Here is a 141900-nt window from a genome sequence, read left to right as displayed (position 1 = left end):
CAGTGATTGTGAATGAGATTCAATTTATCAGTCCCGGGTCAATAATCACACATGTCTATACATTAGGTAAAAATTCAGATTTTCACACCCAAATTTCCCATTTAATTTCTAGCCTCACCAAACATCAAATATCACCCAAATATCATGAAATATCATCAATTTCAGCCACAATATCCTCCCTAAAAAATTCAGCCAATAATGGTGATGGAGGAAAATGAATTTTTTTCTTATTGTTTTGTTTCTAAATATGCTAAACTAACTAAAAATACTAACATAACTAAAAATCAAATCAATCCAACATCTTTCTCTCTCCATACCCATTTTGACCAGCCATGAATTCATCATGAAAACATGAAATCTAACCATGAAAAATAAGGAGAAATGCTTAAGGAAAATAGATTTCAAGTTTAAATTGAAAAATCCTACCTTTTTTACTTGTTTTCCTTGATTTTTTCACACTTTTTCTCTTGAAATCCTCCACCTAGGATTTGTTTTTTGTTTTTCCTTTCTTTCCTTTTGCCTTGGCCAAATATGGAGAAGAAGAATGGGATAAACATGGGCTGATTTTAATGGAAAATAATAAAATATTATTGCTTGACACGTGGCATGTTTCCATTGGTCTATTTTTAAAACTTTAAAAATTTTAAACCTTTTATCTCCACCACATAATTAATCAAAGATCAAAATGAGGATAAGGGAAGACCATGTACTGGACAAGTGTCCTGGTGGTGGAAAATTACTGTTGTGCCCATGAGGTGGTAAAATTACTATTTTGCCCCTATACTCCAAAAATACCGAAATTATAACTTTTTCACTTATCAACCTCAAATTATACTCTAATGAGTCAAATGGGGTCAAAAATCTTTTCTAAAAATTCCCATTTTGTCCCCAAGTGGCAAATGACCATTTTGCCCATGGATAGTAAAAATTTCGCTTTGACTCCAAATTGATCCTCGAACTTCAAATCACCGTATTAAACCATTCAGGGACTTTAATATTCTTAATTGCATCTTAAATTCTCTATTTGATTTAGTTCGAGGCTTAAATCAACTTTGTTGTACCTCAGGTACAATACTGACTTTTGTAAATTTTTCGGGACTCTCCTAGCATGCAAACATGATATCCTTCACATGTATGTCGTGACAAGTATTTTATAGAGTCAGACTTGACATCTTCTCCCTTACTTGGGTCAACCATATGATCATTCTTCATGACTGATTTCGATATCCGACTAAGTATTAATATTTTAATATTATTTTATTAATAAAATATGTCTCTTTGGTTTCCAAAGTTCCTTATTATGCCTCAATTCGCATCTGACCAACTTTATTTATCACCATATCAAAGTATGGGGCATTTCAATCATTCTTATTGTTTCACAGACATAATTTTTTTCGATAGTTCTGTTGGCGACTTAACAACATCATCAACTAAATAATCCTTTGGCATTTTGGTCGATAAAATCCGTCGATAAACTTGGTGTCATTTTACAATATCGCACGTCGCTATATTATCGATGGAAACTATTCCATCGGGATTTTAATCTATTCTTATGTCAACTTTATTCTATCGGTAATCTGTCGTTAATTACCGACAAAATTTATTGACGGAATAAATTCTATCAATAATTGTTTATTTTCTTTGGATAATTATAATGCTTGAGATGGAAACATTCCTTCTTCCAAGAGTTTTTCCCATAAAGAGTCAACAAATTTTTATAAGTATAATATAAACAATCATGACATTGTTTGAAAATGATAACACTTTTCCCGATATAATCTCCTAGTCAACTCTACTCAATTATGGCTCTATACAAAAATTGGCTCATGACATTGATGCTTCGTGTATAAGGTATATTTTTTTGATACTGGATATAGAGTGAGACAGCAGAGCTATTTTGTTGATCCGAGTCATGCATCCGATGAGTTTTGCTTTGTTTCAGGGAGAATGCTTCCTATAAGGTGAAATTGTAATGGTATACCGTGATCCTGCGAGTATGAAGCCACAAATTCGCTTTCTTTTGTAAAGTTATGATGATAACCTTCTACCACCATATAAAATATAATTCCAATCTTTTCCCAAAAAAAAAAAAAAAACCTTGTTTGGAAATTGAATCGCTCAAAATCAAAATGCTTGCATGTAAATGTTCTTGCTTCATGTTTAAATTTGAATCGAAATCTATAAGTTGAAAGTTTTTGTTTTTCCTTTTCTAATGTGAATGGTAAGAATACTTCCTAATTGATTAACTTTGACAATATCCCGTAATTCCACTCGCAAGGTGATGAAGACCCATGAAATTCATTGATTTGAAAGTTTTTGAGGTTATTAGACAATGGACCTTGTTATTTAATTTCTTTGAGAAGTTTTTTCCAAACAAATGGTAAATTCATTAAAATATTGTACAAAAATCAAATTTACCGTTTTGATAGAATATAAAGATTAATTGCATATGACTTAAAAACATTACAATTATGAGTAAAAAAAAGATAGTTTTATATATGAGTATTTGGTTCATTGGTTTAAGCATAATTCTCTGTCTAAAAAGTCATGTTAAAATCCTCATTTTCCTAATTATAAAAAAAAACTAATTCTAAATCAAGATTTTGTTTTTTCCTCTTTTGTTCTTCAAAAGAGCTCGTTCTAAGCAAACAAAAAACAAAATAATCAGGTTTTTGGTTTTTGGACTAATATTGTTTTTTAAGAACATGTTGAAATTGTTTTATAATTGCTTTCAAATTTTAATGATGATTCCACGTTGAATCCCAAAATCGAAACACATGCATGAATGCTTGCGTCCTGCATTATTGTACATGCTGTTATAATAAAAATATTTAGAATATTACTACAAATATATCTAAACAAATGCTACTCGTACGAGTTTATCGAACCACAGGTTAACTTTGTGGCCCACAAAACTAATGGTAAATATGTCATATACTATTAGAAATATTGTTTTCTTCTTATTTTACAAACAAACCTCAAAAATTTTGAGTTGTCTCAATTTCATTCAAGTCCATCTCCTCTCAATCAAGTAATCGCCAAATCAATTGTGAGAGGCACTTTCCCTTTAAGTTGCTTCTTTGCTCGACGTCTCGCAGCTTCTTCTTTCTTAACTAATTTCCTTCTCCGAATCCATCTCTTGATTCCTTGGATTGATTATCATTTTCTTCAGTGCAACAGCATTTTGAATGAAGTATATAGCCAACTCAACATCAGTTGTACGACCATAGCAACCAGCTAATTCCACCACCTTAGGGTGTTGATGGGGACGTTCAACAGTCTCTACAACTTGTCTTCTCATTTTAGGTTTAACCCATGATAACTGGAACATGAAATGCAAATTACCAAGAATTAACAAGTTTGTATATGCTTGGTTCAAGACAATAAGCCAACTAGGAAAAATGGATCATCAATAAATAACCTAGTTCTTGTTCATACAGTAATTCAACCAAACTCACAGCAAATCAAAGCTACATATGGAAATATATAGATAAAGCACCAAATATAGAGCACAACCATGCCATGTTAATTAGTTGGCCAGCTATATATAAATAATAAACATAAGCAACGTAGACAAACCTCTTCCATACTTTGTGGACATTAGCATCGTCCCCTTACTTTGAAAAAAATATTTGTCCTTTATTCACCAGTCAAGTTTGATAATAATATGAGATAGTAAGCAGTAATAAATAAATAAAGTACTCAAAGCCAAGGCTTTCTTCTTTCAGGAAAACTCTTCAGACATGATCAATGCTCCAGCTCTTTCCCCTCTCTCTCAACAGACCTACATAGCTATGACCAACGTAAGAACCCGGAATTTCTACTGGGCCTTCTAACTTTAGCTCAAATCCAAGATAAAGAACCCTAAATCGAATATGAAACATATAAAATCCCAAGATATCTACTAATAATTATGATAAAGCTTCAAGAAACAGCTATAGTTGGTTTTCAATATGTTCATGTTTGATCGGATCTATATACCATTTAAAGGGGACAAAAAGGTGGTCGAGTGTTAAACGAATAAGACAAAAAAGAAGACAATTATTGAGATTACTTCATATCCTTGGTTTAAGTTAGAAACAAAAGATATCTTCTATTTCAGAAAAGTAGAATCAATGACAACCTCCAAAAGGTATGGAATATTTATGGCACTGCCATTGTCTAAAGGTCATAGAAGCTTCCAGTGAGGTAACTGTAAATTTTGTATCTTTTAGAACCCTATTACTAAATGACTGTATGCTAAAAGAATTGCAACATATAGAACTAGGTTTCTACTGCCAAAAGTAGGCCGCTTAAGTGATAGTATGAATGCATTTGGAAATAAGGGAAGTAAATTTGAGACTCCATAGAGATAAAGTAAACTTTATGACACTATGTACCATCACATATAGGTTGGAAGTATTTCATAATTTCTAAGAGCCATTTCTTTGCAAATACTGTTAAGTTCTACTCAGATTTTCCATTCACCACCAAATAAACATTAACCTCTCAACAAATAATTTCCTTGTGGGAGAAGAAGAAGCAATTCGATATTGTATGAGTTAAATAGGAAAATTACATTATGATACTATTGTAAACATTATTTGCAGTAAAAAAATTTGCACATTAATGCATCAAAACAACTAATAATATCAACAACATCCAACATTTCAAATCAGCTGCTTGACGTTTTCTCGAGACTTAATTATTCTATAGGAAGCTGGATGGAAGTATTAAAACTCATGAAGATTGATGATAAGTATTCTAGGCTATGGAGTACATCCTTGTCACCTTCAACTCCAACAGAACATTAACTTTGTGAGCAAAATTGAATTGTAGAAATGGGTGCAGAGATATGTGAAACATCCTAGAAGAATTTGTGCCAACAAATAAATTTATGCAATAAAAATGAGGTAATAATCTATGAAGAGCTTTCACCTGCAACCCGAATCTCTGCAAATAAGGACAGGCCTCTATCAATGGTACTAATTTGAGGAGACCAAAATCACCACTTAACTCCATCCATACTAATAAATGCCTAAGCTGAGTTAACTTAGGATAAGCAGCAATATCAAAATAATCCTCATCTTGAGGAAGAGTATTACACCACAATTAGAACAACAAACCTGCAAAGTAAATCAATTCGGCAGGATTTTATATAATATACTTACCTCCCTCGAAGATAAGTGAAATGTATGTGACTCTAGCTTACTAGCTGGGAGAAGATGCATGAAACCTGAGCAAATGCATAGCTTAAACGCCTACGATACCCTGGAGAAACATATAACTCAACAAGCCTAGGAAGATTCTTCAATTGCAAGATTAATTTTCTCCCAAAATATTTAAATGAAACAATATTGATGTTGCAGATCTCGATACATTTTAAACCAGCACATTCAGATATGCTTAAGTACTTCAACTTCAAAGATGGGCCAGAATATTTTAAGTTAACCAGATGTGGCGAGCCATGAACTGACAATTGTTCAAGAACTGGAAAATCAGACAAAATGTGCTCAAGAACGTCTTGATTAACATTAACAACTTTTAAGTGGAGAATTGTAAGTGAAGTTAAACCAACAAGTGAAGTACGTGACATGCTGCAAATAGGCATAGTTGAAAAGGAGTTTTTCTCAGAATTTGTTTGAGGTAAAAGCATATAGGGAAAGGCATAATTCTCTTCAGGTCCTCCACCAACACTAAGAATGATAACCGATAAATCCAAGACAAGTCATTGAACTCTCTTAGAAAGTGCAAATTTAATCCATGCATCAATAGCAGGACTAGAGTTTTTACGGAAGGGAAAGTCAATCCGAAATTCATCCAAAGTGAGGCCTTGGTGCATTTTGACAACAGAATTTACCCAATGAATGAACTTTTCCTCAGCCACATCACAAAACCTTAGGTGACTGATACAGTAGGTCTCGCAAACGATTAGTAAAACAAAATCCAGACGAGAAATATGTGCCCACAAGTACCTCCATCTCTTAGAAGGGAGACTAGTAGCAACTGCTTCCTTCACTGTGACCGAAGACAATATAAAAATAAAAATATCATTTGGTAACTGACTAATCCAATCTCCTGACTTAGTCTCTCTCCTCAAGGGACTAAAAAGAATAAAAAACTAGACAACATGCAATAACTTAATTAGTAGAATCATTAAAATCAGATAAGTAACAAGATATATAAACCACAAGAAATAATTATTAAAAAAGAACAAAGTTGGTGTATTGGTGAATTACTGTTAAGGTCCAATTAGTCTTGATGTGGATATGGCTAGATGCGAGTTGCAAACTTTAAAATAAGTTAGTCTAGTCTGCAACTTTGACTTGAATGTAGGCCTTAAATAGACCAACCTTTTTGGGCTTTCCTTTTACCTGTTTTAGTGGCTTGGGTTGCTTGATTGACTATTTGCTGGACTTGTTAGCTTTTAAGTAGAACTCTGCTTTGGGCAGGATGAGTACTTCAGCCTACCCAAATACCTAATCAACATATTCCAGCAATTTTAGACATAATATTAAAAACTTTTTAAATTATTTTAAAAAATTTAACTAAATTTTTATTTTTTATTATACTAAATTAAATTTTTATATTTTAATTTTAAATCAAATAAATACTTTTAACTAATAATTGACTAATTTTTATTAATTAAAATGTTTATTGACGTAACACTAATATGAAGAGAAAAAAATACAATGTAGTCATATTATCATATTACGTTATTATCAATTATGACATATTAAAATATTATGTTAATACCATGTATCTATCACGTGATATAAAAATGATTAATAATATTTTGACTAAATAAATTATTAATAATAAAGATTTATTTGACAAAAAATAAAAATATAAAAATTTATTTAACTAAAAATAAAAATGCTTAAACGTAATAAAAATATAAAAATTTATTTAAACTTTTTAAAATAATTTAAGAATCTTTTTAGATATTATGCCAAAATTTTGTTCTTGTTGTCATCCTACCCTTAGTCACTTTTACTTGTTTAAAGTTGAGGATTGGATAAACATTTAAAATTTAGGTTATTTTGTTGCTTTTTAAATATAATTTAGAAAAATGATTTGTTTTGGCTTTTCTGAATTCTGAAAACCTTCTTGTTTCACGTTTCTTATGTTCATTTTAAGTGAAAATCTATTAGATTTGAATTATACAATACAAAGTAACATATTAATTTGTTTTTCCTTTTTTATTTTTTGATATAAACAATTGGAGATTCCGTGTGTCAAAAGCTTCAGCTTCATGAATTACATGGACAAATCGAAGAGTGCCATGTTATAACTTGCAAACAATGAAAATTCAGAACCAGAGAAGTTTGCTTGGTTGCATTGCTTTGCTGGAATTGAGGTGTAGTTTGGATGAATATGGCAAAATAAAACTGGTACTGGCACTGGTAGTAATCATCAGAAGAATATTAATAAATATTGACAATATATTATGTTCTACCTGACAAAAAGAGGCAAAGCATTATTGCATTTGAAAACAATTAAGGCACGCCATCGACTGCCAACACTAACTAGAATAACAGCTTTTGGACTTACATGCTCTTCAGTCTTCACCCAGCAAATATGACGAAATGCACTACTTTTTCAGATTATTTATCAATTATCGTTTGAGTATGAGACTACCCTTCTTTGAAAATTTGTTGCAATTAGAGCTGCCAAAAACTATTCCAACTAAAAAAAATCTGTTTCATTCGGCAAAACCTGGACAAAACCCAGTTTTAGTCTTGAAATGATTCAAACTCCAATTTTAAAATGATTTGAATTTAAAACGATGAATACTTAAATTGATTAAAATTTATAATGAATTAAAATATTTTAAAATAATTTAAACTTAAATTAATTTATTTTAAAAAATAATTATTTAAATTTAAGATAAACTAAACTCGAAACAAATTCAATCCGAAACCATTTAATATAAAAATAATCTAAATTTCCTTGTATCCAAAATGCACCGACTCAAGCCTAATATGACCAGTCTAATTGCAGTGATCGCAATTCAGGCAGAGTTTCTCTGGCTTCATGTTGTAACGTAGAAGTGATGGGTACCTATTGCATCACGCTACTAGTCCTCCAAGCGATAACTTGACCACCAAGTCAAATAATTTGGAGCATAGGAGTTTGTGATTTGCTATGTTATTGTTATTATTATTATTATTATTATTTGTCTTTCACATTTTCCCTCAAATTTTCAAATGATAGTTTTATTAACCGCATGAGGAGATTGTACTGACACTCGGCCTTCATTGCATTCCACTATAGTTATTATGTCCATTAATACTCTGTTACTTGAGGATTTGAACCTTCTGAAAAGTGTAATCCACAGACAATGCAACAGTTAAGGTTACAATCAGGTTTTTAAGTTAGCTTTCTAGAAAGCGGTGATTGATGTATTTCTTCATCATCCCACAATCTGCTTAACACCGCCGTGGGGCCTGGACTGGAAATTGAATTGCTTGCACAATTCATCAAACTCCATTGATGTCAAAGGTCTAATTGATCATTTTTTCCTCTCAATCCAATTCCAAAGTAGTTCTTAGCTGAGGTTTCAGTTAAAGCCAAAGCAGTTACAAAAGGCTTTGTATTAGTTCCCACTTGCAAAAATATCGTGGCTCACATCCAGTATAAGACGTAACCATTCTCGTTACCCTCTTTTCCCCATCATTCTCTCTCGCGTTTATGGTAACGTGCTAACGTGTTTGGCATGTAAAGATCCTCCTCTTAAAAATCTTAATGCCCTCGAGTTTTCTATGTTTAACCCACCTAGCAGCTTAATCAGACGCCTCTTTTCCTTTGCTTTTGACTCATATAAGGACTTGCTTGTCCTGGTAAATCTGTTCAAATTTATCATTCTTGCTCTCCGTTATTCTCAAAACCTCATCCCTATTTCTTTCATCTTCCTCATTATCACGTATTGTTGATGCCCGTAAGGAACCTGTAACTTCTTCAGTTATTATCCTTTTGTTTTCTTCTGGTTTGATCTTTATCTTCTATTCAACATTTTACTTCCAATCCTCTATATAAAGCAACAGTGGAGGTCTCTGAATTCCCATAACTTGTTGGTGCTTGAATTCTAATATCAAGTGAAAATGAGGAGGATTGATATGGTTCTGGTTGTGCTCTCGCTGGCTCTGGTTCTCGGAATAGCAGAGAGTTTCGATTTCCATGAGACGGACTTGGCATCCGAGGAGAGCCTGTGGGATTTGTATGAGAGGTGGAGAAGCCATCACACGGTTTCTAGGAGTCTAGATGAGAAGCACAAGCGCTTCAATGTGTTCAAGCAAAATGTAATGCATGTGCACAACACTAACAACAAGGACAAACCTTACAAATTGAAACTGAACAAATTTGCAGACATGACTAATCACGAATTTAGGAATGCTTATGCTGGCTCAAAGATTAAGCATCATAGGATGTTCCAGGGGACACCTCGTGGGACTGGGAGCTTCATGTATGAGAATGTAGACCGTGTCCCACCCTCTGTTGATTGGAGGAAAAAGGGTGCCGTTACTGCCGTTAAGGACCAAGGCCAATGTGGTAAGGATACATTTTCTATTACTTTGCTCCATGGTTACTCTTGTTTCTTTTTTCCCTAAATTTTATTTTTCTTTTAATTGCTACCCATTCATGCTACATCAATCAAGGGGTATGATGTTAACCTCTGCTCTTATTGCCGGTCATAGGTTTCAATTGCGTGTGATCTAATTCCGAACTTTATTGATATTTAATTTAATAGGTAGCTGCTGGGCATTTTCAACTGTTGTAGCAGTTGAGGGTATTAATCAAATTAAGACGAATAAATTAGTATCTCTGTCTGAGCAAGAGCTGGTAGACTGTGACACTGAAGAAAATCAAGGATGCAATGGAGGGTTGATGGACATTGCATTTGATTTCATCCAGAAGAAAGGTGGCATCACTACAGAGACCAATTACCCTTACGAAGCTGAAGATGGAACTTGTGATGTTTCTAAGGTTCACAATATGATACAAACGCCTTTAAACTTTTTAATTTGATCTAGTTTACATTCAACAAAGCTTAACTTATTTGAATTCATGACAATCCATGGGGTGGGTTATGCAGGAGAATTCTCCAGCAGTGTCTATCGATGGGCACGAGAATGTGCCTGCTAACAATGAGGATGCTCTGCTTAAAGCAGTTGCACACCAGCCAGTATCAGTGGCCATTGACGCTGGAGGTATGGATTTCCAGTTCTACTCAGAGGTAATTTTTCAAACTGATCAGATGTGGAAACAATGAACTAAATTTTTCTACCTCCAATTTTAAATTGCCAATTTGATTAAAGCAGAAAGGCATAGAGTGCTGCAGAACCCTTTAAAGTTTCAAGCTACAGCTTGCTGCATCTACAAGACCCTATGGAACTGCAAGTTTCTATTTGATAAATGTCACTTTCTTTCCTCTCCTAGAAAATTATTATACCGCACAATGTCTGAGTTGGACATAACTCCACGTTTCCAATCATCGACATAACCATGGTAACAGTAAAGCTGACCCAGACAACTTAAAGCCCTAAACCTTTATTACAATTTATTCCACGGATCGGGATCGGACCAATTTATTGACATTATTTGGGTGGTTAAAAGATTTCTAAGCAAAACATAAATCAGAACACTTCTGTACCAAAAAAAAATAATCATCTCTCAATTTTGACTAACTTGGACTGCAGGGGGTATTTACTGGACAATGTGGCACTGAGCTGAACCATGGGGTTGCAGCTGTGGGCTATGGAACAACCCTTGATGGAACCAAGTACTGGATAGTGAAGAACTCCTGGGGACCTGAATGGGGAGAGAAAGGTTTCATAAGGATCGAACGTGGCATCAAAGATAAGAAGGGACTCTGTGGTATAGCAATGGAGTCTTCATATCCCATCAAGAACTCTTCCTCTAATCCTACAGAACCTCCATTCTATCCTAAGGATGAACTCTAAAACAATTTCTCGCCATTGATTCCAGCTCTGTTCTCAGTCTGAGCTGTTATTTCCCTCTGTTCAAAAGTTGCATGCAGCACAATCATGATTGAATAATATTTGTTTCAAATTTGGCGTCAATTTTATCTGTTACAATGACTTTCCTATCTGAGGTAGAAATAAACATTTCAGAAAGGTTTCAACTTTCAAACAAGAAACAGACTAAAGATACCAATAAATCCAGAATCCAGGGATATTTTAAGAACATAACAAAAGGCAGCATAATAGCTTGCCTATTAACGGACAAGAAGCTTAAGTGCTGTCCAGTTAAAGCTAAAAGATACTCAACCTTTGATCGTTCGTACATTTTCAACCATAGCATCTGATGGGGTCTGTGCAGCCTTTTTCAGCAGATTGTTTAGAGCCAGAACCTCCTCCTTTTTCCAAGTATTGCTGATGGTACTCCTCTGCCCTGTAAAATCTTTTTGCAGGAAGAATTTCTGTCACAATTTTCTTGTCCTTCAACTCTAATTGCTTAGCCTCCAGTGACTCCCTTGCAAGACGAGCCTGGTTCTCATTGTAGTAGTATATCCCCGATCTATATTGTGCTCCCACATCTTCACCCTGACAAAATGTATGGGTTCATTTAAATAAAAAGAAAGAAAGAGAGAAACTGGGAGCATTTTAAACAGATTTGTCACACCTGACGATTGAGAGTGGTTGGATCATGGCGACCCCAGAAAACAGAGAGAAGATCATTGTAGGGGCAGTCTTGAGGGTCGAACTGGATACGAACCACCTCGACGTGGTTGGTGGTACCGGTGCGTACAAGGTTGTAATTTGGATCAGGGACATGACCCTGAGAGTACCCAACCTCTGTCTTGACTACACCTTGTACTCGCTGATACGCCAGCTGTACTCCCCAGAAACACCCGGCTCCGAACTGGGCAAACTCGTGAGCCGGGTTATCCGGGCGGTCCAGATCAGGGTCCAAAGCAGGGTTGTTGTTGTTGCTGTCAGCGGCAGTGGCCATTCTTCAGTTCTCCGAGTTTTTTTTTTTGCCCTTTCTTCTGCTAGAAGAGCATCAACGAGGAACACAAAATCAAGTTATCCTAGTACTATTTTGAGGGGATTTTGTTTGACTTTAGAGAAATGAACCTACCCTTTTTTCCAGTCAAATTCAACGTTACTAACCGTGAAGGAAAAATAATTACTAGTAATACATAATGGCAATTTCCTTACGGAGAGGTGAGAGTTGGTTTTAGAAATACGTGAGAATCAATAAATGTTTTTTGACATAATGCTCAAATTAGTTTTTAAATTATTTTAAAAAAATTTAAATTTTTTTTATTTTTTTATTTTTATTTTATATCAAGTAAATTTTTATAATTAATGATTAATTAATTACCATAAATCAAAACATCATTTGTCATTTTATATTAATATGACATTGATGGTAAAAAATGTTACACGGTAATATTATCATGGTAAATTAACATGTAACGTTATAATCAATTATAATATATCAATATGTTACATTATTATAAATTATGATATATTAATATGAAACATCAACACAGCGTTGTAAAGAATAACAAATGACATTTTAACTAGTCAATAATTAGTTATAAGAGTTTATTTAATTCAAAATAAAAATATAAAGACTTATTTGGCTCAAAATAAAATTATAAGGACTTGATTGAATGTAATAAAAGTTTTAAAACTCATTTCAATTTTTCTAAATAATTTAGAAATTTTTAAAGACTCATTTAAATTTTTCTAAATAATTTAGGAATTTTTTTAAATATGATGTCAATATTTTTTTAATAAGAGTTTTATTCATAGATAAATATGATGAAAATTTTAAATTCATCTTTTATAATGAAGTTTCAACAAAAATTTTAGTGAGTAAATAAGAAACATGTAGATAGTAATTTTTTTGACATAATTTTTTAAAATGTGTTCAAATTATTTAAAAAAATTCAAATAAATTTTTATTCTTTTATTATATTCAATGGAGGCCTTATACTTTTTTTTTTAGATTTAGAAAAAAGGGGATTCGAACTTTGTTCATTAAGTAAAGGGATCATGCATCAACTAATGAGTCAAATGCTCTAATGTTTATATTTTATTTTGAGTCATATAAGTATTGATTAATTGTTATTAATCAAAACGTCACACTAACGTGAGATTAACGTAAATGATGAAATGTCATGTTACTATATCTTCATGTCACATAAATATGATATATTATCATCATTATGACTTGTCAACATGCTATGTCAACACCACATGGCGTAAAATAACTAATGACGATTTTACTAAAAATCAACAATTAGTCTTAAAAACTTATTTAGTCCAAAATAAAAATACAAACGTTTGATTAAACATAATAAAAAAAATTATTTCAATTTTTATAAATTTTTTTTTGAAAAGCATTTCAATTTTTATAAATAATTCATGAATTTTTTAAAAAGATTAATAAATAGTTTAACCATGGCAGTTACTAACTAAATTTTGGCATAGTCTTTTGACTATGGTTCACTTACATTTGGAAAAAAGTCATCATAAGTTTATTTAAGAAAGCATTTCCCTTTTAAGATTAATGAATGATTAGCAAAAACACATATAACAACTTTAAAATTATTAAATGTTTAGTTTCTTAACAAAAAACAATGATGAGAAACCGTGGATTGAGCAAAAACATTTTAATCTTTAGAAAAGTAATAAATAAAAGCTATTTTAATGTTGAATATAGTAACCATCATCATTGACATATGTACAAGTATGTGCAGAGGCTAATGGTTCATGTCCAGGTACACACGATCCCATTCTTATCAGCAGAGGCTAATGGTTTTCCAAGTCCACTCCATGTACAACACAAGACAGGAGCAGTGTGCTCCTTCAGAGTGCTTACTATGTCAGCTTTGGATATTGACCAAATGTAGATGGATCCATCAGCAGAGCCAGCAGCAATATGGTTGTCGTCTGGACTCATACAGGACCGACTCCAATTAGATGCCACCCTGTTTCCATTTGCTCTGAATGTACCACAAACTTCCAAAGATCGTATATCAAATAAATTGTGCAAATTATCTCTGCCGCTAGTCAATATTACATTTCCATTTCGGGATAGAGAAATAGATGTAATGGCGAGCGAATGTGCAGCGACTTCACTGAGCAACTTTCCTGTCTGAATATCCCACAAACGAAGATTCCCATCAACATGACCTGAGCATATGGTCTGTCCATCTGTGCTGAAGCAAAGTGCATTGCAGTTGCTGTGAAAAATTATTGTGGTCGTGCAATAACCTTTCTGCAAATCCCACACTTTTATAGTGCGATCATAAGCAGCACTCACGACATGACGACTTGAAACTTTGCTCACATCTACGGCACACACTTTATCCGTGTGACCAGTGAGGGTATGACGGACTCGTCCTGAGTTGACATCCCATACAAACAAGTTGTTTGAACTACTTGCTGCTATAATAAATCTATTGTCATGGGTGATTGCAAGATCAAGGACAGAACCAAGGCAACCAAAAAGACTATGACTTAATGATCCAGTGCTAGTATCCCACATTTTTATTGATCGATCCTGTCCTCCACTGATCAATTTGCCAGAATTGTACTCAAACATGATAGAAGCACAACCACCTTCATGTGCATTGATCCTGTGCTTGCAAACAGAGGCAATAGTTGATTCCGCAAAGAGCTCAGCACCTTCTTCACTTCTACGGACAATACCATCTACTTGCTCTCGGGCAAGTTTCTCTAAACCACTAGCCTTGAGCCGCTCAATCATATCTTCATAAAGTGCATTTGCCTAGATTAATTAATGGAAAACTAAAGTTAGCCACTAATATTTGAAATCTAAAACAGGCATACTGAAAAATAAACTAAAGACTCCTTCAAAAGTAAGCATAGATTTCAAACTCATTCCCACGTATATTTGGAATTTCAACTTCAAACTTGGATGGGAGTGTTATATCATTCTAAATGACACTGTTGCTCATTTGATCTTCTCTCAATTGTGACAAAGTTAAAGGAATATATATATAACTGAACCTAAAAGAACTGGGAAAAACAAACAGAACACTTAACAACCAAATTGTTCTAGCTACTCAAGAAGACACAACCATAAACCATGCTCCCTTCCCCCAAAACCAAAAATAGGACCATCTCCAATTATATTGCTGATGGGTCAGAACCACCAAAATTTATTTGTTTAAGCACCTGCTCAATATTAAATACAACCCTTCCAGCCCCAGAGACCCCTCTTTTTCATTTTTTATTTTTATTCTTCCCATCTACTTCTTGTTGTGCAGTGCAAGGGGCATGCAACTCTGGGTTGATGATTATCCTAAGATCCTTTGTTTCTCTCAAACTTTTAAATGAGAAAGTCTCAGAATGCCAAAAGAAACAGTTTTATAATGTTGTAAATTAGCTATCTTGCATGCATGAACACACTCTTAATGAATCACAAACCCAACACACTTTAATCCCCAAGCATCTATGGACCAAGCTATTCATCATTCCCAACAACACCTCATCAAAATAGACCTTGTTCTCTGTTTTCATGCAGCTGTAGCAACATTATAGCATACCTCATTAAGTCGCTCAGCATCCTGCATCTTTTGAAGCATCCAACGATCAACCAACATCTTATTTTCAGCCTCTGCATTTTTAGCTTTAATAGTCAGTTGTTCTAGTTGAGCTTTGAGTTCCTGGCGCTCGCTCATCACCAATTCCAGCGCTCTAATATTTTCTTCCAAATCTGTCTTCAATTGAGAGCATTCATCCCTGCCGCAATAAACAGTACATCAGTTATTCATTTCACAGCAATTTTTCAAATCGGAAAAACTATCTCCCTCGCTGGCCAAACCATAAAAGAACACTATCAGACCTTGTCTGAGTGAACTCATTCTCCAAGTCAGCAATTGTTGTTTCTTTCTCCTGTAGCGAAGCTTTTAAAGCTCTGGACTCGGCTACTTCCACCACTAGTTGCTCAGACAACCTTGATTGCGCTTTGTAACATTGCTGAAGTTCCAATTCCAAATTTTCCGCTTTCTCTTTCCATTCCGAGCCCTATAACAAAATTCACCAATTACCCAACAGTGCAATGTGGCTTTCTATTCCGATGGAAACCCAAAGATTAACCCAATCCCTTATTTCAAATCCACTTGTTCTTATAATGTTGCAACATAGTAAACTCCTCAATCAATATTGAAACTTTAAAATAAAATTAAAAGACAAAGCAATTTAATACATCGTCAACGATCAGAATAAACCAAAAAAAAAAAACCTGGGAGATGATTGGGCGGGAGAGCGCAATATAAGCGGGAGCATGAGCTCCTTCTTCGACTAAATGACGCTTTTTCAGCGCCTTTAATGCGTGCTTGATAGCTTCCCTGGCTACCTCCTCTTGCGACCTGAACCAATTGAGCATCATTTTATTTATTAAAATTATTATACGACCCAAATTTAATAAACTTTGAAAAGGAAAAAAAGAACCCAACAGAATTGAATCCAATTTGCTAAGAAAAAGAATAAGAAGGAGGAAGGGAGAGACTTGATTTTGACTTACATAATAATATTGGCTTGGATGGAGCTGAAATTTGTATGTTGGAATGGAAACAATGGAATCGGAATGGGTTGGGCAACAGATTGAGATAGGAAAGAAGGGATGAGAGAGAGAGTTCTTCAACGAGATTTTCAGTTGAGATTGCGAGATAGATATAAGGGTATTTCTGGAAGATGATACCTTTTTCCGGCAGGCCCGCTTCCAAAGTCCCTCACACTTCAACCATCTTTTAAACAAAACAAAACCAAACCAAAAAAAAAAAAAAAAAGAGAAAAGGCTTATCGGAATATTGCAACTTGTTCAAGTTTTGCTTTGCTACTTTCTCCCATTTAACATGCTAAATGTTAATAGCAAGCAATAAATGGGTACATAATGATTTAAATCCCAGCTTTTTTCTTGATAAATTAAAGAATTCAAAGAATGAAAATGAAACCCATATATTGTTACTATGAGTTTATTGTTTTTTTTTTGTCGGATAATTGATTTTTATTAGCCAAGAAAAACCGGTAAGAGAAAACCTATTGCAAAAAGTCAACAGCTACCTTGGTAGCTCAGGAGGAAAACAATAAGGTAAAGGGTAAAATATCACCATCTTTTAAGTTTTAATTAAAATTTTAAATAGATCTATTAATTCTTAAAATAAATATTTAATTTTTAAAAAATATCTTTTATTGAACACGTAAATTCAACTGTTAGTCAATCATTAATTTTCTGTTAGTTTGATAACGTGACAATATCGAAAGAATAATCTTATCTTTTATTAATTTTAAAAATTATTATTATATTTTTTTTATAAAAAAAAAAATCAAAAAAGCACCGACTAGATCTGGTGCTCCCCAATAAAGGAGAGTCACTTTTTTATATTAGTATTTAAATATTAATATATAAATTACTTTTTAAAAAATATATTTTGATTTGGGATTTTTGACCCCATTCCCTACAAAATTGAAAAAAAAAATACGTTCATTAATATTATTAACTACATAACCTAAGTAATATACCAAGTATAAATTTTTAACACTTCAACTAATGAGTGGTGTCATGTGACAACATTCCTCTTAATGTATGTCTACTTATGCTTAGGGGAATGTAGATCTTGCATTCCCCATAGGAGTAGCACCCCCCCTTGCGCTCCTTAAGGGAGTTGTGCCCCCACCCCGGCAGTCTTTTGGGAAATGTAGAAAGGGAACACGAAGAGTGGGGGAGGGAGATCCGATTCCCTGACCAGAGTCAGATTTGGTGCTCTGGTCGAAAGAAGAGGTGGGAAAGACTTTTTTTTAATAGAAAAAAATTAAAAATTAAAAATTATAGTTTATATAATGTGGTAATTTTTAAAATTATAGTTTATATAATGTTTTTTCAATATTGCCACATTATCAAACTAACGAAAATATTAAGGATAAAATACCCTGACTTCCCTAAATTTTGATCAAAATTATACGGAGGTCAATTAGTTTTCAAAATGCACATTTTGCCCCAAGACTACACAAACCATTAATAGAAATAATGAAGAGACTAAAATGCCCTTTCTTTTTTTATTAATTTAAAAAATTAGTATTATAGTTTTAAAAGAATAAAAAAATAGGGAGCCCCAATCGGGCTCCTCAAGGGAACTCTGATGTTCCCCAATAGGGAGCTTTTTTTAATTAATAAAAAAATAAAAAATTAGATAATTGTAATTATAAGAATTAATGAAGGGTAAAATTATTTTTCTACCCTTGCCACTTCAGTAAGTTGATGAAAATACTAACGGTTGACTAACGGCTTGACTTATATGTCCAGTGAAAAATGTTTTTTTGGAGTGAAGTGTCCATTTCGAAAACTAATAGACCTCCATGTGATTTCGATCAAAACTTAGGAGGGTTAGGGTATTTCACCCAAACATTAATGGTTGATTAACAATTGAACTTATGTGTTCAGTAGAAGTTATTCTTTTGGGGTAGACTATACATTTTGAAAACTAATGGACTCTCGTTAAATTATAGCTAAAAGTTAAGGGGTGAAAGTATTTTACCAAAACAATAACATTAACAAAGTAAATAATTACATAGTAAAATTTTCATAATTTAGTCCTTAAGTTATGCACATCAAGTGTCACATCTCATTTTTTGGAGGGATCATGACTGGCGTATGGACCTAGACGAGCATAATTCGTCAAGCTCACACAAGCGTTTTACCATAACATCATTAAACATTCATCATTACATGTGAAAGCGTCTTATAACATCCATTTATATAAAAAATCACCATGTATGCATTCATAATACTCATTATACAATTAAAGAACTTCATAACTTAATTGTATAAACTCAACCATTTGATATATATATATATTAACATGTGCCACTGTCACAGTGCACAATAACATAAACATTAAACATCATCAGCACCTTTGACTGTCTATATAGGCTCTAGAGCCATCATCGTAATCTCATACATAACATTATTCATGTAAAATGTCCAACATTGGCAATGTCAACATAAACATGTTCATAGTCTGTAAATATAAATATAAAGTGAAGACCGACTCGTTAGCGGAACGTGAACAACCCTTTAGGCATTAAATGGCTGCTTGACATTTACCAAAGAATGAAGACCGAACACCGATATCCACGACACTAGCTGCTATCAAAATGCTATCACTAATCTGCAACAAAATAAATGGAAAAAATAACGTGTGACTCACAAAGACTCCATGAATGGATACGGGAAGGGGACAAGCTAGGGAATAAAAGTATTTCGTAAACATGCACTTATAATCTCATGTCGATTATGATCAATTTAAACTTATCTTCGTAGGGTCCACGTTTATGCCTTTCCAATGAACCACAAAACCCAAAAACTTACTAGTTGTTACTCCAAAGGCACACTTTAAGGGATTCATGCGTAACTTATATTCTCGACATCGCTCGAACACCCTTCTCAAGTCTCCAAGAAGATCTAGAGCTTTCTTGGATTTTACCACAATGTCATCCGCGTAATCTTCCAAGCAATCATATATCATGTCATGAAAAATGGTTGTCATGACACGTTGAATGGCATAACTATATAATAAAAGTTACCAAACGAGGTCCTAAAAATGACTTTCTCTGTATCACCAGGTGTCATCCTTATCTGGTTATATCTGCTGAACCCATCCATGAATGAAAACATCTCATGACTAGCTGTAACATCTACAAAAGTATCAATGTTTAAAAGGGGAAACTCATTCCTGGGACAAGCTTTATTGAGATCTCTGAAGTCTAGACACATCCAGATTGCTCCATTCTTCTTTTTTATAGGAACCATATCAGCTAACCAAGTTGGATATTGTATTGACTTGATGAACCCAGCTTTAAAGAGTTTGTTAATTTCTTCATTTATCTAATTTTTTTTGTTTCATGGTGGAATACCCGTGCATGTTACTTCACTAACTTGGTTCCAAGAGAGATGTGCAACTCATGAGTGACAAGTTTCTCATTCAATCTAGGCATTTTCTTATATGTCCAAGCAAACACATCTTGGAATTCCTTTAGCAGCCGAGCCATTGCTATTTTTTGTTCTTTCGAAAGGCTCTTACTTATAAAAAGTGGTTTGGGAGTCTCTCCTTCTTCAGTTAAGTTGAGCTCTTCTAACTCGTTGCCTTATGGCTTTGGTTGTTCTTGAAGTTATTCCGCTACAAGTGATGTTTCATGTTCCTTTTCTACTTTTTCCACCTGAAGACAAAATAATGGTATATCAAATGGTTCATGTGATATAAGGTTAAGAGATAATAGTTCTCCAAACCCCGCACTCTATTATAAGTAGTAAACCATCTTCCGTTTTCACGGGTATAAGAGCTTATCCTAGTAAGGTTTTCCCTCTTTCTTTCAGAGCATATTCTTTTTCCTTATCGCTTCTTCTTTTTTGATATGATTCCTTCCTCTTATTGGGAGTATTCTTCCTATTGTGGAAGTGGAACACTTATGGGCCTAACTATGGCAGTTTCACCTTCCTCTGCTAATTATTCAAAGAAAGAAACTTCAGTGTAACTTACCTCATGGAGTTCAAATAGTGCATTTGTTACTGGAATGAAGATTTCCTTCCCTTTCCAATAGTCGTTGATGCATTGTTGGCATGAGGAAGGAATGATATTATGAGTGTGTAGGAACTTCCTTTGTATGAGGAAGTGATAGGCTACATTAGCTTCAGTAACATAGAACCAAGTTTAGTCTTGAATTATTCCCATCTTGAAACTCACGATGACTTGTCTAATAGTTTTAATTTCTTTGTTGTCGAAAGAAGTAATGGTCATAGGACAACGCAAACTCCTTAAGTCTATATTCATAACCTTCAGAGTAGACAATGACATGAGGTTTACCGAGTAACCATCATCAATGAATGTCCTTCGCACTAGGTATCCGTTGACATTGCTCTCCATGTAGAGTAGCTTGTTGTGATAGGGATGTAATGTGCACATGTCTGCTTTTATGAATACTATGGTGTTCTCATATCTACTTTTCATTTTCTTAATAACTTGTCCCACCAAGCTGCACTCTCCATGCAATAAATCAGTTATATGTACTAACATTCTAGCTGCTTTCATCCTCGATTCTTTTGAAAGGCCAAGTTAATTAAAGAAATGCCTGCAGCTAAGTGTCTTCATGAGTGAGGTGGCAATAAAAGAGGTAACCATAGCAACTGCACGTGTATCCTCTTCTTGATTGGAAGGAAGGGTAGGCTTTTCCTGAATACTGATAACGACACTTACATGTCCTCGAGTATTTGAATACACTAGGAGTGGATTATTTTAAATCTTGTTTTTGCCAATCAAGACTTCTCCTGCCTATGTCCTCTTGTGAAATATCTTATGCATGTTTTTGCATTCGACAAATGGATGACGCACCGTATGACGGTAATTGCAATAATACAACTTAGACTTCTTTTTTGCCATCGGTGGTCTTGATAAGGTAAATTTATTTGTCTGTCTTAAATCCATTCTTAAAAGATTACCCTTACTCAGTCAAGTGGAGTTGAGAATGGAAGAGCAATCTCTCCATCTTGTCTTCTATTAAAGTTGTTGTGTTTTAGTCTCAAGTTTTCTCGAGGTCCTCTTCTTTTCTTACTTTTTCCTTGGATTGCATTCACAATCGAAGTGTTCTTTCTGTTGAAATAATTAGTTCCCTTTTGCCTAAAAACCATATTATTGGTTCGTCGTGCAACTTTAACTAAAGTGGCAGAAGTAAAAAGAGGTAAGTTTTCTAAATGCACCCTATATTCATCGAACATACCTTGGATGCATACTTTGACTAACTCATTTTCATCATGTGAGTCTTATATATCCAGTAAGTATTCTTTGAACCATTGGAAGTACTCCATAAGATCCTTTCTTGCCTTATGATATTCTCTCCTCTAGTCAATAAGGATCACTTTCTCTTAAGTAAAAAAGAACTTTTCCCGAACATCCTACACATCTAGTTTCAAGAGTCAATTGAGTCGGAAATGAGATTATTGTAATAGATGTAGAGTTTCTCAGTGAGGGACTTAGAGAACTCCTTCAACTTTAAATTATCATCCAAGCCTATGACTGTCGAGGGTTTTACAAACTTCATGACATGTTCCCAAGCATCATCGATTTTGCCATTGAATTGTTTGAATTTTAGGCTGGTATAATTCTCGGGGTACGGCTTAGTGACTACCTTGGTAAGATAGGGTAATTTCAAGTCAAACTTTGAGAAGTTGAGACTCTTGTTTTTTTGATTGAGCATCTAACTCTTCCTTTATAACAAAACTCTGAGCGCTTATGAAAAGAGTTACTGTAACAGGATTGCTTACAATAGAGGGATTGGTGGTATTGAGGAGTGGGTCAGTCGTGCTCCCTCCATTTCCTCAATTTCCATTGTTGTTAACCACATTAGCAGCATATTCTATTAGCATAAATAGAGGTTGAGAGGTTGTGGTAGTTAAGGACGCAAGCTAGGTGATGGTCTCCATCATTTGCTTGTTGTTTTCCTTTAGCATTTGCATCTTTTCTTGAGAAGCTTAGAGCATTTTCATAAGCTCTTGAACATAGGTGGGAACAGTGGTTTCTTAGTTGACAAGAGAACTTTCCATATCTTTTGATAAAAAATTTTCTAGGAAAATTTTTTTTCCACTTACTGCAATCACTCCTCCTAATGGAGTCGCCAAGATGTAAAGGGTTCTTTGGGTAGGGAGAAAGGACGTGTTGCAATAAGTAAAGCAGAATGCACTAGAGGAGCAGAGAGGAAGACTAGAGGAAGACTAGAGTAATCCTTGAAGCATAAGTGCTTTGGTGGTAGGTGGTAAGGAATAAGAAAAGGTGGAGAAAAGCGACAGATTAGAGCGGATGGAAAAGGTTAAGTAGAATGAATATTTGGACAAGTATTGAGAGAGCTTTTAAGATAATCTTTGCTGGGTTTCTAATAATTTCTTATTGCCTCCCAACCTCCAAAGCTCTCATATTTATACTGAATAGGAGAACTTTCTTATGAGTAGTTGGAAGAACATGTTCAATCATGGGAGAACGTGTTTGTCATGGAAGAGCAGTTAAAAAACGACTTATGGGATATTAAGAGAATGACTTTGTGGTTCGGTAGTGAACGAAAGGTTTGGGTAATAAAGTAGTGACATTGATAGTGCATCACGTGATTCTTAAGGAAAAGAGAAGGAGAAAAAGGGCTAAAGCACATGTACTTCAAGGAAAAGTTAGGAGGAAGTCCTCTTAACTATCTTCATATCTAAACCACCAAGTCAAGCTCTCTAGAATATCTCAAATGTGAAGGTAACTCATGAACCTTGCCACTCGTTCTGAGTTACTTCCACTTTTCCGTATAAATAGTTATTCCATGCTTGTTCTTAGGTATTTCTACGTTTGGAATATCTTTGGGCGCTTCCGCACTTGGAACACCCTCAGGTACTTATGTGCTTGGAATGTCCTTAGGCGCTTCTGCATTTGAAACACCCTTAGGTGTCTTCGCATTCGGAACACCCCCAAGTGTTTCCGCCCTCGAAACACCCTTTATGTAGTTTTTTCTGTAACTCAAAACTTCAAAAATAATAGTTAGCCAAAATTGAACATCTACCATAAGCACTCCAAGAAAACCTTAAAATAACTTAAATGAGTGTGACTTCTCAACTTATAACGCTTCCACTAGCTCCAACTGCTACTAGTTGTACGAGAGATTTGCTACAAGTCTTTTCTCCCAAGTACATACTCCTGAAATCCAAGCAATCCAAAGAGAGCCAGATTGAGTCGAGAGAAACCATGTGTTTCTCAAGATACAAGCCTTATTCGGGTGGCATTGGCAATATTATTAATCCTTTGTCTACCCTCAACTTAAGATGACAAGTAGACTGTCGACTGATCCTAGCACCCTTGGCAAAACCTTCTTTGCCCTTCTAGATAAAACCTAAGCATAACTGACTGATCTTTTCGATTCTCCTTTGAGGGATGAGGAAATTCCTACATCAGAAACACCAAAACAAACTGAATAAATTGCAGCCTCCCAGTACAATAAAGATTTCTCACAACCCATACATTGTTTTTAGAAAAAAAAAAAAAAAAAAACTGAAAGATTCGAAATTCAACTCTTTAATTAGATATACATGTATTATTACCAGGTCAAATCATGTGCAAAATTGTTAATTTGTTAATGTTATGGTTATGGTTTCTTTTCATGGAACCCACTGTTACCCTTTCAAAATTAAGGTTTTGATAATTTCCTCTATTGGCCGAGAAAATAAAATCAAGTTCCTCTCTAAATTTAATTATGAAAGACATATTGACGGTTAAGTCATGGAGAGTTACTTCATCTTCATCTTTAATATTAATATACATGTCCACTACTATGTGATATGAAGTAAAAAAAGAAAAGAGTTTAGTCAGTTTAGTTGAATAGCATAAATACCACCATTTTACAACTAGCTTTCAACATGAACACATAAACATATAATTCAACATCAGTTGTTTCGAATCATGGCATGGGAGAGGATTTTTTATGATTTTGGTTTGCATTAGCAACGGAGCTTTCACATACTTGCAGTTCAGAGTATAATCACCCGCATCGCTATTTTGTACCATATCTTGACACTTATGGCATGTATTCTACTGGACAATGATTCCTGCAACTGAATTTATTTCTTAAAAAACCAGGTTATGAAGTGTTCCAATGAAAACTGAGAGAACCATCTGCCTTCTGTTTTGGCAATGCCTTGATCAAGGCAAGAACCAAATACATCCATATGTTTCCAACATGGTCTAGAATACAAAATCTGAAAATTAAAATGAAATCATTGTTAATTACAAGCTTTCACTTTTCCACAAGAAAACCGGCCGGTTAGATTCTTTCATTGAAAATCAAAGAAAACAAATCTCAAAAATATACCAAACCCTACAATCCATGACACTGCTTTCATGCAACTTTGAAGACAACTTTGAAGACCAACATACAAATTCTAAAACAATAAGTTATTAGTCCAAAACAATTCCTCCATTTTCCCCTGTTTCTTCTTTCTCTATCCCCTCCCACTTGAACAAACTCAGTGAACCAAATTTACAAAGTTCTAAACTGCTTGGATTCTATCTAACCAATCAACACTCTTCCTCGCTTTTTCTAGCTGGTGGTCAATGCTTCTCCTAGATTTATCATGATATTCCACACTTCTGCGCGACCTCTCCATCCTCTCCATTCTATCCATCTGGTCTAAGGATATTCTTAGCTTTTCTAGCTTGTGGATGTTATTAAATTTATTATACTCATGAACTTTCAGTTTTTCTGGCCTATCAGTGCTTTTCCTTGATTTGTCCCTGCTATCAGTGCTTTTCCTTGGCTTGTCCCTGCTATCAGTGCTTTTCCTTGGTTTTTCCCTGTGATCTATACTCCTTCTTGGAGCCTCAAAGTAGTCAGTACTATGCCTAGACTGGTCAATACCATCCGTACTTCTCCTAGAACCATTTCTTCGAGAAGGTGATTTCTCAACTGTTGATATAAATTTCTTTAGATGCCTAATATAATCCGGGTAGAGTTCCAAATCACAGTGGTTTCCTCCTTTGACCCATAATGGTTCATATTTTTCTTGGCAGAGTTCCCAAAGTTGCTTTCCATGAGAGCAGTCAACAACATCATCATTAGTTCCCTGAATTTCAACACCAGTACCAAATCACAGAAGTTAATACCCATTTCAGATATTCTTTGCAAGTTAAAGATGGAGATAAATATATTGAACCAATAGCGAGCTCCTCCCCCCAAAAAAAAAAAAACAACAGTTAAATACACACACACATATATATCTATTCACATTTTGAGTTGTTTTCCCTTGCTGAATCACATGTACTCTATTTAAAAAGACTCCAGTGTATATAGGGGTAAAAGATTGGCAATGTCATAGCTAGGTCATTAACATTTTAAGCAGTACAACTTGTTCTTTTCTATTTGTTGCATAAACACATAAAAACAAAATGATGACAGCTAGGACACTACAAAACTGACTGTATTTATACACGATTGATCATCACTGGTCAAACCCAAGAAAACCAATATGTCATAAAAAAGAACATGCCAAGTCTACATGAGAAAATTAAAAAAAAAAAGGTGGAAGTTTCTTGCTGTCTTAATCACTATATATGAAAAACTATGGCCAAGAATAAAGGGGAATGATATTTACACCCCTATCCCTCCTCTTTTCATCCAAAATCAAAATGCATTTTTTCCTTGAAAACAAATTCCCTTCATAAACTTTAGCGTTCACTTTGATGGAAAATGTGAGCAAAAGGTTTGCCATCCTTTTGTTCGTCTTTATGGAAATTTTCTGCTTGTTAGTATGTGTTGAACATTTAAAGAAGTGGGAGATATAGCTCTACTACAGCCATAAACCAGCTTTTGCATTAAAGCAGGAGATTTAGCTCTGCCTTAAAGAAGAATTGAGCAACAAACTTTTGCATTACTCATGTCCTGTCAGCAGCTTAATTCAGCACAAACATGATCCATTTGACATTTAGCTCTACTACAGCCATAAACCATATCAAATCATTCATCTTGGCCTCTTCCATTGCTTTAGTTTACAATTGTTACGAACTTCAATTGAGCTGATTTCAACACATCCTTAACTATATGCTTAAGCTCAGATAGACACCTTATCACACCATTTATTCCATCTAGGTCATGTTCAGATATATAAACTCAGAACAAGATTAAACACCTTCACCCAGTTCCTCTTCTGGTACTTTCTTCAACTTGTCAAATTTCATCAAAAATTATTCTTAAAACATATAAGACATAAAACTCAAACGTCTTTTCTGAAAAGTTACATCTTAACATCACTATACTAGTATCCTTTTCCTACAATTGCATATTTTTTGCACTAAAGTCTTTGCTGATAAAAAACCTTAAGCTAAGATAGCATGTCCAAATTAGAAATAAGTAACATTCGCATAATTGTTCATGCAATTAACAATGCAAAATATTGAATTTTGGCGACTTACATGAATGATCAGCACAGGACACTTTACCAGTGACATTTTGTCAATATTCTGCAAATCCACATTAATCATGTCAAGACACATGGTGAAAACAAACATACTCATACTTCAAAAATTAGATTTGATAGAACTGAATAAATGAGAGAGTGGAATGTCTAACCTTGTAGATGTCAAACCAATAAGTGCGCTTCACAGGATACATGACCCTTAACCCTGATAGTATAGGACTATGCAGAACAACAGCTCTTAGTCGAGGTAAACGAGCAGCAAGGTCCACAGTAGGACCACTTCCCACAGACTGACCGTAAAGGATGATATTTTCTTGCTTGGCACCATAGCTCTCTTCAAGACACTTGTATGCAGCTTCAATATCAGCATAAGTATTCTGCTCACTAGGCTGCAGAAAGGCATATATATGAACTTCAGAGAAAGCTGTCAGATGCAATTAATTCAGTCACATACTAAGAGTAGAGGATTCATGCTACAATTACCTTTCCTGATGATTGTCCATAGCCAGAGTAGTCATACCTGCAAAGATTTTACACATAATGTTCAAGAACTTGAGATGTCACATTAATGTGGAAAAAAAATACTGGTTTCACACATTAATCTTACAAAGTATGCATAGGCAATAAGATATTGACTACAATTACACATTTCATGGAGGTTCAAACACAACCACCTATTTAACACAAAATGTAAAGTTCCATATTCTTCTACCTTGCAAGTCAGTTATAGCTGTTTATATAACATTACCTAAGATTAGACAAGGGAATGCCTACTTTGAACTTTCAGAGAAAACATCTGCTCTCTCTCTCTTTCTCTCTCTCCCTCTGAAAACATTCGACATTTAAAATTACAACCACCAAATTCTCCACAACTGTTCATTAAAACCACCATTTCTAGATCCAAAACTGACGGTACCAACAACCATGAAAGGCTAAGAGATTTTGACCCTATATTACAGAATCATACTAAACAATTGCAATTTGCAGTTCAATGCCATTCTACCATCAGATTGATTGATAAAGCAACGTAGACACATAATGACAGAAATTCCTTAGATAACTCTATTCCGCACCACCATTTTGCAGTTTCCTCATTATAACAAGAATCACATACAATAACAGCATACCGTGAAGATACTTGAGAAAACAGATCTGTATTAAGAAACCAAACACCACAAGAATTCAAACCCTGAATTCAGTTGATCTATGTGAAACCTAAACTGGCATACGTCAAGCTCAATAGAAGAGTAATTACCGCACCAGTCAATGTCAATCAGAGCAGTAAAACAAAACAAAAAAAAAAAATTCAAAACTTTCACCAAATCCCCCAATAATCTCAACACCTTAGTCTCACAATATCCATTCCTTCCACATCAAGAAAGCCAAAATTCCCCCCGAAAAACTCCCTCTTAGTAAAACTCAATGAAATAAAAGAGAGCGAGAAAGCTCATTTGCACACCAAATTCGCAAACATAAAAATGAGAACGATTATCATCAACAAAATACAATATATATATATATATATATATATATAAATTTGGACAAAAGGGTACCTAAAAAAGCAAAAAAGAAAAAGAAAAAAATAAAGTAAATACCATAAAACATACCCCATGAGATTGACTCTTAAGTGGATGCTTAGTTCGATGAAAAGCTCATACATTTGGCCAACATCAGCCGCGTTCCCATGCGAATAGAGCAGAGTGGAGGTGGCCATGGGGTACCTCACGTACACAGCAACGATTTCGGTGCCACGGCGAGTAGGGAGACGCAAAACGTCGACGTTTTCACGGTGAGGAAAAGGGTCCAAAAGCAAAAGCCCAGTTGCTTTATCCTTAATCAGCTTGTATGAAGGTGGGTTGGGCGGAAAAAATGCAAACTTGGCAGCCATAGCTGATGTCACCCCACCCATCTTTTTCTCTTCAGTTTCTCCCTGTTCTTATTTCTCTGTAGATTCTGGGTTTTTAGATTAGAATTTAGAAGGAAAAGAAGAATAAGTAAAAAATGATGAACATTCCTTTTTTTTTTTTTTTTGTTCTTGTTCTTTCCTTTTCAGAGGATGTTTCTTCTGGCGTCTGCTTAGTGAAGACTAAAAAGAGAGAGAGAGAGAGAGCAGTGAGTCTTTTTTTTGGATTTATTATTGCCCATACATTTGTTTCTAGGGGGCACTGATAAAACCACCGGCTGTCACTTGTTACGTGCCCATACCATTGCCATCTCATCCAGCGTGTTTGAACTGTTGTCCTTAAATTTATATGGCGGGGGTTTTTTTATTCCTCCTTTTTCTCTTTTGGTTTTTTGTAATTGAGTCCTCGTCTTGCCTCGGAATCCTTCAATTAGGCCCTCATCGTACATTGGCTAAAACAAATTAGTATTTGGCTAGTTACTCTTTTATGATATATTCTAATAGAGATTTATTTTGGTTATAGGCCTTTCATTTAAGAACCACAAATCCACAATCCTAATACTATATGATGATAAGACACATTCCTTTTCTTTTAGCATAACAATAAGAAAATGAATATATTCATTATTTTGTTAAAAGAATTAAAAGTCACCCTACTATTACTAATTTGGTAAATTTGAAGGGTTCCTACGTGCAATAAAGAGAAAATGGAAGGACAGAAGGAGCAAAAGTACCCTTTTTTAAAAAATTGATTTCGCCGTTAAAGTCCAGGTTGTCCCATTTTATTACACGTGGCTCTATGATTTCCATTTGAAGCAATTCCGGGCAATGTTTGGGTTTTTTGGGGAGGGGACCAAATTTCTTAAAAGAGCAAAAAAAATAGAGCCAATAAACACAAAATATTAAAATATAATAAGTTACACGTGGACGGTCCGATTCTAAGATGGATATTAATCGCACGACAAATCAATAAGATGGATATTAATCACACAATAAATCAATCAACCAAATCTTGGTAAGAAGGATTATTGTGATTTGATCCAATCGGTGACCCTTTCAGCCTTCAAAATCAATCCAACCAACGGCTCTAATCTGTTTGCTTTTAAACATGATGGGACCATCGAAAACAAATCCTTTGATAGTTTCCTCGGACGAAATCTGAGTTTGACTACTCAATTTATATATGTTCCACTTTTTATTTATAATTGATGAAGGGTAGACCAGAAAGAGTTGGGGTAGAAGAAGGGAAACAGGGGACTAACATGGTAAAGGAGGAGAGAAGGGGGGGGGGGGGGGGGGGGGGAAGGAGAGAAGACAACTGGTTTTCTTGCATTAATTAAATGATAGGTTAGAAGAGTTGGCTCTTCTGGGAAGGTGTACGGTCGAATCCCGGAGGATGAAGATGAAAGACCAGCTATAAAAAAGACAAACACAAATCTCAAATATTCGAGATGTTGCTGGTCCTCGCTATTTTTGCAAACATCAAAGCATCACCGCCTATGATGGTGAGGAGCATGTTGCTGAAACTCGAGACATTTCCCTTGAAAATATATACTTCCCCACCCCACATTCTCTCATACGTACTATTAAGTTTTAACGCATGGAGGGGTTTACAAGCTACTTATGTATGACTTTGCTTAGTGCTTGTTATACAAATCTCTTATGCCCCGGCAAAGATGGAAGATATAAGCCAGAATAAATAATCTCTTAATACTATTTGTTTTTTCTATGTCCACTTTTCAATTTTGCTGAAAACCATACCAAGTATAGATATTATTTATACTTTTCTCTAACTTACATTTTCTTCTTTTATGTAATCACAAACGGAGTTAGTCAACTTTTGTTATAAAAGTCAAAGACAGAGAAATATAGGTTACAAATTTTAAAAATTAATATATTAAACTCAACTAATAATCAAAAAATTAATAATAAAAAAGTTTATATAAAATGTAAATCAAGAAAAGAAAGATTTAGAATAAATTTTTAAAAAAGTTATCCTTAACTATATTTTTTGAATTCAAATTCATCCATTAAAATTATGTATTCAAAATCATCAATCTTTTTACGATTGAGTGTTGAATATTTTGATTCACATTATTTTTGTTCATGAGTTGAAGTATTGAGTCTTGATTACTTAAGTGTAAGAAAATCATTTGATCGGTTTGCATATTTTCTTTTAAAAAAATTGTCAATTGTTTTCAATTTATTCATAGTTTAATCAAACTTGAAAAAAATATTTTTATTTTATTTCTATTTAAACTTATAATACTAAATATAAAACTATAATGCATAAAATATAAATAGCTAAATACTATATATAAGATTAAGAATTTTCTCTTATATAATTAGGATTGTTTAAAAATTATAAATTTAAGATAATTTCTTTTCAACTAAATATAAAACATAAAGCACATAAAAAAGATATACTCAAATAATTTCCACTTACATAATCATGATTAATTAAAAATGATACATTAATGAAATTTTAATCAATAGTGCAACACTACAACTAATATTTAAATTACATAATAATTTATTAATTTTTAAATATTAAAATTATGGAAAATAAAATTTATATAACAAAAAAAAATGAATATGACAAATAGAAAATAGAGCTCACATATGACATAATAAAAAATATATGGTTAATGGTTCGTAGAAATTTAAAAAAGTAAATCTATAGAAATTTAAAATATATGAATAAATAATATAAAAAATATAAATTTAAAAAAACTTTGAAATTGAGTGAGGCATGTGGGATATTTTTTGTTATTTTTTATTTATATTAATTATTAAATTAAAAAATTATTTTGAGAAAACTATTAAAAGAATATATTAAAAATTTTAAAAAATTTATATAATATAAAAAAGTTTTACAAATTTTGGGGCCTAAATGAGGCTCGCCCCTGTATGTAACAATCTTTTTCCTTGATCCAGCTGATATACTAAGGCCATTTCATATCACTGTTAAACTATGTTTTAATTTGTATGTATATATATATATAAATATATGTAATAGTAACAAGACTCATTAGTACAAAATATCTCATAATTAAACATACGACATTAATTTGCTTCAGACCTTTTATATCATAAATGTTGATAAATATTGATAGTACTTTTTTAACCTTTTTAGCAAGTTTGAATCCTTTCTGAGCTTGCAGTAGGTTGATGAGGTTGCCTTAATAGTTAGATAATGTTTGTTGATCTTATACTTTGTACCTAACATTTATGCTTCCTAATTGGTGGGTCAAATAGCATTACTCTCGGCAATTAAAGTACGTTGTTTTTTAAAGATTTCTTAACACAGCTGTCCAACTTGATGCTTCTCAGCGACCAGTGATACTGTTCCTTGCATTGCTTTCAATGCATACACGTTATTCGCTCCCATTACAACGCATGCCTTGAGCCAAGGCCATGAGGCAATTGGACCGATCAGCAGCTGCACCGGGCGGTCGCACGCGGACGATTTGATTTGTCATATTTAAAAGTTAAATAAATTAATTACTTTTAAAAACTTAACTAAACATACAAAAAATTAGATCAATTAAATATTAAATTAATTCGATCGGTTCGATTTTGAATTAAAAAATTAAAATTTTATATTTTTTCCAAATTATAATATTCAAATTTATAAATTTTAACTATAGTTATAAAATGTGACATGAAAATTAATATTAAAAATACATATTTGATATATATTTAAAAATAATATATATAGTATTATTATATTATTAATATATAAATAAAACATTAATTTAATCTTTTGATCAATTCATCTAAAAATTTCAAAATAAAAAACCAATCAAATAAACCAATTGAATTAAATTTTTTAAACCAATTAACTTAATAAATCAATTAAAATTAAATCATTTTATTCAAATCGTATTCAGTTAGATCGAGTCATTAATCTAATCCAATTTTACGCAATCTTATTTCCGACGCATGATCAATCCTTGTAACTCTTCAAACGACAGAGGGATCGGACAGTCATCGAGGTTCTAACAGTGGCTGCTCGGTGCTCGGCTAATTGATTGATGTTAACGTACGGTATGTGTTGTAAAGGTGGCCATGGATAAGTACACGGATTTTTATTCAACGAAAGCTCTTAATTACCACAATCGTAGGCAAGTCAAAGTCAAAGTCAAAAACTACCATGTAATTATCTTATAGGACTTTAAACTAATAATTGTGGTAGATACTGTGTCAGCGGGCATTCCAATTTGACTCATCTGAAGCACAGGCTAGACTATTAATGTATACAGGCTAATGTATGCTTTCTTGCTATAGGCTTAAAAATTTGCATTTGTAGTTTTATTTATATACCAATGAACTGTCTAAAAATTAATCAGAAAAATCATTATAATTTTATCTTAACTGCATCAAAACTAATTCATCCTTCTAATTTATCTTTCGCAAGATGTGTCTTATTTAATATTTAAAAATTTCTTGTAAACATTTAAATCTTAAGACATATGAGGAAAAATAATTTTTATTTTTTGTTTAATTTATGCGTAAAGATCTTTTAAGTAATATGTACAACTTCTCCTTTGGCACTAATTTCTTGCATAAGGATTGGGGTGAACTTATATATACAATCATTTATTTGTTCTAATTTCGTAAAATCAAGAGGGGATTAATTGATAGAAATTTGACACTTTAATAGTTAGATGATCAAATTATCTATGAAGTTTTTTTTAGGCTCTAAAGGGGAAAAAAAAAACTTACAATATTCTTTGAAGGTTGAGTTTCTCGTTTGCATAGAAAATATTCAAAATATGAGTAAAAAACTAAATTGCTTGCTGATAGATAAAGAACTACATGGGATTGTTTATAGTAGCTAATTAAACTTTAAACATACTTGGTATACAAATAAAGTAATTATAATAGCCAACTAAACCTAAACCTATTTAATGTACAAGCAAAGTAAATAGTAAATAAGGACGCATTCTAACCTTAGACTTCTTTGGAGTACACGTAAAGTAAAAAAAAATAAAGAAATATTCTCCATGAGATATTCCTAGAATTAACAATTACAACTATGATACATCTTCTCAAGTTGGAGTACAGATATCAATCATGCCCAACTTGTCGATTATACCACGGAACACCTTCCCTAAAACTGCTTTCATAAGAATATCAACCAATTAACCTTTAGACTGGATAAATGAAAATTGTATAATTTTTTTGTCGAGGTTCTCCCTGATGAAATGTTGATCAACTTCAACATGATTGGTGGGATCATGTTGCACAAGATTTTGTGCAATTTTAGTAGTTGTTTTATTATCGTAATCAAGATTCATAGGTTTTGCATATTCAATTCCTAACTATTTGAAAACACTTCTAATCCATAATAATTCACATACACCATGAGCCATACCTCGAAATTCAGCTTCTACACTTGATCTTACCACAACTTTCTATTTTTTGCTTTTCCAAGTGACAAGATTACCTTCCACGAAAGTGAAATAACTAGATGTGGATCTTTTGGTTGTTTGATCACTCGCCCAGTCAGAATTCGAAAATCCTTCAATGTTAAAGATACCATTTTTTTAGAACAACAAACTTTTTCCCATAGCACTTTTCAAGTATCTTAAAATTCACTATATTGCATTCATATGTTCTTCACTTGGTGCATGCATAAATTGACTTAGAACACTTACAACATTAGCTATATCCAGTCTTGTGTGTGACAAATAAATTAATCTCCTAGCCAACTGTTGATAATGACCCTTGTTTTTTGGAAGTTGATCTGGAAAAATTTCAAGCTTAAGATTCATTTTTATAGGTGTGTTTGCTGGTTTGCAAGCAAGCATTTCAGTTTCAGTTAAGAGATTTAGCACATATTTCCATTGCGAAAGGAAAATCTCCTATTTCGATCTTGTAACCTCAATCCCTAAGAAATATTTAAGTATCCTTAGATCGTTCATTTCAAAATTAGCAACCAAATATTCTCGTAATGCTTTTATTTCGAGTGGGTTAGCTTCTATCAAAACCATATCATTGACATACATGATTAAAGTCGTTTCCTTCCTTTCTTTGTGTTTTATAAACAAAGTATGGTTTGAGTTACTTTGCTTATAACCAAATGCTTTCATTATAGAAGAAAACCTCCCAAACAAGCTCTAGGTGACTGTTTCAGCTCATATAATGACTTCTTTAATTTACAAGCTTTCCTTCTACATAAAGAATTGCGTTTAATTCCTAGTAGTAACTCCATGTAAATCTCTTCCTCTAAGTCTCCATTGAGAAAAGCATTTTTAATATCAAATTATTGTAGAGCCAATCCATATTTGCTGCTATAAATATGAGAATGCAAATTGTATTGATCTTAGTTACTAGTGCAAAAGTCTCTTGATAATTTACCCCATACCTCTTCGTATGCCTTTTTGTAACCAACCTTAATTTATATATGTCATAACCCGGAACCTCCCTCAGGCTCATGACAACCGTTGCAACGTCCCGATTGACACTTATTACCCGGAATGCCAATCAGAATTTCGCAAGGCTTACATATCAGTTTCTTGCTTTTCTTGTGAGCAATCATTTTTAAATATTCTGTTTTAAACAATTACCAGTCGTTTTTGGATCAAGTAAATCAAAAGACAAAAATATATCATTTTTCATATAAAACAATATGAAATAGAAACACGTGTAAATAATCTTTTGTAACGTGAAAGTAAAATAAATTTATACATACAAAAATTTACAAAGTTATAAAGTACAATAATAATTACAATGACAAGTGGCCCAAAATACACTTAGTGTTGGTGCTAGTAACCTACTGTCTATGAGATAGAGGGGTCAACTGGAATCCTCAACAAAATCGGGTATCTACAAGCTACCACAGGTCTGAAATATTTGGAAATGAGGTGGGTGAGATTTTTCAATCCCAATGAGTAAACAGACATTATCATAAATATCTAAAGGCGAGTAAAATGGAGGTAAGTTTAAACAACATATTACAAACCATTTCATAAGGTTTTCAATTTATTTCTCAAACTATAAAATATTTGTAATTTACTAAAACTGTTGTTAAGGCTTCTGACTTTTATTAAAAACAGGGCTCAAGCCAAAACTAATCCTCGGGGATACCTTGGCCGAGGCATCTAACCGAGTCCGCCAAGGTTATTAAGATATTTTTATGTGAAACATATTTTTATTTTTAAAACAAGCCGTTCCTTGGCGTTGGCCGAGTTACACATTCACGTGGGGGTTCGACGTGAAGTGAGCTCTAATACTACCTCGGAAGTTACCCTCATCGCCTCTACAAACGAAGTAATTATATAACCGGGTTTACCATGCCCCTCTAATAGGTAGTCCACGAAAACCCGTCACTGCAGTGACTAACCCATCAATTTTAATAAAATTTCGACAGTATAACGTGGCTTTTATTTATTTACCCAGCCTGCATAGTAAAAACAGCTTACAGTTATTCCCAATGCAATTATAAAATATAGCCACATATACTCATATATCATAAGCCATTCATAGTAAAATATATATTTCAAAATAATTGACAGCCTCCAATTACTCAATTTCATAATCAACACAATATATTTTTATTTGTCACATTTATTTCTAAAACATCAAAAATCCCGTTTTAATCTCATTTTCGTTTCATAAAATACATAAAGAGCATTTAAAAATAAAATCTAGATAATTTACAATAATAATAGGTTTACTCACCGTTTGTACAAACTAAATGCTTTCTAGGTGTCCCGATCACTGTTCTTCGGGTACGACTTCCTTGCTTTTACCGGAAGGCTCTCCTTCTAAACACATTGCAAAATTTACCCAATTCACCACATTGATGCTAAATCACTATATAATTGACTTAAATCCTATACTAATGCATGATATGAAATGCAATAGCCTAAAACGGCTTAAACGCGGTATTAACCTATTTTTGACACTTTACCTATTAAATTGCTAACGTGCTCCATTTTAGCTCTAAATTGTCCCATTTTCTCTTCAACATTTCTAACCATTAAATATCAGCCAATAACCCTCTAAAATCACCAAAATCAGCTCACTTTTCTCCTTGGAAAATTCGGCTAAAAATGGGACATTGACTAGGTAAATTTTTCACTTTGTTTTTCTATCACATTTAACAATTTTTCATCATTTTCTCTTCATTTCTCTTAGAATAAAAATCAATTCATCATCATTGTACATCATTGAAGATTCAGCCAAGGGTGGGTATTGTGAAAATTTCATGCTTTCTTATCCAATTTGATTTCTATACACATTTAACTAACTCAAACTATCAATTTAACTAAAAATCAAAATATAAAAATTTCAAATTCCTCCCCCTTGAATTTCGGCCAGCCCATGGTGTCACTTTTTGATCTCTCTCCGCAAGCATGCTAAATGGAAATAAAGGCATAGGAAAGGTAGAAATCAAGCTAAAGTCGAAAAATCTTACCATTAGACGCGTAAACAGACGAAAAATGCGATTTTCCCTTTGAATTTTCTAGTTTCCCTTTGGTTTTTCTCTTTTCTTCCTTTCCTCTCTATTTTCTTTCTTGTTCTCTCCTTATGGCCGGCCATCACTTAATATGGGTTTTAAATGGGCTGACTTTTCATTAAAATAATATTAAATCATTAAAAAAAATACCATGTGTCACTTTCCCGTTGGCCCGTTTTTAAAATTTCATCTTTTAAACTTCAATTTTTCACCACTTATAATACCATAGTTATTCATACCAAAAATAAATAAATCCTATGATTTTGACAAGTTTTGGGTGGTGAAAATTACGGTTTTTACCTCGAAACGATAAAATTATCGTTTTGCCTTTATGTTCCGAAAATTGCCGGAATTGAAATTTTTCACTTCCTATCATTAAATTATACGCCAAATAGTTAATCTTGGTCAAAAATTTCACTCCATGATCAAATTATTATCTTAGGTGACAAAATAACGATTTTACCCCTAAACATCAAAATTTTCAATTTTACCCCAAATGAACTCTCGAACTCCGAACAATCATTTTTAGTCATTCTTCGACTGTAAAATATTAAATTTCATCATACGATTCCTATTTAAACTAGTTCGAGGTTAAATCCACTCAAGTGTACTATTAGGTACAATATCGGGTTTCGTCTATTCTTAGAGACTTTTCTAGCGTAATATCATGCTACTCAGTGCATGTATGTCATGACATGTGTTTGTAGGGTCGGGTTTTACAATATCTGTCAATACTAATGTCGGCTTTGAGTTTCATTATAAATACCCATCTACATGCAATTGTCTTTTTCTTTTTTTGGGTAAGGGAACCAATTCCCAAGTGGCATTTTTTTTTTTTTGCAAAACCTCCATTTCTTTATTCATCACCTTGATCCATTTTAGATCTTTTAATGCATCTTGCAAACTACTAGGAATAGATACAATGGATAATTGATTAATAGTGAATGCATACAATTTAGACAATCTATGGGAAGACACATAGTTACTAATTAGGTATTTGACCTTGGCTTTAGGATCAGGTTCATATTGTTTCTTCGAGACTCCTTTATTTGATCTTTGTGGATATTTAAGAACTATCTTTTCTATAGGAGCATGTGTTTCATGAGACTCATCAGATATTGGATTTAAGATTTCATAAGATTCATCAGATATGAGATTCAAGATAACTTGAGGGAGAACATTCTAGGTTGATTCTTCAGTTAATGGTGTAAGCGTAGACATGGGCAATTCTAAGGACTCTATGACGAAAGCACCTGATTCACTTGTAAGAAGAACTAACTCACTCTCAATTTCAGGAATACTATCACAACATTGTTGAACACTTTTCCTAAAACGTCCATTCACTTCCACTAACTCTATAAACTCCTCTCTTCCACAACCTTATTGTAACACATTCTCTTCACTAGAGTTATCCCCTTGAAGAGAATGACTCCTCTTGAAAAATAAAGTTCTAATTCATAAAAAGAAACATCTAAGGTTATAGTTATTTTACGGGTTTGAGGATCATAACACCTATACCTTTTTGAAAATCAGTATAATCAACAAAGACACATCGTTTTGCACATGGATCAAGTTTATTTCACAATTTTTTGGGAATGTGAGAATATACAGTGTAATTAAAAACTCGTGGTTCAAGATTAGGGAGATGAGGAACTAAAAGTAAAAATCACTTTTTTTGTTAGGAGGTTTGAAAATTTATTACTCAAGAAGGTATTCGATTAACAAAATAAGTAGCAGATTTTACAACTTCTCCTTAATAAAATCAAGGCATGTTCATGCTAAAGAGAAAGGCACAGACTGTTTTCAATATTTGTCTATTTTTCCTCTCTGCCAATCCATTTTGCTGTAGATTATAGGTACAAAAAGCATGATGACGAATTCCATGATGGCTCAAAAATTCATCAAGGGATCCATCATATTCAGTTTCATTGTCCGTTTATAGAGCACGAATTTGCTTTTGATACTAAGTGCCCACCATAGTATAAAATTTTTGAAATATTGTGCATACATCACTTTATTGTGAAGCCAAGATACCCAAGTCATTTTAGTGCATTTATTAATAAATGTAACAAATTAATGAGCTTTAGAAATAGAAGAATTTTGCAAGATCCTAAATATCAAAGTGAATGACCATAAAATGTTATGAACTTTTATTCAAATTTGGTGGATAAGAAATACGATGGCTCTTAGCAAGTTAGCAAATGTCATAATGAAAATCCAAATCATTCAAACATGAATATAAATGTGGTTGTAACTTCCTAAGATAATTGAAAGAAAGATATCCCAATCTTTGGTGCTATAACTATATAGTCGCTTGAGCCTTGTCTTTACTACTAGTTAGATTTACCTTGCTAAATTTCAATCTCCCATTTTCTATTAACTTCAAATAGTAGAGTTTGCCTCACTTAACACCATAACCAGGAATCTTCTGAGTCAGAATGTTTTAAAAAATGAAAAATGAGGCTAAAAAATTACAGTACAATCAAGAGTAGATGTAATTTGACTAACAAACAAAATATTACATTCAAGGGATGGAATAACAAGAACTGTATCTAATGTAAGAGTATTGGATAAAATGACAGATCCCTTTATGATAACAAGACACGTATTACATTTAGTTATGGAGATAACATATTGAGAAGAAGTGAGGATTGATTGTAACTGACTAAAGTCTTTAATTATATGGTCCGATGCACTTGTATCAAGAATCCAAATATTATCCTTAGAAGTTGCAGAGAACACAAATGCCTTACCACCTGTACATGAGTGGGCAATGTTTGTTGTAGGTTGCGATTTGTCCATAACATTTACCATAGGATTCAATTGGTTTTCTTCCGCGGATGTCACCATGGCTTTCCCTACAATCTTTTTTCTAGGTTTCTTTGTGAAGTCCCACAATTCAGGATAGCCAATGATTTCATAACATCGTTGTTTCAAATGACTTGTTTCACCATAATGAGTACATACCAGACTACCAGGTTTTCTAGTTGATCAATTGGTTGAACTCTTCAAAGAGTTAGACGATGGTCCTTGCCAAGTTTGGTTGGCTAGCATAGCCGTGCTTTTAAGATTCAGATGAAAGCCTTCCATTATCCGTCTTTGTTGATATTCTTTCCTGACATATACATATGTGCTTTCCAAATTAAGTTTTAGATCTTTTCGTAAGATTTCTCTGCAAACCTGATCAAATTTAAAATCAAGTCCACTTAGAAAATTATGGACTCGAAGCCTAGCCATCGCGAAATGCAATTACACTACACCTTCAACTGTTCTTTCCTATGAGCTTATCTTGTGATCAATTTCCTAAAAAATAACCACAAGTTCATTTTAGTATGTTGTTAATGGTCAACCATTTTGTTTGGTAGAGAAAGATCTCTGGTTCAATTCAAAAGTATAGGTTTTGTTTGATCCATCATAGAAGGTTTTCGATACAACTTCTCATATGTCTTTGGCAATGGGAAGACAAATAAATCGTTGCATCAGTGATAGACTCATTGAGTCAATAAGTCAGCTTTTCACTTTGTGATATTTAGTAGTCCATGTTCCAAGATTGGGATCTCTGAGTGTAGGTTTTTTTCTTCTCCAGTGGGATATCCAACTTTGTTGCAAGCACCAATATGCATCTCCATGAGTTAAGACCATAATGAGTAATTTCTCTCATCCAGTGTGATACTAGTAGGAAACACAAAATTGTCTTGAGATGGTTGGAACAATGGAATTGGTTTCTGCCATGTAATTTCATATGAATAAGAGAAAAAAAATATGATCATGATTTTTCGAGTACGAGCTTTAGAATACAAGATTCGTGTTGGAGAGTTCTTTTCAGATTAGAACTACTCTGATACTATGTAAAAAATATTTAAAATCTAAGCAAAGAACTATATAGCTTGATGATAAATAAAGAACTACATGAGGTTATTTATAATAGTCAACTAAACCTAAACTTACTTGGTGTGTAAGTAAAGTAATTATAATAATCAAACTGAACCTAAATCTATTTGATGTGCAAGTAAAGTAAATGACAAAATAAAGAAGTATTTTAACCCTAGACATTCTTGGAGTACAAGCAAAATAAAAAAAAATAGAGAAATATTCTTTTCGAGATATTCCTAAAATTAGTAATTATAACTCATGCTAACAATTTACAATAAGCATGATCAATTTATATATTTCCTTATTCATACGGAAAAATACAAATAACAATAAATAGACCAAATATAGAGATAAAAAGGAGATTTCGCTTTTTACAGAAAACAAAGAAAAAAATAGTTCTAATGTAATGTGACATTTCTGCCAAATATATTGTACAATAAGTAACAAAATGCAGTAATATTGGTAAACAGCAAGATTAAAGATATCCTAAGTAGGGATTGCTATTGTGTGCCACAATCTAAAGAAAACGTCGGGTTGGCCAACCACCGTCACCATTGGCTGGCTCTACAACAACTGGCTTCATCACGCAGTACCCTGCCCTTGAGCAGGAACCCACGCTCGCTCTCCTGAAATCATCATAATTGCTCATATCCATGGCAAGTCTTCTCTCCAATTCATGTCTTTCAGCTCTCCTCCTAAGATTTTGTCTCTTTATCAGAGAACTAAGTTGTTGTTTCCCATCCTTGCAGCTGCTGCTTCTGCCACTTATTGGCACTGGCATCGACTCTAATCCCATCAACTTGGCTACCACCCCTGGCTTGCACCAGATCACACTCTCCCCTCCCAAAGTCGATGGCAAACACAAATTTTTCTCTAACCTCGATTCAAACCCAATTTTGCAATACCTCTCTCTCAATCCATGATCACAGCAAACGGACTTCCTCCCACCGGTTCCAACGATTTCAGAGTTTCTAAACGACGATCGATACATGGCATCTTTTCCATCAAGAGAGAAGCGAGGGTACTGATTCAACGCATTCCTGGCAGATCGTAAGATATCAGAATTGTTAGCACAAGACATTCTGCCAGCTCGACTGTCGCTGTATTCATTGAGCTTTGCTTTTCTAGCAATCTCTTCTTCCAACTCTAACCGTAATATCATCTCCTCCAACGTTGTTGGAGGGCTTCGGGCCGTCGAGTTAGCATTGGAGGCAACAACGGATGGTGGGGTGACCAAGTCAGAGGAAGCAGTGGCAGAATGGTCAGTCTGGTGTTGGTTGAGAGTAGAGGTCGAGCCATCATCGTTGCAGAAATTTCTGATGCCTTTCTTCATCTTGGCTCCAACGGAGTTCTTCAAAAGAAACAAGGAGAGATCTTTCATGGGTTAGGTGAACCGTGCATGGAAGAAGAGAAAACAATGGAGCTTAATCTTTTTGGCTAGCATAAGAAAGAAACAAGTGGAATTGGTAGATGAAACGTGAGTGGAGTAAATATGGAGCGGTATAGGATTTAGTTGGAGAAAAGATAATAAATAGCGTTAAAAGTGTTCACATGACATATATGAGAAAACATTTCACAGGTTTCTTTCCAGCAAAGCTCTCTCCAGGAATCAATCAATGCAATGCCTTTCAGGCTTTGAATCATTTTCACTAGGATTGGGTGGGGGGGTTACAATGGAGATCATTGATCACTTTCCACGAATTACAACTTGTTAGAAATTAAAGCCTCTACACTTATACAGCTTAGCATCCACCATAACTTCGAAGGTATTGTACTGACACGTAAACAAACACACACGTCTACACTCAAGCTAGCTCCCGACGGAATTCATATCCATATCATCATAATATAAGGGAAATTCATACCCTACCAAAATTTAATGAAAATGTGGATCGATTCTACTTATTGCTATTTTCGTAATTTATTTCATATTATTAACATAGGTACGTAGGTTATATTATAAATGAAAAGCAAGAAAAGAATATAGTGCAGAATTTTTTTCCCAACTAATTACGAGACAAAATACACAATAAAATATTACAAATGTGTCTCATTTACTAAAAGCTACATTTTTTACCTTATTATTCAATTATATATAGGTATTATTTATGTACTTATTATCTATATCAAAAAATATTAATATTTTCCATATGTTTATATATAAATGTTGTTTCTAAACATTACATAGTTATTTTGCATATTATCTATATAAGAAATGAGAAACCGGAATGCGTAAAAGAAGAGAAAATGTGAAAATAAAAAATGGGAAAAAAGTTAAAGAACACTGTACGTGTTAAAAGAAGGTGTTCCATTGATTACAATTAATTTTTCATTCAATAGTTAATAATAGATGTATTCACAACATTAGAAAATAAACGTGTAATTCATCCATATTTAATAATAGATGTATTATTTGTACTTATTGTTTATATTCGTCAAAAGATATGAAAGGTCTTCTTAATCTTTTAAAAAATAAAAGATATAATATTCAAATAAACTCCCAAATTATACAAGAAAAGTCAATTAAGCTCTTCTACTTTTATTGTGTGCAATTAAATTTTTGTATTTTTATTTTAAATCAAATAAACTTTTTTTTACTAATTGTTGATTAATTTCTATTAATTAAAATAACAGTGATCAATTTAATACCATGTTATCTATAACGTGACATGTTGACGTATCATTTTTTAAAATACATTGTCACATGAAAGATGGTATGACAAAAATTAAAATAACCTAATTGCTGATGAATTTTTTAATTGCTGACTTGGTTTTTAATTTTTTTTTCAACCAATCATTGGATTTGCATTAAGATACCGAAAAGTTCAGTACAATGAATTTCAGCGTATTAGGTTTTTAAACTTGTTTACCCAATCAAATGTCTTAAAAATTTAATTTCAGGACAGTTTGTTTTGTGTATAGATTAATTTGAAATTTTATTAAATTAAAATTTTATCTACCACACATAAGAAAACGTGAAAGTAAAGATCTAAAAATCAATTTTGATGGAACGCAGGGAGCAAGTATTTTAAATTGAATGTACTGTCTCTCATGTTATGACATATTATGATTAGCTTGAATGGACCAACCCCAACTCTAGCTTGGGAATTAGGCCTTGAAGATGGGCCCTTGTACCTGGGTCAAAGAACTAAGGTCAGGGGTCCAAGCCCGACTGAATGATAGACATGCCAACCTGACCCACTATCAAACTTTACGTGTTGATGTTATTAGTTAGTTAGTTTAAGATAGGCCCTATTGCTGTTTCTTGTATTAGTTAGTTTGATTTCGAAACCTTGGACATGATATAAGTATATTGACTGTTATTGTCGACCAGTGTTACCATTCGTATGTATTTGGATTGGTTGCTCACATGTTTTATTTATTTGATTTAAGATCTTTTCAATATTTGTAAGTCATGTGCATGATTCATGAACATGTGCTCCTACAATGTACCGTAGACTAAAAAATGGCACACTTTTTAACGAACCCCACGCACCATTTTTATTTAACACACAGCTCGAACCACTGAGCAACACGTTTCCATTATAAAAAACATAGGCTTGTGCCTTAGCATTTGATTGCACAGACAACTTCAAAGGAACCCATTTGATTAAGGTGCTTTAATATTGTTTGGCCTTGTTAAACTCTTTTTTTAATGCTTAATGCATAGCAAAGAAGAGGAGCCCAATACTCCTTCATTGCGTGTACGCTGCAACAAACCCCTAACAATATAAGAATAAAAATAAAATAGTACTGATATATAGTTAGAGGTGACCTCTGTGGTCACCTACTTTGGGGACCCTTGAAGATTTGTAGACCATGTCAAATCAAGTATCCTTGGACCCACCATTTCCGACAGCGCATATCGAATCTCCAAATCAACATTCTCCACGTGTGCACTGATCCCACTCTCTCGCTTGCATATATACACCACTTCCGCACTCGGCTCCATCTTAAGTTGTTGACACTTCCTTTCACAAACTTCTTCATAGAAACATGTCTTCCCAGTTGCATGTTTTCCCTCTTCAGACTCTGAAACATCGTTGCCTCGCCGCACTCAAAACGCGGAGCCCCCATATCAGCTGCCTCGCAGTCCGGGATAACCTCCTCTACGCCGCCGCCATCAACGAAATCAACGTCTTCAATTTATCTAACCACTCCCCTGTCGATTCTTTTAACGACGATCCCACCTCCGGGTTCGTCAAGTCCATTGCATTCAACAAAACGAAAATCTTCACTGCTCATCAAGATGGCAAGATCAGAATCTGGGAAATCACCCTTTCCAAAAAACACCAACTTCTCACCACTCTCCCCACCGTTAAAGACCGCTTCCTTCATTTCATTTTGCCAAAGAACTACGTTAATGTTAGGCGTCATAAGAAGAGGCTTTGGATAGAACACTGGGATACAGTTTCGGGTTTGGTTATATTAAACCAGAAAGGGCTAATGTATTCGGTTTCATGGGACAAAAGTTTCAAGATATGGAACGTAAATAACCGACGTTGTTTAGAGTCTGTTAAAGCTCATGAAGATGCCGTAAACACTTTGGTTGTTTCAGACAATGGAACTGTATACACAGGCTCTGCAGATGGGTTGATTAGCGTTTGGGAGAGAGCTAATAAGGAGAGACGGCACAGCTTGGTGGCTACTCTAGACAAGCACAAATCTACGGTTAATGCGCTTGCTTTAAACGCTGATGGATCGGTGTTGTTTTCGGGAGGCTGTGATCGTTCCATCATGGTGTGGGAGAAGAAAGGAGAGAATAATGCCGAAAATGATCATGTGGGATTTGTAGAAGCATTGTGGGGTCATTCAGGGCCTATATTATGCTTAATCAACGTGGGGGATTTGTTTGTGAGTGGATCATCTGATCGGACGGTGAGGGTTTGGCAACGTGGGAAGGAGGGTGGGTTCCATTGTAGTATAGTGCTGGAGGGACATGAAAAACCTGTGAAGTCGTTGGTAGCAGTTGCCAGAGGCGTGTTCGAGGGTGTCTTTACATTCTGCAGTGGAAGTTTAGATAGGGAAATTAGGGTGTGGGAGATCTCAAGATGTTCAAACCTCAAGAACAAATCCCATGAGATTCGCATTTTATTGGATGGAGTTCCTAAAAGTTGCTAGCATTTGCTTTCTTCTGTTAGCATTTTGTTATTTATAATATATACACACACATACAAGGTGATATGATTAATTCAAATCTTGTGCTTTCTTGTATTTAAACTTCAAATTAGCCATGATTAAGTCAAGCTAACTAGCTAGAAGTCTTAATTGATGAGCTCTAATCATGTGATTAGGGTGCAACTTTTTCTTTTTTTTTCACGATTATTTTCAAAAGTTCTCCCAACACCTGCAATATGTTTATTGCAAATAATTTTTAATGGTGTTGAAATCATTATGTCCAGTTGTCCAAAAGTGAGCTGAGTTCATAACTTTTTTGTTATTGTGACTTAATTAACTATTAATGATTTACTAATGGAGCTAAAGTGTAGCTTGAAACCTCCAATAGCCAAACATTCTCCACTTTGGCAGGCATACATACGTACATATATATATATATATATATATATATATATATTTATAGTACTTATATATATATATGTATTGGTCATAGTGATATACTTGATTGCTTGCATGTTTTTGTTAAACCCACGACTGAGAAACTTCACGTGTAGGCTCTGATCAAGTTTTCTCAAGGTGACATGCATGTTTCTTTCAACAATGTTTAATTTGTCTCTCCAGTGCTTTTCTACCCGTCTTGGTACGTGGAAATCATGACATAAGTCACCTTAATATTCTTACAGTGAAAGCAATGCATAGAGGCTCTAGTCATGTCTATAATTGCCTCTAGCCTTCTACAAACCAGCAGGGCCATGGTTGAAGCTAAAAACCAAAAGATAGGAGCTTCAGATCTATCTCCAATACCTTGGATCAAGCACATGCGTTTTTGTGTAGAAATTCTGAACAAAAAAAGCTGACAAGTTAGCTTTCCGGCTGGCAGCTTTTCCAGAATTTGCATTCCAGATAAGTGGGAGCAATGCATGTGGCATACCATGAGGGAGAATTTAATTGACTCGCACATCTTAAACAGAGTTGAAAGAGATTTTGTCCCACTGAACACAGTTTTATGTCGACACGTTCCAGCTGCCAGAAGCCTTTTTCTTGCGTAAGTGATGACATATCTTAAACACTTGTTATTATTTGATGATACCCTGACCTGAGGCTGAGGAACAGTCAGAACTATGTGCATACATGATATATGCACATATGTAAAAGGATTTTTGACAGAAGTGCGACAGCCCTTAAACCTATGGAAAGACGTGTATGTTAATTTAATAATAAATTAATGCACATTATTATTTCAAGCGCTGCACTCAAACTGGGCAACCAACTTTCATGCTGTTGATGAAAACCGTGGAAAGTGCCCGTCTATTTCAAACTTACCCTCCCTTACACCGCAGAAAGTGGATGTCAATTTATGTCAAACGCCGAATTACCTTTATCATGTGCCGGTGTTTTTTTTTATTTAATGGAAGCAAAGCAAAAATTAGAATCTTACTCTTTAGATAAAAAATTAATGAATTAAATACTTGAATACTCATCATGTGTCCCGTATTGCTTATCAATTTTATCAAATAATTCATCAACCGTCACCTATATATAATATGATAAATTTGGATTTAAGATTGCAAACACCATGTGCCAATGTGACGCCAAAACCATGGGGTAACTTGGAGAACTAAAGCAACCAACAGCCAATCCCTGTTGTAATTCACAAGGTGCGCAAGTTGCATTGACACAGTTCTCAATGATGAATTAGTTAAATTAAAATTTTCATGTTTTGATCGGATATGTTACATTAAAATGTTGACCTTTGCATTCCTCCTAAATATTCCTCCTGGATTGACTAAAGATGCCGCAGGTGATTGATCATTATCGTAACCCTACTCACGACAACCTCTGTGACCCTACTAATTTAAACTTCTTTTCAGATCTTTATCCATTTCCTTGATGCAAAAACGACAATGCTAGACTGGTCGAAGGCAGTGCTCATGGAAAAAATAAATTGCTGTCATTTCTGCAGAGTTTTAAGGGCCTAAACCACCATTCCTTGACCCACCTCGGTTCCTCTTTCTAGGCCCAACTGCAAGGCTGCATCACCGATATCATGGGTCAATACTTTCTATTGCTCCAGGTAGAGGCTTGAGTGGAGTGAATATCCTTTCCTCTTTGCCAAAGCATCAACGACATCACATTGTTTAGGGGAATTTCAATAATTACCCCTCATTGAAAAAAACAAATTCCTCTCATCCGTAAGAGAATGCTTAAAGAAGCTCAAATAAAATCTAATTATTACAATAAACTGAAAATGAATGAAGAAATAAATATAACAAATTATATTAGCGGACAACATGTGGCTGGTAGCTGTAAATCTGTTTCCTAGACGTATTGCAACCAACTCAACAATGAGGAGCCCTGCTTAGATCCGCGAAAACAATTAGATTACCCTTATCTCAAATAATTGTGTGCATTAACTGATCATCTCATATGTCCGAAATCTAGATCAAGCTACATTTAGCTAATTCCATCAGAACCAGGCATTCACGGAAACAGATAATTAGGACCATGAAATATGGTTTAGATGTAACACTTTCCATATGTCCTGTTGACATTTTGATGGCAATGGACCTAATGAGACACACGTCAGCTCACAAATATTTTCCCCCTTGCAAACCACCCTGAACACATATATGAGATGAATACCCAGGTTAAGTGATCCTCCTTGAGACTCGAAAGTTATTTTCATAATTGTTAGTTTGTCATAACGACCTATGACTTGTACACCAGTGATAAGCCCAAAAATTACACAAGCCTGCTGCACTGCAAGTAAATTCTTTAACAGATAGCCAAATAGGAGACCAAAACAAACAAGTTACTGAGTTTTAGTGGGATTGTGCAAGTCTTACAATTCTCAACTTTTTCATAAAATATTAACTTCATTCATACCTGATTCCTGACACTTTAAAATCTGAAATTCAAATCCTTCTAATACTTGCTTATGTAGATTTCCAACTTCTTCCTCATTGTAGCCACCGCTGGTCTCATCATGTATAGTGTTCCATAAAAGTTAAACTTAAGGGGTTTTCTAGCAATTGGTTCTCAAAGCAGATTCTCATGGATTTCATGCATAAGAAAAGTTTGCTTTGATTCCGTAGTCTCAGCAACTAAATGGGCCTTTTTATCAATAAGTAATGACTCTAAACAAACTGACCTTAATTTGGTTACTAGAAATCATAAGACAAACCAAGATTCATAGCAAGGAATTCTTGGAAATCTTCCCATATCTTAAAGAGTATATCTGCAGCAATATCTCAGAAATATATATTGTTTCATAAGACATGCAGCAGAACTGAAATTTCTTTGAACAACTTAATTAAGCAGCAGACACTCCCAGAAATTGAGCCAATGCTCAAACTGGTAAACACATCCACACAGTTGTTCTAGCTTTCTTTTTTCAAGTTCCAACAAAACGACATAGAAAAGATTGGAGCAAATGATGACAGGAAAGGGTGAAAAAAAGAAAAGAAATGGGGAAGTTTTGGCATCATCATGAGATCATTGCTAAGCATCACCAAATTACATGTGTCCCAAGCTCAAATAATTCGTAGATACCTATGGACAAATATAGTATGCTCTGACGTAAACATAGATATACACACTCAAACCAGATCACCAACTAATCTGAAGCAAATGCTTCCCATAAATACTAAACAGGTTCAATCTTACTCTCTTAAATGTCCATGAGTAAATTAGACTTTTCTTAAAGCATGCATCAATGACACCTCCAAAAGCATAAACCACCGTTCATGAACTTTCATGTTGTCTTTGGTTTCATACTCAAAATAAGAGGCGAATATAAACAAGCTGTTATACAAGTTATAGATTACCAAGAACAAAACAAGCCTCCAAATTCCAAAATCCAATCTCAATCTGTTTTGGGAAAAACACCAATTTTCTGTGTTTGTACTCATAGACATTAGATAGCTTAGAGAGTCATATAATCATGAAGAAAACACCATATAGTTAAGTATAAAATTAACCTGGGCACAGAAGAAAAAAAAGACCTGATCTTTTTTAATCAGTTAAGGGGTCAAAAGCAATAATTTTGCAAAGGTGCTTCTATCTTAGTTAGCTTAGCCTCCATTGTGAAGACAACACATGAAACCTTCACGAGTAAAAAAGAAATAAGACTACATTAATCAACAAATTCAGTCAGCAAAACTTCAAGCATGCCATTTGTCCCTATTCAGGAACCAGCCATTCTAATGAATTATAGGCGAACTAATATTCTACATTACCTAAAACCACTACCTATGTTCTCTACCAATTTATTAACACATTCAACCAAAACCATCTTCATGATACTTACAGATTCAATAGGCATTGATCATTGTTGAACTGGAAAATGCAAACAAAATTTAATCAATTGATTTTGGTAGTAAGGCTATGCTCTTTCCCACTGAACCTCTAAAGATCCTTATCTTAGCAACACACATTTCACCAAAAGTAGTTTATTCAACAACAGAATATCACTCTCATAAAGAAAATATGCAAATCAAAATGGATGAGATCCATCTACTCAACATCATCATACTTGGAAAAATATCAGAAAACAACAAATATTTTGAGAATGATTTGCCTGATATACAAATCTTCATCTACATTCAACCCTATTCCTTAATAAATTTATGTAAATTGTTATTCTATGACATTTAGTATGTTAATACATAGTCAACTACGATAAGAACTTCCATAATAAGTGAGACAGGTTTCTTTCTTATTGGTAAGCAAATAAACAAATTTAGACAACTAAGCACATCCCTAAGAAGAAAATAAACAAGTTCTTGTTAATTTGTGAGTTAATCCATTTAAGCATAAAATATTAATCTTATTGTCAATAGATAAGAAAATTCTCAACATTCCATTCCAGTTCTGAAATCGGGCTTTGTCAACAATTAAAAAAATCCGAAATTTCAATCACATATGATCGAATTCCAAAATCTTTGCATATAAAAAACAGAGGAAATAAAACAACTCCCCATGAATGCTGGCCAAAGGAAAGTCTAAGTCTTTCTTCTAAGACGCTTCCTAAGCTTCTTGTACTTGTGCTTGTTCATCTTCTTCTTCCTCTTCTTCTTCACACTATCTGCCCAAACTTTTCCAGCATCATCATCCTCAGTCTCTGCTGCCCCCTCCTCAACATCGACTGCCTCCAATGGATCAAACCAAACTGAGTTAATGGGATTCAATATATACCCAAATGGGAAATTGGGGTAAAACTTCAAGGGTTCAGCAGATTTGCAATTTTCCGAGGATTTGGTATTGAGGAAAAGATTTGAGTAGTTTAAAAATTCTGGTTTGGTTAATGAATAATGATGGGTTTGTTCAGGAATAAGTGAAGGACTAAGTTTGGGGAGTTGTTGTTGTTGTGGGTTCTGGAGAGATACGACGATTCTTTGACTAGATTTGTTCTTTAAGAGTTTGTGCATTAGATTGGCCATTTTTTGGCATAGAAGAGTGGAAAAGGAACTAAAAGTGAACTCAAAAACTTACAGAAGTTGGGATTTTGACTCTAGTTTTTGATTTCTTGATGTCTGGTTGGAAGTACTCATCAAGGGTTTAAGGCTGAACTATGAAGGCGCTTGAGTTGAGGTTTCTAACTTCTGAGGTTTAACACCCGTGCAAGCAGACTAAACTGTTTTTAAAACAGTGTCGTTTTTTCTTTAACGAAGCAAAAGTGCAAAAAAGATGCCCCCACGCAGGATCGAACTACGGACCTTCAGTTTACAAGACTGACGCTCTACCACTGAGCTATAGGGGCCTCCAGTTTAAATTATTAATCCTTCATTGAAGCAATTTAAATACAGAGACGCGAGGAGGCAAATCAAAATCCTAATTACTTCTAGGAATGTCAACAGGTACCCTACCTGATTACACTAGGTTAGAGTTCTCCATAAAAGGGTTCGGGTAGTGATTTCACTACCCGAATTGGATTCGAGTAGGGTTCGGGTACCACCCATTGGGTACCCGTTATCCGAACCCGATTAATATTTATAAATATTTTATTATTATTTTAATAATTAAATTAAAATTTTACAATTTCTATCAACCTTACAAGCAATTTTTTTTTTGTTAAAAAGTAACAAATATATGAAAGTATGGTTACTCTAATTATTAATATGATGATATTAATATATTCAAATTAAAAAATTATTAGATTGTTAATTCTGTTTAAATAATTTGAATATTATATCATATTATAAAGGTATATAATTACTATTACATATGTACTTTTAATATACATATATTTACTTTTTATTTTGTGTTAACATTACAAAAATTATGACTTATAAAATTATTAATTATAATATATATACCATTATTTATATAATTTTATAATATATATACTTAAAGAAAGCTTTTGAGATTATAATAGTTTTAGAACTTAAATGTTTTTTTTTAATTTCATGAAATTAAGAACAAATCCTTATAATTAATTAAATTAATTCATGAAACTATTATTATTAATTACCTTGTAATGTCTTTTAATATATATAGTTTATATGTTGTGTTAATTTATAAGAAATATAATTACTATTTTATATATTAAATATTTTTTATGTATGTGTGTGTGTATATATATATGTACTTTAAATATAAATATATTTACTTTTTATTTTGTATTAACATTACAAAAATCATAACTCATAAAATTATTAATTATAGTATATATACCTTTGTTTATATAAACTTATAACATATAAATCTAAACAGAAGTTATGAGATTAGAAAAGTTAATTGGGTAATTGGGTACCCATGAAGAAGATTTTAATAATTTTTTTATTTAATCGGGTATTTAAACGGGTTAGGGTAATTATAGGGTAGTAGGAATGTATTAAGGTTAGGGTTAGGGTAGTAATTTTTAAATTATTCGGGTAGTTAATAGAGTTAGGGTAGTTAATTTTTAATAGGGTTAGGGTTCGGGTACCTCGAAATTATAGGGTACCCGACCCGTTGACATCTCTAATTACTTCCGCCATGGACGACAGCAACACTCCCACTTTCGATCCTGTAAGCCCCTTTTATGTATCTATTGCACAATATTTTTCATTTTCTTTCATTTGACTTTTGTTTTTCTATTTGAATCTATTTGTTTGACTTTTTTTTGAAGGATTTGATTGGTGCCATTTTCAAGCACATTTGGGTTAACAATTCCATCTCCCTCTTTTCCTTTCCCTTTGTTACTCTCACTTCAAAAATTTAGACTTTAGAGGTTTTTTCAGTATTTCCCTTCTAGAGCTTGAAAGGGATGGAATCCAAAATTCCAAAGCTCTTTTTTCTTTCACATTTCTCAAATTTTTGGCTCAAAATTTAAGTTTTTATTTATTTATTTATAAGTATAGGTTGGAACTGAACCATCCAAGAAGAATTGACCGACTTCAAGTAATTTCTCTTCCCATTTTTTTTTTGAATTTTATAAATTTTGCATTACTACTCTATTTGATTGCAGCTAATGCAGATGCTCTGAAAGTGAGTTGTGAACTTCTTTGAATTTTTTATTATAGACAAAATGTAATAAAATGCTCTATTTGAAAGATGGGCCAGAATATTTTAAGTTAACCAAATGCAGCGAGCCATGCACTCACAGTTGTTCAAGAGCTGGAAAATCAACAAAATGTGCTCAAGAACTCGTTTTTTAACATTAACATCTTTTAAGTGGAAAGTTGTGCGTGATGAAAAGAGAAAGATAGTGCAGGGAATATTGGGGAATAATTGATTCATCCGTTGCATCAGAATATTACAAAAGGCTTTTATATACAGAGTCTAGGAATGGGAAAAGACAAAATAGCCTAACTATCTGCAATAATTAGCCAACTAACTGCTATTTAAAACATGATTAATAGTAATCTTATATTTGCTCTAAAAGAGTGCCACTTTACTATTATTGAAACGGTGCACTTTGTGCATCTTCTTCTTTGCTTTCTATCTTGTATCGACATGGTGCGTTTTCAAGCTTTTTTTCCTTGTTATTCACAAGCAAATTTAGTCTTTGTATGCAGGGGACTTGCTTTACTTATTTTTCTATTATTTGAAGTTTTGTTCTTTATGATCTGAGATGTTCTTGATCAAAATTCCCCCTTAAGAGAAATTATGAACATTGTGAATGTTCATCTTGCTCAATAATCTCTAAAACTATCCAGGTTATAAAGCCTTTGTGAATGCGTCAACAATTTGTGAATCGTTGGTATGTAAACAGGCTCAACCATACCATTCAGAATTTTCTCTTAGGTGAAATGATAGTCGATCTCTATGTGCTTTGTTCGTTCATGGACAACTAGATTTTTGTTGAGGTAGATTGATGATTGATTATCGCAATGGAGCTTCACTACAGCTTTGTGTTCAATCCCAAAGTCAATCAACAAGCTTTTTATTTAGATAACTTCACAACATGTAGTTGGCATTAATCTGTACTCAGCTTTTGTTGACCTTCGTGCTACCACTTGTTGTTTCTTGGATTTCTAACTCATTAGTGACTATGTAATAAACATAAAATAACCAGTGATAGATTTTCTGATGTCAGGACAACCTTCCCAATCACTAACATAGTGTGCTGAAATTTTCAAATCAGATTCTGCTTTCATCAAAATTCCTTAACCAGCTGCTATCTTTAAGTATTTTAGGACTCTGTAAGCTGCTGTATAGTGTTCATGTGCTGCTTTATCTATGAATCGAGCTAGAGTTTGCACTACATAAGATATGTTAGGCCTTATAAAAGTCAAGTAAAGAAGTTTTCAAGTCAACTGTTTGTACTTTATGGGATCGACTAGTTCATTTTCTTTACTTGTTTTACTTAGCCTTACATTGTAATCAATAGATGTTGGGATGGCCTAGTTCCAAGTAAACCATGTTCTTCTAGTAAATCAAATGTATATTTTCTTTCACATATTGAAATACCTTGTGGTGATCTTGCTACTTCAAGCCCAAGAAATTATTTTATAGTACCTGGTTCCTTAAGCTTAAATTATGAACTTAAGTGATCCTTGATTGTAGATGCAACTTGACCAAATGTACTCTTAATCAAAATGTCATCCACATATGTCAACAAAGCTATGAATTCACCTTCAGTTATGTTCATAATGAATTGTGAATAGTCTGACAATGACTACTTGAATCAATAGTGAATAATATATTATGTTAGTTTAGCATTCTACTATCTTAAAGCTCATTTGAGCCCATATAGAGATTTATGGAGTTTACACGCCGACTTTGTGCCACTAAGATACTACCCCTTGATTGCATATCCCATCAGGCAATTCCATATAGACTTCTTCATGTAGATCCCCATGTAAAATTGCATTGTTTACATCTAGTTGAGATAGTGACTAGTTGTTTGTAATTGCAAGTGTAAAGAAAATATTGACTGTGGGTTGTTTAGCCACAAGGCTAAAAGTTTCTTGGTAGTCAAAACTAGCTACTTGGCTATATACTTTGGTCACCGGCCTTGCTTTGTATCTTTTTACATTTCCCCCTGCATTGAGTTTTGTCTTATAGACCCATTTGCAGCCAATAGTGCGATAATTAATAGGTAATAGTACTATGCTTTAAGTGTCATTTTCTTCCAAAGCCTTTAGTTTAGCTACCATTACATCCATTTAGTTTGAAGTCAATACTTGGTGATAAGATACAAGATCTTGTACATTTGACAATGATATGGTAAATGTTTTGTGTGATGGTGACAGATTATGCAGAGAAACAAATTTAGATATAGGATGTGAAGTGACAATACTTGTATGAGAAGGTAAGTCAATTTGATATGCTTCTAGGTATTTTGGTGTGCTTCTTCTTCTTGTACTTTTCCTAATTGGCTAAACTAAATTAGTGCTATTACCTGTTTGAGGTTGATTACTATTGTCACTTTTTGGTAATCAGCTACTAAAAAGTGAATTATGAAGAATCTTATCATTTCTTGATATGGAAGGGTGTTCTGTGACTAGTGAAGACTCATTAGGACATAATTCAATATGACTTTGGTCAAAGGAATGAGAATTTGCAGAATTTGAATCAAAAGTATCAAAGGGAACAATAAGCATAGCAAGTGTTCGATGAAATGCAAAATCCTGTCTGTCATGGTTTGAAGAGTGGAAAGGGAAAGTATCCTCATGAAAAATAACATCTTTGGATACTAGGACCTTTTGTGCCCTGAGATCATACACTTTATACCCTTTGACATGATTTGGATACCCTATAAAGATACATTTGTTGGCCCTACTATCAAACTTTTTCCTACGTTGGGTTTGTGTGGAAACAAAGCACAAACATCTGAATACTTTGAAGTGATCAAATGAAGGAGGTCTTTTAAAAAGTATTTCATATGGTGATTTGTTTTGTAAGATTTTAGTTGGTACTCTATTAATAATGTGTATTGCTGTTAAAACTGCATCCTCTAAAAATCTTAGTGGGATATTTGATTGATGTCTTAAAGTTCTTGCCACAACTAAAATGTGTTAGTGTTTTCTCTCTACAATACCATTCTGTTGTGGTGTACCAATGCAGAATAATTGGTGAACAATGCCATTCTCATTGTAAAAATCAGTGAGTTCAAATTCTTTTCCATTGTCTAATCATAAACATTTTTCAAAATTGTCAAACTATTTTTGAACAAGCTTAATGAAAATAGGCATAATTGATAAAACTTCTGATTTGGTTTTCATTAAATATATCCAAGTAAAATGTGAGAAATCATCAACAATGGTTAGAAAGTATCAATGACTATTTAAAGTAGGGACTTTATATGGCCCTTATATGTCCATATGGACTATATTAAAAGCTACTTTGGTGTTTTGAACATGTACTAGAAATGGCAATCTCTTTTGCTTTGCCATTGGGCAAATTTCACACAAAAATTTATTTAAACAATTGATTTTTGAAAAACTTTGATGCAATACATTACCCTAATCTAAAATACCAAAGGTCAAAATCTGTGTGTCTTGGCTTGGAGGAATTTAAAGAGAAAACAAAAGGATTCTTAACAAGGCTTTTAAAGTAGAAATAAGATAAATCTTGTTCAACTTAGCTGTCCTGCATCAGATAGAAGCTTGAAGACACCTTAGTAACCCTAATCACTTCTCATGATGGAAAGTCTTAAATAACACAATATGTGTCAATGAAAAAGAGGCATGAATTCTTTGATTTGGTCTATTCATTCACTGGTATAAGATTAAAGTTGAAACTTGGTACATATAAAGCATTTTTGAGTGTCAACAGGGGTGTTACTCTAACTATTCCTACATGAGTAATAGGGGCTCTACCATTATTTGACAAATGAACAAAGTGGTCATTGACTGGTTCAGCTAGAATAAATCTATCAAAAGAGTGACAAATATGATCTGAATGACCAAAGTCCATGATCCAACTATCTTGTTTAATCACTAAGTTACTAACATGTCTGAAACTATATGGTAGATTATTTGGTGTATTGAAGCATAGATGGTTAGAAACAATACTTGCAAAGGTAGAATTTATCAAGGATGGTTTGTTCTACTGATTCTGTGGTGAAGAAATTTTACCATCATTGCAAGTGATCCCATTCTCACTCATTACTTCCATAAGCTTACTGACTTGTTGTTTGATAGCTAAAAATTGAGACACATAACAATTACTAGCTGAGTTATCTTCCTATTTAAACTGTGCAGTTGGCAATTAACTATCATTCATGCTTGTAACATTGTTTTCCATAGCTTTCCCTTTTCTAAAATTTCCTTTAGTTTTAGTGAACTTAAAATTTTCAAGAAACCCAACCAACCTATAACATTTTTCTTTAATGTGGCTCTTCTTGCCATAATATGAACACAATAAGTCTTTCTAAAGTAGTTTTTGTCTGAAGCATCAAGGTTTTCTAAGTTTCCTCCCTTAAAATCATATTGTAAACCTTGTCTAAGCTTGGTATAAGGTCCATGAGAATGATTCGTGATCTCATGGCAAAAAATGAATCATTCAATCCATTTAAGAATCTGAAGACCATGTCTTTGTGGCATTGGTCAATATATTTTTTGAAACAATTCGCATTGCATTTTCCACATTCACAATGTGGTAGGGGTCTGAAACTTCTGAGCGCTTCCCAAACACCTTTGAGCTCTATAAAATAAACATCAACAGTCTTTGACCATTGTGTTATATTCCCTAATGTGTATGGCAAGTTACAAATTCTAATGTCATTTGGTTCGGCAAAATTTTACTTGAGAGTATTCCAAATCTCCTTTGTTGAATCCATATAAAATATTATCGATATTATAGGCTGTGTGAAGGATTCCAAAAGCCATCCCACCAACAGGTTGTTGCATCGAATCCAAAAAAGGTAAATGGGATCTATAATAGCAGGTTTTGGTATTGTACCATTGATGAACCCCATTTTGTTTCTAACTAATAATGCTAGTAAAAATGATCGACTCCAAGCCACATAATTGTTTATGGTTAGTTTGGGTGTGATCACATCTAATCTTGGATGATCAATGTGGTGTAGGTAATAAGGTGATTGTGGATCTACAATGAGAGATACTTGTGATCTCGATTAAGTGGGAGTTTGTGAGACCCGAGGTCTTGAGTCAGACGATTTTGACATGACTCACCAAAGAAGCCAAAAATTGAAATATAAAAGAAGGAATTAATTTCACTTACTGAAGAGTCGAAGAAGACTAAATGATGAAGGGTGTAGCAAAGTAAGCAGCTATTGTAAATTTTCCCAAATCAACCTTTACGGGAGCCATAATGGCTCTGATAGCATGATGAAAAGAGAAAGATAGTGCAGAGAATATTTAAGAATGATTGATTCATTCAGCATCAGAAGATTACAAAAAGTGGCTTTTATATACAAACTCTATACAAGAAATGGGAAAAAGACAACATAGCCTAACTAACTACAATAATTAGCCAACTAACTACAATTTAAAACATGATTAACAGTAACCTTGTATTTGATCTAAAATGGTGTCGCTTAAATATTATTGAAATGGTGGACCTTGTGCATCTTCTTTTTTGCCTTCTGTCTTGTATCGACACGGTGTATTTTTAGCCTTTATTTCCTTACTATGCATAAGCAAATTCAGTCTTTATATGCAGAGGACTTGTTACACTTATTCTTCTACTATTTGAAGTTTTATTCTTTATGATATGAGATGTTCTTAATCAATAGTAATTGAAGTTAAATCAACAAGTGAACCAAGTAACATGTTGCAAATAGCTGAAAAATAGTTTTTCTCGTAATTTGTTTGAGGTAAAAGCATATAGGGAAATACATAATTCTTTTCAGGTCCTGCACCAACATTAAGAGTGCTAATCGATAAATCCAAGACAAGTCGTTGAACTTTTTTAGACAGTGCAAACTTAATCCATTGATCAATAACATGTCTAGAGCTTTTACAGAGGGGAAAGTTAATTCGAAATTCATCCAAAGTGAGGCCTTGGTGCATTTTGACAATAGAATTTACCCAATGAATGAACCTTTCCTCCGCCACATCACAAAACCTCTAGTGATGATATAGTATGTCTCGTAAATGATTAGAAAAACAAAAATCGAGTCGAGAAATATATGCCCACAAGTACCTCTAGCTCTTAGAAAAGAGACTAGTAGCAATTGTTTCCTTCACTGTGATCAAAGATAATATAGAAATAAGAATATCATCTAGCAATTGACTAATCCAATCTCTCGACTTATAGTCTCTCTCATCAGGCGATTAAAAATAATAAAAAAATAAAAAACATGCAATAAGTTAACAAAATCATTAAAATCAAATAATTAGTAACAATACATATAAACCAAAAGAATAATTATTAAAAAAGAGCAAAGTCATTGTATTTGTGAATTATTGTTAAGGTTCAATTAACCTTGATGTGGATATGGCTAGAGGTAGGTTGCAACCTTTTAAATAAGTTGTGTCTAGTCTACAATACCTTTTTCTTCTTCCACCAAAAGGGACAAAGAAAGCTTTGCTTGCCTTAAGCATGTTTCATTGGATATTGGATGTTAACGGTAAGGCCCCTTCTAAGGAATTAGGGTGGCAAAAGCAAACACATTGAGACCAAATCCTAGAAAAGAAAAGAAAAAAACAAGACCTTCCTTGAAGATGAAACCTAGGAAAAACTATACGTAGAAGGTCAAAGTGTTTGAAAATTGATACTTTTATAGTGAGGAAGGGGAGGCCAACCAAAACTCTAAAAAACAGAGGAGAAATGTGTTTTAAATAAAACTAGCATGGTGCCCGTGTGCTGTGATTAGGAAAAACTAATTTTTTTTTAATTTAGTTTAGGATACTTTAAGAAACAAACATGTAATGCTAATTTTATCAACATATGAAAAAGTGTATCAACGTTTTATATATACAAAATATTTCTTACAAAAGATATAAGCAATGTATGTGTAGCCATCTTGGTGACATTGATGGTGCTGTTACCTTCATACAAAAAATGAGAAGGTTTCCTACTTTACAATTGCCAATAAGGGTTTTTTTTTTTTTTTTGTAGTTTGTTATGTACAAAAACTAGGTGAAAAACTTGCATTTAAGCAGTGGATATTTAATAGTATCTATGCAAGATTGTTGTCTTCATACAAAAAGGAGAAGGGCAATGATTATAACATAAGTAAATCGCCATCAATGACAAATATATTATATGTATTTATAAAAATATTATAAACGAAGGTAATGTCAATGAACAGAATATTTTATATGTTAATCGCAAACAGATAGTTATAGAGTCTTTTGACATGAATAATAAAAAGTTTTGTAACCATGTTTGGTAACACTAACTTGAAAGTTAATAATGTTTAACACGTAATCTTGCAATTTTAGAACAAACAAATCTATTCATAAGCATCACATCATGAGTCCACAAAAAAAAAATGCTAATATATGTTTTAAATCAGCAACAATAATAGGAAAAAAATCGTAAATAACATCTAATCTTTTTATAACATATTGCTAAACAAACACAAGAAATCAAAAACTACAAAACTTGATGGTATGTGGAGGAAAAACTTCCAAAGAAAAGCATGAATTGATGCATCATGAAAAAAAAGAAGTAAAGAAACAAAATTCCAACCTAATAAAGAATAGTTAAAACCAACTTCCAATCAAAAACTAGCAAAAGAAAAAAAAAAAGAAGGAAAAAACCAAATAATCTTATCATTATAATAAATAAATTTCTTTTATTTTAATCAAATAAAAAAGAAATAATGGTAGAAAAAGATTTTTTATAATCATAATTTTTTTAATAGGAAAAGCTTGCATTTAATGCAATTGTAGATGAATAAAGGTACAATAGATGAAAGTCAAATGTTATCCTTAATTAACTGAAGAATCATTCATAATGTTGGATGCTATCATTAGTTAGTAAAAAAAAAAAACAAAATAGAAAGAAAAGCTAAAGAAGTTAAAGAGCAATAGTTTTTTTTTTTTTTAGATGGGCAAAATACTTAATTTAAGAGAGTTGTTCATTGTCTTGAACGCTAGCCTAAAATTTGGGAAAACAAATACTTACTATGAACTTTGCTATTTGATTAATTCAACATCATAAGGTTGTTGTTGGCATATCTCTAACAAATCATTGCTGATTGTGTTATTTACTTGAGTTTGATTACTCTAATTATTTTCATCTTATCTTGTAATTACTTGGTGTTAAAGCTATTCAAAGAAATGGTAATGGGCTATGTATAGATATTTCTCAAAAGTAAAAACTATGAGGAAGGAAATCAAAGTTGTAACCTGCTCCTAATCTTTCTTGATGACTTAAAACCTATATAGTACTATAGTAAAGTAAAAGTATTACTAATTTATACGATCATCATATTGATAGCATTAGTTTCATCAGTGTAGCTCACATTTTGGATCAAACTGTAAAGAGATTTTGTGCTCTTGTTTCTCAACCCAATTCATGAAAGTTAAAACCCAATCAAAATTGTTTCGTGATGGAGACTGGGCTAGATTCAAAATCAAGAAAAGTGAAAAAATACCTTAAGGAAAGTCTTAAGGTATTTCGTAAGCCTTCAAGTGTGAAGGTTTACCTCCAAAATCAAAAAGTGATCAAACTCAATATATTTGATGGAATGAACTTCACTAGATGGAGGGATAAAATGGTATTCTTATTTAACCACATTGAATATTTATTATGTTCTTTAGACGGATCAACCGTCAATTCCAAAAGAGATCACATCAGTAAAAGGAACACAAATAACACCATTTGGAAGCATTATTGCATCCACAACTATCGCAGCAATGACTAATGTTAATGTGGAAAAATGGAAATAAGATGAGTTTATATGTCGTGGATACATTTTCAATTCTCTCACTGATCGATTGTATGATCTCTTTAGACATAAAACTTCAACAAAAGAAATATAAACTACACTTGAGGAAATGTACAAAAAAGAGAAAAAGGAAACAATTATTTGAATAGTTATAATATGAAAAGAAACAACTCTTTACATCGAAAGACGTATATGTTCATTTATTATTTAAACAACGTCATTATGCTACCATTTTCACTATTCTGATAAATGTGTTAAAGATTTTGTTGTATATTGGAGATTGAAAAAATGCATTAAGGAAAGCATTTTAGTCATGCCCTTAAAGTCATATTCTTCTTCTTTTAAAAAATTTCTAACAATCTTAAGGTATTTCTTAAACCTTTTCGAAATTGTTTCTTAATGGAGACTGGGCTAGATTCAAAATAAAAAAGAGTGAAAAAAATACCTTAAGGAAAGTCTTAAGGTATTTTTTAAATCTTCAAGTGTGAAAGTTCACTTCTAAAATCAAAAAGTGATCAAACTCGATAGATTTGACGAAATGAAGTTCACTAGATGGAGGGACAAAATGGTATTTCTATTAACCACATTGAAGATTTATTATGTTCATTAGACGAATCAACCATCAATTCCAAAAGAGATCACATCAGTAGAAAGAACACAAATAACACCATCTGGAAACATTGCTGCATCCACAACCGCTGCAACCACAACTGGTGTTAACATGGAAAAATGGAAACTAGACGAGTTTATATGCCGTTGATACATTCTCAATTCTTTCACTGATCGACTATATGATCTCTTTAGACATAAGACTTTAGCAAAAGAAATATAAACTACACTTGAGGAAACGTACAAAAAGGAGAAAAAAGGTATGAATAAATTTCTTCCATTGAGATACTTTGAGTTTACCATGACGGATACCAAACTAATTATGGATCAAGTACAAGAGTTACAAATTCTGGCCTCTAAATTAAATGAACTAAAAATCAAAATTCCTGACTCACTTCAATTGGGAGCAATTCTGTCCAACCTTCCACATTTTTCGAATGGATATAGCAAGAAAATATTGCATTCTCTAGAAAGTTTTACTATTGAAAAGTTTCAAACTCATTTGCATATTAAGGTAGAAAATAGTACTAAAGATGCACTCATTCTTAGATCAAATGTAAACTTTGTCACTGAAAAGGAAAAATGAAAAGAAACGGAGTTTAGAAAAATGATTTCAAGAAATCCAAGAAATTTAAAAGTGATAAAATGTATTATCATTGTGGAAAGAAAGGGCATTTCATTAAGGAGTGCAAGTTCAAAAATTTTGAAAATCTTGAAAACAAGATTGTTGTTTATGGTTCTAGAAGAAAGGTAAACCTTGTTGAACGTGATGTCAAATAACTTGTTGCGATTGTGATTGAAATGCATATTGGAATAGTTACTAAAGTACATATGGCTACTGTCATGACCCGGTACTCCCCTCGAACCCGTGACAATCGTCGCGGTGTCCCGATCGACACTCATTATCCGAAATGTCAACCGTAATCTCGCAAGGCTTTAATATCAGTTTCTCATTTTCTCTGTGAGTAACTGTTGCTAAATATCATGTTCTAAAAGATTTTAAGCTATTTCCAACTTAAATCAATAAAAAAATGATTTCTATCTCACAATGGCATTTTGATCATTTTTTTCTGAAAATTTTGAAACCAGTTAAAAATGTGGTATGCGAGTATAAAACAAATAATTCATAATCAAAAATAAGTTTAAATGTCTAAAACATTCATTTAAAATGAAATTATGACTATTTGAATATAATAAAAATATTCAATAAAATATTTTATTTTTTTATAAAACAATATTTATAGAGTTACTGGTAAATAATTTTTGTAGCGTAAAAGTTAAATAAATTCATACATATTGTAATACAGATAACCAAAGTATAAAATTTAATTTACAGTGACACGTGGGCCCACGAACGACCAACAGTATCAAAAGCGGTAAACCTATAATTTTGAGGATGTAAGTCCAACTGTAGCCCTCAACGAAATGAGTTATCTACCGACTATCTTGAGCCTGAAATTGGTGAAAAAGATGGTGGTGAGATTATATAATCCCAGTGAGTAAACAAATATCATCTAAAATATCTAAAACCGAGTAAATAGAGACAGATAAAAATATATTATCATATTATAATTCATCACTTTTCAACTCATTTCAACCAAATAAAATCAATTCATATAAATCAAGTAATCAACATGGCTTATGAATTTCTTAAAACTTTGGCTCGTGCTAAAATCATTCTCATACTTAGTTAACAGGGATACCTTGGCTGAGAGCTATCCCAACCGAGTCTGCCAAGGTTGTTAAAAAGTCATGTACGCATAAATCATGTTTTTATTTTGAAAATATAGTTGTTCCTTGGCGTTGGCTGAGTTCACCCTCACGTGGTGGTTTGGTGTGAAGTGAACTCTAAAGTGTTACCCTCATGAGTTATCCAACCGCGCCTCTCATACTGAGGTATGAATATAATAGGGTTACCGTGCCCCCTCTAATAGGCTGTTCTACTGAACCCGTCCACTGCAGCGACTAATCAATAACCCACAAATTCAATAAAGTTCAACAGCATGACATGGTAATTTTATCATTATTCAGCTTATCAAGGCAAACAACAGTTTATACATTTTCAACACAAATACCAATTCAGCCATTCATGCAAATATTCTCATAAGTCATTCTATTCAAACCATGAATTTTACAAAACATGAAAACAATCTCCAATTACTCTATTTTTAAACCATCATTCAATTTCAAGACAATGTTATAAAATCATTTCATTAAATCACATTTTAATTACAAAACACAAAGATTTACCATTTAACTCATTTTCCATAAAATCACAAAATCGGATAAAAACCACTTTAGATAATTAAGATGATAGTAAGGTTACTTATTATAATAGGAATCGAATTTCGAGCACTCCGATTCTTGATCTTCGGGTACTGTCTCTTTACTTTTACCAGAATGCTCACCATCTAGACATAATGCACAATAAACCATTTACTACATTTGTGCTAAATTGTTATAAAACCAATTCAGGCTCTATACTAATGCATGAAATGGGATGTGAATTGTTCAGATTATTGTCTAAACACGGTGTTCTACACAAAATTCAATTGTGTACCTAAATAAAATGGTATTGGCTTAATTCGATCTATTACTTGATTAATTGGCCAATATGTCCAATACAACTCCAAACAATTCCATTTTTCTTTCAATTCTCCAAACCATCAAACACAAGTCAAATAGCATAAAATTTAGTAAAATCATCTTCACATTTTCTCTTAGGAATTTCAACCATGGTGTGTGCATCAATACTATGATTTTTCAAGCTTGATTCTCACACCATAAATCACTAATTCCTAAATCACTTGAAATAAAATCAAAATCATCATCAATATTCTACATGGAGAATTTAGCCAATGATGGCTGATGGGAGGAAGTGAATTTTTCTTATTGGCTTTTCATACTACACATCACTAACTAACTAAAAACACTAAAATACCTTAAAATCTAACCAAAACAACCATCAAAATCTCTCTCTAAGTGTTTGGCCAGCAAGAGACCCATCATGAAATCATGTGATTCAATCATGGAAAAAAAGAAAAAAATGCTTAAGAAAAAGAGATCTCAAGCTTAATTGAAAAATCTTACCTTTTTTTTCACTTGTTTCCTTGAATTTTCACACTTTTCCCTTGAATTTTTCCACCTAGGGTTTTGTTCTTCCTTTTCTTCCTTTGTTCTTGCTTTGGTGGGCTATATGAAGAGAAATGGGCTGATTTTGTGCTGATTTTTAAGCCAAATAATAAATGGATGAAAATTTGACACATGTCACCATTCCATTGGTCCATGTGTCATACTTACCCATTAAGCAATCTCTCTCCATCACTTAAATTTTCTCAATTATCCATAATAATATTGGGTAAAATCTATGTGCTGGACAAGTGTTGGGTGGTGTAAAATTACAATTTTGCCATTGGGGTGGCAAAATGACTATTTTACCCCTATGCTAAAAAAAATTGTCGAAATTAAAATTTTTCACTTCTCAAACTCAAATTATACTCCAAATGATCAATCTTAGTCAAAAATTTCATCCAACACTCACATCTTAACCTTGGGTAGCAAAATGATCATTTTGCCCCTAGGTCATGAAAATTCCAATTTGACTCCAAATCTGTCTTCGAACTCCGAATCACCATTTTAAGTCATTCTGGGATTTTGAAATTCTCAATTTCATCTTAAAATCTCTATTTAGACTAGTTCAAGGCTTAATTCAACTTAATTGTATCATTTGATATATTGTCGTTCTTTAACGATTTTCGAGGTATCAAAGTAAGCAAACATACATTCTTATATAGGAATGGCATAATAAACATATTGTAGAGCCAGCCTTGACAGCTACTATAACAAAATGTTCAAAATAGTGGCTCAATTCCAATGCTACTATTCATGTTTGCAATAACAAAAGATAGTTCAAGAGTTATGAAGAACTTAAGAGACTAAAAGAAATTCTAATGGGGAACTATAATCCTACTAAGGTACTTAATAAAGGAACAGTTGAGTTAAAATTTATCTCAAGGCAGAAATTAACTTTACTTAATGTATTCCATATTTCTGAAATTAAAAAAAATCTTGTATATGCACATCTATTGTGTAATAATAGTTTCAAGATTGTACTAGAATCTAATAACGTTGTAGTATCAAAAAATGTTGCATTTGTTGAAAAGGATATTCTTGTGACGAAATGTTCGAACTCGATATCAATGAAATAAATAATTATTTTGCTTATACTGTTGAGCACTCTTCTAATTTATGGCATGTTAGAATAAGTTATTTAAATTTACAATCTTTAAATTTTATGTCAAAGTATGGTTATATTTTATGTCAAAAAGATAGTTTTGAAATAACTAAGAAACCTTTTCCAAAAATTGAAAAAAAATCAAAATTATTAGAAATTGTATTATAACATTCATTGATAATTATTCTTGCTTCACTCATACTTATTTAATGAAAACAAAAGATGAAGCATTTAACAAATTTAAGGAATTTAAAATTGTTGATGAAAATAAAAAAAAAGATTGAAATTTTTTGAAATGATAGAGGAGGAGAATATTTTCCAAACTCATTTTCTCTAATTTGTAAAGAGAAAAGAATACTTCATCAAATAACATCTCCTTATGCAACCCTAACATAATGGATTAGTGTTGTTAAAATTATCAACCCACACAAGTATACGTATCGAAAAGATAATATAATAGTAAGCAGAGTGTCGATCCTATGGAGAATTGATCTAAAATTTTACTATGTACTAAAATTAAAACAATTTAGTCTTATTCAAACAATTAAAAGTTGATAACTAATTAAACTAAAAATTAATTAACAAAAGAAACAAACTAATTAACAATAATTAAAAATCAAAGCGACGATTTAATTGAATAAAAATCAAATTTAAACAAGTCTAAGATTATAATATTCCTCACACTTCATCTAAATTTTACCTATCTTTCTTAACTTATTTCAATGAGTTGAATTGCTAACCTAAAGTCCTCATTTATTTATTATGCTCTCCCAAGACTCTTATAAAAATATTCACTTTAACAAAAACACTATATCCTTATGTGAATTGAAATTAAAACAAATATATTAAGTTTAGGCTCTAATACTGGCTACATACGACATTTAAGCATATCCTTATCCTACACACAAATGAATTTATTCATCTAAGCAAATAAATAGAATCACATGTTATCTCAATTTCAGTCTACACTAAAATCCCTTTTCTAAGTTATGTTTAGGTTTCTGATCAATTTAATTGGTGATCACACATTTAAAAGCATTAAAAACAAAATGGAATAAACAATCCAAAACCATTGAAAATAAGCAAGAGAAAGACTAAAAAATTTAGACTACATATGAGTTCAATTACAATCATAGAGAAAAGAAATTAACTACTCATAATGAAAATAAAGAACATAAAACAATGGAGTTTAACCATCTCAAACAAAAGAAACAAGAAAACTAGAGAAAGAAAAAAAACTAAAGATTAGTGATCTTCAATCTTTAATTTTCCATGGTTGAACTTGTTTTTTTTTTTTTTGAGATTTTGGTGGTTAATCTTCTCCTAAAATAACCTAAAATTGATTCCCTCTAGCCTCCCTTCACCTCAATTTGGCTTATTTACAGGGCATTGCTTTCTGGCGCCACGGTGTCAACTTGTTTTGCATTTTTCTCCTTTTTCAGGGTAGAATTGGGCAAAGTGGTAAATATGAAAATTGTAGCTTTGACTTTTAGCTTTTCAATGGTCCAAGAATCACGTCATTTGGACGTTATGATCAAAATATTGAGATATATACAAATAAAATCTTGACTCTTTAAACACCTTTATTCACCAAATTAAACTTTATTCCTTTACAATCTTATAAGGCAAATAAGCATTAAATAAAATACCTTAATAAAATAAACTAATCAGAAAAATTAACTAAAAATAACTAAATCTTATCCTAAATTGAAGAACTTAGTTAACTTTTAAAAACAAAATTGAGATAAAATAATTCTATAAAATAGAATTATCAATTACCTAAAAGAAAAAAAAATAAAAAAAAAGCTTAGGTTGATATGACAAATGCTATGTTATTGAATGCATATCTGTGACACAATTTATTGAATGCACATTTATTGCACGATTTATTAGATGCACATCTATCGCATGATTTATGAGGTAAGGCTTTATTAACAGTATGTCATATAAGTAATAAAATTCTTTTGAAAAAATTACTTATGATACCATATGAATTATGGAATAATGATAGAAAACTAAATTTAAATAATTTTAAAGTGTGTGGTTATAAAATTACGAATCCTCAAGAGACAAAATTAGGATGTAGAGACATCAAAAATAGTTTTGTTATTTATGCACAAATCCAAAAACATATAGATTACTTGATTTAAATTCTAATGCTGTAGTTGAATCTATATATGTTGATTTCTTTGAAAATAAATTTATTCTAATTTCATCAAAAGTTGTTTATTTGACAACAAAATATCACCCTAATAAAGAAAATATGTAAATCAAAATGACAACATCATCATATTTAGAAAAATATTAAAAAACAACAAACATTTTGAGAATGATTTGCCTGATATACACATCTTCATCTACATTCAACCCTATTCCTTATTGAATAAAGAATAAATCTATCACCCTTTAGCCACTTCAGGTAAATTGTTATTTTATAACATTTAGAATCTTAAATGTTAACTATAATGTAAACTATGATAAGAATTTCTATAAATGAGGTAGGTTTCACTCTTATTGGGAAGCAAATAAACAAATTTAGACAACTAAGCACACCCCTAAGAAGCAAGTTTTGTTAATTTTAAATACATCCTAAAAACTTCATTAGCAACTCAAATATATATTCTAAATCATTAAAAAAATTGAAAGAAAATACAAGAAAACAAAAAAAAAAGAGATTTAAATCCATCCTAAAAGCTTCATAATTAAAGAAAATACAAGAAAATAAGAAAGAAAATTCTACATCCATCCTAAAAGCTTCATTAGCAATGTAAATACATATTCTAAATCATTAAAAAAATTGAAAGAAAATAGAAGAAAACAAGAAAAAGAGTTCTAAATCCATCTTAAAAGCTTCATAACTAAAGAAATACAAGAAAACAAGAAAGAAAGTTCTAAATCTATTCTAAAAGCTTCATTAACAACGTATATATATATATATATATATATTCTAAATCATTAAAAAATTGAAAGAAAATATAAGAAAACAAGCAAAAGAGTTCTAAATCTATCCTAAAAGCTTCATAACTAAAGAAATACAAGAAAACAAGAAAGAAAAATTCTAAATCCGTCCTAAAAGCTTCATTAGCAACGCAAATATATATTCTAAACCATTAAAAAAATTGAAAGAAAATACAAAGAAAAAAGATAAAGATTTCTAAATCCATCCTAAAAGATTCATAACCAAAGAAATACAAAAAATCAAGAAGGAAAGTTCTAAATTCATACCAAAAAACTTCATTAGCAACGTAAATATATATTCTAAATCATTAAAATAGTTGAAAAAAATACAAGAAAACAAGAAAAAGGGTTCTATATCCATCATGCTTACTCTTTCTCTAAACTCATATACATTTCTCACAGCTTTTTTGTTTTTATGAAAGGAATTCAACAAAGAAATGTTCTTTTATTTGAAGCATTGTGGAAAGCTTTGGTATTTTCTCTAAGGAAGAAAAGAATACATATCAGAGTATTTATAGACTATGAGGATGAACTATGAAGGTGCTTGAGTCAATGTTTCCAACTTGCAAGGTTTAAGTTTCCAACTTCCAAGGTTAAATACTTGTGAGGAGATTAGACTGTTTTTAAACAATGCCATTTTATCTAGACAAACCAAAAGTGTAAAATATTTAGAAAAAAAATTAAAGTAAAATATTCTCACTCTTTAAATTTTAGTCAAAATTTTAAATAAGTATATTAGTTTTTGAAATGCATGTTCCACCTCAAAAATGAAGACATCATTAACAAATATTAAGAAAATATTAAAATATTTTTTTATTAATTTTAAAAATTATTATTATATTTTTAAAAAAATTAAATAAAAGAGAGCATCGATCTCCCCAAAAAGGAGAGCACCAGTGCTCTCTTAAGGAGCCCCGATTGGACTCCCCTTGAGAAGCCTTAGGGAGCCAGTTCGAGGATCCCCAAAAGAGCTCCGATGCTCTCTATTTGGAGATTTTTTTAATTAATAAAAAATTAATAAAATTATATAATAATAATTTTAAAAATTAATTAAATTACTCTTATCAGGATGCCAAATTGACAAAAGCACTAATAATTGATTAAATTTTCCCAATAAAACTAAACATCTGTGCAGGGAGACTAGACTGTTTTATACAGAGGAACCAAAAGTGCAAAATATTTGGGAAAAAAAATGCCTACGTGGACTGACGCTCTACCACTGAGCTGTAGGGGCCTCCTGTTTTGAGAGCCCCTTGATAAATTATTAATCGTTCATCAAAGCAATTCAAATATAGAGAGGAAGCGAAGAGGCAATTCGAAATCCGAATCACTTCCGCCATGGCCGACAACAACACTCCCACTTTAGATCCTGTAATCCCCTTTTATGTATCCATTGCACAATGATTTTTATTTCCTTTCATTTGGTTTTTGTTTTTCTATTTGAATCTATTTGTGTGACGTTTTTCTTTTTGAAGGATTTGATTGGCGCCATTTTCAAGCACATTTGGGCCAGAAAAGCTCACGGTTTGCAATTCCATCTCCCTCTTTTCCCTTCCCATTTTTACTCACTTCAAATTCAGATTTTAGAGGTTTTTTTGGCATTTCCATTCCAGAGCGTGAAAGGAACGGAATCCAAAACACCGACGCCCTAGACTCCGAGGTTTCTTTTTCTTTCACATTTCTCAAACTCTTCGCTAAAATTTTAAGTTCTTATTTATTTATTTAATTTTGTGTAAGTATAGGTTGGAGCTGGAACATCCAAGAAGAATCGACCCACTTCAAGTAATTTCTCTTCCCATTTTTTTCCTTGGATGAATTTTATAAATTTTACATTACTACTCTATTTGATTGCAGCGAATGCAGATTCTCTAAAGCTGAGTTCTGAACTTCTTCGAATTTTTATTACAGGTTCTTTCGAATTTTAGTGTTTATTTGAGAATTTGTCGATTAGGTTTTTTTTTTTTTTTTTTAATTTCTTTGAGAAAAGAAAATGGCACTTTGTAATGGAATCCCCTTCTGTTCCTTGAGTCAGAGGCTGTGCAGCGAGCTGCTACAATTGCTGAAGCTGAGGGTGGCACTGAGATTGAAGCAACCCATGTAGAAAGGATTCTTCCTCAGTTACTTCTCGATTTCTAAGGTACTTATTAACCTTTTTTGCACGAATGAAATGCCAAGCAAATTGTTCGATTAGGCTATTTTGGGACCCAAATGGTAAGAACAGCAACCGTATGGAGATAGAAAAATACTAGAATAAGATGACTGGGTGTAGCATTTGAAGCTTTGTTGACGGAAGGAAAACTATTGAGTTTGTAAATTTACCACTGGTATTCCCTGTTAGTTTTTGGTGATGTTTGCCTAGTATATGGAATCATTGTTGTGCTATAATGGACAGGACCCAGAATGCTATCTGCACCTTGCCATGTAGAAGGATTACCTGAGGAGGTTTTTGATGATGACTGGCTGGTATACACCTCTCTTTTTGTGTTACCTCTCAAGTATTCGGAAATTTCTATAGGGAAAATATAAATGCCTTGAAATAAATGTAATACAGGTTGTAGTATATCCGGTGGTATCTGTAACAATTCATCATGATATTTCTTCAGGAAATCTAATGTAAAAGAAAAATATGTCTAACAGTCATGTTTTCCAATTCCAACATAATGTTCTCTGCAAATCTTATTTTATTCTAGTCGACCCCCTTGATGTGGTTTGAATCATAAGAATAGAAATGTCAGCTCATGTTACTGCAAGTTGTCACATGCAATTATCTAGAGAGGGACATGTTATTATCCTAGAAAGAAACTATAGATTTTTTACATCTTTGTTTCATTTTCTTGGCTAATTGACCATGTGCAGAAAATCGGTTGCCTCAGAAGGCAGACTGACATTTGCGTATTGTAATCTTATTCATCTGGGCAGTTTAATTGATGTGTGATACTGTGTAGAAAGGTAGTCCTGTTGCTGGTTGTGTTCTCATCACTATATTTTCTTCTCATTTGAGAGAAATGTTAAAGATGAAGCAAGCTTTTTTCTCAAAGAAAAGGGTAAGCGATTCTAGGAGGAGAAACTACTAAGTATGTGAAAGATATTCTTTGTCATAAAGAGAGCTCTTTGGCTATCCTACTTTCATTTCCACAACTTGTATAAAGGCCTTTTTTCAGAAAAGTCTTCCCCACTTTCACATTATGTTAGATAAAAGGCTCACTCTCATTATCCTCACTTATCGCTAGTTTAACCCATTCTCTATTTTGTGCTGCCTTGTCTAGTTTGATGGGTTGCGTCCCTCTCTTCCCATCTCTTTTGATCCCACCAAAATTCCATGGTAATTAAATTCACATGTTACACGATGGTAGTGGCCCTGCCCCGACTCCATTTGCCAAACGACCAATAAAACTTTGAACTTTTTTTCGACGGAAAAGAACAAAGATATCTCGAGTGCGGTGATATCTGATTCAGGCTTTTTAAAATTCTCCTCTCCCAGACACGAATATGTGAATCTAAACTTTTTCTTCATTAATAGTTAAGAGGAAAAAACGAAAAAAACCTTCTTTCATACTTGATTCAGCAATTTGACCAATGAAAGTGCAGGTTATAGATATGGTATGCCCAAATTTCTAATACGATTGGGGAATCCAAATACAGATACATTTCTTACAATCATTGCAACAACTGGTTACACGCAAGGACCATATCGGGTAAAAACAAAGACAAAACAAAAAGCATTTAGGATAAACTAAAACACTGGTACACATTCTTCAACACTTGCATAATTATTTCAGACATTCTCCTGACATTACCTTCATCTTAGTTTTTGATTTGAGACAACATGCACCTAACATCCTTACTGCTAGGTCTCTCCTTTGGATCGTCCAAAGTGCAAAAGTAAGCAATCTTCAGAACCAGGAGCATTTGTTCTTCATGCCCCTGTCCCAGTAGCTTAGGATCAATTGCCTGACTGGGATTGTCTGAGGTCATTATGTTTCTCATCCACTTGACCAAACTCATCTCATCAGTGTGCTGAAAGAACTCATCAGATGGAAGCTTCCCCATCACCAAAACCCCAAGTATAACCCCAAAGCTATAAATATCACACCTATCTGTGAACTTGAGTGTCTGGTGATACTCTGGTGCTATATATCCCACTGTTCCTGCCAAATTGGAGGTAGTTACATGGGTGTTAGCATCGGGCATTGCCTTTGCAAGGCCAAAATCTGCGATTCTAGCTTCCATGTCATCATCAAGGAGGATATTTCCTGGTTTGAGATCTCTGTGAATAATACGCGGACTATGGTGCGTGTGAAGATATTCAAGCCCAGCTGCCACGCCTATGGCAATCCTCTGCCGAGCAGGCCAATCGAGCTCCCTTGCCCCCAAGGAAACTTGATGTAAGATATCTTGCAAGCTTCCATTCTTCATGAACTCGTACACAAGGTAATGACAGTCGGGTCGAGAAACATGGGCCAACAGAGGAAGAAGATTTCTATGTCGAATTTGACCGACCGTGGTAATCTCTGATCTGATTTGACGCATTTTCTTGTTCAGAAGCTTACTATCTTCATCGGTCAATTCAGCTGCATCTTTTGGCGGCTGAATAATCTTCTTAATAGCAATCATCTTTCCACCACTTCCTGGTAACTCTGCCTTGTAAACTTCTCCACACCCTCCTTTCCCTATGATCTCCAACGAAGCTAAGCCATCTTCTTTCTCTAAAAACGCTAAGTCCTCTGCTTTCTTAATCAATGGACTAAAGATGGATGGGCCAGTATCTTTTCCTCCTCCTCTTATTGCTGCCAAGACCAGTTTAAACATCACGGAGAAGATGAATCCAGATATGGTCCCAGCTACAGCTCCAGCAAGGAATCCTAAAATCCATCCCATTACCTTCCTTTTCTTATTTTTGTGCTTGTGAGGAGTTGACGTTGATGAACTGGGACCTGCAGCAGTTGCAGATTTGCCTCCACTTGGTGATGGAGCTGCAGCGCTACTTTTATTTTTGTTTGTTGAATTCCTCTCAGCAAAAATATACCGTTTGGGGTATCGAGAGAGAGCTGATTCATCAACTTTGCTCATTAATGGAGCTGAACCTTCAAGAAAACTGTTTCCAGAGAAGTCGAAGAATCGAAGGTTTCGAAATGAACGTATAGACGGAGGGATCTTCCCGGAAAACAGATTGTTTGCAAGAGATAGACTTTCCATGTTAGGAAAATACTTCAAGAAGCTTAAGTTCCCGGTAAATCTATTGGAAGAGAGATCAAGAACTCGAAGACGTATCAAGGAAGACAAATTGGATGGTATTTCACCGGAAAACTGGTTGTTTTGAAGGTCAAGAATTTCGAGTTTCTTACAGTCAACAATTTCGGATGGGACTTGGTCAATGATATTGTTGTGAGAAACAGAGAGCTCTTTGAGCTCCGTGAGCTTCCCAAGTGCAGGAGACAAAAACCCATCAAGCCCTTGGGACTTGAAGACAATCCTGGTGACTTTGAGAACATAAGTGTTGTTGTCCGTGAGCCTTCTCTCACAGAAAACACCAGCAGCGCTGCAAGGACTGGTGGCAGGGAATCGTTGACCGTCGATGCCCAAGTCCTTGACGATGGTGGAGAGAGCTTTCAAGTCTGAACGGTCGAGAGTAAGCCTTGCACTAGAGATGAAGAAGAGAGAAAGGAGAGTGAATAAGGGGAGGAGGTGGTGGTGGGGTTTGCACGGAAAGAATGCCATTTTTTGTGGCGGATTAAGGAGGCTTTGGTGGGGAGGGGAGGGGAGGGGATTAAGAGGCTTTGATTATTAGCTCATACTGCTAAAATTGTAGGTGGCTGTTGGATGTATGACTCGGATGGTTTTTTCTTATAAGCTCATACCGCGTGGAAAAACATGGCTTGTGGAGCCCATCTTTTAAGTTGATTTCTGTTTTCTTAGTTTAGGGCTCAATACCCCCCTGATTTCTCAACTCACATTTTGATGAAGACAAGAAATCCAATGGACTAAAATGTTTATTTAGATTTCATTATTTGAACCCTGAATGTTTGGTTCTGTGGTAACTGCAAAGGGAAGAAGACAAACACATACCCATAATAGCAAGGGAAACCTTGAAATTAAAACATTTCTTTAAGTAAATTTCATGAAATTCTCAAAATTTTGTTGAAGTACTTGTTAAAATCACCAATAGCCATACTCAAGATTCAACTCTTGCCTTCATAAAGATTTATTTTTTTGAATTGAGAGTTTTCAAACTCATTTTTGTGAATCCGTGATTTAATATGTATTTTTTTATGAATCAATCATGTTACATGATGGTAAAATAGTAAACGGTACATAATTTGTTGTTACTTGTTGCAAAAAGAAAAATATTGTATTATTAATAAATTGTATATGATATTAAAAAAATTTAAATTGTGTTTGTGATAGAAAAGTAATTTTTTAATTGACAAAAAGAAAAAGAAAAACACCATATGAAACATATAAATATATATATATATATTTTTTTGTTTCATTTCTTTGTTATTTCCCTCAAACTATGAATGACCTAAATTATAATAAGACAGTTCTCAAGAATTGTATACATTTTTCCTTCTGTCCCCGACGTTTGGCCCACGCATAGAAAATACAGTGCTATATAGGGAAACTTCTGAGAACTCTACCAGTCAACTCCGGCGGGGTCAAGTCAACAAAAGAGCGTTTGAGGTCTTTCTTTTGTTTTCAGCCGTTAGATCATCTTTTTGATCTCTGGCGCTGAAGTGGACACACGAAAATGATAGTTAAAATGTTCCCAAGTTATTTTATTTCTTTCTCATTAGTTTAAAAAGACTATTAGTATTTCAATATTTCAATAATAACAACAATAAATAATTCGAAGAGGACGTTAGTGCTATTTGCTTTCCTTTCTCTTACCTCTTCTTTGATAATAAGTCTATTGACTTCATTACCTAATTCCAGGACAGTAAGTCCAAGTACACGTGATATGCACATTTCCAAAATAATAATAAAAATAATCTTCTTTTAATTAGAAAAATATTTCTTAATTTTTAAAAATTTGTGGAAGAAAAGTTTTTCTAAAGTGTGAGGAGAGTGTAGCTAAACATGATTATACTCATTTCCCATTACTATTTAGTTCATGTAAGATTATACTTTGTAAAAGATTTTATATGTACACAATAAACTTTGTGAGCAACATTTTTACTGAAAATAAAAGAATAAAATTGTGAAAAGTATAAAATTATTGTCCATTGAAACAAATTGAAGCATATAACCGTTTCCTAATCCAAAAAAGGATTGAAAAAAAAAAACTGAATTCAGGTCCAATTTGTCACTCTAATATGGACCAATATTGAAGTTCATCACTATACTTTTAGGTATATTAATTTTTGTATGAAAAAGTAATGGAATTCAGCAAAATTTGCTATTTACATTAATAGAGAGTATTTCATAAAATATTTTAGTTTCTTTTTTTTTTTTCAGAAATCAATTAAATCAAAAGTATAAAGAAACAAAATCAATATAATTGATGTTCAAATTGAATATTAAGTCATAACGTAAGGACAAATTTGACTTTGATTTCAAAAAGAAAATGTTATTAGATATATGGATCAAGGGTATGGAGCCAGGAAGACGCACTTTTCTTCCATGAACCGTAGCAGGGGTTAGTCAAGACTCAAGGAAGAAGACTAATAAAAGATGAACCACACGGCATGTTTTTGCAATCACAAATCAGGTTTCGCACTGGAGAGAAATTTCTATGATCTTCCCTTGCCGTCCTTCCTGGGAATGCGGCTCATAACTTTGGCAGTTGCGTTTATATTCAGGTTCTTATCATAACAATTGTAAAACAAATCAATGCAGTAGGGTATAGGGTGTTAACTCCTGTCAATTTCCTGGTCGTTACATCAAAACTCTATGCATCATCATCTTACAAAGGTCACTGAATTAAACTTTAGTTGAGAAACTATTATTCTTTACTTTGTTTGTGTTTTATTTTATACTTTTGCACATATGAGAAAATGAATTTCATGGATTTTATTTTCTTGTTTTTGGTAAATTGTATAATAACTGTTTTCTCTCTTTTTCCTGAAGAAAAAGAAGTGTGAAAATGAAAGAAAATTGGTGGCGATGCTACTTTGCTGTCAACGTCTCCCCACAAAACGACCCATTGAAGCTTTGAAAGCCACCCACCCAATCAAAGACTTGAATAGAGTCTGCCTGGGAAACATCGTAGCCCATCTACTCAGAAAACTGAACCGAGCCGATGAAATTGCGGACGGCGATGCTGGTGGTCATGGACGATGAAAGGGGAGCTGCTTGCTTCACTGGTTAAATAGCTGAGGAAAGTGGCGATCATGACAAAATTGTTGAATGGAATCGGTGTTTTGCAGGACATTGGAAACTCTAGAATTTAGTTTTTTCTTTGAATTTGTTCTTAAAGTGATGTGTCAATGTCTTCCAAGTTGCAGAGTTTGACTCGCTGGGTTGCTTCAACTTTGTTTCTTTCGCTATTTTACCTTGCTTATTGCTTAGCTGCAGTATTTTTTAAAAGAGATTTTCCTCCCTTTTTTGCCCCAATCTCAAAGTCACTATAACCCAATCTCATATTATGTAACATGGTCTTAAGCAAATCTTACTGATTTTCCTTCTTTTGGGTTGGTTCTTGCTGTTCTAATTTTGCTTGTCTATGTATTGCCTAAGAAAGAACCAACATATAAAGCAATGGAAGGGTATCTCATAAAGATGTGGCTGCACTTAATTTCTATGGTGTAATTACGGTCTTAAGCAATCTTATTATTATGAATCTATGTTGAATCAAAGATCAAATAATCACTAATTACGGGTTCAAGCTACCGGAAAGAGAGAGAAACGTAGTGTGTGTAACATGCAAGAATGCAATCAAGAAACATATAGAATCAAGACACTGATGAATACGTAACATATAGGATGATTTGATGACTATCATGGCGACAAGAAAGCAGGGGAACAGAGAAAAGAGAAAAAGATAAGTAGGGATTTTGTTCCTTGCTTTGGCATGGAGAGCTCTTCATTGGCATGCTAATGCCTCACTGGCCTACCATGTATGGTGGGTTATAAAAGGCTTGTTTGATTAATGTAACACCCTGATTTTCAAGACTGCTCCAACTTGTCTGTCCTCCGAAGGGGTTATCGCCACTCCAAAAATCTCCGTTTAATTCCATCGGTAAGCCTCCACTATACAAACTAATTGTTTTATGTGGTTTACCTGCATCTCTACCAGAATTGATCTATTTTGACCCTGAAACTGTTTACTTTTGATGTAATTCTGTTCTTTGGTAGTTAATCATGTTCAATTCTGTCTTTAATTCTTAACTGCGACTGTTTTGGGGTATACAACCCAATATAATTCGATTCACAATTAAAGGTTGACTTACTGTATATTTAAATGAATTCAATACTAAAACCGGAGTCAAGCTTGGAATTTCATAGCTAAGATAAATCTTAGTGGCACGGTTGTAGTGTCTGAGGCTGTTTGTTATGGAAATAAATAAAGGAATTGTGGATTAGAATTTGATGTGAAGAAACAATCTGATATAAAAAATTGAATGGCCCTGGTACATGTCATCCTAACATGAACGATCTTCAACGAGGCTTAGTATAATCCGTATTAATATCAAATGGTCAACTGAGGCAGAGAAATACAAAGGAGCAGAATATAGTCACTTTGTTTGATAAGGTTTTCAACTCTACAAATGCCTGAAGACAGCAAAGGTATACTAGCCTGAATATAGAAAGGGGAGGGTCGGTGCAAATCAAGGTTGCCATACACCTGGCACCTGTAGAGCTGGTTGCTAGTCAACCTGCAGGCGCAGACTACGCCCTGTTTGAAATTTTCATGAGAGATGTATTCATAACATTAAACTATGGTTTCCATATTGCATAGCATTATAAGACCAAAACCATCAAAAAGGAAGAAATAAGAAACATTGTCATCAGTTCGTATTGGCCTACATGTGATTTGTTTCAGACTAATTACTATGTTGTTTTATTTTAATGTTGCAAAGGGAACCCGAAGACAAATTAATTCAGAGATGGGCTCTGCTAAGCTTCGGTTTCTGGGAAAAGAATTATTCCATTCTACTTTTCCCAAGAAATTGAAGTGGCAAAGTAGCTGGATGTGTGAAAGTATGAGGTGGCAGTCTTTGTCCTCCCAAATTACTCAAGTCGTTAATGGTTTTTTAACTCAAGTTTCAACTTTCAATCTTGCCTTGCTCTTTTTCCAGGGAACCTTCCCATACGCGTGAATGGACACATAACAACATTTCCATGACCATGAATGATCTTAGAGTCTATAGACATCAACTTGATGGATCAAACATGCTTGCCTTCTGGCTCATGTACGTTTTTGTTTCTACTTCTTTTCTCCACTTAAAGTTTTCGACTAGTATTTCATTACTATAACTGTTTGCCACAGTTGTTCTGATATGATAATAGTTAACTGGTTGTGAGTTCAGACAATGTTGAAAAAAAAATCTTACACTTCTAAGATTTTCAAGAGAAGTCAGTCGATTGACTACTGATGTATATAATTTGTCTAGGTTGGGGTAACCAGAAACTAGTTTTTACTATATTCCCGTGGCGAAATTTAGAAAGGGCCGAAAAGGCCCTGAGGGAGACAAAGAGCAGGAGGGCCCAGTTTGTAATCGGAGATGATTTCCATGATCAGCCTAGTTTACAGGAAGTCTGGAATCTTTAAAGCCCAATTCAGTTACTTTAGCCTCCGTTTCAAACACAGACAAGGGACTTCCTGCTTCCAAACATGGCTCCCTAACGTTAATCCCAGATTATTAGGAGATAAAAAACACACAGAAAAAGACTACTCAGAGAGAGAGAGGGAGAGCAATACCAAAGCCACAAACTCGGAAAACTGATTATTTTAGCAAAGTAATCTTACAACGCAGGCACAGCACGGCACACTATCATTAGTACTCACTAAGACTCCTCAACAACCAAAGATGAGTTGTAAAAGAGTCCTAAATATTATCTCACAAACATCACCACTACAGTAGAATGTAGAAATGCTAATAATAGCAAACAGAAAGCAAATACAAGAGCATTAGACCTTCTAGTTCATCTTACCATATATCATTCATGACCTTGAGCAAATTAAAACCGAAGAGTAATTGTTATTCTGGTTTCCAGGCTTAATTTGCTCAAAGGCTTCGCTTTTGGGTTAATCGACACAGCAGCGATACATGAAATACATCTCCATGGGACGACCACACTCAGCACAGACCACCCTCTCTGCAATTCCCCCACTGATACCTGGAAGGATAAGACGGGTGCAGTGATGATCTTCGGCAATCCCTTCCAGGTACTTTCGGAGTGCTGGCATAAAACCCATTTCTCGAGCAAGGTATTCCCAAGTTTCAAAACTCTGCATGCTGCTTAGAGCTTTGTCTCCCTTGGCCCTGACCATTTCAATTGATCCTAAAAAGAATACTGCCCATCCATGTTCGCTCCCATCGTAGCCAAGTAGTGTCATGACCTCCTGCTTTATAACGTCAGTTTCATTGGTCTTGCCATGTCGCGTTTTCGAGAACAACATGCTCTCCAACCGGTTCCAAAAGAACCAAATAGTGCCATCTTGCCAGGCGTGACTAAGCTGCTTCTCATTGATAAAACCGGTAATCTTTCTTACCCTCTCCCTGGCGTTGTTCTTTCCAACATAAACCATCTCTAAGCCGATGCCCAGAGCCTGTGCAACCTTTTTTGTTTCGGAAGTGAAACTTTCGATCCAGTCTAATTCTTCACCACCATATAGACAGATGACTTTCTGTTGTTTCATCTGATAATTAAAGCAAGGCACATGATCAGAAAGTGAATGAATTAAGCATATTGAGAATCAAGAGATAGACATATGATAAGCAAGTGGTTGCATATATGTATATACTTGCGGTGTGTAAAACAGCATTCTAAATGTTAAAACATTTTGGCATATGTTTCTATCTGCAAAAGGTGGGTGAGTCTGTACCCAAGTATGTAAGTTTGCTTCAAGCCCGTCAACAAGTAGCTCAATCGTCCAAGCCTGTGTCTTCCACAGACTTTCCTCTGTCTCAGTGTTGAAAGGGAAGGCTGTATTTCCCCATATCCACAACATGTTGAGGGCATTTGGGCATGTGACCTTTCCTTGTGGATCCAGGGTCACAACAATCGGCTTCTTTACGAAACGCCATACCTCTTTGGTGTACTTAATGACTGCTGGTTCAATAATGGAAGGGTGGTGCACAGTATACCATGGCATAATTGATTGCAGGTTCAAAAATTTTTGCTGATGACCATCATTCCAAGTTGACATGTCCACAATTGGGAGCCATACGATCTCATAGTTAAGCTCAGACGATACCCGTTCATATTTGTACAGAACCTCAAAAACCTGAATCTCGTCTGGGGAGATATCAAGATCCGAAATGAGCAGTAACACATGCTTTCTCCTGAGTACGTCCATATGAACCTGTTTGTACCAGCAGAAGTATACTGTTATACATCTAATTAAATTGAAACAGGGATGTGAAAATGAAATGGATCCTTGGAAACAGACCTTGGTCTTATCTGGACCCAAGAGAGCATTTTGAGGATCTTCCTTGCCGAGCGAGAAAAGTTTTATGAGAATCTTCAAGTTGTCCAATTGAGGAGTTCCAAAACTGTGCGCCAGGCCTTCATAAGCTTCTGCCTGCTTCTTCTCATCTGCATCCCATTATGATCTTTGTCAATTCCTTGATCAGTAAGCATTTAACCTTTATCACATATTTTATCGAAGTCTATATATATTTGCATAATCGGGAAAATAATGGTATCCATTTTACGGTCAGCGTTTTAGGTCTTTCTTCTCCTGCTGTGAGGTAATTTCTCATAAAGAACCAAAAGACAAAAAGAGCAGAAAGGCCTTGAAGAAAATTTTCTCCGATTTAAGTGCTTATATATCATAATTTTGCAATGATATATCCGAGGACTCACCGATGTGCTGATAACATTGACGTAATAGTTTTTGAAGGTGATCGTGTATGCTGCTGACTTTATGCGCCAAGCTTGATAGTTCCCATGCCTCCGAGGTTGCTGTAATGTGCCTAAAATCAACGAAAACGATTGATTAGTTACTGGTAAATATATCATATTAATTGGGTTGAGGCATTGAGCAGGTTAAAGTTTGTGTCTTACTCATGTTTCAAGCCCACAAGGCTTGCAATCTGTGAAGCGCAAGCCACAACGCTTCGCATTGTCCAGTATGCAGCTGTGGGGATATGAGCCATGGCGATTGACATTGGTGGCACATCGCTCAAAATATACTGAGAAGGTAGCTCTGTAAACTCAACAATGCACTTGGTTACATCCATCATTGCCTTGATGAGATTGTTAAGTGCATCAAATTGGGGTTTCAGGTTGTGAGAATGCTCTAAGATGTCTGGCAGTTGCTTAAGAAGGGCCACGGACTTGGCAAGTGAGTTTGTAGTGCAGAGCTGAACAATAAGCCAAAACTCCCCAATATTCACAGAAAAAGCTGCTAAGGTTAGCACCACTTTTGCATCCCACGAATAGCTTGAAAGCATGTTGAGCAGCGCCATTGTTGTTGAATGGGCATCTCCTCCACCTGAGCACTTGCATGATATCTACAAACACACATTCAGACACAATTATCCTCCTCCTCCTCATCATCATCTTTATATCAAGACTTCAATGTAAGACAAGGAGAATTCGGTAGAGCAGAAAGGGATGATCGTCTTGAGAGATCTAATTGTACTTGAGATATTTATATTTTGTCAAATATATCTGTCGTCTTTGTATAATCCCCACAATCTTTTCTAATAAAAGCCTGTTGTTTTATCACCATTCAAAACGAAAGTATAGGGCCATTAAGGACATTCGATTTATATTTATATGCACTCAAGTCGAAATCAGAAAAAGTATCAGTGTAACTGCATAAAGGCACTGAAATGGAATGTTATAAACGTTGAGTAACCTCGCAGGAGATTTTGTGTACGATAAAGGCCAATGCTTCAAGCATGCCATCTATAGCTGCCAGGCTGGCTCTATCATCAAAGCCATCGATGTGTCCTTGATCTGCAGCCTACGAAAATTTAAAGCACATGTCAGATCGAAATTGAATACCGACAAGCATTTTAAAGACTTGTATGTATACATAAAATTAGGCTAGTCATGGAACAAAAAAAACTAAAGTGCTAGAAACGTAGTACATTTAGAGCACGATCAATGTTAGGAGTGACATGACGCAAAACATTCTCGATAATTTGGAGAATGGGCTTGACATCAACTACACGATCATCAGGGGCATGAGTTGACTGAATCTGCTTCATCATGGAATTATCATCAGATACTGAGAAAATTCGGCGATCTCTCCTGAGCAGTTGCTGCGATTTAGAAGGATGTACGTTGGGGGTTGCCATATTTGGAAAATGCTGGATATGCTACAAAAGGAATATATAAATATAGGTATGTCTGCCAAGATATTCAAGTAGTTGGTGTATTGTGGTTTCTTTAATAAGCATTCCTAGGTTAATATAGTGATGAGCAAATGGAATAAAGGCAGATCGAATTTGTACCTTGCTTGCAAGAGGAGTCTTAAGAAAAGCTAAAGAGCCTGTGTAATAGGATAAAGATAATATAAATGCAGCCGTGATGGGCTTGGCCCCAAGCTGCTTCTTTGTCTGCACAGTGAAAAAATTAAAGAGACTGTCGTCTGGATTGCTAGTTTTCCATTCCCAGTCAAAAGGACTTGTACTGATGATTGATGAAGCAGCTCAAGGGAGTTAAATTTCACTTTGTGACATCACAAAGGCAATGTCATTTACATGACCTAAACTGCTAAGTCCTGTGGGAGTATCATCTTTTTTACTCCTCAAACATGAGTTTCCTACTTCAGATTAAAGCTAGAGATGCTTTAACTAATAATCCCAGGGAAAAAAAGTTGATGATTGATGATTCCTTATAAGGAAGAATAAAGCTTTTGCCGTTAATCTATCAGATTGAAAGTGCCATGTGATCTAAACCGGTGTTAGTATTATATTATATATTATGATTATTATTATGCCAAAGTGTGCCTAAACTGTCCCACTAAGGCATCTCTTCTTTTTTACTTTTTTTCGGATATAACTAGAAAAATTAAACAAAAGAGGCGAAGATGATCTTATAATTAAATAAACTCTATTTTTTGTTTGTTGGTTTTCATGTGGAGATACAAAGAAGAATAAGTTTTGTTTGATTGATATTTTTTAAAATTTTTTTATAAATTTGTTAATAATATAATAACTATCTATTTAAGCTTTCCCTTTTAATAAACAAATGAACAAAAAGTTCAATGCACACATGTAAAGTCTGCAAGGTGGGCTACTAAATAATAAACAAAGGCTCCTGCTTTAAGTTTAACCCCTCAAGTTATTTTTCATTACTTTAATGACAGTTTCCAGAGGAACAGTTATCTTTTTTATATAATTTTTTTGAACTTTATCAATTTATATTTGAAACTTGTTGGTGCTAAAGTACCCGTATGAAATTTAACACCTGTAAATAATAATTGATATATTTCCATCAACATATATATTATATGATATTGTCTTTTTCATGTAAAACGTATTGTATAAATAATTAATTACATTAATTAATAATTAACTAAATTAAAGTTTATTTAGTTTTATGTTATATGTACAATATGTTTCAGCTCTCTGTTTGAATTTTTTTTTTAAGCATATGCATTCATTGCATATAATTTTCTTTAACTTCAATTACGGTGACGTATGTAATCTGTAATAACAACAAATATGAAAAATATATATCTTTTTATCAAAACAAATTTGTAATCAAACAAATAATTCAGATTAATTTGATTATTATGCTTAACTTATATGAATAGGCGACGTGATCATCATGGATCATGATGATCATTCCTTATTCAAATCAATTTTTTTTATTTCCCTATTGAAATCAATATTTAAAATTATATGTTCATACAAAATAGTAAAATTTAATAATTTTTTTTCTATATGGGAAATAAATTTTATATCTAGAATGTATTTTATTTTTACATAGAAATCAATAAATTACAAATTAAAATGTAAAAAAAAAACAAATGCCAAAGATCCATAAATAACTTAAACATCAATTAAAACTAAATGTAAGTAAAACAGCTAATGAAAAATATTATATGTTACACAGATCATTCCATCAACCAATTGTTGCTCAATGCGATCTAAATGCAAGAAGAAGACCTTACTTTGTTAATTATTTAGTCTACTTCATTTTAACTTCTTAAATCAAATGTAATAATTTTGTCATACATGTTGAGGGATATTAATTTGGTTGTGATTTTCACTTGTATATGCAAATTTCATAATTAAAAAAAAATAATTACTTGATTAGTCAAGATTTAATCATCTATTAAGATACAATATCAATTAATTATTGAAATATTATATTTCTAGGTTTATGTTTTTAACCACTAATTAGGCAACATTATTGGCAAGTACATCCTAAAGGATATGAGGGAACTTAGAAAAAAAATGATATTTCCTTTGAACTTTAATTAAATAGTCAACCATAATTAATTGTAAATGGTAGAACATTATTTACTTGTAATAATCAAACAAAAAAGGGTAGTATTAGCGTAATTTGTATCTCTTTATTCTTTCCCTTTTTAATCACAGAGTTGGAAGTAATATTACTAAAATTAAATCTAATAAATATTGTAAATGTAATTTATGTACCAAAAACAAAATCTTGTAAACGTGATTTTATGTTATTTCATATTACGATTTTATTAGACTCATTTTCACATATTTTAATTTTTAATTTCTATTAATAATCTCTATTCATATTTATCAATAAGAAAACACATTGTTATCTTATTAGAGTTGGTCCCTGTGGTTATCAGTCGAACAAACAAATCAATAAAAATAAAAATACTTCCGTTGAGATATATTCATTAAATACTTTATTTCATAATCTCAAAAATATAAATTAATTGTTTGAAATGTCTACATTATTCAAGACACTTAATTTTTTTCTCAATTCAATTCAATTGAATATGATGTTTTTCTTATAATATATTTTCTCAAAACTATAATAACGATTTTGTGATAGATTCCTAAATAAGAATAGTAATGTTTTTTTAGAAGTGAGTAAATTAAACAGCATGAGGACTGGACTCTTTAGATGTCAACGACTAACTCACATTCAAATCTTAGGACGTGCCTTATAATTGATGCAATGCATGATATGTTTGTAAATCTATTGGTTTAATCATAATTCATATATCAAAATCTTAAAAGTGACTTTCTAAAATTAAGAAGAATTATTAAAAAAAATTGGGAAGAACAAAAGCATATTGCTTCTTAATTTGACTTTGAAAACTTCTAAAAACCTTTTAGTGTTTTATTTCTGATATAATTTTTTCATTATTTTTAAGAAATATTGTTAATTTAAATTAAAAACGATGTTAAAGGATTTAAAAGTTTTATATACTATACTAACATTAAAAAAACTTTGGCTTTTTTCGATGAAATTTTTTATTGGAAAAATTCAAAAGTTTGGTGAAGTTGATTTCTTTTCATGGAAAATTTTATTGAAAAATCTGTCGTTGAAAGTGTAGTTGGTAATACAAGAGGTTGGAAAATTCAAAAATTTCGTCGATAAAAGTTTTATTTTTTTGATAAAATTTTTTGTTGAAAAAAGCTAAAAATTAATCAAAAAATAAGCTAATTTGTTGGTGATTATAGCATCAAATCCATCAAAAGATACTAACATTACCTACGAAATTTTTGCCAGTAATAGGATCATCACTTAAGGAACTCTCTTAGTAATTATTAAAGAAAGTATGTCAATAACAACCACATTACTTACAACATTTTGTAGATAAAATTTGTCGATAAAATTAATTAAAATTATTATAAATAATTTATTTTTTCATCGCAACTCACAATTCATATCCAAAATTCATAACAAAAATATTCATTAAAATTTGAAATTCAAAATCAACTTGATGCAAAAGTAATCATCATAAATATAAAATATCTAAAAATGTCAAACAAATATAAATAAAAATTAAATATGCTATTATATGCAAATTAAAAAAGGATTGAAGTCCACGTACAGCAAGCATAATATCATAAAGTGTCTCTGGCTTACCCTTCAGAATTTGAACTTGAATTATTTGCATATCCTTGTTTCAAAATTACATTACTCATGATCATTGCTTTCATACATTTCATAAATTTCTTCATATTTTGTGTCATTAATTCCTTCATGTTTGCCATGATATTGGCATTATTCTCCTTCATTTCTTCATGTATCTTACCGATATCTTGTGATAGATTTTCCACTTGGGGATTGATAGCATTTGAGATGCCAAGGCCACTTGCTACATTGATGTGTGGTGCATTAAAAGTATAGGGGCAGCAGGCACTAAGTTTCAAATCTATATATGTGAGTGCGTGTAATTTCCATCCCTCCAATTGCTTTAGACCAAACATGCATATAAAATTCTGACTAAAAAGATAAATCTTCATCATACTTTTACGGTAATGGAAAGTATACATTTCTTATAAAAAATTAAAAAAATTAGTATTTAATTATAGTGTCAACTTTAAAGAAAAAGTCAATCAATTGTTTACATATACTAATAATTTTAGACTTGTTGTATATAAAATCATCGTGACCTGTTAAACGATTATAAATGTGGTTGAACACCTAAAAAAAATAACAACCACATTACTTACAACATTTTGTAGATAAAATTTGTCGATAAAATTAATTAAAATCATTATAAATAATTTATTTTTTCATCGCAACTCACAATTCATATCCAAAATTCATAACAAAAATAATCATTAAAATTTGAAATTCAAAATCAACTTGATGCAACAGTAATCATCATAAATATAAAATATCTAAAAATGTCAAACAAATATAAATAAAAATTAAATATGCTATTATATGCAAATTAAAAAAGGATTGAAGTCCACGTACAGCAAGCATAATATCATAAAGTGTCTCTGGCTTACCCTTCAGAATTTGAACTTGAATTATTTGCATATCCTTGTTTCAAAATTACATTACTCACGATCATTGCTTTCATACATTTCATAAATTTCTTCATATTTTGTGTCATTAATTCCTTCATGTTTGCCATGATATTGGCATTATTCTCCTTCATTTCTTCATGTATCTTACTGATATCTTGTGATAGATTTTCCACTTACGCTTTCAACTAAACTTGGGGATTGATAGCATTTGAGATGCCAAGGCCACTTGCTACATTGATGTGTGGTGCATTAAAAGTATAGGGGCAGTAGGCACTAAGTTTCAAATCTATACATGTGAGTGCGTGTAATTTTCATCCCTCCAATTGCTTCAGATCAAACATGCATATAAAATTCTGACTAAAAAGATAAATCTTCATCATACTTTTACGGTCACGGAAAGTATACATTTCTTATAAAAAATTAAAAAAATTAGTATTTAATTATAGTGTCAACTTTAAAGAAAAAGTCAATCAATTGTTTACATATACTAATAATTTTAGACTTGTTGTATATAAAATCATCGTGACCTGTTAAACGATTATAAATGTGGTTGAACACCTAAAAAAAATAACAAATCGATTCATCTTGATTGTTTGCTTTAATTTACAACTATACTCAATCAAAATGTATATATATATATATATATAGTAATTAATTTTTTTTCAAAATTAATATGCTTACTTTCGAAAGCCAATGATTCTTTAGAGCTTGTTTAATATTTTCAAATAGACTTTGGCGTATTAAAATGAACTACATGAAAAAAAAGAGAGGTACAACATGATTTACAAGACCAAATATTAGCCAAATAAGTTTAAAAAATTTATTATTTTTATATTTAATTTTACCAACTTCGTGCATGGAGTTTTTATCGCTGGAAGTCACCTGGAAAAAACCAATACTAGTGATTGTGTCAACCGAGGTAGCATGCTCAACATAAAAATTATCACATCATCAACTCAAAGGTCTGAGCAAAAGAAAATAATGGATAATTAATAATAAAAACTACCATATAATCAACTCAAAACTATCATGAACAAATTACAATAATGATAAATTTGATATATAACTACAAAAATAGAATCAAATATATAGAAACGCAGTCCTAACAAAAGTTGTTTTTACAGCATCTCATTCTTCAAAATTAAAACCATCTAAATTTTTTAAATTATTTTATGCACTTCAAAGTTTGTATCTAAATAAAGACAAACCAATACCTACACATAAGACAAATGAGTTTGTATATGCACTGAAAGAAAAAAAAAATGTTGTAATCCAAGAAAACAAAAACAAAGTAAAACAATGTACATAAATAGAAAGATAAACACAAGTGGTAAGATAACGAAGATAGACAAAGTACCTTAATAGAATATCGTCATATTTTGCCTTCTTTAAAGTAGCAGCTATGATAATTTAATTGAAACTAAAAAATCAAGACTCTTCCAAAACCCATAGCCCACGTTCAAAGGATCCATATCCCGAAATATCAAAAACCGATCAAGGCCACATCTGAATTTGAAAGATTAAAACAGAAAAATTTATAATTTATAGGTATAAATCTTATCTACATGTAATCTAATAAATTAACCCGATCATTTAATTCACTGATTGATACGTAATCTCTTATTTAAATAATAGAGCTTGAATTACCTCTCCTCTAATTATAACAAAAAACAAACAAATATACATTTGTGTAAATTATCCATAAAATCAAATAGAATTATAATGAAAACATAGTTTGATTGACTTGGTAGTGACTTATGGTTCTTCGAATCTTGTATACTTATTTTCTGTTATAATTTGGATCACCTTTTAAAGCACATTGATCCACGTTACAAAAAATTGTAACCAAAGTAGGTGCTAGATATATATAGCATCTATATATTTAAAAAAAAAAAAAAGATATAGCTTCTTTGTAGGAGAGACACGAATAAAAATTATATACAAAAACACTTTTTTTGGGCATAATAGAAATAATTTGTGTCATGATAGATTATGACGTATATAAATATTGGATAAACAATATAATGTATCTTAAATTATTATTGGTAAAAATAGTGATTTAATTATATGTACTTAAAATTGAATAAAAAAAGAATATGAATTATGTGTAACTTCGTAGATTTATGTGTTATGACACTTGCAAAGAAAAGGTTCAAGGGGGAAAAACTCTCTCATTGTCTTCAACATGATAAGCAACTATTGTAATGATTTTAAATAGATATTTAATTAGACTAAGGTGCCATTAATTTTTTGTAATGGTATAAATATATCCAAAAAAATTTTTTGTGGCGATATTCTTCTCTTTCAATAATTTTTAATGGTTTAATTTAGTGATAATTTTATATAATTATATTAACAAATAATTTTTGATGCTGGTTTAATTTTTAAAATTTTTACAAGGAAAATTAAAGACATCATTATTTAAATCATTAATAAAGAATTGAACATTAAAAAGGAAAGTGTTAGAAAAACAATTAACAAGTGTTTTACTTTAATAAGGAATTCAACCTTAATAAAGAAATAGATAATTTTTTAACTTTGGTCAATATTTTAATTTACCCTGGATGTTTTGATTTAAGAAAATGATTTATCAATTAATTATTACAATTGTTGTAATTTTTTTTTCAAATGACAATAATTAACTAATTATATATGACTTAATACTTAGTTTTCACCATGATGACTTGGTATAATCACCCATTATCAAAATTGACTGCCACATGATAGATGTGCTTATAGACCCCAGTATTACAGGTTAATATGACCAATACAAGTTCTAGGTTTTACTATAACAAAATTTGAATTTTATTAAGAATAAGAAAATAAATAGATAAAAGTTAGCTAATATTTAATTTAATAAAAATTTTATCAATTAAGGAAAGTTTACTTTAATAAAGATTTCGATGTTAATAAAAAATTAAAAAATAGTTAATATCCAATTCAATAAAAAATTGTTAATTAACGAAAGTTTAGTTTAACAAGGAATCATTATCATCGAGAATAGGCAAAAATTTCCATATTCTTGGGCCAAGACAGAACTCAACAAGAAATCATTATCTCAGTAGGCCCAAACGATAATTCAGGCCCAACCCATCTGACACGTAGGAAGATGAGTCGGTTCCCCCCGAACCGCACCGGCAGAGCAGAGCTCGACAAGTGTACTGAGCGCCCTGTAACCTATGAATGGAAAGCGAGAGAAAGGGCGAGAAACCAAGAAAAATGGAATAAACAAAAAATAAAAAACAAAAACGTAAAAGCAAAAAGATGCAAAAATGATGAATCTATCCACAGTAATAGCGTATGGATGCCGCTATTGTACGCCACCAATAAAGCAACTCTTAAACTACACCACCCTCCTTCATCTTCCTCACCATCACCATCTTCATCTTCATCTTCATCTTCAACGACGCTCCCCTGCTTCTATCTTTTATTCTTCTTTTAACAATCTTAAGCTACCTAACTTCAGTCTTCTCCTCACGGGTAACTCTCTCTTCTTCAGGATGGAGGTACTCTACTCTTTTTCTTTCTCTCGCTGGCTTTACTTTTATGTTTACGAACAGTTCTTCATTTTTTGCTTCTGGGTGTTTCTTTTCGTTCGTTCTTGTGATTATGGGGAAGTGGGTTTCTCTCTCTCTCTTTCTCTCTTTGTTTCTTTACTTAATTGGTTTTGGGTTTTCCAGAAATAATGAATTTGTTGATTTTTTGATTGACTTATTGGTAAAGTTTAATTTTTTTTAGGGAAAAAAGGGAATGAATTTTTACAATATTATAGCAGTACGTGCTGTGTTGACAATAAATTCTGTAGAAGTTCAATGAGGAAGGGACAGTTTCTGAGAATTGCAAGCGTGATTATCAATGAATTATAAAGAAAACCTTGTTAAAGAGCCTAAAGAACTATGCTTCTATTGGGTATTTAGAAATAAAAGGCACAAACTTCTTGCATTTGAGTTGTGGAATTGTTTGAAATGTTAAGCTGGAATGGACTTATCTTAGTATAGTAGGGTCAATTGGGTTATTCGTTATTTCTCCTTTTTGATGTTTTTTTTCCTTTTGGATTATTCATGATCTGGGTATCGAATCAACACATTATACACTTTGATGGTTCTTGTGGTGGTCTTGCAAAAAGGTGGTGATATCAAATTCTGGATGCGATATTGGTGCAAAAAGTATAATTTGGAGTAATAGCTGGTACAGGGTCCATTATGTCGAATAATGTGGGAATGCTATGTTCTGCTGGCCATTTCCATTGAGGCCCATTGCACCTTTAGTGATAATATAACATGTCTTCTGAACTTGGACCAACAAACTCAGCCTGTGGCTGGCCCTGATGTGGAGACCATTTGACTTTGGATGATGTCTAAACCTCGTTCAACTTCTCTGTCAGAAGTTTTTTTTGTTGCATTGCCTTGAAAATAGCAAAATTTGTGGTTGTAGGTTTTTTTTTTTTAATTTAGTGCTTATAATGTAACAGCAGCTGTTCATTGTAGAATTCAGTGGTTTTATTTCATTATTGCTGTTTCTTTCTAGTTAGGGGGTTTTCTATTGATAATTTGAGAGAAGTTTTGTTGTCTTGTTTTGTTCAATTTAAAAGTGATTTTGTGCTAAACATTTATCTTGATAATTTGTAGCGCTTCTGGAGTGGAAATGGTGTCAATAAAAACAAACAAATGGTGGAGCATTTGCAGCATTATGGAGTGATTTCATCCAAGAAGGTTGCTGAAGTAATGGAGACAGTTGATAGGGCATTTTTTGTACCAGATGGGACCCCACCTTATGTTGATAGTCCCATGGCTATAGGTTACAATGCCACCATTTCTGCACCTCATATGCATGCTACCTGCCTTCAGTTATTGGAGGAAAATTTGCAGCCTGGCATGCACGCTTTAGATGTTGGCTCAGGTCTCTTTGCACTCCTCAAAGTTACTACTCCATGTCTTTTCTGTGCTTCTTCAATATCTTTCATATGTATAACTCTGTTGGAATGCTTAAATATCAAATGTGCTTCTCTTGGGTTAATTTTACTTTGTTGATGGTCAATGAGAAAGAGTCAAATTATACGAGTTGATGGCTGCATCTGATCCTTCTGCATTTAGGAAGAGCTTCAGTAAAACCATCAGCTATCCTTGTCAAGTGGTTTATGACTTAATGACAAAATGGAGGGGCTGGAAAGGATTTTGTATTTATTTATCTTTTGGTTAAGTTGGGAGATGGGGTTGTGGAAAGAAAATGGAAGGAGTGAGAAACTTAAGTGTCAAAAGCTTTTTTGGCTCATCACCTTATTGCTTTTGGCATAATCTTGGTCATTGCATGCAGTCTACCATCAACTGGAAAACTTAATCCTTTTCTTTTGTGAAAGGCATTTTAAATTTGTTATGCATTTTTCCTGTAGGAACTGGGTACTTGACTGCTTGCTTTGCGATAATGGTTGGACGACAGGGTCGTGCTGTTGGTGTGGAACATATTCCTGAATTGGTTGCTTCTTCCATAGAAAATATTAAAAAATGTGCTGCAGCTCCATTATTAAAAGAAGGTTCTCTTTCAGTGCATACTGGCGGTAATATTCTCATGAACTTGCAATATGTTTACAATTTTTATTGAAAGATACTGTTGTCTAATGTTTAATGGAGGATTATGAAACCTTGAACCAAATTCTCAGTTGAGTTGGTTTATCTCTTGGGCTTCAAATGAGCGGGTTGGCTGTGTGAGACATACTTTTCGTGAAGAACTAATATAGCTGTAGATAATCATATCATTATAATTTTTCATGGTTGGGGTTTTGGAGGCAATTCTGATATTGAACGTATTGAGGTAGAAAGTGTTTCTTCTATTTTGTTGATGCAACTTCCTTAGCAATAAGTGTAATTTTCCTTAAAAAACCTCTTATTTTTGGGGACAAACTTTTGTCATATAAATTTGTTGGAGAGTCACTGTTTTGTTGAATGCTTATGACTAATGCTTTGACTATGTGCTTTGTCATAGATGGAAGACAAGGTTGGCCAGAATGTGCACCCTATGATGCTATACATGTTGGGGCAGCAGCACCTGAAATACCTCAGCCCCTCCTTGACCAATTGAAGCCTGGTGGCAGAATGGTGATTCCTGTAGGAAATATATTCCAAGATTTGAAAGTAGTGGACAAAAATTTGGATGGTTCAATTAGCATTCGTAGTGAGACATCTGTCCGTTATGTTCCTTTGACCAGCCGTGATGCTCAGTTGAGGGGTTATTGAGTTTGGGAATGTATCTCTTACTTGGGTTATTTGAAAGTCTATCATTGTATAGAAGGGTTGGTCGTTCTTGAATCCAGTATCGTACAGATTATCATAGTTAAATATTTCGTTTTCGAGACCTGCGCCTCTGTATAGATGGTTTGTGTTTGGACTTGAATAATAAGTAAATGCAGGGTCCAGTTAACGTAATCGTGTCCAGGAAGCAGTCAATGGCTGACTCTAGAGAGATGAAAATTGGTTATATGATTTTTTTTATTCTTTTCTTTTGCGGCTACAGGTTTTGAAATGGTATGGGATCCTAAACATCTTTCCAAGGCCCCAACACTGTTATGCATTTTTTTTATTAACCTCATCGTTGGAGAGGAATGTGCACTTGATGTTTATGTTTTATGAAACTGTAGTTTCAAATTCGATGGCATAGTTGTGGTTGATTCACCTATGGCTTCCAGCAGCGTGGAGGCTATGTACCCCAATGCTCTTTTATCTGATTATCATATTATCTCAGTACATACTCCAATGCTCTGATATCTGTTCCTGCTAATACCAGATGCCCAGATGGCCGCATAATTTGCCCTGCTTGCCCTCCCGTCCGTTTACTGGAATGCTCAGCACAGGTCATCGGGTATAGTCTGGCAATGGTCTCCCCTGAGTTTTCATTAAATTTTGCTTCTCGATTACTTAGCATCCTTAATTGATAAAATTTCAACACCCCAACTCACCATTAGCGGATACGTTATAGACAAAAAATGTACTAATAATATTATTTGACGACCAGAAGAAGTCTTGCTTTAAAATGCGTACTAGTGTTATACATAATTTGTCATGGTCCAATTTCGAGCAACGAACGTAAAAGAGAATGAAACCCTCAAAACAAGGTACTTTAAATGATGGCTTCATAACTCTGGATAGAAATATTTCATACAAATCTTGTGCAAAAACTCAAAACTATAAATCTAATCTTAACAAAAAAAAAGCTAATTAAGGAGAAAAAAAAAAAGAAGAAAAGGCAACAGCAGCAGTTCATGCATTTAAATCATCTCAAGATCAAAAGCCTCGCCTTGGTCTTTCCTCTGCAACATTTACTCTTATCGCTCTCCCCTCCAGAATCTGCAACAATAGAAGACACATGTAAGCTGGTTATAAACTGGAAACCTAGTAAGTTGATTTGTGTCTTTGCAATATCATCATAGCCAAGAGAATCTATTTCTTATATGGAAAATTATATTCCTCCAAATTCTAGCATAAATTGTTGAGAAAACACTATAAATACCTGTCCGTCGAGAGCAGCAATGGCATCATTCAATTCAGTCTCTGAGGACATAGTCACGAAACCAAAACCACGAGAACGGCCAGTCTCCCTATCATAGACTACACGAGCCTCCACTACCTTACCATGTTCACTGAAGACCTGCTCCAGTCGAGCATTATCCACATCCCATGGAATGTTACCCACATAGATTCTAAAAGCAGGTTCATACACACGAGGGGGTCGGTCGAAACGTGATCCTCTAGGAGAAGCCTTATTAACAGTCAAGAGCCTTCCATTTAGATCCTGTTTAAAACACAGAAGGCAACCACGAAGTTATGTACAAACACCAAATACAACTTCAGAGCACATTGATGAACAGATAAAAGAAAATTGGAGAATACTTGAGATCAATATATAGCCGAGTATCTATTGCTTTCATGAAGCAATCTCCTAGGACAAAAAAGAAAGCGAAGAAGCACACACATTATAGATAGATTAAGTTGTTCTAGTCAAATTATGAGCTAAAACAAACAAAGGTACCTTGGATATCATAGGAAAAAGTAATTAATAAATACACAAGCTCAACAAAGTGGCCCTAGCATTTATCTTATCTGTCTATTGACAATTAAAGATTCCTAAGGTAATGAAAGTTGTAATTGAAAATCAATTGCTTTTTCTCTTCTTTCTTAGTGTTACCCAAAGCATGCTTGCATAGTCAAAGCGAGGAAATTTTAACATTTGATGCAGGATACCATCTATAGGAAAGGGGCTAGTCATGGCTAAGTCGAAACAGTTAACTTGGTTTTAGCAAGCTTCCATTTATGGGTATAAGTCAAACAAGTAGAAACACCAACTTCACACCCTTGTGAGAATTATGGTACACAAACAACAGATGTCTCTCAGAGATGTAAGAACAACAAATAAATAACTTGTGGTTTTTCTACTTGATGTCAAACTGTAGAATATAATGCATGTTGACAGGAGTATTTGATAGGTTAGAACTTCCACATTGATATCTTTATATTCTTTTTGGGTAGGAGAGATATGAACCCTGGTCTTTGAGGTTGGGGGATCATGCACCAACCATTGAGCCAAATGCTTGGGTGCTCCATATTGATATCTTACAAAGAAACAAACTGTGAAAATATGTGCCTTCACTATATATTTATCTTCCTAAAGATACAGTCTGAAAGCCCTGTCTCTGGTAATTGCAAAAGGGTCTCACAGCCATTCCCTTTCTATAACTGTTATATTCTAACCATCTATCATACATTTAATCAAATCTAATGACCAAACAACCTGACATTAAAGGAATTATGGCAAGGAGAAAAACAAAAAGTTGAAGAAATAAGATAGCCAGCCTGAAATTGTCAATGACTAGCAACCTAATGAAAGTTTATCATAAAGAGTGAAGATAATAGTCACTGCAAGTCAAAAGAAATAGATCAAAATGAAGCACTATGCCCTTAGACTTGTGGTATGCTTATTTCCAAAGAGCATTCCTTTTGTATAGATAAAAGTTTAAAGCATATTCAACACACCATACCTATTTCTTAATTGTCAATTCAACCAAACCAAGCAATATGAATCAACAATTGATGATAACTTCCCTACCACATATAGAATTAACAAATAACTGAGATAGAGGATAGCTTCTGAAATGAATACAAGAGCTTCCTACATATAATTATCTTTCTACATAATGCTCAGATAGATACATAACAGATTATATATTATGCTTATACATTCCAATTTCCTCATTTATTATCAAAGATATTAGTCCAGCAATAGAAAAATCTAACCAAAACAAGTAAAAAAAAACCTTACATAACGATTAAACAGTTCAGCAGCCTTCTCAGCTTCCTCAACGGAACTCATAGTTACAAACCCAAAGCCACGACTTTGCTCAGTTTCCCTATTGTAAATAACCTGCAACCAGGAAAAAATCTCATCAAAATAAGCAAAATTTCAACAGTTTTATGACCCAAAATTAATTTTAAAACAGAAAACTTCTCTTAACCTCAGCGATTTCCACGGTTCCAGCTTTCTCAAAGAGCATAGCCAAACTTTGACTATCAACATCATAAGGCAAATTCCCAACAAACAATTTAGCTTCCTCAGGAGGTTGAATAGAGTCCTCTTCTTCTGAATCACCACCCTGTCCTTCAAAAACTGCATCCTCACTTTCCTCAGGATCCCAATCAGACAAATTTGCTTCAGCCCCATCACTTTCTTCATTTTCCCACGTTGATTCTCCTTCTTCACTTTCAGTTTCTTCCTGGACTTGCTGCTCTTGCCCATCAATAGTTATGGTGGTGTCATTTTCTTCCTCTTGCTGGGCCCAATCTGAAGTCTGGGCCACCAAGGCAACTAGAGACGGGAAATGGGTTTTTGTTCTGAGTGCTGAAAGGGATGGAGACCGGGAAGATGAGAGGAAAAGCTTGATGGATTTTGGAGGGAGTGAGAGGAGAGACGGAGCTTTGGAAGAAGTGGAGAAGAGGGAAGCGAGAGAGGCGAGGCAAGATGAGTCTGCCAGGGATATGGGTTTGGTTACAGCAGACATTTTGGTTGAAGAATTGAGGAGGAGACAGGGAGAAAGGAGAGGGTTTAAGAAGAGGAGGTGAAAGGATAAGGGGGCAGACCGGAGAGAGGAGGAGAGGGTTTATCGAAAAAAAGGAACAATTATCCTACCCCCCGAAAAATGGCAAATGGGGAAGTAGTGCTAACGGGCCAATATGGCCCCGCACTTGTGGACTTCTTGGATGATTTATGGGCTTTTGGATGTTTCAGTCGGGGCCATCTAACTTTTGATAACACCTATGAAGGATGCAAATAAGAACCAAGAAGCATGGTGTTACACCCATTTCCACCGTAGTTTGCAAGGTCCAAGGTCGGCTGAGGTGATTCCTTCAATTATGGTCCATCTCTCCAAAATTGATCCCGTATTTAGACATGTGATCCAACGAGTAATTAGCTGTGAGCTAATCGTATCAGGACATCTTTCATGTACTTATTCAACATTATCACCAAGCAGACCTCCTAGCTTCCATTTCCTCTCCTGTCAACCAAATGAGTCCCAGATCCCTCAACTATATCAAGGATACTCCTCTCTCACTCTCACTAACCACATTTGTTTTTAGAAATACAGACTCTCCCTTCTTATTACCTTTTATAGACTTAGACATCAAAGATGCCAGTCGGACAACCTCTGATCTTAGTGTCTGTTTTGCAGGAACTGCCCAATCAAGTCATCCAAAACTTGGCTTCCGCCCACCTGGAAAAATATCTATGAAGACTGTGAATTGGAGATGAGAACCAAATTGGGTGCTCAGCTGTATACCAACATGGACAGTCCTTATCAAATATCAAGGAAGGGCCGACTTTTGTTTGCATTTTGTTCTGGCACTAACAGAAGTAAAGGTTCCTCTGTTAAGGTGTCAGTTTTGGCGCAATTAGTCCCTTTCTGTTTTTTTCTGAATCTCTGGAGTATAGAATTTGTAAGTCTCCTTACAGATTATTTCCTTGATTATCACAGATACAAAATCTAAGCTGATAAAACATTAATGAGATCGTTTCTTAACACACACACACACACACCAAAAAAAAAAAAAAAAAAAAAAAGAAAAACCAGAAAACCAAGCTCACTCAATATGACGGGAAAACTTCCATGCAGTCAGTTCGTAAAATCTATACTACACCAGACATTTTTCACAGACAATCGAAACCATACTTGCTTCAAGATACGGAAAATCAAGTGGTGCTGCTTTTAGAGGCTGCAGATTGGCAATGCACTAATTCTCAATAGATAAATACTATTTGTTTTGTGTTGCAGTCACCCTGAAGCATGACTGTCAGAAGTCCATCTTTGAAATTGTATATGAAGTTCTCCTTTTTCTGGTTCACAGCACAAGATTTTGGTTTTGTATTGGAATAGGCTCAGAAACGTCCACGTCCTCTCATGTTAACCTTTATCTTACATTCTGATTGGTTGTTTTCATAGTTCATGGCTTCAAGTGCTCCTCCTGAGTTGTACATATCGAGCAATCCAATTGGAGCAAAGCGAAGATACTCACCAAAAACCTGTTGGAGTCATGCCTCATTCTTCTGAGTACTTTGTTTCAGATTAGACGCAGGCATTATTCCTGAGAAAAAAAGATGTGGAGAAGTACTGACCCTGATAGGAGAAACAGTAAAGACTTCACATTTCAAATACTCCAAGGCTACTTGAAATTTTGTGTCCTTTAACATCGTCTTAAGGGATTCTACAGTATATAAACTCTTAATGATTACGCTCAAGAGCCATATAAGACTAGCGTAATTGAAAACTGAGATTCAAAATATGCCCAGAGGGTCTTAAAAGAACCACCTGAAAAGAATGCGTAAACTGCGCAATCTCCTCTCCAATTCTCACCTGCAACCTCTTCAAGTGAATCAGCATCCAGGGCACTTACACACCCTGAGATGGGTGTTCCTGATCCTGGGACTGGATAATATATGCTACCTCTAACTGGGGGCCAAACTCCTGCTCTTTGGCAGTTAAAAACACCTATAACCCCTGATAACTTGTTCAAATTCCAAATCTTCAATAGACTGCAACAATCATAGCAGAGACCATAAGAAAACAATTGAAGTTAAAGCCTAAATTAAGGTACTATATTCGTCAAGAGTGCAACTAGGATTCTTTGCTGCAACAACTTAACCTATTTCCATCTGTGACCGGGTCATTGAATAAACAGTCTTGGGTTAGTCGGCCAGCATGTCTAGCTCTAAGGATAGAGCCATCAGGCAACACTAGCTTCTTGATGATGTCAAAATTATTACTGCCTGGCTTGCCACTGGGGGAGTGAAAATCCCAACATTAATTTCAGTAGATAAAAATATTATGATATGTAGATGAGAGCTTTGCACTTGGTAGTAGTGGCACACCTTACATACACTGCAGAACCACTCAAAGCTCTTGCTGCACCATGGAATTCTGCAGTAAAATGATCGCTCTGAAATGAAGAAACAGGACATTACTATGTTTAGTCCAGAACTCTGGATTCTATGTGCTAAAGCATTAGATATCCGATTGTAATGCAGTATTCTTTGGATGAAATGGCAATTTAAATGGATATGCATCCATTTGTTATTCATGGTTGTATGATGGAAAGACATTTATTCAAATGAGTATGAACCTACGTAAAACATGTCCCAATCTGGTACCACAATCTCTCCTTAAAGAAGAGAGTTAAAAGCAGCAGCAGCAACATGTAAAGTCCGAAATGTTAGCTCATTTGGCATGAAATCTTCAGTTGCTCTAGCAGCTGCAACCTTCTTTGCACTGAAAGTAACCAAAAAGTATATTGGAAAACCAGATATCATTTTGTTTTGTAAGTCATTTTAAAATTTCCATAAACATTTGGCAAACCTGTAGATGAAGTCGCTATTCAGACTCATGGAGCAGATTAGGTTGTTGGCATTGAAGTTTTCCATAACAGAGTCCTCAAGGGCTCCTAGGTATTGTCTAGTCAGTGAGACTCGACCACCATAGCCAGCACCAGGGAGTTCTAATACATTCTGAACATCCACCTTGACTCCATTAACACCACAACTTGCTAGGTAGCTGTGATAATCCTTGTAAAAGTTGAGAATTTTGGGGTGAATTACAGGTTGAATCTTGTCAAGGGTTGGGCATATAATATGGGTCAGATTACCAGGAGATTGAACTACAGCTTGAATTTTGGGGTTGTATTTTTTCATCACTTCAGATTCTGGGAGCACTACTCCCCAGTAGCCAACTGAAGCGTGCCAAGTGTATACATATCTGCGTTATTGTTAATTCTTCTCAATTGAGTCTTACTGCCATGAATAAGAAGAACTATCAACAGCTTGAGAAAAAAACCTCACTTCAGTCCATATTTCTGCTTGATAGTTTTGATAAAATCTCGGAGATTATTCCCTAATTTATCCAAGCTTGAGCCCTTAAATTTTTCATTTTCCTCGAAATTAAGTAATCTAGCCAATTCCCTTCAATCAACAGACGAAATGAGGTCAGCTAATTGATGCAGAAAAGATAAACAGATATTCATAGTGAAACTGTTCAAGTAATGTCTTACTTTGTTGCATCCTCATCGTAGCTAGGCATAAGATTTTGCCACCCTTCATCAATGGTCAAAAATTTTGGAGGACAACCTCCCTTTGAGAAACTTTAGAGGAAAGCCAAAACCAATAAATAAATAAGATTAAGAATGAAGCACTGAATCCAAATTAAAGTCCCAAGAAGTATCGAACTGTTTTATTACTTTTCAAGTCCCTTATTATTCCTTGTGGATCAACATTAGTATAAAATGCATTCCAGGTGTTCCATCCAAACCAATCTACATGTTCAGGCAGCTGCCAGGAAGAGGGGCACAAAGTTTCATCAATAAAGTTGTCAAACAAATAGATTTATGGAAAACAAGGATGTCTTGCACCTGCTTGTTCTCAATGTGCCTGAAGGTACCCTTATGCTTCTCCAATATCCTACAAGCAATTGAAAACATCAGAAGTCAACTACCACTTCAAAGCTTCATATTTGATGTTCAATGAAGTTTTTTAAGCTCAAATCAAACAAACTTGATAGAATCCCTCATCAGCTTAAAAGGGTTGTCCCCCGAATTTATAAAAACTGGCTCCGTAAGCTTGGTGGTTTGAACATCAGGATCTCCTGAAGCAGTAGGTAATCGACAGAATTAAGCAGGAAACTCATCTAAAACTGAGTATAGCATCCCATTAAACTCAAAAAAATAGATAGATAAGGGGGAAGTTGACCGCTTTCAGTGCAAAACTTTAGTTCGTTGTCAGGTGTCCCTTGCAAAGTAGTACGAAACTGTCCATCCAACACCGGTAGTATTAGAACATAGAAGGTGTTCTCAGTATCTTGGATGTTAGTCTCTTTTCTTGCTTCCAAGAGAAGCATTCGAGTTTCTGCAGGAACATCACAGCCCAACGTTCCAAAACATGGTATCATCCATCAGATTTTGAACCTGAACAAACACACAAATCTGTATCCCCTGCAGTATCAATTTACACAAGAAAATATCATACCTTTGCTACAAAAGAACAATGCAAAATTAATTATACTCATAAAGAAATGTAAGACAAAACGGTTGTAAAGTCATGGTTGTGATGCTTTTGGGGAGAGGGGGGCGGGGGGTTTCTTTTAACAGCCAGCTATAAGAAAATTACTAACAACAGCAAAGAAGAAAAGTAGAAGAACGGTAGACATATACTGGAGAACTCCGAGAGTGAAAACATGACGAGAACTTGAACTGGTTGCAGTGGCTCCAACGAAAACTGAACTATCCCTTACCGGTGTAACCATGATTTTACCAGGCACGTCAGAGAAAAGAGCCCTTCCACGCACCATGAAGGAGCCATCTTGGACGCTGGGCTCAGCTGTGACCATAACTTCTTCGTTACTTCCCATGGTTTGCTAGAGTTGTTTCACTTTCTGGAATGAATGCTAAAATTGTTTCAGATATTGCATGTTCAACTGGGGCCGCATATATAATAAATAGTATCCCGGTTAAACCAGGATGAGACGAAAGATGAACATGACTACAAGGAAAACCGCACCGAACAAGGCACGTTCTCTAGAAGTCACAAACTAGAAACTTGAGATTTATTAAGGGAGAAATCCAAAGCTGGCATGAGATTGTGGAATCTGTGAACCAGGAACTGGAAATAAAAAAATACTCAGAAGAAAACGTGACTACTGTCCTTCTAGGACACAGCAGATGGCCATGGAGATACAAGTGGCGCCATGGAAATTCTATCTATAGAGGCGGCAAATTCAGCAAGGAAACTTGTCACCCCTTCTGCAGATGCCACTGCCAACTTTTATCTACATCACTTTTTTTTTTAATTTTTTATTTTTAAACAAAGAACAAAAAATCATTGCTGTTGCATTTGAGATTTCCAGTTGTAACCTCGTCTTAATCGTTGCAGGTTCGTGCGGTTTTCTTAGGTAAAGTTACTTGGATCAAGTTCAAGGGCCGACTTACCTTAGAGGGAGTGGTGTCACTTACCAAAATTGTTTTCTCGTTATATTGCTAATTTAGAGTTTTATTTAGTTAATATATTAATAAACTTATTAATTTTTTTATAATTTTATAAGAAATGAGGTAAAAATTTCAAGTGAAAATAGATTTATCAAAAAGTAATTTATATATTAATATTTAAATATTATATGAAAAAATAAAAAAAATTTCCTTTTATAACTCTTTGTTCAAAAATTCAAGTCTTACTTTTCTCGATCCTTATTGGGTTTTCATCCTCTCAAAACAATTGATCTAGACTTCAATTGTAAGTAATTTTTCACTCAAATTAAGTTTTTAAATACATCATGTCTAAATATTTTTTTGATTAATTTGATAGTGTCGGTTCATAATTATAATCTAACTAATAGAAAATAGCTTTGCATGTCAAATAATATCTTGAAATTATTAATTTTTTTTTATTTATTTTGTAGATATATTGTTTGATTATTTATTTTTTTATTTAACTTTATATGGTTTGTGGATGTTTATACTTAGTTTTGATCAATAAATAGGAATTTGTTAAATTGTTAGTTATTGAATCTGATAATTTGTTATGTAAGATTATATTTTATTTAGTTCTAATAATTTAGTTTATACTAATGAGAAATGAGTAGTAATTTTTAACAGGTTTTTGGATAAATTTTTCTTCAAAAGATATTTTAAAATACAAAAAATTATCTCACAAAACTTAAGTCTTTTCCAACAACATAATTCCACTAATGATGATATTTAACAATCTTCTAAGTAAAATCATGTCGAATTTGATCTAAATACTTTTTCGACAGATATTACTTTACTTATGACACTATTTTAAAAAATTTCTGAATTTACCCATGATTAAGTTCAGAAGTAAGCTTTATACAAGGCCTATTAAAAGTGATTAAATTAAACCTATAATCGAAAATTTAAAATGCCTTCTTACGTAGATAAGCTTACAAAATTTGGAAACATTTTAATAAGCTTTGATATCATTTTAGATAAAATTTTATATCGAGAATATTCATGAAACTTGACTTAAAAATCTTTATATAAATTCTTCCGTCGCGTGCATATGTGCAAATAATTACAAGAAATTTTCAGAAGTAAGATTGGAAGCAGGACTAACAGGTTAACAAAAAAATTTATCGCTGTTTTTAGCATGTGCTTATTTTTAAAGAGTAACTAAACTGTCAACTTAGAAGTTAGAACACCATATTTATTCTCTTTAATATATATATATATTCATGATGCAAAGATTAAGATATATCTTGTACTGACCTTTGAAGTCATCTTTGGTTCAATGACATGAAAATTAATGACTTTCTCATACATAAAGAATGAAATACAATTATTTACATCTCCTAATGCTCACAAATGAATCATTTATAAAGAATCTCCTGCTTAGCTGCTGAAAAGAATCAGAGCATGCTTCTCCAATGCAAAACTCAAGTCGACATACAACACCTCCATGGTTCCTCCATGGATGCTTGTCACCTGACATGATAACTGATAACTCAAAATACGAACTCCATAGTTCTCAAGTTGCAATCACCTTGCAGATCAACTGTCAGTAATCCATTCTCAGTATTATAGATGAATTCCACTTCCTTCATGTCAACCGTACAAGACCTTGGCTTTGCACTTGAGTAGGTTCCAAATCTGCCACAGCCTCGTCCTTTGATTTTTATTATGCATCCCGAAAGATTCATTGTGCAATCCATAGCTTCCACTGCTCCTCCTGAATTGTACATGTCAAGCAATCCTATGGGAGCAAAACGAACATCCTGACCAAAAACCTGTTTAACATGGTTTATTCATTAGATTTGACACAAACAGAATTCACCAGAAACCAGAAAGGTGGTTGATTTACTAACCCTAATTGGGGAGACGGTATATATTTCACATTTAAGAGTGGCCAATGACACTTTAATATTTCCCTTCTTTGGCAATTTGGATAGAGATCCTGCAATTGACAAAAAACGGTAAATATAGAGATTTTGATTTCAGATTCAGTTTTCCCAGTCAAGTTGAGGGAGCCAAAAGTTAACCTGAATTGAAGGCATACACTGCACAATCTCCATTCCAATTTTCCCCTGCTACCTCTTCAATGAACTCAACATCACAGGGACTCATGTTGCCTGAAATGGATGAAGGTGTGCTTGTCAGGTCTTCAGTTGCTTGTTTCATTGGCCAACTTCCTGCTCCTTGGCAGTTGAAAACACCTATGACTCCAGATAATTTATTCAAGTTCCATATCTTGAGAAGACTGCAAAAGAGTTTATATGTGTGAAAAACTATTGAAATGAAGTTTGTTATAGTTTAAAAGCCTTCCTTGTTTCTTTTTCTTTTTCCCTTCAGCCAATTTAGATTTTTACCTTTTCCCATCCATGACAGGGTCTCTGAATAAACAATCTCGAGTAGGACGGCCAGCGTGTCTAGCTCTTAGTATAGACCCATCAGGCAACACCAGCCTCCTAAGGATTTCAAAATCATGATTCTCTGGCTTGTCACTATAATAATAACAGAAGAAAAGGAACAATGGAAAAAAGAATGTTTAAGTTATTCTCTACTAATACGAGAACAAGAATATTGAGATAAATAAAAATAAAATCATAAGTTATTGTGGCTAACCTTACATATACTGCACACCCGCCTATTGACCTTGCAGCACCATGGAACTCAGCTGTATCATGTTTGCTCTGTCATAAATAGAAAAGAAAGCATGTACATCAGAAACTGCAACTCTGGTTTTAAGCTTCAAATGCAAACAGCAAAAGCATTAAGCACTACAATTGGATAGTAATATGTGATAAGAGCTCTATGTCTATATGAATTTGACTTTTCTGCTTTCTGTGTTCAAGTACCTGGAGAGGCTTAGGTTTTGCAAGTAGAGCAACTATGAAGACTATTATGAAAATGTTTAATATGCATTTCACAAGAATGCGATTCAATAATTATTGTCAATATAAAAGGAAAGCATCCTACATGGAACATGTCCCAGTCTGGCACCACAATCTCCCCAAGAAGTAGACTGTTAAAGGCAACAGAAGCAATATGTAAGGTTTGAAATGTTGGCTCTCGTGGCATGAAATCTTCTGATGCTCTTGCAACCACACTCTTTTTTGAACTGAAATTAAACAACTTCTTATCAGTACTTACATTTCAATTTCCCAACTTGCTAAATATTTTGATTTGATGTTTAAAAAATGAAGAGGAGCAGGTTTACCTGTAAATTGAGTCTGAATTGTGACTCATGCAACAGATTAGGTTATTATCTCTGAAATTTCTTGAAACAGATTGTTCAAGTGCTTGTTGATACTGTCTAGTCAACGACACCCGTCCACCAAATCCAGAACCTAAGGTTTCTATCAAATTCTGGGCATCGACCTTGACACCATCTACACCACTGCTGGAGAGATAGCTATGGAGATCATTATAGAAATCAAATATTTTCTGTGGGTCAATGATCCCTACTCCATACTTCTCCAGGCTGTCCGGGATAATGTCTCTCAGATTCCCTATGATACCAGGTGACTGAACTGGGTAAACAATCTTCGGATTGTACTTTTTCATTGTTTCAGATGATGGGAGGACACCTCCCCAATAGCCTGCTAAAGCATGCCAGACATAGACATACCTGCATTAATAAATAAATTTCATCATAAAATGCTGCAAAAACAACATAAGTCTCTTAGGACCAGAAAGGTTTGGATGTACAGATTTGAAACCTTACTTCAATCCATATTTTCCTTTGATTGTGTCAATGAACTCATGAAGACCATCGCACCCAGCATCTGATCCTGAACTCTTGAACTTACTGTTTTCTTTGATATCTACTAATCTAGTTGCAAATCTGTCAAACGACAAAGCAGCAAGGAGAATAATTAGCAAAGAGAGGCAAATGACTTGCATGCATTAGCATTGACAAGGAATGTCTATCAAATCACAAAGAGGACTTACTGTGTCCCTTCAATAAGTGGTTCTCCCTCTTTGCGGAACTCATTTACTGTATCTTGCCATCCATCGTCAATGACTAGGAATTTTGGGGAACAGCCTCCATCCGAGAAACTGTCCAGAAACAGAACACTGATCACATTGCTCTTTGGAAGTTTGTGACAATTATAGAGCAATTTGTTTCATGTAGCTTAGTGAAATGATTTTTTGAGTTAATTATAGTACCTTTGAAGACCCTCTTTGATGCCCTGAGGATTGACTTCAGTGTAAAAGGCATCCCAAGTGCACCACCCAAACCAGTCCAAATGTGCAGGGATCTGTAAATCAAAACACATCAAATTTATCAATGGCAAGAACGTTTATCTATTGACTTGCATTAGTTAAATCGTTTGAGATTAAGTACCTTCTTGTTTTCAATGTGACTAAAAGTGCCCTTGTGCTTCTCCAATATCCTACATAGACACAAAGAATGCAGGAAGGAATTTCAGCTTGTGCGGATATTAAATGTCAAATGACAACAAAATGCTCTAAAGGAAATATTGACTACTTCTGTTCTTATTTGAGCATACTTGATGGAGTTCTTGATGAGCTCAAATGGATTGTCCCCTGAATTTATGAACACTGGCTCCAATATTTGTGAGGTCTGGACATTGGCATCACCTGAAGTATCATACAGCAGAGTACTCTTAAGTCTACAACACAACCAAAATATAGAATACTTAAATTTGGTTCTCATATAGAGATCCAACAAAAATTGACAGAATCACAAACTAACCACTTTCCACACAAAACTGGAGCTCATTTGCAGAAGTCCCTTGCAAACTTGTTCGAAATTCTCCATCCAAGACAGGCAAGAAGAGGATATAGAACGTGTTTTCAGTGGCTGGATCAGAAGAAATTCCATCATCCACAGCAGACTCTTCTCTTACTTCCAAAAGAAGCATTTGAGTCTCCATGGGAATTTCACTACCAGATTCCCCATATCGCGGTATCATCCACCATATTTTGAATCTAAAGAGACACAAAAGCTTGTATCCCCTGTAGTGGCGAAGCAGAGATCAAATGAAATTCATGAGGAACAGAAAACATGAGACAACATGCAACATACAAGAGAAACAGCAGAGAGATTGTCGTGTTAAAAAAACCACCGCAAGTCCAACATATTGTCACAGATTTTCAAATTTCAATATGCTTCATTAAATTTCTCGCTGATCCCATAATTCCTCGGTTACCGAGAAACTATGATAGAGAAACAGATATGCATTGAACATGTTGAGAAAGCTGGAAACTTACTCCAGAACCCCAAGAGTGAAAACATGGCGAGAACTGGGAATTCCTGAAGTCGCACCCAGAAAAGCGGATCCACGACTTCCCTGAGAAACGATTATGTTCTTTGGAACCTTAGTCAGCACCACCTTGCCCCTGACCAAGAGGCAGCCATCTTTGACACAGGGCGTTGCTGTGATTGTCATTGGGATGCGGTAATGCTTACAAAACTACACTAGCTTCTAAAGCCAGAGACACCAATGGAAACTTGAAGGGAGATTTCGAGGTAATCAAAATAAAGAAGAAACTAGAAAGAAATGATACACAGACGAGTTTACCAACGTCCAGAACTTAGCTATTTATATGTGTCCTTTCTTGGGCTAAAAGGGAAACGTTGGTTTGATGTAAACTTTTCGTATCTCACCCAGGTGCAAATAAATGTCAAATCGAAGAAGCAAACCGCGTGGTTAGACTTACAGATATTGTTTTTCACGTGTTGGATAATGGCATTGGCTACGCCTGCGCCAATGGAAAAAAAAAGGACTGAAGGGAGTTCGAGGAAGGTCAACACTGAGGACGTTTTGCTTTGGTATTGGCTCCTCTTCAGTTACAGCTGCCAAGTGGTAAATGCCACGTCAACGACACATCATTCTTGCTAAGAATGACCTCCCTCAACAAAAGCCCCTTATCTAGTAATTTAATTCCTGCTGTTGACCTTTCATTACATCAAAACCTTTTGCTGCTGCTGATTAGTATTATTTTTCTTTGCAACTTTGCGAAGAATACTTCCATCGTTGACAAAGAAACAGAGAGAGAACCTAACAGATAAAAATAACGCGCAAATCAGGATCTAGCACCAACAAGGCAACGACAAAAGAAAACGGAAACTTCAGTATTGAATTTGCTTGAAGCTCATAAGCGACGGCTGGCAATTAATCTGGAAACTTCGGAATAGATTAGGACGTGCAGTCAACCAACGTGGCAGTGAGTAAGATCAAGGTGCTTCGTCTCTCATGCAAACAAATTGGAAAGCCATACCAAGGCCATCATTCATGTAGGGGGGACATGGGTTCTAACTTTGATGGGATTCGTTGTATTCCATATTTCCCATTATTCAACAAATGACAAATTAAGAAACTCTATTTTATTTTCTTGTGAGTTTTTTTCGGAAGTACTCACTGACTTACATACTAGCCTCTGTCGTGCCTAATTTAATAAAGATGGATGTTTAATTTTGAAGAGTAGAGGATGCCAGTAAGATTTTTTAACTTACGTAACAGGATAGTATAGTATAAATTAATGATGTAGAGTGAGTGCTATACGTACTCAGCCAATTTAACAATCGCAAGCCTACATCTAAGTCTTGCTAGTTTTTTTTCACATTCTTAGGATATATAAACTGATTAGTAAGGCTTTTTTTCTCAGCGCACGGTAAGGTAATTTTACTAATGTACACCGAATCTCCAAAAACCTAGTTCAGCCTCTTGACCACCTTTACACGGAGGTGGACGTAGTTGGTGACCCTTCACCAAATTCTGGGGGAGGCTTTCCCTTATTTGTTGATCATGTGGGATCTAGAAAGATCCGGTCTGGGCCGAAAACTGAAGATCCTAGAAGTCAACCTGTGGATACTCTGCCTCAAAACCAAAATGTACTACTTGGTGCTTTTCCTCGTTTGTCTTATCGTCATGTTCTATTTAATGAAAATCAAGAACATGATACGAATGGGGAAGCCTTTGATGATGAAGAAGAGGAGGTTGAAGTGCCTAAGTCTGATGAGGAAGATACTGATCGGAAGATTGGTGGTCCTTATATTCAATTCACAAGGGAAGAGAAGCTACGCATTTGGAAACCTTGGAAAAATACCCTAATAGTCAAACTATTGGGTAGAAACATTAGCTACACCTATCTTTGTACAAGGGTCAAACAGATGTGGGCTTTGCTTGGTGATTTCCAAGCGGTTGATCTTGAGAACGGACTCTATTGTTTTCGTTTTGACAACAAATCTGATTATCTTCAAGTGCTAACGGATGGACCGTGGATCATAGCAGATCATTATCTCACTGTTCGAAGATGGTGCCTAGGATTTAGATCAGATGAAGCCTCAGTCGAATCGGTAGCAACATGGGTTTGCCTACCTGGGATGCCTCTTGAATACTATGATAGGGAGATATTGGATAAGATAGGTGATAGGATTGGAAAATCAGTCAAGATTGACCGAACTACCTCTTCCCAATCGAAAGGGAAATTTGCTAGACTATGTGTGGAAATTGATCTCAAGAAACCACTTATACCAAAAATCTTCATTGGAGGCAGGTGGCAAAAAATCGAATATGAAGGACTGAAAATGTTATGCTTTCATTGCGAGAAATTTGGGCATAGTGAAGAGGGATGTGTCATGAAGCAGCAAGAAAAAAAGGGATTATCTGAAGAACAAGCGTTGAAACTATCAGAGTCTCATAAAGTTGTTCAAAAGGATTATGAAACAGCCAAGTATGGTCCCTGGATGGTTGTGAAGCAGAATAACAGAAAACCTAAAATGCAAAAGGCCAAAGCAGCCATACAAATGGAAAAACCGCAACCTATTTCCAACTTGGGTTCTCAGTTTGTTGTGTTGGACAATGAAGATATGGAACAGAATGAAGATGTGGTGATACTTGAGACTACAAAGAATGCTACTATAATGCCAGAAATGAGTAGAACAAAAAAGAGCATGACTGCAACTTATACAAAAGAGCAACTCAAGGAAAACTTGCAATCTTCCGCAAGTGTGTCGAATAGAGACCTTACATCTTTATCTAAGGTTAAAGGCAAAAAGCAAGTCCCTGAAGAGCCAAAAATAACCTTCTCTAGTGGCACTATTAAGCTTACCAGACAATCAAATCCTGAGATGGTTGAAAATGTGGTACAAGGAGCCCCATCATCACCTCCATTACAAATTCAACACTAAAAAATAGCCATGTACTTGGAAAGTGGTAGAGAAAAAAATGAACAAAGTGTTGGAGTTAACGGTGCAGCTCATGAAAAGTTAACAGAACCAATGGAAGATGATAACCCTATTACTCAAGGAACAAATGATATCTTAAACTCCATGGAGCTTGAAAGTAATGAAGTCGTTGCTATGCAGGTCTCTTTGACCTAATTCTTTATTTAATCTTTATTTATTATTCTCTTATACATGTTAAATATTATGAACTGGAATGTTAAAGGCACAGCCTCTCGCAGGTGCTGTAGAAATATTAAGAGCCTGGTTAAATTACATAAAATTCATATATTTATTCTCTTTAGGCCTCGAATATCAGGGATGGGAGCTGATAAAATGTGTCGCAAGTATGGCTTCCAAAATTATTTCAGAGTAGAAGTAAATGGCTACTCAGGAGGCATTTGGGTGTTTAAGAATGCTGAAGTGATTGAAGTTGAAGTCCTAGCTTACTCATCTCAATTAATCCACTTGCTTGTAAACCCATCTAAAGAGCAATGGTTACTCACAGCAATTTATGGTAGTCCATTAACGAATGAGTGAAAACATTTATGGGACTCTTTATGTTAAACCATATTCTATAAAATAATTATGACTTCATTTACATGCTCAATAGAATGTTTACATATTTAGGAAGTTCGAGAAATTGTTAAAAGACGATATTGCCCCTAATGGTACCATTAAGTCGATTAAGCCTCGAACTAGTTCAAATAGGAATTTTAAGGTGAAATTAAGAGTTTCACAGTTTAGGGATGACTCAAAATGGTAATTCGGAGTTCGAGGATCAATTTGGAGTCAAATCGAAATTTTCACTATCTAGGGGTAAAATGGTCATTTACCACTTGGGGACAAATGAGAATTTTTAGAAAATATTTTTTGGCCCCATTTGACTTATTGGAGTATGATTTGAGTATTGGAGTATGATTTGAAGTTTAGAAGTCAAAAATTTTAATTCTGGTATAATTTGGAGTATAGGGGCGAAATGGTAATTTTGCCACCCCGGGGGTAAATCGGTAAATTTTCACCCCCGACACTTATCAAGATCAAGGGATTTTATTCATCATAGAAATGGATAAACATGAGAAATGTGTGGTGGAGAATTAAAGAATTAAAAGTCAAATATTTAAAATTTGAACCAATAAGGAAATGTCATGTGTCATGTTTTTATTATTTTATTATTTCTTTATAAAAAGACAAAAAATCAGCCCATTTCTCCCATAGTGATCAGCCAAACCAGAAGAGAAGAGAAACCAAGGAAGAACAAACCCTAGGTGGGAAAAATCAAAGAGAAAGTGTTAGAATTTAAGGATTTGATCAAGCAAAAATAAAATTTCTTTGATTTTGCTAGTGATTTACCTTACCCATGCATTTTTCCTTAATTTTCATGTTTAAATTACATGTTTTCATGATGAATTCATGGCTGATCAAAATGGATATGGAGAGAGAATGATCTTGGATTGGTTTGATTTTAGGTATGTTAGTGTTTTTAGGTGATTAATGATGTGTAGCATGAAAACAAGTGAAGAAAACCATCAAAGGTTTGGAACCCATCAATAGCCGAATTCTATAAGTGAATAATAAGGAAGAATGAGATGTTATTCTAGGTGATTTGATTAAGAAATAATAGTTTTTGGTGTAGGAATTAATGAATTATGGAGAGAAAATTAAGTAGGAAAAATCACGGAGTTAGCGTACCATTGTTGGCCGAAAGTTCCAAGAAGAAGAGTGAAGATAAATTTGCCTAATTGTGTGTTAATTAGTTGTGCTTGGTGAATTGAGGGATTGGAAAAGAAATGGAGCAAGTTGGAGTGAAATTGGACGCATTGGCCTATTTATCGGATGAAAAATCGACTTAGGCCAATACCGGGTCTAGATGGCTACCCGTGCATTTTTCATTTCATATCATGCATATATATCGAGCCTGAAATAGCTTATGACTATTAGACACAATTTAATTGGAATATGTGTCATGGATTATGGTTAGGTGGTGAGCCATTGGATACGGGTAAAGGACTGTACCAGCGGACTGAAAATAGGAGTATTTCTACTCCTAATACTGTGAGTGAACTTATTATCGTCTTAATTATCTATAGTAGTTTTATACAATTGTGTGATTTTATGAAAAATGGGTTTAAATAGTAAATTGCTATGTTTTAGGAGAAATTGTGATTTTATAAAATGATTTTATAAATTTTCTGAAAAATCGAATACTGATTTTGAAAATAGAGTAATTGGAGACTGCCTACTTGTGTTGTAAAATTATGATTTGAATTAAATAGCTTGTGATAAATTGGCATGATTGGCTGAATTTATACTTGTGTTGAAAAATATGAACTGTCTGTTTTGCCTTGATAAATTGGTTAGTAATGTAATTGCCATGCTATGCCATTGAGATTTGATCAATTGGTGGATTAAAGATTAGCTACTGCCGTGGTGGGGGGTTCCGTGGACCAGCCTATTAAAGGGGCACGGTAAACTTCTTTATATTCTCACCTTGGTCGTAGAGGGGCGTAGGGTATCTCCTGAGGTGGGCTTTCTGAGTGCACTTCACGTTAACCACCACGTGAGAGTGAGACTCAGCCAACGCCAAGGAACGGCTGTGATGTTCAACGAAAAATGTATTTTATGCGAAATATGAATTTTTAACAGCCTTGACGGTCTCAGTGGGATACCTTGACGAAGTACTCACGAGAATGATTTTGGCAAGAGCCAAGTTTTGAGAAATTCACGAGTCATATTGATTATTTGGTTGAAATGAATATTCGTGTTGTGACAAATTTGCTAAAATGAACTATTTTTAATTGTCTCACTTTACTCACCTTTAGATAGTTTAGTGTCTGTTTACTCACTGGGATTATGTAATCATAATCTCACCCCTCTTCCTATCCATTTTTCAGGCTTAGGACAGTTTGTTGATAGTTGATTAAGACGGGAATTAATTTCGGAGTTTCATCCTAGAAAGTAAGGGTTCGTAGCCCTACACCTTCTTGGTCAGTTGGGGGCCTACGTGTCACTGTAAAAGTAATTTTATACTTCAGTTATCTAATTTAAAGTATGTATGAACATATTTATCTTTTACACCATGTTTTTGGCGAGTTTTGGTATTTCAAAAAAAATGACAAAAATGCCCCTGTGAGCCAAAAAATAATATTTTATTATTTTGATTTGAAAATGACTTATGATTTCTTGAAATACGAGATTTGATAACTATTGCTCACCGGGGATGTGCAAAAGCTGATACGAGAGCCTTGCGAGGTTTCGATCGGCATTCGGGGTGAAGAATATCTGTCGAGGCTTCACGGCGGTTGTCACAGGCTCGATGAGAGTTCCAGGTCGTGACAATTTAGAGTGTTATCAGAGCATGGTTTAAAGATCAAAGATTTTGATTTTAAAGCTTTGGATTTTAAAGTTTTCGGTTTCAAAGTTGTTTTAAGAAATCTACACTGACACTGCGTGGCCCCGAGTTAGGTTAAGTCAGGTTAGATTGAATAGGATGAGATGAATTTGAAAATATCTATTTTACTTATTATATGTGATAAGCACAAGAGGATATAAATGGTCATGAAAATTGTGACGTAAGCTTGAAGGAAAACCAAACGGTTGAGAATGATTAGTGTAGTAATCTTAAATATAGATGAATAACATTGATCAAGTAAACTCCAATAGCCACCGTGTCGCGGTGCTAAGAACACTTCATGTCTAGGACGCATGAATAAAATGAGACAGATGTGAAGTTGAATTCACGAGTTGACCTAAGGTCATTGAACTTGATTCTAAATTTTGGTAATTGGAGTTTTAAGGTTTTGGAAGGTATCGATATGAATGAGTTAAAGCTGAAATGGTTAAAGGCGTTTCCTTCAGGGGAAGTAAAAGGTCTGGGGTTCGATACTTAGTGTATGCGGTCCTGTAGGGTCGGGAAGCCAAGGGGATCGATACAGATATAACAATACCTTAGAGTGGGCCCCGAAAAGAATGCCACATAAATGGCTAAGTTACGGGTTAAGTGATCACATGTTGTGAGACATAAGTTTAAGATAGATATCCCTAAGGAAATACTCAAGAGAAGTTCTGCCGTGGATCTTGTAAAAGCAAGCACTAAGTTATGTGATTATAAAAAGGAAGTTATAAGTTGAGAGTGATATTAGTATTAATATTGAAATGTACTTGAGGAAAATCTAGTTTTAAGTCTTGCAATTTTAAGTACAATTTGTAAATTGGTTAAGAAAGAATGATGTTATATTCGTATGAAAGAGTGGAACTTTATTAAGGAAGTGTATGGAAAAGCATAAGAGAATATATGAGTTTGACTTACTATAAGAGGGCAAAAGTTGGATGGCCATGAATGGCTTGTAGGTAACCCAGGAATGTATAGGTAAGTGTGCAAGGGAGCTATGATCGATAGATAAGGGTAGAACTTTAATGATGAGACAGTGTTCGCTGCGTTAGACCTTGAACTATAAAATATGGATATGTATCCACCTTATGAATACTCTGATGTGATAAATTCGAAAGACTTTTCGCAATGAGAAAACATTAAAGCTTAAGGAGCAAATGGCTATACAGTCAGGTTAGACTCATGACTAACATGTCACATAAGTATGAGGATGGGATACAAAGCAATATAGAGGCATGAAAGATGATTGAGGACAAAGGGATGACTCTGAGGAATTGTGATATTGCATCGTATTCAATGATCAAATCAAGGTAGATCTTGGAAGCATAAATGGGATTATAAGGCATATACACATATGTGGGGTTGATATTGTGATCAACTAAAATGAAGAATGATTTTTAGTGAATTAAGATTCAAACTTAATATATGATGAGTGATATAGGTAGTACAATGATAAGAAATTTTATCAGAAATTGAACTATGTGAACATAAGAGACTTTGAGAAATAGTCAAGGAGATAATATCAAGGAAATATAATCTATAGCATAGTTAAGCTGTACGAGATGGATTAATATGATTAAGAAGATTGATATTTTATACCTGTGAAATAAACAGGAAGTATGTGGAAATAATAGAAGAAAATACCCTACATTTTCTTTGAGTTTGATAAGTGAAATTTTGAGAATAAAATTTTATTTTAAGGGGGGTAGTGTTGTCAAACCCTGTTCTATAAAATAATTACGACATTATTTACATGCTCAATAGAATGTTTGCATATTTAGGAAGTTTGAGGAATTGTTAAAAGATGATATTGCCCCTAATGGTACCATTAAGTCGATTAAGCCTCGAACTAGTTCAAATAGGAATTTTAAGGTGAAATTAAGAGTTTCACAGTTCATGGATGACTCAAAATGGTAATTCGGAGTTCGAGGATCAATTGGAGTCAAATCGAAATTTTCACTATCTAGGGGCAAAATGGTTATTTACCACTTGGGGACAAAATGGAAATTTTTAGAAAAGATTTTTTGGCCCCATTTGACTTATTGGAGTATGATTTGAGTATTGGAGTATGATTTGAAGTTTAGAAGTGAAAAATTTTAATTCCGGTATAATTTGGAGTATAAAGGCGAAATGATAATTTTGCCACCCCGAGGGCAAATCGGTAAATTTTCACCCCCAACACTTGTCAAGACCAAGGGATTTTATTCATCATGGAAATGGATAAACATGAGAAATGTGTGGTGGAGAATTAAAGAATTAAAAGTCAAATATTTAAAATTTGAACCAATAAGGAAATGCCATGTGTCATGTTTTTATTATTTTATTATTTCTTTATAAAAAGGCAAAAAATCAGCCCATTTCTCCCATAGTGATCAGCCAAACCAGAAGAGGAGAGAAACCAAGGAAGAACAAACCCTAGGTGGGAAAAATCAAAGAGAAAGTGTTAGAATTTAAGGATTTGATCAAGCAAAGGTAAAATTTCTTTGATTTTGCTAGTGATTTACCTTACCCATGCATTTTTCCTTAATTTTCATGGTTAAATTACATGTTTTCATGATAAATTCATGGCTGGTCAAAATGGATATGGAGAGAGAATGATCTTGGATTGGTTTGATTTTTAGGTATGTTAGTGTTTTTAGGTGATTAATGATGTGTAGCATGAAAACAAGTGAAGAAAACCACCAAAGGTTTGGAACCCATCAATAGCCGAATTCTCTAAGTGAATAATGAGGAAGAATGGGATGTTATTCTAGGTGATTTGATTAAGAAATAATAGTTTTTGGTGTAGGAATTAATGAATTAAGGAGAGAAAATTACGTAGGAAAAATCACAGAGTTAGCGTACCATTGTTGGCCGAAAGTTCCAAGAAGAAAAGTGTAGATAAATTTGCCTAATTGTGTGTTAATTAGTTGTGCTTGGTGAATTGAGGGATTGGAAAAGAAATGGAGCAAGTTGGAGTGAAATTGGACACATTGGCCAATTTATCGTAGTAAAATCGACTTAGGCCAATACCGGGTCTAGATGGCTACCCGTGCATTTTTCATTTCATATCATGCATATATATCGAGGCTGAAATAGCTTATGACTGTTAGACACAATTTAATTGGAATATGTGTCATGGATTATGGCTAGGTGGTGAGCCATTGGATACGGGTAAAGGACTGTACCAGCAGACTGAAAATAGGAGTATTTCTACTCCTAATACTGTGAGTGAACTTATTATTGTCTTAATTATCTAGAGTAGTTTTATTCAATTGTGTGATTTTATGAAAAATGGGTTTAAATGGTAAATTGCTATGTTTTAGGAGAAATTGTGATTTTATAAAATAATTTTATAAATTTTCTGAAAAATCGAATACTGATTTTGAAAATAGAGTAATTGGACATTGCCTACTTGTGTTGTAAAATTATGATTTGAATTAAATGGCTTGTGATAAATTGGCATGATTGGCTGAATTTATACTTGTGTTGAAAAATATGAACTGTCTGTTTTGCTTTGATAAATTGGTTAGTAATGTAATTACCATGCTATGCCATTGAGATTTGATCAATTGGTGGACTAAAGATTAGCTACTGCAGTGGTGGGGGGTTCCGTGGACCAGCCTATTAGAGGGGTACGGTAAACTATTTTATATTCTCACCTCGATCGTAGAGGCGCGTAGGGTATCTCCTGAGGTGGGCTTTTTTAGTGCACTTCACGTTAACCGCCACGTGAGAGTGAGACTCAGCCAACGTCAAGGAACGGCTATGATGTTCAACGAAAAATGTGTTTTATGCGCAATATGAATTTTTAACAGCCTTGGCGGTCTTAGTGAGATACCTTGACGAAGGTACCCGCGAGAATGATTTTGACAGGAGCCAAGTTTTGAGAAATTCACGAGTCATATTGATTATTTGATTGAAATAAATATTCGTGTTGTGAAAAATTTGCTAAAATGGACTATTTTTAATTGTCTCCCTTTACTCGCCTTTAGATAGTTTAGATGGTGTCTGTTTACTCACTGGGATTATGTAATCATAATCTCACCCCTCTTCCTATCCATTTTTCAGGCTTAAGACAGTTTGTTGATAGTTGATTAAGACGAGAATTAATCTCGGAGTTTCATCCTAGAAAGTAAAGGTTCGTAGCCCTACACCTTCTTGGTTAGTTGGGGGCCCACATGTCACTGTAAAAGTAATTTTATACTTCAATTATCTGATTTAAAATATGTATGAACATATTTATCTTTTACACCATGTTTTTGGAGGGTTTCGGTATTTTTGAAAAAAAAAATGACGAAAATGCCTCTGTAAGCTAAAAAATAATATTTTATTATTTTAATTTGAAAATGACTTATGATTTCTTGAAATGCGAGATTTGATAACTATTGCTCACCGGGGATGTGCAAAAGCTGATACGAGAGCCTTGCGAGGTTTTGATCGGCATTCGGGGTGAAGAATGTCTGTCGAGGCTTCACGACGGTTGTCACGAGCTCGATGGGAGTTCCGGGTCGTGACACTTTAAAACTGGCAAGCAATGATTGTAGGAGACTTTAATCAAGTAGTCTTTCCAGACGAAAAATAGGGAAGAAAGAACGTGAATTTAACTTAGTGCAACCAATTACTCAATTGCATGAGTTACTATAATTTATATGATTTAGAAGTGTCTGGGGTCAAGTTCACATGGTGGAATAAAAAAGAAGGTTTAGATTATACCCCGGTCCGTTTGGACAGAGTCTTTGTCAATGATAGATGGCATGTTATGTTTCCCAATGCTGTTGCTATTAATCTACCCCAGACACATTCCAACCACCATCTAGTTCTAGTACGGTGCACTTTTTCATCAATGCTGCCTGATTTGAATAAATTCATATTTGAAGAGGCGTGGATGTCTCATCCGAGCTTTGAAGATTTTTTGGGGTCGCATTAGACATTTGAAAATAATGATACAAGTACTTCATTGGAACAATTGGCTTCTAACTTAAAAACTTGGAGCAAAACCCACTTTGTAAACATTCTCAGAACGAAGAGGAGACTTATAGCAAGACTTACAGGAATTCAAAAGCAGTTAGATAAGGGACCAAATGATTACGTCCAGAATCTTGAATTCTCTTTTATTGAAGAATACAATCTAGTTCTCTATTAAGAAGAAGTAATATGGCAACAACGAGCAAAGTTAAACTGGATTAAATACGGTGATGGAAATACCAAGTTTTATCATGCCATGGTGAAGAGTAAATAGAGGAGGAAACATAACTTTACCTTCAAAAGGGAAGACAATACCTGGTGCACGGAACCATCGAAAATTGAAAATCTAGTAGTTAGTTTTTTCATGAATTTATACACAGATGGTGGGATTCGCAAAACTCTTTTGACAGATCCAAATTGGAGATTAGATATTGAAAAATCATCAACACTGGCCATGCCTCTTATGGGTGAAGAAATTAAATGGGCTCTTTTGCAATGAATCCCAACAAAAGTCCAAGATATGATGGGTTTCCTGCAAGCTTCTTTTAGAAAAATTAGAAGATTATTGGTAATGACCTTATTAAATTTGCACAAGATGCTTACCTAAGAGGTTCCTTTCCACCATCATTGAACCACACACTTATTACTCTCATCCCTAAAGTGGAAAGAATAGAGAAGGTGAGCTAATTTCGCCCTACAAGCCTATGTTCAGTTCCATTGAAATTGCTCAGCAAAATTCTTGTAAATCGCTTACGACCAATACTGACAAAGCTAATTAGAAATACCCAGAGCAGCTTTATTCTGGGGCGACAAGCATCTGATAATATCATTGTAGTGCAAGAGGCCATTCATACAATGCGAATTATGAAAAGAAAGAAAGGAGCTTTGGCGATCAAAATCGACTTAGAAAAAGCTTATGATAGAGTTAAGTGGTATTTTCTTCAAGAGGTCCTTATAGAGATAGGCCTTCCCTCGAAATGGATGTCGTTAATTATGCATATTGTCCAAACCCCCACATTTTCTATCTTATGGAATGGTAAGCAATCGAAAAGATTTGAGCCATTAAGAGGCATCAGGCAGGATGATCCACTATCTCCCTATCTCTTTGTACTATGTTTGGAGAAATTGTCACAATTAATTAATGAAAAAGTTACACTGGGGAACTAACAACCTCTTTTATTGACAAAAAATGGATCGACTCTTTCTCATGTATGTTTTACAGATGACATTATGCTACTTGGAACAACTACTCAGACTCAAGGACAAGTTATGATGCTGGTTATTCAAAAGTTTTGTTCAGCATCAAGACAAAAATTAAGTCTTGAGAAATCCAAAATGCTTGTCTCCTCAAATGTCCACTCATCCAAAGCTAAAGCGTTAAGTCATGTTGCTTGCATTAGCCTCACAAAAGATTTCGGTAAATATTTAGGGACCCCGATGCTTCATGGTAGGATTACAAAAGCCATTTATTCTGATTTACGCAGCAAGTAGAGAGGAAGCTTGAATAGTGGAGTAATAAATTCCTTTCAATGGCAGGGAGAGTCTCTTTAGGGCAAACAGTTACTAGTACAATGCTTCGTACATTATGCAAACCACATTAATCCCAGACAACGTGGCCATGGAAATCAATAAGTTGAATAGGAATTTCATCTGGGGTCAGGTAGGTGGAATGAGGAAGATCCATGCGATAAACTAGAACACCCTTTGTTTACCCAAAGAACTTAGAGGTTTATAGATTAGAGAGACTAGAAAATTTAATTTGGATTTACTTGCCAAGCTTGACTGGCAATTGTGGCAAGGAAAAGACTCTTTATGGGCTGAAATCTTGCAGAAGAAATATTTGAGGCATCACAACCTTTTTTTAAATCCAGGCTAAATCATCTAATTCTCACACTTGGCGTAGCATATTAAAAAGCAAGAAAGTTCTTGCAGGGGGTTTGGAAAAGGTAGTAAATAATGGTCTTCATACAAAATTCTAGTTGGACTCCTGATTGCCCTGTGGCCCGTTAATTAACTTTGTTGTCAGAGACTTGTCCCTAGTTGAAATAGAATTACTAATAGCATGTTTCTGTGATGAATATGGAAACTAGGACTTAGATTCCCTTACAGATATCTTACCAATGCAGGTTCTTCAAAAGATTGCTTCATATTCCATTCATCCTAGAAATATCAAAAATGACAAATGCTTTTGGACTTAAACAAGTAGTGGAGAATTCTTTGTAAAATCTGCCCATGAAAGTCAATCTGCAACAAATTTGTTTGAGAAGAATAAATGGAGATAGGTATGGCACTTAATGAGTTGCAGGAAGGTCAAAATGTTTATTTGGCGTGTTTTACATGAATCTCTTCCAACAGTAGCATGGGTTTTTTTTTTATATATATAATTGGGAGAGGGGGATTCGAACCCTACTCTTTAGGTAGGGGGATTATGCACCAACCAATGAGCCAAATGCTCGGGTGCTCCAACAGTAGCATGGTTGATGTCAAGGAACTTAGGCCCTTCGAGTGTTTGCAGTAGATGTAATAATGATATAAAAAATCTCATACATGCTCTGCGAGATTGCCCCTTATCTAGAGACACATGGTTAGCAATTAAACCAAATTTGACTTCTGGGGATTTTTTTGGGTTAGACTTGCAGACATGGATCCAATCAAATATGACTAGCAATGTCCTCCATGATGCTCTGCCCTGGAGTGGTATCTTCATTCATACACTTTGGATGCTCTGGCATTGGAGAAACTTGAGTATATTTGAAACAGATTTTCAATGGCCGGCTAATGCATCACAAAAGGTATCGCTGAAAGCCAAGGAAGCTTGGGATATTTTGCATTACTGTGAGTTGAACACGAGCTATGAACTCCCTGTAATCTGGGTTAAACCAAATCCTTCTTATGTGAAGCTGAATGTGGATGGTAGTGTGAAAGGGCAACCAAGGAATGTTGTTGTTGGAGGTTTAGTCAGGGATGAAAAGGGAAACTAGCTATTGGGTTTTGCTTTCAATATAGGTACTTCCTTCTCCCTTGGAGCAGAACTTTTGGCAATTTTAAAAGGTCTTGAACTATGTTGGAACAGAGGCTTTAGGAAGGTCTTGGCAAAAACGGATTCTAAACTTGCTATTCAGAGGGTAAACCAATTAGGCTCTCACCTGGACCCATATTCCAACATTGTGGAGACAATACAAGATCTTCTCCAACGAGATTGGTCTTGCTCACTCACTAACGTATTCCGTGAAGCAATTAGTTGTGCAGACTAGATGGCAACTAACCACAATAATCTTCCATTAGGACTACATATATTTGAGACTCCCCCGTCTGATATGTCTTCTCTATTGTTAGTTGATAAATTAGGTGTTGAGATTGGATGGCCTAGACTCTTGTAATTTGTTTTTTATAAATTAGATTCCTCCCTTATAAAAAAAAATATAATGGAGTAAGAGAGCCTGTTTCTGAATATATAGAAAAAGACTTCTTCTTCTCTCATTGTTCTTATCTATTTTTGGGAAATTTCTTCTAAAAATTTCGACAAGGATAAGTTTACAGGATAAGACTGCATCGGGATCAATTTACATATTGAATTTACAGCTAACTACAAGTTTGTTGTGCTGCAATACTATCTTGTGAAGTTTCTGCTTATTTACATGAGTTCTAGTCTTTATTTAGCAGCCCACATTTATGCTTTAGTGCTGATCTGCTGTTCCTTCAATGCTTTGCTTTATCTGTTATTCTTCATGTTTAAGTGCTGATCTATATCTAATTTAGTAGCTTGCTAGAATATATATATATATATATATATGCCTTTGTTGTTCACGTGGAAAGTGATAAGCGGACTTTTCTTCTAAAGGACTGTCAACTTTCGCCCCAATGCTCTTCAACTGTTTTCCTAACTTCTACGGTTCTACCACACACATACTGTTTTTGTTCCTCCTATTAAAATTTGAGCAAATACTTTGATTGGAATGCTACAGACAGTCATGATACCAATCATTTGTACTCAACAGAAAAATTGCATAGGCAAAAATGGTTACAATTAAATTAAATTAAATAATTATGAAACTGATTATTATTATTATTATTCTTAAATTTTATTAACCTTTTTTTGGAAAAATTGCTTTTGTTCTTGGGAAAAAGGCAGTATATATTTTAGCCTATCACATTTCTATTTTCTTTGTTTGGCATGAGAAGTCTAGGTAAGGGCACTTGAGTGAAAGTTACACTATTGTAAATACATCTTATTATACTTTTTAGATTATGGTTCAAATCCATTACCAATTATATACTTAACTGTTTTCCTTTTAATATATAGATTTTATTCAACATAACTTCTGACCCCTCACCAATTGTCATTCTTCAAGAGAGATGCTACTTGCCTTAACGATTTTGTCAAAATTATTAGCTCCGCCTAATATACATAATAATCATATATTGAACAAATACTAATATCTATATATCTATATAAAAGTCATCAGTTGTAAACCCACTGATAAATAATATATGTGGATGGACAAGCAATAATATTCAATTAAACATAAAAATGTCCTATATATTTAACTTCTGGGCATCAGATAATTCTCATACCATAATATCAGAGGTAAAATTAAACACACCAAGATCAAGAGGGGGCCATCTAGTAATTCTTGGAGCAGGCTACCAGCCACGAAGGCCATGATCCCTGCAAGGCTTCTCGCCACTTCTAAAAGGCGTATGGTTGACCTGCAGAACCAGGAAATTCCCACCGAACAGATCGTTCATATGAGCCTGCCCATTCTTCAGCCTCTTCAAAGCCTTTCCCCATGAAAGTTTAACTTTAGAGAGAAACCTGCTTCTCTTTCTCACGAACCTTCTCAAGCCAGGAATTCGAAGCTTTGGCCGCTTCCTAATGCCGAACCTCCTCAGCCCCCTTGACCATTTCCTTGTCTTCTTGAATAATATTGCTTGTTCTTCTTCAACTTCATCAAACCAACCTTCATTCTTCAGCCTGTGATAAGAAAACTTGGGCATTGAAGCCATTTCATAACTAATGGATATTAGTTAAGTAGGATACAGGGTAGATATAGGATGAGCTTGTGAAGGAGAGATGATGGGTCTGCTTTTCTTTACCTTCACGGGATTTTGATAATTTTATCATTTCTTTTTCCTTTTCTTTTTCCTCTTCAATTTCTAACGAAAGTGACAACGGCACAGAAACGAGTTGAGTGCAATTAAGGCAAACAGGGGAGCTGGAATTTTTTGGTAATGGTAGTTGACGAGACAACTTCGGATACTACAACTTTACATTGACGTTAATAATTTTGTTAGTAGCTGCAGCTGGTTATTTTCCTTTACTGATTGTTGTCGCTGTTGAAGCCTAAGTGCCTATGGCCGAACCCCTCAAAGAAAGCACCTGAAAATTGGCTCGCTCCAAAACTTGACCGCATTTTTCTTCATTGCACAGAAGATATGTACATCTTAATCTGGAACCAATGACTGTCCCCATTAAGATTAAAAAAATAATCATCTTTCAAACTCTTGATTTCGATTAAAGCCTGTACCTAATTCTCAACATCAATGAAAGCATTGGGTCACTTCACTAGGAAAACTGTTTATTTGGGTCTGCCAACCAATTGATAGACTTGGGTACAAATATGTTGATTGGAAGCGACCCAAATCTTCTTGGGTCATAGAATTGCCATGTCCCCGGGAACGGGAAAAATGGCTGATTTATAGAAAATTGCAATACAGGTAAACAAGAAGGGAGAAAACAAAAATAGGTAATGATCACAGAATATCTCATTGCACGATCTTTCAGCAAATTTAAAAAAAATTAAGAAGTGAAGACTTAGTATAAGAAAGGATCAAGCATGGATGAATCTAATCCATTGAGATAAGCTGGGAATGCCTTCATTCACAACAGTCAGCAAATAGTAACCAGGGGGTGCCACGTTTGGAGATGGAGGAGCCTCCAAAACGGCAACCATCCAACCACCCTTATCCCTCACCGTATTCTTGGACCTCAGTTTCAGCAGTCTTTGATTCATTGAAATGGAATGTGTCGTGAATGGCGGTGCGTAGACGCTATATTCCACCTCCTTGCTAGGCCTTCTTCCCAGCCAGAACTGAACAGCGAACTCTTCTCCATATGCAATGCCATCTGAGCTGCTTCTATACTTTATAGACACATTACCTGGCCTTAAGTGATGGTATTGCCGATCCATATAGTTAGGGATAAATGCTTGTAACCTTAGTTCAGTTGGGTAGGACACATTTCTAAAAATGTACCTGTTATTAGGATTGCCACCAGCAACCAAGATTCTCCCATCAGGTAAAACAAGAGCTGACGAGTGATACATTCTGGCAATCTTGGTGGATTTCAGGACTGAAAATCTTTTGCCTAGCGTTTTCTTTGGCTTGTACAGGTAAGGCTGGAGAGAAGGAGTTGCTGCATTGTTCCATCCGGCACAACCACGTTTAGCACCATTGATGATCAGTATATGGCCCGTTGGGAGGATCAACATGTCATGCATGGTACGGGGTCCCGGCATGTTTTCCATCTTCCATTTGTGTCTGTTCCCTGAGATGACCATTCTACCGCAGGAGCTCAGTGCCTTGAGGAATGTCCCTCTTTCTGCTACTTCATAAGCTCCCGAGGCTGCACCTCCACACACCATGACTTCCACTTTGCGGAACCTGTCTTCATGGTTCAACGGGAGAATTACTGATGACCCTGAGCTTGGGTAGTTTCTTGAACCTCCCCCGGGAATGCGGGGAAAGGTCTTGATCACCTTGTGTTGTCTATAATTGAAAAGGATTGAGTCACGGTTGGCAAAAATGAATAAGTTGCCATCTGAAGAAAGGTGGAGGAAAGGATAGAGGTTGTTTCCGCCAGCATTCTTGTTGTTCGTCTTACGCAGAAAGGGAAGATTAAAAGACCTGTCACTGGAGTGCAATTTAGGAACAAATTCATAACTAAAGACCCTCCTTCCACCGACAACAATGACTCTATCATTTTCGGGCAGTAACTGATTGGATGCGTACCATCGGTCATCTGACAATGACCTCTTTGATTGCCTCCAATTGCACTGGCCATTGCTACAAGGACTGAAGTATCGTACTTTTTGAGAACCACTACCGTGTCCACCAGTCTGAAGAAGTGTACCATTGCTTAGGAACGTACCTGAGGAGCACCAGGTATCAGTGTCAAGCCTTAGCGACCTAACATTATGACCATCTATGTTGTACTCAACGGAATGAGCATAGCACGACCAATCTTCTAAATCTTCACGGGCACGAGTGCACCTTTTCCCACTATAGCGTCTACGAAGCCGGTAACGGGAGGGGCCTGCTCCAGTTTGATCAAAAATAATAACAGTGTTGCGATTTGTTAAAGCCATGTGCATGGCCACAACCCCGGTATTCTGTCGTAGTAGCTGCCATGTCCCTTTTCTCCCGCCAGAGGACGCGCCAACTGCACCGCTAACAACAAAATGCAGCAAAGCAAAGACAGCAGGAATTATAATGGAGAGCAAGTTTTTCTTGTCTTCCATGCTAGAGAAGTGAGAGTTTTAATTTTGTGGCTCGTGGGGTTTCTAAACTTTCTTATATAATGTTATTTGGTTGACGGAGTTCACCAGGCAGTTGTGGGAGACATGACTGGTTCGCTAAAATTCAGATTGCTGATCCTAAAAAGTTTTTAAGTTATTCAAAGCAATCTTGACGTGAGCAGAACAAGATTTCCGTGCAAAGCAGCACACAAAAGATTTTCTTTGCCCATCCAGATAAATCTACGGAGCACTGCACAACTTTTGGATGACCGCAAGCCACTGCAAAATTACAGAAAGCAACAGTAGCATGCCATTCCCGTCTTAAAATGTCTTCCATCCTGCTTGTATATCATACTAGGTTCTCAGCGTGACCATTATTGACCAACGTATGATAGCTCCAATTGCATTTAACAAGCCCCAAAATGAAAAGTCAGAAAATAAGTCAAATCTCTAGGGTTTGGGCCAAACGGAAAAAAGGTTGCAACCGCTGACAATGATGTTTGTTGCTAAAGCAAAGTGCGACCAATTAAAAGAAAGGCAAAAGAGTGACACCAGTCTTTAGGCAGAAGGTTTGCACCAATACAGTATCACCAATGTCCCCTTTCCTTTCCCTTTACTAAATTAGGTGCAGGTTTAATGTTGCAGACCAGTTTTAGCTGCACTCTGGAAAGTGGCTTCCGCCATCAAAGCCACCATACAAACAGTTAGATTTGGACAGTAGCAACACGTCGGAAAGACCAGGCTAATAAGAGTAACTTACCAGATTGAGAAGAGATAAAACTATCCTTTTGTGCTGATTTATGGTTGCTAACCAAGTTAGCAGGGCTACAGGTCATGTTTTGGCTCCACACACAGTGCCCAACAGGGGATTTTGCAGGCCAGGGTTCCACACCACCAATAATGATAATAATAGCTAGAGACAAGTTTTTATATGGGGGCTGAGTGAACTCTCGCAGCATGAAAAATAGTACAGAATACAGATGGCACGTGGCACTGATGCCAATCCAAGGATGTCCTACAATGAGACATGTCTGCTCTCAGTCATTCTATAGCTGATTACATTACAATTATATAATCTCTTGAATAGATTGAGATGTATAAATATGTTTTTGTAGTTTAATGAAACCCACAAATATGTACAAAACTATAAATATGATGGGTATCCCTTCTCTCTTATTCAATTAAGAGACCTGATACCCATCCAGTCATGCCCAGCTCCAAGTCTTTTGCTCAAGAAGAAACTAAAGTACTTACTCTCTGAATGCTAGAAGATAGAAACGGCAGAGGATAATCCAGGCATGCATATTTTGCTTAATAGAGTCTTATTCTAGTATCGATGGTGCTTCGGCAAATGGGACACAACTGAAGGTCTTGCCCGCACTCACAGCAAGTCTGCATGGAAGTAAAAAGTAGGGAAGCATTCTTCAACATATGCTCCACGAAGGGAGGAAGGAACAAAATAAAACCCTTAATTAAGTTACCTGATGTCCACAACCAAAGGCCATATCCTTTGGATTGCAAAGACAAATAGGACAAACCTGTCAGAATTGAATTAAAAGGAAAAAAGTCAAAATTTTCACATTGACCAGAGATGTATTGACCAAAGAAAACAGGTAAATGCAGTTCAGTCTTTTAAGATTGCATTGAAAAGCAAATATTAAAACCAAATTTTAGGTTGAGCTGCAGCAATTAGGATAAGATAAAGTACATGATTATCTGAAGCAGAACTTGCAGAAGGAGTTGTTCTGACAGGTGCATCATATCTACCAGAAGAAGGTGGAGTTGGACGAAAACTGCTTGACCGTGAAGGTTTTGAGTTGCTAAAAGAAGCCGCACCATACAGAGGAGGGGGAAGAGGAACCCTATCAATATCCTTGCCCCTGCTAGTACTGTTAAACCAATAAAGAAAAAGTAAGTTGCATTTGACTGTTATCCCCAGTAACAATGCTTAAATGCCTTTGAAACCTACTAAAACAATACTTTTAGTATTACCCCAATATGCTAAGCTCTAGTGTTGCTTTATACTGAGAAGGAATTTCCATCAGTGCTGCAAGAGCAAACTCTGCCTCTTTTCTGGACCTATCCGTATTCTTCGACATTATTTCTGTAAAATTCACAAACTATAGGAGGCAGCATGTCAAATTAGACAGTGAATAGGACTAATACATGTATCCTTACCAGCTTCAAAAAGCAAATATGAAAACAATAATGTCCACAAGCCATACTTGCCTGGAAATTATCAAAGGCACGAGCAGGAATGTTATCATCAAATTCTCTCATCATGTCCCATGGTCCATCTCCAACTCCAACTAATATAATTGACAAGGGATAGTCGCTGCAAAGTAATTAGAATATTAGGAAGTTGCATATAAAAGAAAGTATCATTTGAAACACAAACAACCATATAGTACCTTGCTCTCACAATTGCTTCAACTGTTTTCATTTCTTGTGGACTTAATTGGCCACGCTCTGTATCAACACTTCTAGTCACCTGCCCCATTCAGTGTAAAAGACGTTCTAAGTTTGTGAAATTATTGACAAAGCGTTCTGATACTTCAGTCTTGATCTTACAGCCAGTAATAAATATCGAGTTTTGGCATTTTCTTTCCTAGTGTTTGGTGTAATCTCAGCTTTCTTAAGTAACTAATTGATGAGATTTTGCTTCTCTATCTGCTTCTACTAAATATGCTAATCCTCTGTCAATAGGGAACTCAGCCTAGAACATGGAACCTATGGATTTGTGGACTGACTATAAAGCCCATGCTAACTAGCTGTTGACTTGTAAAGCTAATTTTAATTCTTTAATTCTTGGACCATGTAACGTCCATTTGGCTCTTGATTCTACTATAATCTTAGGCCACTTGAAAATAAGTTTTTATAGCATTTCCAAATAGATATTTATGTACACACCTCATCAGCGTCCCCATACACACTCCATATTTATTCAGAAGCCTGTTTCTTGAGTTACAAAGTCCTGTAACATCTACACACGCGTTTCACATACAAATGTGTTTTGGATAAGAAAGTTCAAATTTCAGCAATAGAATATTGTACCTATAACGTTTTTCATTCAAACTTTGCCATTTGTCTCAGTTATAACACAAAATAAAATGATCAGCTAGAGGAGTCTTGTAATTCAAGGGGGTTAAAATGATGAAAAAAAAATTGACTAATGCTTTGGTCATTCAATACTGGGACCAATTACAACTGATATGCAGTACTCTAACAAATTAACTATGGAAGAAGGAATGTGGAACCATGTACCTAACCAATATATTATTATTATTATTGTTTTAATAGGACTTACCAAGTATTCAACAGTAAATGGGTTATTGTACAACACAAAGCAGACAAGTTACCTGCCCATCAGCTATTATCAGTAACACATGGTATTGGCCACCACTTTGCTCAACAATGGTGATGGCCATCTCAATAATAGGAGCAAATGATGTTGGTCCTGTCAAAGATAATACTTGCAGGTAGGTGAGGAGGGGAAGGAAAATATTCAGAAAATTATATAAGCAGTGGCTGAAAAAAGAATGAAGAAAAGGAAGAAGTGAAATGAAGTATAACCTGCAAGTCTTAGATTAGGCACTAATTCTCTGTATCGTCTCAACACTTCTTCAAATCCATTGCAAAATGTCTCATCTGGATAGAAGCTGAATACTTCTTGATCATGTGTTGATGCTGCCAGCTCAAAGAATCTCATATCATCTCAATTACCAAACAAATTAAGCTAAAGAATCCAATTGAAAAATCTTTCAAAAAGTATACCATCTCCAAATCCAAAACAAGGAATTAAATTATCCTCGTCAAAGGAAGACAATGTCTTTCCAATAATGGATATTGCTTGTTCATATGGGTTCTGCTCATCTCCAATGTGATGTAGACTTCTTCGGTGGAATGATCTGGCACCTAATTTAAAGCACATCAAAGATGTTACACTGCAACAAAAGAAAAAACTTTAAATGCATCTAGACAAGGTCAAACCTGTCCACTCATTGCTCTTTGTGAAATCAATACCAACAATAAGATTGGAAGACTCCAAGCCAGCACGGGCCAGCGCCTCAGTGACCTGTGGAAAAAGAAGAGAATCACAGGTTTTTATCACCATATTAAGAGGGTACCAACCTAATTACAATATTACAAGTTCTTTTTGGCAGATTTATGAAATAAATATATCTTAGTTTCATAAGAACGATGCATAGTCTCTCAAAGAAGTCATAGATAAATTCATGGCCTTTCCACGTGTTACACAGTCCCAGGAGAGGTTCAAAATAACCACAGCTCCTTCATATGTAGCATTGTGTTACATAGTAAACAGCAGACGGTGAAACAAAAGCAATAATCATCTATATTCGTTTTGACAAATAAGTTAAAAACTATTAAACAAAAACTCAAGTACAGCAAAAAGTAACAACACAAAAATGGGGAATCAATTCCATATTCAAATTACAAGTTAAAAAATCCCTGCTATACGTACATTTGTTCCAATGATCTTTGGGTTACAAATATTACCTGTTAGTGAGGAGGCAGAACACAGACTCGCTGGAAAATTAGCATATCAAACAAAATGAACATCAATGATAATTCTAGAAATAGGCTTATTAAGAAATTTGCAGGGTTCAAACATCTGACTTGTCCTCAGTTGGAAAAAGTTGTCAGAATAACGAAATGAATATTACTGTCAACAATTTGTGGTTTACAACTACTTATCCAGACATTAATGCTTAAAACAAAATTGAGATGTCCAATGCAAAATGACTCAAACCAAACTGTGCTCAATATCCATCTCCACAACAGCTATTTTCAGACAATGCTACCAGCATAAGAAACATCCACATATTTGTCATACTCATCATGTAAATAGGTATCCTTAGCTAGTCAAAATGTATAGTAAGGCCAACTTCAGTATGAATCAATTTTAATATGAAGTTTCATATAATTTTTTGTCAAAGTTGATCAAGAGCATTGCAAGCACTCCCATTCATTATCTGCTATGGTTGGTGCACAACTTACATGATTAGTTTAACAAAGATAACACAGATATCCTCTAAATAATGAAAACGAGTGTCTCTAAGCACATTCCTGGCGAGACCATGCTCAGAGATTCAGGGATTGACTAAACATGTCTTGCTTCATGACAGTCCAACTACTGCAAAACTACAACTACAACATTACCTGCTCCAGGCTATTGTAGTTATCATCTATCTTCGAATATTTTCTCTCCAACCTCCTGTTTGATTCAGGGGCACGACCACCATAACTTTGAAGTGGAGGGGCATAATGCTGCTGAGGAACATAGTCTCGGCTTGATGGAGCATATGAAGGCTGTGCATATCTTTGATGATCCCATGAATAGTCTCGGCTTGATGGAGCATATGAAGGCTGTGCATATCTTTGATGATCCCATGAATGTGAATTAGATCCTACAGATGAGGACTGAGCCGTGGCTGATCGTTTTGATGTTACACCACCCATCAGCTCTATAATTTATAGATATTCTGCAAGATCCAACATATATGAACATGAATGCAGCTAAGAACCCACGTGGACTGCAAAAAATGTAATTTCACAGATATTATACAAAACTTAGAAATAAATAAAAGGATTGAATAAGATAAAATAACAGCCAGCATTTTCAGAAAAGTGGTACCTCTTTCCCTTTCACAAGAGAAGGGCCCAAATTCCATTCTACGAGAGCATAGGGATACAGGAAGGGAAGGCTACACAACATTTTGGAAGTCAGTATCACCCAATTTCTTGTCTAAAGTGATGGGGAGAGGAAGGAAATTAAAAACTAAATGATATCCAAATTGAGAAACCAACTTGTCATCACAAGTAGCATAAATTAACAATTAAAATGTCAGTAAGAAAAGATTTCCATGCTCAAATTTCAAATGTGAGGTGAATGTGAAGGCAATTCAATGACTACCCCATCTCCATATGCAGAAAGCCTCAGAAGCAAACCAAATTGCAAAATCTATTGACATTCAGAGGTTATGGAATTGTATGCCATTGATTTGCCTTGTTTTCTTTGGGCTTCTGTTATGCATTTATATGGATAAACTAAGAACTTTTCAATGAAAAAAGAAAACGATCAACACTTTCTACAGTATATCAGCTAATATTTGGTTTTGAATAATGAAAAACTATTCTTACTTCTCTAACCCTTTTAAAGAAAAGAAATGAAAGGAAATAGATAAAACTATTCTTGCTAAATCCAAATTAATTCAAATACTTCTTGCTTCAAAGCGCAGCAATCCAAAATGCAGACTAATCAATTTACACCTCAAATTAAGCTACAACATCGAAATTCCTTACTATACCAACATGAGATTTTCCAGTTTACCATTTTTACTGAAAGAAGTCTATGTAAGCCAGTAATCTTCGTATTGGAAATGGCTTCTTGATAAATGATTCAAGAAAAGAAACATATTTCCAAAGTACCAAAATTAAACAGATAATTTTCATACCTCTAAATTCCTTTACACACATGAATCTGGTTAGAAAGAACCCCCCACCCCCCAAAAAAAAATGGGGGAAATAAATAGAAAAAACTGCATTAAGAATCTAACCACATTTATAACAAGATCATAGGTTTATGAACAGTCCTAGCTGAAAACCCAAGAAATCATAACATTCAGATGTCCAAATTCCACATCCATTCATCAAAATTCACTAAATTTCAAAAAAATGACAAGTCTGTAAACCCCCAGAGGCCAGAGCCAAAGTCAACAAGAACAGTCTGTCAAAAAACAAATAAATAAAAAGTCAGCCAAGGTAGCTTGTCTTTTTACCTTTAAGAAGAAGAATAGAGAATCTGCAGCATTGTTGCCTTTGGGTGGGTAATGAAAAGTGATGAAGGTGGTGATAAGAGTTTAAGTCAGTGGGCGGAGAAGACCGTGTTTGGAAGCGGTAAATGGTGAAGGAGCGGTGAAGATGGGTTGTGTTGGGTTGGCTGGTTGGTTCTTGGAAGTTTCCTTTGTTGCCTATGATGACATTGATACTGACACCCGTCCTCCACTTGCCCCTAACTTAACTTAGGCTTCCCAACTTTCAACTGGTTTCACATTTGTGTCCAAAAGCCGCCTTGCCCACCGTTATTATCAGTTACTACGTTCTTTTACATCCCTTGACTTCCTTTTAACCATTCTTGTTTTTCTTTTCTTCTTTATTTCTAAATAACATTAAAAATTATTTAACAATGATATGAAAATCAAAGCATTGTCTTAATTTTCTTATATACAATGGTGATTCTCATAATATAAACTAATTTGGGCTTCTGTTTAATCTATTCCTAAAGCCACTTCTTTTCCAACATTAATTAAGTACTTGTTTGTTGCCAAGATTAGATTTAGATTTGAGTTATGGGTTCTTATCTCCTTTAAGCTCAAATTTATTTTGAAGAATTACTTAAAATTATTTTGAAATAGAAATCAAAAATATAAAATATAAAATGTACTCATTTGAATTTTTTGAGAATTAATAAAATAAAAGCATGATTTTATATTTTTTATATAAAATAATTTATATTAAAATTGATATTACTACAATTATCTAATCAAATATGATTTAGTTTTGCTTTTGGTTATAGCAAAAGATATATTGTAACAAAAACTAAACAGCAAAAATAACGATTTATAAAATTAAGCCTAAAGTTTCTTTACAACCACTAAATTTATTGTAGTCGGCTAAAAGCATGAATTTTTATATGTATAAATATTTAGTTTAATGATAAATATATATATTGATATTCAAAAAATTAGATTTAATCTCATTTTATATAAAAATGAGACTTCTAAACGGGGTGCTCTAACTATTGGTTGATCTTATACAGCACATTTTGTTTCAAATTTATTGTCCTTATTTGACTTTCACAGAGTTTAGAAAAAAATAAATTTTAATATATTATATATTAAAATTTGAAAATTTTTTAATAAAGTTGATGCTCCATGACTTGTAACACCAAAAAGTAACCCATAAAATTATGAAAATAATTTTGAAATATAAAAAAGTTTAAAATATTAAGTGTTCAAAAAATCATTGGGGCATAATTATGGGACGAAATGATAATAACAAATATAATAATTTATCAAATTAGGCCTAAAGTTTCTTTAGAACTGCTAAATTTGTTGACATCATCTCCACCAATGAAACTAGCTAAAAACATGCACTTTTCTGGACATGAGTATTTAGTTAAATTATAAATAAATAAATATATATATATATATATATATTTTCGTACTCAAAAAATTAAATTTAAATCTCACTCATCTCTTCATAAACAAAAATTGAAATTTCTAAACGACATGCTGTAACTAATTGATCTTATATAGTACTCATTCCATCTAATTTTTTTTGCTTTTATATTGATTTTCATGGAAATTTGAAAAAAAATTGACTTTAATGTATTTTATATAAAAAATTTACGTTTTTAGTTTATATAAAAAACAGAGTATTATAAGTATCAGAAAAGAGAATAAGAAACCAATAAAAGTTCTAAAGGGGTTCATTAGGTGCTACTTGTTGATTAGAGGCTCACTGGTGGAGCATCCCACAAGTAAATACAATCAACTGGGATTTTTTTATAATTATATCAAGATTAATTGGACCCTTTATTTTCTTTGTCTTCTTATAATCTTTTATAAAGGTATGATTGATGTGTTTCTTTTTTCCTTTTTGGTTAATGCTGCAGCTCTAAATAAAATTATGATTGCTTAGGATTGCGGCAACAATCCTTTCTTTGCAACTTGTCCCAATGCTTCTTCATAGCCAAAATCTCCTCATGATTCTCCTACTCAATTCCTTGTATCTTAATTAACTCTTAATTTAATTAATCACGACCTAACCATATGCAATCATAACCCAAAATCTTAACGAATGGAAATCTCCTGCCCTTAGTTAGTGCCCCATTGCTGCCCTCTCTCTAATTTAATGTCAAATGTCCTCTAAATTGTTTAATTGAATAAAGAAGTTGGATAACGGTGTTAAACTTTAACGGCACTAGGTTAGCTAATAGTGTTATAAAACCCTCCCTGCTAGTTGCTATGCTATTGGAATACCTCGGGTGGACCAAAGAAGCACTGCTTTTACGATCGGGAAACTCCTCTTCGATCACAACATTGTTGCTTACAGAAAACAAAGAAGATCGAATTGTTGAAAGAGAGAATCTAGACTTGGTCGTTTATGGCACTAGGAATTTAAGGTTGACAGAAATCCTTGAAGAAAATTTGGGTCCTGAGACAATGGCTTACTTAACTAGCAGAAACAAGGAAGGTCACCCTTTGTATTACAACATATATGGTGCTTTGAGGAAGAAGCAAATGCTCTATAAAAAAGTTTTAAGATCGAGAGTTCACTACATCACTCATGATTAAGAACATGTTATTGAGGAATGAAACAGATCCTTTATAGCATTAAAAAAAAATCAAAATAATATTATTTATATCAAGAAAATAAAAAAAAGATGTGGCGTCTTTTGCTGCAGACCCACGTTTAAAAACCAACAAATAAATCTGATTAATTTTCAAAATCTTTTAAAGACTCACGTTTTACAGTAATCCTTCATTTTATTGTCAAAATTTTTACAAAATTTGAATTTTTTTATTCAATTTTTAATTTATTTTTCATTGTTAATTTTACTAGGAAAATAAATGAAAAAAGATGGTGATGAAAACGATGGTAATGGAGCAAAACAGTCTCCATAAATGATCAAATTTGGGTTCTCTCTTCCAACAATTCGAATTTTCTTTATTTTCTGTAAATAACAACGTTGTCGTCGAAGAGGAGTTTCCGATCCTAATAGCAGTGCCTCTTTGGCCAGCCTGATATATTCCAACAGCCCAACAATAAGTGACGATGATTCTATAACACTATTAATTAGTTTAATGCAATTTAATTTTAACATCGTTGTGTAACTTTTATCATTCAATTAAAACTTAAAGGACACTTGGCATTAAATTAGACAAGGAGCACCAATGAGGCACTAACCAGGGGCAGGAGATTTCCATTCCCAGTTAACAGTTATTCCTCTGTATATGCTCCATAAAAGGCAGATCGAGGGTCCCCTCTTTGTCCTTTTATGACCAAAATAAAGCAGGCTTTTCGTTTATTTATTTATATCTGCTTGATCAATTATTATGCATTTGATGTGGATATCTTACAAATGGGAGACAGATTGCGTAAAACATGCAAGTTCCTCGAGAGTTGTTGACAGATAAAATAGCTTTTTAATTTCTTTTTTTTCTATTTTTCAGTTTAATTGAGATTCACATTGTGATGAATTAATGAATTGTAAGTGCTTGTATTTTGTCCAATTTTTAAAACGATATTTTACTATTGACTAAATATGTAAATAAGCTTTTGAATTATATTAAAAAAGTCAATTTAGTCTTTATTTTTTTATTACATTCAAATAAACATTTAAATTTTTATTTTGAATCAAATAAACTTCTCATATTAATTTTTAATTAATTTTCATTAATCAATGATATAATCAGCAATTTTTGATATTACGTTATGTTTCAAGTGACATGTTGAAGTGTTATCTTGATAACATTAATGTCATGTGGTAAATATCGTGATATAAAAAATTATTGACCAAGAATTAGGTTTTTTCCTTTTTATCCATCCAAATATCAAAAAATTATTGATTAAGAATTTGAAACAAAAAAATTAAAAAAAAAACCTAATTGCGTCAAATTGATTACTATTGTTTATTAACTAATTCCCTTGTTCTTAAAGTTAACCTTCTTAAAAAAGCCTTCACTTTCTTCAATATTTCCTAAACCCAACATACCTTATAGTCAGAATGTCCTCTCTCTGTATGCAATTTCTATTACTTTTCTAAAAGTTGTTCTTTGGGTTGTCTTAAAATTTCAAAATCTGTTAAAGATGTGGAAAGAGAATCCATTGTTATTAATAAATAAAATTCAATACCATCAAAATTTTCTTACAAATTTTAAGGTAAAGAAAGTATCAAATTTCTTTACAAATTCTATGGAAGAGAAGAGAAAGGATTTGATTTTGTTTTATTGTGTATCAACATTGTGTGTCTTTGTTAGTTTTAGTATTATAAACGTTATGTGTCCTACCTTAACTTTTTCTGTTTCTAAGTATTTTCAGATTTCTTTACATCAAGTTTTAGTCAAGCAACAACAGTTTCAATCAAATTAGAAAGGTTGGGTTAAGTTTTTTTTTTTGTTAGAAACGATGGACAACAATCAATTAAGAAACGATGGTAATCAATTTGAAACAATTAGGTTTTTTAAAATTTTTTGTTTCAAATCCCTAATCAATAATTTTTTGACATTTGAAAAAAAAAACTAATTTCAAGTCAATAATTTTTTATGCTAAGTCAAATGTCACATGACATTGACGTCGTCATGATGATATATTAACATGTTATGTGGTAGATAACATGGCATAAAAATTACTGACTGTATTATTAATTAATAAAAATTAATCAACAATTAGTAAGATTAATTTTTTTGATTCAAAATAAAAATTTAAGAGATTATTTGAACGTAATAAAAATATAGGGGTTAAATTGACTTTTTCAAGAATTTATTTAAGTATTTAGCCTTTACATTTTAAATGATGTTGAGACCAAAAAAGATCTAGATTTTTTTTGGGCTCTTTTAGGAGGTCTAGGGGGACCGGAGGTAAAGGGAGGGGGCTAATAGGTGCCCTATCCTAAAAAATTTTAAAATTTTGTCTTTAATTTTTTAAACTTTTATAATTTTATTTTTATAAAGATTGAACTTTTAAGATGACTATTTTATAGATATTATTTTTGTCCTTTCAAACATGAAATCTCGACTCCATCATTGAGGTGCCGAATTCCAATAAGCAATAGATAGTGACATATTAAATTATTCAAACCATTAAGTAATTTTAATATCTTTTAAGTGGTAGATTTTTCTTTATTTTGTATGATCCCTTGTTAAATGTCATTAACTTTTTTCTTTTTAAATTAACATATGAAAAAGTGTGAAAATACATATAAGTTTTGCTTTGCAGATAGAAATACTTTGAGATCTATTTGTTGTTGGTGACTTTTAAAAATAAAATTTCAGATTTCTTTTTTTTCCTGATGTTTTTAATTCTGTTTTGTTTTGTTTTTTCTATTTCTATTTATTTCAATAAATCGTTGGTATTTTTAAATTTTCAATATCTTTCATTGTTTCAGATTTCAAATCTCCTTTTCTCTTTCGTGTTTTTAATTGTCTTATCGTTTCTATTTTTGTTGCTTTTCATTCTTTGGATCCCTTTGTGTGCTTTTTTTATTATTTCAAAACAATTTAATTAGATTTCAAATTTCAATTTTTTGTCAGTGTTTTATTTCATTAGGTTTTCGTTTTGCTCTTTTGTTTATATACTTAGTAGTATTTTTTTAAAAAAAATGATTTAAATTTAAAAAAATAGAGAGACTTTAATTTCGTATTAACACATGCAAAATTTAATGTTGAAATGGAAAGGAAATTAAAAATAGTGTTCTTGGCGGTGGGGCGTTGTAGAGGCAGTAACCTCTCTTCTCAACACCATCTCCGCTCATAATATTGATACCGTCAATCGTCTTGCCCGCGACGTCTTGGCATACCACTTCTCGCTGGTAGCAATCACATATGTACGTGGGTAGACCTTTCAGATCCTTTTTCTTTCTCTTCTCTTTTACTTGATTATTTGTTATTTACGAAGTGAATTATATGGGATTACACTTACTCAATGTTAGCAATTACATTCTGCTGCTTTGCAACTTCGACGATCCACTTCTTTGGGGATTCAAGGGTTTCCTCCCCTTGGATGCAAAATTGGCATGTTGGGTAATTGCTGCAAAAGACATTTGTTTCAAAAATTCTCTCCTCGCTTATGTTTTTTTACACTTGGTACATTCCC

At 34.0% G+C, this 141900-nt stretch overlaps 15 protein-coding genes, 1 long non-coding RNA gene, 1 other non-coding gene and 3 pseudogenes across 25 annotated transcripts; 5 read left to right on the top strand and 15 right to left on the bottom strand.

Annotated features, from left to right (window-relative positions):
• The first annotated feature begins 8656 nt into the window (after positions 1–8656).
• On the top strand, positions 8657–11063 carry CEP1 (Cysteine proteinases superfamily protein). The gene is made up of 4 exons (XM_007037750.3): positions 8657–9531; positions 9731–9966; positions 10076–10216; positions 10680–11063. The coding sequence occupies exons 1-4, from the start codon at positions 9084–9086 to the stop codon at positions 10941–10943; spliced, it is 1089 nt and encodes a 362-aa protein (XP_007037812.3). The 5' UTR covers positions 8657–9083; the 3' UTR covers positions 10944–11063.
• Positions 11064–11126: 63 nt separating this feature from the next.
• Positions 11127–12035, bottom strand: LOC18605007 (peptide methionine sulfoxide reductase-like). The gene is made up of 2 exons (XM_007037749.3): positions 11626–12035; positions 11127–11546 (listed from the first exon to the last, which is right to left on the bottom strand). The coding sequence occupies exons 1-2, from the start codon at positions 11953–11955 to the stop codon at positions 11292–11294; spliced, it is 585 nt and encodes a 194-aa protein (XP_007037811.2). The 5' UTR covers positions 11956–12035; the 3' UTR covers positions 11127–11291.
• A 1580-nt stretch (positions 12036–13615) lies between these two features.
• Positions 13616–16924, bottom strand: LOC18605006 (Transducin/WD40 repeat-like superfamily protein). The gene is made up of 5 exons (XM_018116673.2): positions 16513–16924; positions 16231–16357; positions 15832–16013; positions 15533–15728; positions 13616–14751 (listed from the first exon to the last, which is right to left on the bottom strand). Coding segments are annotated over exons 1-5 (1530 nt in total). The 5' UTR covers positions 16515–16924; the 3' UTR covers positions 13616–13728.
• A 7822-nt stretch (positions 16925–24746) lies between these two features.
• On the bottom strand, positions 24747–29091 carry LOC18605005 (alpha/beta-Hydrolases superfamily protein). Its single transcript, XM_007037746.3, has 5 exons — positions 28581–29091; positions 27457–27493; positions 27126–27362; positions 26969–27016; positions 24747–25623 (listed from the first exon to the last, which is right to left on the bottom strand). The coding sequence occupies exons 1-5, from the start codon at positions 28880–28882 to the stop codon at positions 25051–25053; spliced, it is 1197 nt and encodes a 398-aa protein (XP_007037808.3). The 5' UTR covers positions 28883–29091; the 3' UTR covers positions 24747–25050.
• Positions 29092–39809: 10718 nt separating this feature from the next.
• On the bottom strand, positions 39810–41116 carry LOC148763768 (uncharacterized; annotated as a pseudogene).
• A 447-nt stretch (positions 41117–41563) lies between these two features.
• Positions 41564–42732, bottom strand: LOC148763767 (uncharacterized). The gene has a single exon (XM_088804759.1). It carries the CDS (start codon positions 42598–42600, stop codon positions 41737–41739), a length of 864 nt encoding a protein of 287 aa, XP_088660885.1. The 5' UTR covers positions 42601–42732; the 3' UTR covers positions 41564–41736.
• Positions 42733–45192: 2460 nt separating this feature from the next.
• On the top strand, positions 45193–46410 carry LOC18605003 (protein JINGUBANG-like). Its single transcript, XM_007037744.3, has one exon. It carries the CDS (start codon positions 45216–45218, stop codon positions 46338–46340), a length of 1125 nt encoding a protein of 374 aa, XP_007037806.3. The 5' UTR covers positions 45193–45215; the 3' UTR covers positions 46341–46410.
• Positions 46411–51144: 4734 nt separating this feature from the next.
• Positions 51145–51951, bottom strand: LOC18605002 (uncharacterized). The gene has a single exon (XM_018117170.2). The coding sequence runs from the start codon at positions 51776–51778 to the stop codon at positions 51341–51343; it is 438 nt and encodes a 145-aa protein (XP_017972659.2). The 5' UTR covers positions 51779–51951; the 3' UTR covers positions 51145–51340.
• Positions 51952–52026: 75 nt separating this feature from the next.
• TRNAT-UGU (transfer RNA threonine (anticodon UGU)) lies at positions 52027–52098 on the bottom strand. Its single transcript has one exon. It is a non-coding gene; the product is annotated as a tRNA-Thr (tRNA).
• A 19492-nt stretch (positions 52099–71590) lies between these two features.
• LOC18605001 (centromere protein X) lies at positions 71591–73036 on the top strand. 2 transcript variants are annotated; one of them, XM_018118114.2, is made up of 7 exons: positions 71593–71746; positions 71851–71899; positions 71989–72035; positions 72118–72157; positions 72230–72283; positions 72408–72512; positions 72768–73036. In XM_018118114.2, the coding sequence occupies exons 1-6, from the start codon at positions 71714–71716 to the stop codon at positions 72509–72511; spliced, it is 327 nt and encodes a 108-aa protein (XP_017973603.2). In that variant the 5' UTR covers positions 71593–71713; the 3' UTR covers position 72512; positions 72768–73036. The 2 variants fall into 2 exon arrangements, with proteins under 2 accessions (XP_088660625.1, XP_017973603.2); XM_088804499.1 differs by having other exon boundaries at positions 71591–71746; positions 72118–72283.
• A 928-nt stretch (positions 73037–73964) lies between these two features.
• SOBIR1 (Leucine-rich repeat protein kinase family protein) lies at positions 73965–76194 on the bottom strand. The gene has a single exon (XM_018118113.2). It carries the CDS (start codon positions 76091–76093, stop codon positions 74180–74182), a length of 1914 nt encoding a protein of 637 aa, XP_017973602.2. The 5' UTR covers positions 76094–76194; the 3' UTR covers positions 73965–74179.
• A 1805-nt stretch (positions 76195–77999) lies between these two features.
• LOC18604999 (uncharacterized) lies at positions 78000–78928 on the top strand. Its single transcript, XR_016025421.1, has 2 exons — positions 78000–78286; positions 78443–78928. It is a non-coding gene; the product is annotated as an uncharacterized LOC18604999 (long non-coding RNA).
• A 2352-nt stretch (positions 78929–81280) lies between these two features.
• On the bottom strand, positions 81281–84863 carry LOC18604998 (protein SIEVE ELEMENT OCCLUSION B-like). Its single transcript, XM_018116699.2, has 7 exons — positions 84583–84863; positions 84348–84455; positions 83549–83997; positions 83348–83457; positions 82932–83077; positions 82365–82844; positions 81281–82178 (listed from the first exon to the last, which is right to left on the bottom strand). Exons 1-7 carry the CDS (start codon positions 84790–84792, stop codon positions 81564–81566), a joined length of 2118 nt encoding a protein of 705 aa, XP_017972188.2. The 5' UTR covers positions 84793–84863; the 3' UTR covers positions 81281–81563.
• A 7743-nt stretch (positions 84864–92606) lies between these two features.
• Positions 92607–95914, top strand: LOC18604997 (protein-L-isoaspartate O-methyltransferase 1). Its single transcript, XM_007037735.3, has 4 exons — positions 92607–92927; positions 94050–94320; positions 94811–94975; positions 95401–95914. The coding sequence occupies exons 1-4, from the start codon at positions 92694–92696 to the stop codon at positions 95649–95651; spliced, it is 921 nt and encodes a 306-aa protein (XP_007037797.3). The 5' UTR covers positions 92607–92693; the 3' UTR covers positions 95652–95914.
• Positions 95915–96434: 520 nt separating this feature from the next.
• Positions 96435–99591, bottom strand: LOC18604996 (28 kDa ribonucleoprotein, chloroplastic-like). The gene is made up of 4 exons (XM_007037734.3): positions 98921–99591; positions 98728–98829; positions 96922–97203; positions 96435–96758 (listed from the first exon to the last, which is right to left on the bottom strand). The coding sequence occupies exons 1-4, from the start codon at positions 99461–99463 to the stop codon at positions 96696–96698; spliced, it is 990 nt and encodes a 329-aa protein (XP_007037796.3). The 5' UTR covers positions 99464–99591; the 3' UTR covers positions 96435–96695.
• Positions 99463–104625, bottom strand: LOC18604995 (putative galactinol--sucrose galactosyltransferase 2; annotated as a pseudogene). Its single transcript, XR_016025210.1, has 14 exons — positions 104154–104625; positions 103693–103934; positions 103498–103588; positions 103356–103404; positions 103174–103275; positions 102999–103078; positions 102790–102909; positions 102311–102706; positions 102082–102223; positions 101827–101894; positions 101601–101735; positions 101267–101490; positions 101074–101162; positions 99463–100980 (listed from the first exon to the last, which is right to left on the bottom strand). The product of XR_016025210.1 is annotated as a putative galactinol--sucrose galactosyltransferase 2 (transcript).
• Positions 104626–106233: 1608 nt separating this feature from the next.
• Positions 106234–110497, bottom strand: LOC18604994 (putative galactinol--sucrose galactosyltransferase 2). The gene is made up of 14 exons (XM_007037730.3): positions 110190–110497; positions 109672–109934; positions 109466–109556; positions 109300–109348; positions 109122–109213; positions 108903–109010; positions 108676–108795; positions 108169–108579; positions 107928–108069; positions 107574–107641; positions 107318–107452; positions 106991–107208; positions 106817–106905; positions 106234–106738 (listed from the first exon to the last, which is right to left on the bottom strand). The coding sequence occupies exons 1-14, from the start codon at positions 110366–110368 to the stop codon at positions 106457–106459; spliced, it is 2247 nt and encodes a 748-aa protein (XP_007037792.3). The 5' UTR covers positions 110369–110497; the 3' UTR covers positions 106234–106456.
• A 15484-nt stretch (positions 110498–125981) lies between these two features.
• Positions 125982–126697, bottom strand: LOC18604991 (uncharacterized). Its single transcript, XM_018117086.2, has one exon. The coding sequence runs from the start codon at positions 126488–126490 to the stop codon at positions 126128–126130; it is 363 nt and encodes a 120-aa protein (XP_017972575.1). The 5' UTR covers positions 126491–126697; the 3' UTR covers positions 125982–126127.
• A 410-nt stretch (positions 126698–127107) lies between these two features.
• LOC18604990 (aldehyde oxidase GLOX pseudogene) lies at positions 127108–129902 on the bottom strand (annotated as a pseudogene). 2 transcript variants are annotated; one of them, XR_016025251.1, is made up of 2 exons: positions 129761–129902; positions 127108–129674 (listed from the first exon to the last, which is right to left on the bottom strand). The product of XR_016025251.1 is annotated as an aldehyde oxidase GLOX pseudogene, transcript variant X2 (transcript). The 2 variants fall into 2 exon arrangements; XR_016025250.1 differs by having other exon boundaries at positions 127108–129663.
• LOC18604989 (E3 ubiquitin-protein ligase RGLG2-like) lies at positions 129902–135999 on the bottom strand. 5 transcript variants are annotated; one of them, XR_016025252.1, is made up of 13 exons: positions 135801–135999; positions 134182–134504; positions 132991–133075; positions 132775–132915; positions 132574–132687; positions 132360–132457; positions 131412–131491; positions 131230–131335; positions 130993–131120; positions 130709–130889; positions 130482–130538; positions 130255–130392; positions 129902–130015 (listed from the first exon to the last, which is right to left on the bottom strand). XR_016025252.1 is itself a non-coding variant. In XM_018117785.2 (13 exons), exons 3-13 carry the CDS (start codon positions 134479–134481, stop codon positions 130312–130314), a joined length of 1371 nt encoding a protein of 456 aa, XP_017973274.1. In that variant the 5' UTR covers positions 134482–134555; positions 134657–134726; positions 135801–135999; the 3' UTR covers positions 129902–130311. The 5 variants fall into 5 exon arrangements, 4 of the variants coding, with proteins under 4 accessions (XP_017973274.1, XP_017973276.1, XP_017973273.1 ...); XM_018117785.2 differs by adding an exon at positions 134657–134726 and having other exon boundaries at positions 129902–130392; positions 134182–134555; XM_018117787.2 differs by adding an exon at positions 134657–134726 and having other exon boundaries at positions 129902–130392.
• Positions 136000–141900: the final 5901 nt, after the last annotated feature.

The sequence above is a fragment of the Theobroma cacao genome, chromosome 3, assembly GCF_053813885.1.
Source record: "Theobroma cacao isolate CCN51 chromosome 3, ASM5381388v1, whole genome shotgun sequence".
NCBI lineage: Eukaryota > Viridiplantae > Streptophyta > Magnoliopsida > Malvales > Malvaceae > Theobroma > Theobroma cacao.
Note: the sequence above shows the minus strand (reverse complement) of the source record. Positions and strands in the feature narration are given on the sequence as shown.

Coding starts and splice junctions, on each gene's coding strand:
- CEP1 (XM_007037750.3), top strand. CDS start 9,084: ATGAGGAGGATTGATATGGTTCTGGTTGTGCTCTCGCTGGCTCTGGTT. Junction 9,532..9,730: donor TAAGGACCAAGGCCAATGTG/GTAAGGATACAT, acceptor TTAATTTAATAG/GTAGCTGCTGGGCATTTTCA. Junction 10,217..10,679: donor ATTTCCAGTTCTACTCAGAG/GTAATTTTTCAA, acceptor CTTGGACTGCAG/GGGGTATTTACTGGACAATG.
- LOC18605007 (XM_007037749.3), bottom strand. CDS start 11,955: ATGGCCACTGCCGCTGACAGCAACAACAACAACCCTGCTTTGGACCCT. Junction 11,547..11,625: donor CAACCACTCTCAATCGTCAG/GTGTGACAAATC, acceptor ACATTTTGTCAG/GGTGAAGATGTGGGAGCACA.
- LOC18605006 (XM_018116673.2), bottom strand. Junction 15,729..15,831: donor AATGAGTTCACTCAGACAAG/GTCTGATAGTGT, acceptor TTATTGCGGCAG/GGATGAATGCTCTCAATTGA. Junction 14,752..15,532: donor ATGCTGAGCGACTTAATGAG/GTATGCTATAAT, acceptor TAATTAATCTAG/GCAAATGCACTTTATGAAGA.
- LOC18605005 (XM_007037746.3), bottom strand. CDS start 28,882: ATGGGTGGGGTGACATCAGCTATGGCTGCCAAGTTTGCATTTTTTCCG. Junction 27,017..27,125: donor ATTGGTTTGACATCTACAAG/GTTAGACATTCC, acceptor GTGGATTTGCAG/AATATTGACAAAATGTCACT. Junction 25,624..26,968: donor GTCCTGTGCTGATCATTCAT/GTAAGTCGCCAA, acceptor GTTGAAATTCAG/GGAACTAATGATGATGTTGT.
- LOC148763767 (XM_088804759.1), bottom strand. CDS start 42,600: ATGAAAGATCTCTCCTTGTTTCTTTTGAAGAACTCCGTTGGAGCCAAG.
- LOC18605003 (XM_007037744.3), top strand. CDS start 45,216: ATGTCTTCCCAGTTGCATGTTTTCCCTCTTCAGACTCTGAAACATCGT.
- LOC18605002 (XM_018117170.2), bottom strand. CDS start 51,778: ATGGCCAATCTAATGCACAAACTCTTAAAGAACAAATCTAGTCAAAGA.
- LOC18605001 (XM_088804499.1), top strand. CDS start 71,714: ATGGCCGACAACAACACTCCCACTTTAGATCCT. Junction 72,036..72,117: donor CCGACGCCCTAGACTCCGAG/GTTTCTTTTTCT, acceptor GTGTAAGTATAG/GTTGGAGCTGGAACATCCAA. Junction 72,284..72,407: donor TCTTCGAATTTTTATTACAG/GTTCTTTCGAAT, acceptor TCCTTGAGTCAG/AGGCTGTGCAGCGAGCTGCT.
- SOBIR1 (XM_018118113.2), bottom strand. CDS start 76,093: ATGGCATTCTTTCCGTGCAAACCCCACCACCACCTCCTCCCCTTATTC.
- LOC18604998 (XM_018116699.2), bottom strand. CDS start 84,792: ATGGCAACCCCCAACGTACATCCTTCTAAATCGCAGCAACTGCTCAGG. Junction 83,998..84,347: donor TACACAAAATCTCCTGCGAG/GTTACTCAACGT, acceptor GTGTGTTTGTAG/ATATCATGCAAGTGCTCAGG. Junction 83,078..83,347: donor TCAATGTTATCAGCACATCG/GTGAGTCCTCGG, acceptor AATGGGATGCAG/ATGAGAAGAAGCAGGCAGAA.
- LOC18604997 (XM_007037735.3), top strand. CDS start 92,694: ATGATGAATCTATCCACAGTAATAGCGTATGGATGCCGCTATTGTACG. Junction 94,321..94,810: donor CGCTTTAGATGTTGGCTCAG/GTCTCTTTGCAC, acceptor TTTTTCCTGTAG/GAACTGGGTACTTGACTGCT. Junction 94,976..95,400: donor TCTTTCAGTGCATACTGGCG/GTAATATTCTCA, acceptor GCTTTGTCATAG/ATGGAAGACAAGGTTGGCCA.
- LOC18604996 (XM_007037734.3), bottom strand. CDS start 99,463: ATGTCTGCTGTAACCAAACCCATATCCCTGGCAGACTCATCTTGCCTC. Junction 98,830..98,920: donor GAACCGTGGAAATCGCTGAG/GTTAAGAGAAGT, acceptor TCCTGGTTGCAG/GTTATTTACAATAGGGAAAC. Junction 97,204..98,727: donor CTGAACTGTTTAATCGTTAT/GTAAGGTTTTTT, acceptor TGTTTTAAACAG/GATCTAAATGGAAGGCTCTT.
- LOC18604994 (XM_007037730.3), bottom strand. CDS start 110,368: ATGACAATCACAGCAACGCCCTGTGTCAAAGATGGCTGCCTCTTGGTC. Junction 108,070..108,168: donor AATTCAGACTCAATTTACAG/GTAAACCTGCTC, acceptor GTTTAATTTCAG/TTCAAAAAAGAGTGTGGTTG. Junction 106,739..106,816: donor ATACCGTCTCCCCAATTAGG/GTTAGTAAATCA, acceptor CATGTTAAACAG/GTTTTTGGTCAGGATGTTCG.
- LOC18604991 (XM_018117086.2), bottom strand. CDS start 126,490: ATGGCTTCAATGCCCAAGTTTTCTTATCACAGGCTGAAGAATGAAGGT.
- LOC18604989 (XM_018117785.2), bottom strand. CDS start 134,481: ATGGGTGGTGTAACATCAAAACGATCAGCCACGGCTCAGTCCTCATCT. Junction 132,916..132,990: donor AAAGAGCAATGAGTGGACAG/GTTTGACCTTGT, acceptor GCTTTAAATTAG/GTGCCAGATCATTCCACCGA. Junction 130,539..130,708: donor GTTCTGCTTCAGATAATCAT/GTACTTTATCTT, acceptor CAATTCTGACAG/GTTTGTCCTATTTGTCTTTG.